Here is a 121,896-nt window from a genome sequence, read left to right as displayed (position 1 = left end):
GGTTTGATTCCCCACATCTCCATGTGAAGCTTTCTGGGTGTTCTTGGGTCAGTCACAGTTCTCTCAGGGCTCTCTCGCAGCTCACCAACCTCACAGGGTGACTGTTGCAGGGAGAGGAAGGGAAGGAGATTGCAAGCTGCTTTGAGACTCCTGAGAGTACAAAAACCCCGGCTTTTAGAAGCAACTGCCCCCCCCCCTTCATCCTAACTGCTTCACTGGCATAACTTCATCATCACCATCATTTTTTCCTAATTTCTTTTTATTTAATATTCAAGAAAAAAGAAGAAGAAAGAGAAAAAGGAGGGGAAGAAAGAACAAAGGGCGGGAGGCATGCCCTTCATCTGTGAGACCCTGCTCTCTCACCTGTGTGATTCATCATCTCCTGCAACACCTTCCCTCTGTATCGTCACACCCGCTGGCTGTCCACCACAGAGTGAGAGCATGGAATGCTGAGGCCGGCTCACTGTGTTTTGTCAGGGATCAAAATGCAGTCATATCATACAATGGGAGGAAAGCAGCCCCCGGCAATCCTTGCTCTTCCAAAGTGAGAGCCAGATGCACACGAGATAAAAAACGACAAAAGACCAGGCAACTATTGGACAGTTTTAATCACCAAGTCTAATCACGGTGGGAATCCATTCTCACTGGGACACTGGACACTGCAGTGTGTGCTTGTGTGTGTGTGTGTGTGTGCTGGGGGGGGGGGTCGACACGCCACCAACCCATTTCTCTTTTCCTTTTCTACTTTCTTTGGATTGTGAGGATAGGAAACGTGCAGTGATTAAAGCTTCACAAGTCTGGGACCATTTACAAAAGTAAACTCTCTGTCTTAAGTCATTGCTGGGAGATTTACAAGTCTTTCCTCCGGTGTTTTGATTCAGCTGTCACAGGCAAATGCTCTTGGGTTTAAACATAACCTTTTGAGCCTCCTCTCTGTGCACTGCTCCGAGATTATTTTGCTTTGCCATGAAGGTGGGCTGAGCGGAGCAGACTGACGAAAGAGTGGGCTGTTCCCTCGATCTGGGAGAGCTCCCTCGCTCCCCGTCAATGACTGTGTTCCAGAGTGCACTGCACGGCAGAGGTGGCAGAAGCGAGTGGGCTGTTCTCTTTCCAGCACCGCCTGGCAGGGAAGTTCACTGCACATCCACAGTTTCAAGGATTCTGTGTTCGTTGCTTCTTCAGATGAATACTGCCTAAACTCTTCAGGACCAAAATGGGCACAGGGGATTATATCTGCATCACTATGACTGGAGGGTCACCTTGGGGTTTTAGACTGCAAGGTGGCAAGGAAGAAAAGCAGCCTTTACAGATTGCCAAGGTAGGACAATAAGGAAATGTCTTCTTCCCCCAGTGTTTGGTGAAAAGGAAAGGAATGCTGTCCCTTTGGGGCAGCCTTTCCAATTTAAAATGTTTCCTGAAGGGTGTGTTCCAGCAAGCCTTTTCCAATTGTGTTTTAGCCGTACAAGTATATTTTAGCAAATAGATTTTAATATGAGAAGGATTACAGTCCTATGCTATGCACTGTTAATTCTAGACTGCTGAAATCAGCGGGCTTAGGCTGGAGTAACTCTGCACAGCACTGAACTGCAGATCTCTTAAACTTTCTTAACTTTTCCTTGCACACAAAGGCATCAGTCCTCTGAGATGCTGACTGCTTCCAACTCCTGTTGAACTTGTTGAATGGTGTTGAAAGACCTCCGTATGCGAAGGACAGGGTCTTAAACTAGCAAGCCCTCCTTTGATGAGAGAGTTGTGACACTTTTCCTCGAGGCTTGGCAAATGCATGTCTGCGTGAGAAAATATGTCGGCTGTTTCAGGGAATCTTGGAAAGTAGTACCACGAAGCTGTTGCTTAACAATCATCATGCCCACACAGTCTACAGTCGTCTTAAGGAGATGCTGGCTATGTCTTGGTATATGGTTCGTAGATTAATTGTTATCTGCATGATGAAATTTGACAAGTTGCTCAGAAATCTGCTGTATTGTCAAGGGAATCCTAGTTTCCAGCTTTAAAAGGCTTGTTCAAAAAGATATGTACTGATAAAGAACGGAGATCTCATTTAGCTGTCGACTGGGAGCAAATGTTCATTAGTTCCATGTAATTCCATTCTTGCTTGCAAAAGTCAAATTTAAATTAATAACTATAAATCGTTACATGTCAGCTTCAGAAATGTGCAGCCAAATCGTATGGCTGTTGACCCAGAAGACAGTCACTTGGCATTTCATAATAATATCAACACTTACTTGGAATAACACACATAGAAGTTATGAGTTACAGGAGTTTACAGGATCATGTGGCTTGTCTAAAAGTAAACCCGCTTGAATTCATTTAACTAACATTCATACGTTACAGTGTGTTTCTCATTTTTTTAAAAAAAGGAAAAAGAGAATAATGGGAAATATTATTTGACTCACAGTTTTAGGCAACATGAGTGACATTATTCCCAAATATTTAGGAACATGATACATTCTACTAGTTGGAAAGAATTCCAAGTGTACTTAAGATTTGTTCAAACATATTAGATCAGTTTGCTTTACAAACACAGCAAAATTGTTTCTTGCAAGTTGTTTTAAAATACCTAACTCCTTTTGGCAGGGGAATATTGCTTTTCATTTTTAACAACAACAACAAAAAAACCCCTCTGCCAGTTCAAAACAAGAAAAAGGCAATTGGCAGTTTATCAAACAGGGATACAAGTATCAAATGAATGTATCATGGTCAGTTATCATTAAAAACAATTGCTTTATACTGACAGATTTGTTTGGAGACCAAAAAAAAAAAAAGTCCCCCCTATGGCTTGGACATAACCCTTGCTTTGCAAAAGGCCAGTGGAATCCTGCCATCTAGTGAAACTTTGGGGGGAGGAAATAAAGAATGATTGCAATAAGAGGAGAATTGGAGATTCCTTAAAGACTAACAAATGTATTGTAGCACACACTTTCATAGGCTTAGGCTCACTTTATCAGATGCATGAAATTAATTCTCAGTTCCTTGCTTTAAAAAAAAGACATCTTAGTGTCTTAGAGGGGAAAACAGTCCTTGCAGAATGCAAAAGACATTGTGGTTTTGTCAATCTATAAAACTAAATCACTGTGGTTTGGGGCATTCAGCTCAGATCTCTGGGATACAATTTTATACAGGGTAAAGGTTTCGCAGTACATAGAGAAAGGCAGGGTACAAATGAATTAAATAAATAATTAATAACATTAGAACGTGTATTAATATATATTAGCAAAATTAATTTCCATATGCCAGATGTTGAAGATCCCATCTTTATACTTTCTACTTATAATAGCAAAGGAAATTCTGGATCAGATGGCTGGTTTGATCTAGCAAAGCTCTTTACACAATGAGCAAGCATTTTTCCCAATGGGGACCTAGAGTGGCTTTCATAATTCTCCTGGCCTCCATTTTATCATCACAACAACCCTGTGAGGTAGGTTAGGCTGAAAGAATGTGGAGGACTCAAGAGGAAAGGGAAGGCAAGTGTAAGCCGCGTTGAGCCTCCTTTGGGTAGAGAAAAGTAGCATATAAGAACCAACAACTCTTCTCCTTTTTCTTCTTCATCATTCAGTGAGCTCCCATGGCAAAAGTGGGGACTTGAACCTGGGACAAACACTGGCATACAAAAATAATGTATTCAAAGATTTTTTTCTTCTAACTCATGGGCATACTGTGAAACACTGATAATCTCAATTGAGATAAAGATGGTTCTCCAAAACAATTGTGGATACTTAGCCTCTGTTTGCTTCTATGAAGTATCTGTTCCAGAAGTCACATTCAAATAAAGGAAGCAATACAACAGTAGGATTAGGAAATTTATTCCCATAGATAACTGAATAAAAAATTCTTGGTTGGCTAGTAAAAATGAAGATGGTTCATTGGTTGAGTTCTTAATGGAATGCCATTGCTTCAGGCAATTCTATTTTTTTTCTGTTTCATGTTAATGAACACATCTTCCTGTAATATTATGACTTCTATACTTTTGCCTGAGCTGTTGAGATTGAGATTAAAAGTTTTATTCATTAATAACAGGATGCATAGAAAAATAGTTGATCTGGCACAACCCTTCTGAAAACAAATTCTATAATTGTCACAGGATCCCATTTTGTTAATCTGTCCCAGTATATTCTCACGCTTTCCATCTGTTGGCCTATGGGGGAAAGGAAAGCCTGCCAGCATAATTAGTTGTTAGAATTCCCCAAGAGATCTGGTGACTCAGCAAGATCTTCTGGACTTCCTGCACCGACATCCCGGCTGTTCTAAAGAATTCTGGGATTGCAGGCGTGCGTGGCCTTGAAAGCTTCTTGAAGCTGTCCAGTCTGTTTTTCTCTGCAGTCTTTTATCCAGGATATACGTGTTTACAATACTTTAATCTTGGGGTAACAGACACAGATTTTTCTTTAGCATTTAGTTTATGTAGAAGATAATCCATTGGTTGAAATAAAATGAAAGAGTATCAACCAGAGCCCACCAAGACCAAGAGTTCTCGATTAAGGTTAACACACGGGGTACGGTTTACATAATCGGTTATCCTGAAATATCAAAGATCGTGTCAACTGTACTCAGGACATTTGGTGAGTAAAGTTTTATGGAGAAATACTTTTGAGTGACACAATAAAGAGGCCAAGGTAATATGGCTGAAAGTTAAGAAACAAACTTCCATATCTTTTCGAAAGCACTGTTAAGTCATTATAACTGAATATGTCTCTGAAGATGACAAACACCTTCAGAGATAGGTCAATCAAACTATCATTAGCCCAAGGCTAATATAGTAACCCATGATAAACTGGAATCACATTTTTTGTCACAAGTATTCCCACTGCAACATGCATCTGAATATTTATAAATTTGCTTTTTAAAATTGCCACATAGGTCAATTTGACCTGAAATTTGACAAGTGCTTTGGGTATACTGGGAAGCAATAAAGGGAGAATACAAAATAAATGGCTAATGTTTTTGTTTAACATTTCCTGTTTGTATGTCTAAATCTTCCAACTGTATGTCCCATTCATTACTACCCTGAGATCTGTGAAATGATCATACAATATAAGTAAAGAAGTATTATTTGCAACGTACAGGATGAACTTTTGAACTTATTATTTTATAATGAAATCATGACATCTAGGCCAGGCCAAAAACTATCAGCAACTGCTTTTGTTAAGGAGCCTAAAGCTGTATTTGGAATAAGAAAAATGTGCATTTTGTGAAATTTCTTTTTGCAAACTTCCTGACATATCTAGTGTTTTCTGCTGGCAGTCCCTGAGTGGTCTGCTTCAACAGGTTGGGTACAAAGTACAGCAAGGAGAAAATTCCCCCACCTCCCTTTTTCTGCTGTGGTTCCTTGTGTTGAACCAAAAAGCCATTCCTGGGAATCAAGAATCCTGTGGCATGAACAGTTTGCAACACACTAGGGAAATTAATAAAGATTGGGAAATTCATGAAGATTTATGTCCCCTTGTAACAGAAGACCAAAGCTTAGTTTAGATCCAACCCAGTATTTTTTACACTTACATATTTGTAAGCTTTTTGTGTTGTTGTTGTTAGTTGCGAAGTCGGGTCCGACCCATCGCGACCCCATGGACAAGGTTCCTCCAGGCCTTCCTGTCCTCTACCATTCCCCAGAGTCCATTTAAGTTTACACTGACTGCTTCAGTGATCCATCCAGCCACCTCATTCTCTGTCATCCCCTTCTTCTTTTGCCCTCAATCGCTCCCAGTATTAGGCTCTTCTCCAGGGAGTCCTTCCTTCTCATGATGTTTTTGTGTACAGTTGCTTATTAAAGAAAATCAGAGAACATTTTAGAAATACCTATTATATTTCATCTCATAGGCCCATTAGCATATAGAGAATTTTATCATTCCCCATATCAACAATCCCCAAGGAACAACCCTCTTATTTCCGTCACACAGACGAGATCACAGCACAGCAATTACATTTGCTTCTCTGGAGACACAGCAGTGTGAAGCCTCACTGATGCCCATCCAGTGTAAACTGCCACTGATGCAGCTCTGCCAGCATAAGAACCAGAAATGGGCAGTGCCAGGGGCCTGCTGGGAGAAGAATGATGCTCAGTGATGCTATGCCATGTCCCTGGGACCAACACAATTTTACGTTCATGAGAACACTGGCATAATTGTAGGTAGTTTCACTGCGCTCAGTAGAAATGTGGTCCCATCACACCCACAAAGCCACAGCACATTAAGAAGACTGGCAACATCTGGAGCCCTTTAATCAGTTCTACTTAGAGCTGGAGAAACCACAGTCAGGTCGCTACCTTTCAGATGATACCCAGGGCTACGTCACTTTGGCCTCTAATCCCAACTGCAATTTTTCTCATATATGGGGGAATTTGGTGATGGGAACTGCAGTAAAAGAGCACTTTTTACAAAAAAAAAAAAAAGCACATTGCACAAACAGCCAACACATTGCTGTCACTGCTCTACTGAGACCCTGTGCAGGTATTCCATCTTGTCACCATCTTGTCACATAAAGTGATTACTCCGTCCTTCCAATTAGCAATGCAAAGATGAGGTTGCCAGACAGGCAAGTCAGAAAAGGGAACCCTATATCTGAAACACTGATTGCTGCAAACACCCTCCCCCCGCACACAACAACAACATTAACTTACTGTGGCTTAGCATGATATTAACCATGTTTCCTTCAACAGTTGCTGACAGTGTCTCCCCCATATTGGAACAATAGGGTAAATCTGCACACTGCAGAAAGAATGGTCGTGTGTGGGGGGTGAGAGATATGCTGACATAACATTGTAATTACATTAATGCATCTGTAGTGGAAAATCAGCATGTTCACTTTTCCTTTTGCTAAAAAGGTTGGTGCAGGCATGGTTTTGGGCATGCTTCAGGAAGCCTGTTTTATGATGTGCCTTTAAAGCTATTTTGTATAATTACTGCTATAATAGTTGTCCTTGGAACTCACTTGCAGATGAGCTCAACAATCAGCTTGTCCCAATGGACTTTTGAAGATAAGATAATTACCAGCTTTGTCTAATTAACAACCACCTTGCTAGACATGAGAGCTTGACCCTCTTGTTCGAGCAGGTCAAGTGATGTCAGAGTGGTAACACCTGAACATTGGTTCCTGATTGGACATTGAGACTGACCTGCCATCTGGCTACTAAGGCTCTAATTGGTTACCAGCTAAATTATTAAAACATTTTGATTGGGCCTTTGAGTGGGCTCCATGTGGGAGATCTCCATGCAATATTCTCTATTGCTTAAGTTCTTTGTGTTACCTCTTGTTGGTCTTACCTAAGGGGCTGGTCCTTTTGACTCTTGTCACATGATCTTCCTGGATGCCAAATACTTTGTTGGTCAGGCTTCTTGTGTTCTTGAATTCTTGACCTTCTGTTTGTGAGTATTGTAGAATAGCTAGACATATGCCACTTTTCTCTACCCAAAGGAGTACAGAAGTATTGAATACTTTATTTTTTCACTGACTAGTATAGTTTGTCTTGTGCACCTTAATAAGTATAATATATTTTTAAATATTTTGTCTAATTATTTAAGGTATTACAGGAAGCACTCACAAAAGTACTTTATGGGCCACAACTACCCAAAAGCTTTTGTTTGGGGTTTCTCTTCCCTGGATTGGGTTGAGACATCCTGCTTTATTTCCCTCAGCACTTGGGATAGACTCAGGAGGAAGTGTTCGGTTAGCCTGACTCCCGATTTTTAACTAATGAATTTTTGATACCCGAAAGTTGCTGGTACAAGGGGACAGAAGATCCTCCACCCTGGGACTGGCCTCTCAGGGAGATACTACAGCATCCACCCTGTGTAAGTGCTTGGCTTTCATGGGGAAAGTGGTTTATATTACTATACTATATTTGGAAATAACTCATTTTTTTTCTGTGAATTGGTCCCACAATTTGTCAAGCGCAGTATGTTTATAGTTCCATAGAAACAATCTAAGACACTTAGGAGAAATGAACCTTTTGTCTCTCCCATCCTGATTTATAACCTAGATTCACAAAACAGCTCTAATGAATTTAAAACTCCACAACTATTTATGATAAAGTTAGCTTTTACTTTTCATTGTAAACACTTCTGCTATTCTAACAATGACGTAGTCTTTACAAGTGGAGGGCTTGCAAGACTCAGAGGGGGAGATCCCATATTCCTTCAGTTGCTGAACCAATGAGGCTGCAGGCCCCAGCACCTAAAACTGAGCCCAGCAGTTAGCACCCGACGCTGCCCCTTGGCTTGGGGTGGCTGCCATCATCTTCTGTTATGATTGTAATTCCCCCCACTTCTGATTCAGGAAGTGTGGTGTAGCTGCAGAGTCTGCACAGTTGCTGCTGGGTACAGTACAACTCCAAAACTGTGCAGCCACCACTTTGCCCAGCATAGCTACCAGGCTGTACAGCTGCTGCCACTGGGCTGCATGACGTCTGGGCTGCACTGCCACTGGCAGGCCCAACATGATTCCCAGACTGCACCACTGCCAGTCCCAGCATAGGTCCCAGCCTCCTCCAATGAACATTGGAAGTAGGTGCATTCTCTGCTGTTACAGGAATTACTCCCCCACCCCCCACCTGATGTCAGATTTTTCTGAAAACCTGAGGGTCACTTAATTTTGCAGAAAAAATCTGTTTACGGTAAGTGTGGATTTACGTATCTGCAGATGGGAACCACACTTGGAAAACTTCCTGTTGTACCTCTTACACTCCGAACTAAGGATAGATTCAAGTGAGTAGCCGTGTTGGTCTGAAATAGCACAATAAAATCAAAGTCCAGTAGCACTTTTAAGGCTAAAGTTGGTCTTAAAATTTAAGACCAACAAAGACCAACCAGGGCATGAGCTTTCGAGTGCTTGCTGATGAAGACTGCTTGCACTCGAAAGCTCAGGCCCTGAATAATTTTTTGTTGGTCTTAAAGGTGCTACTGGACTCTGATTTTATTGTACTCCGAACTAAGGACCAGCAACAGAGCCTTTATCCCCATAGATATGTGAAATAAAATTGTATTGGGAAGTCTTACTGTGAAATAGAGTAAGAATGTTAAGGATTGGTGTTTGAGCTTCAGCTGTTGCTTTTGAGATTTGAAATTGTTTTATTATCTCTTTTATGGTCCGTGGTCTGCAGCAGCCTGCATCTCTGCTCTTTACTACAGCTGAAGATTACTGGTGAGGTTTACAGTGGCAGATGACAGCTGTTAATCATTAAGTTGTCACTGGAGTTTTGTTTTATAAAAGAAATACAATTAATGCCCAGCAGGGGCCCTGCAGTTATGCTTATGAGTGCCCCCCCACCCTCCAAGAAGCCCTCAGACTTTGGCATCTGCCCTATCTTGCTGACTGCTGATGCCAGTTCTGAGAAGCCTCTGCATTGATTGTACCTAGTGATGTAAAACCTGTTCCTGGAACTCTATTCCAGGCTGTCTGTTCATTAGCCTCAGATATGGCTTGAACCTGGAACCTAATGCATTTTAAGCTGTGCAGTTCCTCAGAATACTGCCTTGCTCTGTAGTCTTTCTTTCCGTAGTATACATAATTGGTTTTGACATCCTGACAGTGGAGGCTGCCAAATGCCATTATAATATCTGCAGTATGTGCAATGTAGGTGCTAGTCCTACCTTTCTTCTATTTGCTGCTTAGTCATTTGTCACTGATCAAAAAGGAACTTTGCCTTATTCCCAGATTTTGCCTTGGTGATATTCACAGTCCTTCCTCCTTTTTCCAGTTATAAGATGGCCCATACCTTGATATGGCTGAGCTGGCCATCTGGATCCATACCACAGTAACATCAAGACTAGACTACTATAATGCAATGTACAGTGGTCCCCATTAAAATCAACCCAGAAACTCCAACTGGTCCAGAACGCCATGACTTGGTTATAAGCAGGAGCTAAATTGAGCATGCATATGATTCCTACTTTGTAGATGCTCCATTGACTGTTCATTTGTTACAGAAATCAGTTTAAGGTGTTATCTATCACATACAAAGCTCTTAATGGCCTCTTATTTGTGGGGCCACTTCTCTCCTTATGTTCCACCATGACAACTTTGTTCATGTCAGCAGGAGCGTCTGCAGATGCCAACCTGCAAATGGGCAAAATCAACCGCTGTCTGTACATGTGTTTTCTCTGTTGTAGCGACTGCCTTGTGCTCCGTCTCTCTTGGTTGGCTGCAAACAATGCTGGACTGAACTATTTGGAAGGGCTTTTCTGTGCAGATAATAGGCTTGCACTATGCAAAATGGTTCACAAATTTACTTGGATCAATGATTAGGGACTGTGGCCTGTATTGCTGCTCTGGCATTTGTGGCTACCATCCCTGGCAAACCACTGCTCTTTGCGGGATTAGTGCTAGTGTGCTTTTTTTAAAAATCATTTTAATTTCAGGCTGGATTTTTAAAATGTGATTTTATCTAGGCCATTATTTTGGGAGGTTCAATACTGCTCTTGTATTTTGTTGGGCACAGTTTTCAGTTTGGCATTTTAGCACTGAAGAGCCTGCTCTTAAAAACATACCCTGATATTAAAGACAAAAGATTTTGGAGCCATTTTACCTACCGCATTCCTCCTTGCCCAAGGCAGCAGCAGCAACAGGGAAGAAGAGAGAGGAAGAAAGACCTAGCAAGCAGCTGCCTGGCAGCTCATCAGTCACTTAAATTTTGAAAGGACATTTTTTGTTCTATAGGAAGACCTGGCCTCCAAACTCACAAACCCAAGTTTTATGCGTTATCTGCCTTGTTTGCTCATTACCTGAAATGAGCCTTTCCCCTGAAATGTAATCTTCATAAATAAAACTCCAAACCATCATTTCATAATTAACAATAATGAATGACGACCAGCTTTGTATCTTTCTCCTCATCCCTAAAACTGAATTGCCGGTGGCTAAAATCACCCTGGAAAATTATGAAGAATACCTTCAGGCATTGAACCAAACAAGCAGTAATGCTAATGTAATGCTAATGATAGCCAGTAGAAGCATATTTTTATCCAAGAGGACTTGCATGCATGTGTGAGGAAATAAAATGATTTACATTTAATGATCTGAAAATGTGTATACAAGCAATAACAACCAAGCCAAGGTGACCCACAGTTGTTAGTACCCAATTCATATCTTTCTGATTCTGACAAATTAACCCAGCTGTTATCAAACACTGATTCCTATGACTCACGTAGGATGGCACTACGTGCTTTGGATGCCAGGAAGATGATGTTGACGAATTGTTTCCCGCCATCTCATGGCAGGTTACACAATAAACCCCCACAATACAATAAAACCCAATTAAAATTGTACAATTGAACAAGATGGTGGTGAAAATAATCAGATGTGAGCTAAGGTACTTTTAATGAGAGCCACCAATCTAAGATGCTGATCTTATATATCTTACTCCAACATGTTTTTTGCTGATTTTATATATAACGCTGAGAAATACTCTGTTACATTTTTATTGCTCTGGCTATATCCAATAAATATACCCAATAAATAAACCTAATACTGTTGCTGCTGAAGGTCATAATATAACTGCTATTGACTTCACTGTGATGTGGGCTCTCAATAGCTTCTTCACAGAATAATTTGACTTGAAAAGGGGTATAATTTCTGCTTCATTCAAGTAGGCTAATTCCCTCCTGCTTTGATAGGACCAGGATTGCCTCAAAAGACCATCTCTGGACTTTTTTGGGCCACATTGGGCTCATTCTGAAAAGAGCCAAAGATCCAAACCCCATGTCCCACATCCAGTATGTTATCTATTCTATCTGGTATGTAAGTACCATGTGAATGTCTAATATTTTAAAATGTCAGATTTTTTTTCTCCTTCAATGTGAAGGCCTAAAGGAAAGCCCACACATGCCAATATGGCTTGTACAGAACTTTTTGCTTACAGGAAGATGAAGCACTGTCCTCCTCCTGCTACATTGCACCTCAAATGGCACTTATTTACAAATGACACATTGTTAAGTTGGATAGCATGCTAGGAAGAAGTAGTAGCTGCAAGCAGTTTTATAGGCAGATTCCCAAGATGGTACATTGGGTAGTATTAGCCTGGAAGGAATGCTTTAGCCACTTTGACTGCCAAATAAGTAATAAAGAAATTTCACTTCAGTGCAGCAAGACAATTATAGGCAAAGCCATTACAGCCATAACTATGTCTTATGAGATACACAATTTCCAGCCATTGCAATAGATGGGCTGTTGTATAAGCTTGCAAGAAATATGAATTTTACAAAGCAACACATGGACTGTAGGGCACCCCAAGCAACCTCTGATTCACCTCAATGTTGACCCCTATGCCATATTTTTTGTAGAAATATGCTTTGGTACCTAATGTTAAATGTGATACCATGTTAATTGTACTCAATTAGACACATTTATTTATTTACCATGTTCATGTCTTTCCCAATGAGACTCCAGGCAGTGCTGAAGAAGAAAGGGCAGGGTGTGTCAAATAAAGGAGCTAGCTATTGGAAGTGGCACTAAATGTTAAACCCCACCACCACCACCATTCATATTACCTTTAAAATATGTTCTTCACACTGGGCTATTTTTTGTTTTACGCACACGTGATTTTTCCTAGTGCTGTTTTAAAACACCTGCCCTTGGTGCAAACAACTTAATGTGAGATTATTTGGTCAGAAGATACCAATGGCTATCTGACATGGATAGTTTATTAATATCTGAGGTTTTGAAATTTACGTTGCAGATAGCCTCTTGTACCTAGAGACTAGTCAAGTTTCTATCAATTTCAAAAAGTTTATTTAAGAGACAGAAAATGACATTTTGTATGGCTTCTGTCATTTTAGAAGCCCTTGTTGTATGTATGTATGAAGAAACAGCTATAATTTTCTATTATGTTAAGCAATTCAATAAGTTTGGTGTGTCTTGGTTGCCAGGACAGGAATGGTAACAAATCACATGGCTTATTTAGCCTAGTAATATCAGCTTGGAATGGATGGCTCCATTTAAATGTTAAACACAGTTGGTTTGTGATTTGAACCAACCTCAAATTGTTAAATTCAAGACAGTATTAAATTCTGGTTTAAAATACCAACCGCTGGAAAAGAAACAAATCTTAGCTTCTTAAGGCTCCAAATCCAGATGTCATGGAAAATTGTAGTTTGATCAAAGATCTCCTAAACCAGGGAAATTGTGCCAGGCACAAGTGGGAAGGCGGCAGGAATGTGGAAGTTTGAAGGCTGAGTGTGGCTCATTCACCTCTAAACAAATTATGGTTTATTCATGACATCAGCCTACATCCCACTTGAGCTGAAAGCCATGAAAGTAAATTCCGGAAGATGTCATTCAAATAGGGCTAATGGGCAGGATCTTCCTCAGTTCCTTCCCTGTCATCTGAAATGTTTGGTAAAGATTTAGTTAATACAATAAAGGCATTTTAAATCAGAGCAGTCTAGCTGAACTGAGAAAAAACTGCCTGAAAACCATTCTTGGAATGGTTTGCGGTTTGGATCCAGCATTGTCAATGACAATGTACATTGTCAATGTCTAAACCTGGTTAGTTAAACCTGAGAGCCAGCTTGGTGTGTAGTGATTAGGAGCATGGACTTCTAATCTGGTGAGCTGGGTTTGATTCTGCACTCCTCCACATGCATGCATTCTTCTTCCTCTTCCTCTTCTAAAATGAGGCTTGATGTTCAGTATGTTTATTTCTCTCTTGTTGAAGACCAGCTGACATAATTCATTGACCCAGTTGCAAGGCCATATGGATATTGTCTGAAAAGCAAGAATCATTTTGTGACAAATAGAATAGTAGAATCTGCAAGTAAGCCCATTCCAGTGTTTTAATAGAATCAAATGCACTTGATGATTTTAACTGTTTTAATTGTTAATGTTTGGGATGTGATGTTTGTAATGTTGTTGTAAACCACTCCGAACTGGCATCTGGGAGGGGCAGTCATACAAATCCAAACATAAACAAACAAACAAACAAATAATGCAAATAGGTGAGGAGAGGCAATATCCCTAACTGTCTCCAATGCTTAGTTGGTGGGGAAAAATATCTCAGATGAATAGTCAAGATTGGCACAACTGAGGATAAGCATATCAGTATTATGGAAGAATGTGTTCAACAATATACAATCTGAAACCAATATCCCCTATACAAAGTGGAGCTAAAGCAGATTCTTTAAAAACATCCAGGATATGGTTCATCCCCACCAGCTATACAGGAATTGGCACAGAGCTCAACTGAGCCTCTTTCTCTGAGTCTGCTCATTATGCTGGCCACTGTATGAATCAGAGCACCTATGCTTCCCTATATAGGGTTATTCAGCCATGACTGTTCTCTCCAAGGTCCTGACTGGAGCTGCTGGCTCACACACGTGGGAATGGATTGTACTTCTGACGATGGAAGCTTGGAGATATTACTATACTCGATAAATTAGAATAGTGGTTTCCGGGGATCATCACTTCTCTCACTATACTGTTGACTTTGAATATTATTCGTGGGATGATACTCATGAATAATCTATTTCAATCCATCTACTGACAATGAACCTGGATAAGACTAAAAGGTGGCTGTTATCTGATAATATAACTAAACTGGGATTATGAATTTTGCCTGTTGTAAATTGATATTCCATGCCCATGCACTGTGCAGTTTGGGTAATGTTAAGAAATGCTAATGTGATTCAAGATTTCACATAAAGGCAAATGTCTTTAGTTGCCCAGTTGTCTTTAGTTGTTATTTAATTGGTCTGTCTGGAGCCTTTCCATAGGGTTGCCAGACCCAGACTGGCAGCCAGAGAGAAATCAGATATCAGGCCTATGGCACGATATCACTTCCGTGGAAAACCCAGAAGTTACATCACACTTCTCTAGGAATTACCAAAATAGTTTCCAGTTCCTTGAGAGGCATTGCAGCCATCTTCTATTTTATTTTTCTTCTACTACCACTCATAGCAGAAACTGGCCTGCCCTCAATTAGGGCTCGCATACATTTGGCCATTGTAAAAGTATGGAAGAAATGGAAGCATGGAACATCAAGTTCAAATTCACTTAGTGAACAATCTTTTAAGCTTTTGTTGGCCAAAGATCCTTCTCGCTCCAGACTTTTAAACAACATTTTCTCATGTTATTCCATCCCAGATGACCTGTTAAACTCTTCAGGAGATAATAACCAATTCAGAGACTGGGTATTTATCTCAGATGCCTTGATTGATAGATCATTAATCCTGCAATCTAAAAGTTCACCCTGGTACAAATTATTCAAAACAAATCATTTGAGATCTTCCTATTTAGTCTATCTTTCAACTCATACTCTCAGAGTAGCTTTTACCTCCATGAGATTTCAAACAATGCCAACAGCTGTACTAAGTGGGCGATACCATAAAACACCAAAAGATCAATGCTTCTGTATTTGTGGAGTTTTAGTTCTGGAGGATCTCTGACATTACATTCTCACTTGCCCATTGTATACAGATCCTAGGGCCAAATTTCTTGCTGGCCTACTAGATGGGCTAAATGATAAATCTGACCAGGAAAAACTTGTGTTTTTGTTAGCAGATACTAATTCATTTGTTTCTAACAAAATGTCATTATTTGCCCTTGCAGCAAAGAAAATAAGGGCCAGGGTGGTGCTGCAGAGAGCAAGTACCTAGAGGAGCTATAGGATAGGTGGACATATGTAGTCTGGAAATGTTTTTATGATGTTAAGTGATTGTTGTCTGAGATTGCACATTCTTTTATTACTGATTTGAAATGTTTTAAATTCTTTTATATTTTCCTTTTGTATTATAATGGCCTATGGCTACATGCAATAAAATCTGACTTGACTACTACCATTCATAGTAGTGGAAGAAAACAGCCACTGGGGGTAGGGGACTGAAAACCCTATTGAGATGCTTGATTAGGCCACAGTTATCTATGTTCACATCACATTTAGGTTACACAGACTGCTACAGTTGGTCATTCAGGAGTGTTCAGTAGTACAAAGTGCAGCAGATAGTCTGATGATTGGCACACTCTAAGGAACATACTATGCTAGTTTTGAGAAAACTTTGCTGGCTGCTGATTCAGTTGTGGGACCAGTTCATATTGATGGTAATTACCTTTTAAGGCTTAAACTGTCTAAAACCAAGGTATTTCAAGGACTACATGCTTACATGCCATTCTGGCCTGCTGACTAATATCTCCAAAGTGAGGTGGGTGATCAAAAGAGAGATATCTAGTGTGGGACCTTCACGTTAGAATACCTGCTCATTCCCTTTATGCTGAATTGTCAGCACCAGGTAAAATGTAGTTTTTGTCTAAGTTATCCTTCATTAAGTGCAGTTTTGTTCGTGTACTCACCTTTGCCTCACCTTTATGGGGAAACATTTTTATTGATGCAACGCCAATTTTTAAATAGTCTTATGCTGTTGTTTGGAGCTTAATGGATTCTTAGTCAATCCTGCTCTTAGTTTGTAAAATAATTACTTTTTCTGGTTTTGCTGTTAAAATGTTAAGTTTTTTTTTTTGTTTACATTGTCAAAACAAAATGTATTTATCGATAAATTTATTTTATTGTTTTATATGTATGGTTAGTTGACTTAGAAATTAGGAAATGAGGGGGGGGGAGCTCCATGGATGGTTACAGCATTTGAGGATGGAATATCAAAGTGCATAATCTTGTGCTGATGCTGGAATGAATACCAGTGGTGGACTTCAGTGGCCTTTTGCTTGAATGATCATGGAATAACAGTAAACCAGGTAACTCTAGAAAAGAAATGTGGAGAGGTTGGCTGGTAAATGAGTCCCATGGGTTTCAGTTGTTCATGGGAACAAATGTGGCTAAAAGGATGATTTGACAAACAGACCTGCCTAATTCAGCTGTGGGGGAAATACAACAGATGAGTGAATTGTTCAGTTATCTAATGTGAAGTGACACATTGAACTCTGTAAAGACATCGGGTATACGGCATAATAATTAGTTTGCGCTTTGGAGAAAACTATCATCTTTGTTCTTTCTTTTTTAAAAATTACATGAACAAACACAACATTGAAAGAAGCATTGAAAACAAAGGCATAGTGCATGGATCTCTTGTTTGTCCTTCACTTGCTGTTTTCATCAGAGTTTGATTTGCATAACTGGCCTAAAAAAACACAAAACACAATTCACACACAATTGGTAGCAATGGGTGAAAGTAAAATTATAGTGCAATCTTAAAAACAGTTACCTCCTTCTCTGTCCATTGAGTTCAATGGACTTAGAAGAGTGTAACCCCGCTTAAAATTGTACAGTTGGAATATTAGTGAACTATTTAAATTGGAACAAACCTCTTTGGCTTTAGGGATTATTGTTAGTAAGGTCACATGAAAGAAAAAAAAGGAAGACAAAATTTCTTGTACAATGAACATCAGATGCCATGATTTGGTACCTTAGTCCTGTTTGGATAAATCTTAAATGAAGTATAAAAATGCATATAGCCTAGGCCAAAGCAGACAAGCATCTTGACAGCCAATAAATCATATCTTACCTCATAGACTTGTTACAATGAAATCTAATAAGAAAATTTAAAAAAAAACTCTGATTTACAGTTGGTAAAATAATAAAATAGCAACCCATAACAGAAAATATAAAAATGATAAATCATGGAAGGCTGCTGGTTGTTGAAGATGGAAGGGAACGTATCTGAACAGTAATTAAAGAATGTCATTAGTTGTTTGTTTCTAGACACATTTAAAAATACCAATATTTTAAATTCCTAGACTGAGTGGGACTGGGTGTTTGAAGAATTGCTAGGCTACGTATAAACCTGCCTGTTAAGTGTGTGTGACTTCCATTTTCAGCAGTGAGGTGCTCCATGTTTTCTGTTATATATCCTCTGTTTTGGTGTCACTGATGTTCATCTGGAGATTGTTTTTTTGAGGTTTAAGTGTGATTTTTTTTTACTTTTTCAGGGCATTTGATGACATGTAGATGTGTTATTTTATTTTTTACTCTTCTCTATTTTTGCTGTTTGCCTTTTGGAACTGTCCATAGACAGGAACTGTCCTGGGGAGGAAAGCTATGGCAAATCTAGACAGCATCCTAAAAAGCAGAGACATCACCCTGCCAACAAAAGTACATCTAGTCAAGGCTATGGTCTTCCCAGTTGCAATGTATGGCTGTGAAAGTTGGACCATAAGGAAGGCCGAGAGTCAATGAATTGAGGATTTGGAACTCTGGTGCTGGAGAAGATTCTTGAGAGTCCCTTGGACTGCAAGGCGAACAAACCGGTCAGTCCTAGAGGAGATCAGCCCTGACTGCTCCTTAGAAAGCCAGATCCTGAAGATGAAACTCAAATACTTTGGCCACCTCATGAGAAGGAGGGACTCCCTGGAGAAGAGCCTAATGCTGGGAGTGATCGAGGGCAAAATAAGAAGGGGACGACAGAGAATGAGGTGGCTGGATGGAGTCACTGAAGCAGTAGGTGCAAACTTAAATGGACTCCGGGGAATGGTAGAGGACAGGAAGGCCTGGAAGATCATTGTCCATGGGGTCGCGATGGGTCAGACACAACTTCGCACCTAACAACAACAACATTTTTCTGTTAATGCTAGTTTTGTGAGTTTCAGCTTAGAATCATAGAATGAAACTTCACTTTCAAAACTGATTATCAGGGTTGCCAATGGCTAGTGTTGATTGCGTGTTCCTTGTGTTGTGTTCCAGGTAGAGAATGAGGATCCTTTTGGTTTACCATCCGCCTAGCTTGCATTTAGATAACCTGCTCAAGGTTGTCTTGAGGGAAACAGTACAAGTATAGAGGCTGTTAATTTATATGAGCTACCGCTAACCTACAACTTCTGATTTGCTTACATAATCCAAGTTCTTATCTCAGAATTGAAGCAAGAATCAGTCATAATTTGGAGGGACAGATTTATTTAGTTGTGAAAATGTTGTCACTGAATTAATTAAAAGTAGGTAGAATCCCACATTTGGGAAGGTTGGCCAATAAATGACTGCTTTTGGGCATTATTAGACATTTCCTTGCATATAAGAAAAGTAACACTAGGACTGGCAACCCCAAGACAACTATCCATAAAGAAATTGGAGGTTTATAGACATGAAGTTATAGAGACTGATTGTTATACTTTGGAGGCACATAAACTGTGGGAAAGAATTCCTTTGTGAAACACAAATATTTTATTAATGATTCTGTGCAGATCCATAAGTGAAAGGTAAGCTGCAGGTCAAAATAATAAAAGGAATAGGAAACTTAACATATCTTAACTTTATTTTCATTTATAATACTAATTACCTCTGAGTTCTGACATCTGTTTAAAGACTGTCCCGTCCTTTAAAGTCTGCTTCCTGGAGAAAACTGAGCTGGTATTTGTAGTTTTTACCACTGAGGGTGTTGGACTGGGCCTTGCCTCAGAATTAGATTAATGGAGATAATACCACAACAGTGAAGGAATATATGACTGAGGTAATTTTAAGAAGATGAAAAGTGACACCATGTGTTATATTCTTACTTAGTAATTTGATATACAAAATACAAAAGCTAGACTGCTGGATGCTGTGACTACCCCAGTATTAGCTGGTAGCTTTACCAAAATATAGCATAACTTTGAGTTTGAATGATAAAGACATTTTATCTTTAGAATACCATTTTGTGGCTTGAAATGTGCATGCTATGCATTTTCCATTGACCTCAGCTGACACAGCTCTCATATGTTCAAGATTTTATTCAGAAAAGTTTCAGTCTCTGTACAAATTTGTTGTATGAATCAGTGATATAATTTCGGTTATAAGACTTCTCAGTACTTGTTTCAGTTGAAGTACCCCAAAGTGTGGTTGGAGGGTGTCTAATGGGTCTTGCTGGAGCTAAGCACAGTTGTGATTGCTCAGTGCCTACTGAGAGATGTCTTGGGAATTCTCTAAATTCTCCTTGCCTTCCATTGGAGGGGTAGAATCAGAGTATATGTATGATCAATTCCATATTGGGGGAGAATGGATCTGCCAGTGTTGGGAACAGAACCTGGAATGTGTTCAGATCATGTATAGCCACATTTTATTATTTTTAACTTAAATTTCTTTACCAGCTTTAAGGGCCAGGTTAGAACATATATAAGTTCAGCTGCTTTTATCATGGTGACAGTCTTCTCAGATTTGTTAGGATCAACACTACAAACTTATATCAGCTTTATACTGCTCTAACAGCCGTGGATTCCCTAAACAGACTTTCCATTCCAGGCTTCTGGAGACAGATGTTGCCCCAAACCTCACTGTCCCCTGCTGTGAGCAACAGCTGTCTCCAGAAGCCTGAACTGGAAAGAAATATGGATGATGTTCATGGATAAACCTGTAGTAGCATTGCAATTTCCATTCCATCCCCAACCTTAAAAGGAATTAGAATTTGGCCAAGGGGGCATCTGGAAAAGGGGGACAGACAGGACATCTCTCTCTCTCTTTAAAATGTTTTCTTTATTTTATGCACAGAGGCAAATACCACAGAAAACACAACAAAGCCAAACCATCTGATCACTCATATCCAATATAGAGATAAAGCCATCATATCATGTTGTTGTCCCAACCAGTAAAGAAAGCACAAAATACATGCAAATATATAAACCAAAACCAGAAAAGAAATATGGGAGAGGAGACTTCCATCCAAGTTGGCCATAATCTTTACACCGGTCCGCGAGAGCGGTATAAATAAAGCAGTAAGGGGTGTCTGACCATGACACCTGTTCTCACTCATCTATGGCAGGGAAGACACTGCACGGGGTCCCCGTAACCACTGTAACCACTGGGCCCGTTGCACATGTTACATGTGCTATTACAATAAGCCCACTACTGGATAAGCCCCAAAAGAGATAGTGACTTGTCAAAGACCACCTGGACTCATTCCACAAACATTGGCTAATGTACTTTTAATGTGCTTTTGCAGCTCTACTTCTAAAGTGCATTGAAAGTGCATTAACCATTGTGTGCAGAATAGTCCCTAGTGAGCATGGATTTGAATCAGGGCATTCCATCCATATTCAAGTTCACCAAGCACCCATGGAAAGATTTAAAGATACAAGCCCAAGAAAACTTTCCTGTAGGTCCCACAGAATAAAATGTAACATTTCTAAATAGACCTGTTGATGATTGCTCCTTAAATCTACCATCTCAGTTGAATTATTCTTCTCTTTCATGTATATTTTTCTTTGTTTGTCTTTTGCTTTGCTGAAATTCAAAGAAGCTCAACAGTTTCATAAAAGAATTATGGGGGAAGAAATCCAACTGTATATACGACAGAGAGCAGATGGAACAAATTCTGTTTCCTGTTCGATTCTCTCTTGTGCATTTGACCTACATCTGGGAGGTGGTATACCCTGCGGAGCTCTGATCTAAAGGGAAATATTGCTCTGTTTTGTTTTTATAGCTGCCATTTCCTTAATGTCCATCAATAAACCTTGCAGCAACCCCCCCCCCTTTTGCAATGTAAAAAAAATGAAGCCATATTTTAGTTTCTTGTTGATACATGTTTTTCTCATCATCATTGATCTGGACAATAAAAAATGTGCATATAAAAATAATGCTAGCAAATATTTATGATTAATTTGCTAGATTAAACTGGACAGCTGAAAGCATAACCAGTCTTTAATACCCTAGTAGATTGTCAAAGCTAAACTGATCATGTCAGAAGCTAAGCAAGGGCAGCCCCTGTTAATACTTTGATGAGAGACCTCCAGGGAAGATGAGGCAGCTACATAAAGGCAGCCAATGGCAAACTACCTCTGAATGTTGCTTGTCTTGAAAACCTTACAGGATCATGGCACTTTCCACCACCAGTGAAAGAGAGATGGTTCTTTCAGTAGGTCTTCAGAATCATCCCTTAAAAACCATCTCACTATCAGATGAAATAATGCAGGGGTAGTCAACCTGTGGTCCTCCAGATGTTCATGGACTGCAATTCCCATGAGCCCCTGCCAGAATTTGCTGGCAGCAGCTCATGGGAATTGTAGTTCATGAACATCTGGAGGACCACAGGTTGACTACCCCTGAAATAATGAATAAAGGTAAAGGTATCCCCTGTGCAGAGCCTCTTGTGGCGCAGAGTGGTAAGGCAGCCGCCTGAAAGCTTTGCTCATGAGGTTGGGAGTTCGATCCCAGCAGCCGGCTCAAGGTTGACTCAGCCTTCCATCCTTCCGAGGTCGGTAAAATGAGTACCCAGCTTGCTGCTGGGGGGTAAACGGTCATGACTGGGGAAGGCACTGGCAAACCACCCCGTATTGAGTCTGCCATGAAAACGCTAGAGGGCGTCACCCCAAGGGTCAGACATGACTCGGTGCTTGCACAGGGGATACCTTTACCTTTACCTTATCCCCTGTGCAAGCACCAAGTCATGTGTGACCGTTGGGTGATGCCCTCTAGTGTTTTCATGGGAGACTCAATACAGGGTGGTTTGCCAGTGCCTTCCCCATTCATTACTGTTTACCCCCCAGCAAGCTGGGTACTCATTTTATCGACCTCGGAAGGATGGAAGGATGAAAGGATGAAATAATGAATAGAGACAGCAATATTTCATAAATAAAGATGGGACCAGACAGACTTTGTCACAACATAGATGCCCTTGAATATTTCTCTGAATTTTGGTTCTCATTTGAAAATTTTGGTATTTTGCTATAGGAACTAGAGTGCTGGAGTTGGACTAGGGAGACTTGGTTCAAGTCCCTGCCCTTTCTTACATATTCTTTAGAATAACCTTGGACTAGTCACGCTGTCTCAGCCAAACCTATTACATGGGTTGTATCCTCATTGTGAGAATAATATGAGGAAGCGGGAAACCTGTGTACACTGCTCTGAAATCCTGGTAGGAAGGGTGGAACAATGTATCAGAAAAATTAATGTAAAGGGTGGCATAAGTATTTTGCAAGAGCCTCTTGTAGCACAGGGCGGTAAGGCAGCCGACCTGCTGTCTGAAGCTCTGCCTATGAGGCTGGGAGTTCGATCCCAGCAGCCGGCTCATGGTTGACTCAGCCTTCCATCCTTCCGAGGTCGGTAAAATGAGTACCCAGCTTTCTGGGGGGTAAAATGGTAATGACTGGGGAAGGGAATGGCAAACCACCCCGTATTGAGTCTGCCAAGAAAACGCTGGAGGGCGTCACCCCAAGGGTCAGACATAACTCGGTGCTTGCACAGGGGATACCTTTACCTTAAGTATTTTGCACTACACCAGTAGAATATAGAGGTAGTCTTATATCCTTGTAACAGTATACTTTTGAGATCACATTGGATTGTATTCAGTAGAACACGATCAGAGCAACTCTTGTGGAACAAAACTTTCCTACCTGTACCCTCCTACTGCCAGCCATGAGCCCCTGAGGTAAGATGAGGCAGACTCACCTGTGAGGAATAATGTCTTAGTCTCCAAGTGCATTGTGTTTTGCATCCTGCATAATCCTCTTGAAAATGGTTGTGCAGCTTAAACCGGAGCTTGTATATGAAAAGAAGAATGCTAATTCTGAATGTGCTTGATTAACTATTTCGGCTTGGGAAATTTGTGGAGGTTGGATAATGGTGCTTGTAGAAGCTGGTGCGGGGCGGGGGGGGGAGGGGAAATTCATCTGGGATGCAATGCCATACAGTCCACACCCCAAGCCTATTTTCCCCAAGGGAACTGATTTCTCACATCTAAAGATTAGTTGTAATTCTGGGAGGAATCCAGGCTCCATTTGGAAGATGGTAAGCCTAATGTGTACCCAATGTAAGCCTGTTATCTCAAGGTTCACTGAAAGACTACATTGCAAAGAAATTTCCAAACAAAATGCCAAATGGTTTAATTAAATGAAAGGCCTTAATTTGCGTCACCATTTGTTAAAATTCTCATGTCAAAGGCCCCTTACTGTCTTTGCATTCCTGGCTATTACACATTTCTGATGGCTCTCTTCTGTCCTCAGTATGCTGAATTCATTCATTTCATAGTAGCCTGCCCTTTACAGGATTCTGAAGCAGACTGTGAATATTTGCTTTATTTTTAAAGAATATTTCATATAATTATTCTTAAAATGTTTAATAAATGTTTAACCTTACAGTCTGGGCTCTTTTAATCCACAAAATGGGTAGTTTTTCATGGCCCACCAGTATCTTGAGGGCACTCCCAGGCACACAGAAATATCCCCTCAAGCAGCAGCTTGAAGAAGCATCCTCACAGCTGCATCTCACCTATTCCTTCCCTTCTGAACATGTGGATGGGAGAGAGCGGCACTGCAGCTACAGGTCCAAGGCAGAAGACAAATGTTTCAGGAACTGCTTGGGTTGCCGACCTCTTGGTTGGGCCTGGAGCATTCCCAGATTCACAACTGCTGTCCAGGTGACAATAATTTCCACCAGAGAAAATGGCAGCTTTGCAGGATGGGCTCTGTTTATGGCATCATATCCCACTGTGCTTCCTCCCCTCCCCAAACTACATTGTTCCCCCCACCTCCTTGAAGTCTCCTGGAATTTCTTAAGAAGCTTTATGTGCCCTGGTCAGTGAGGCCCCTTGGAAGGGCGTATATCTAACTCCTGTAGACATTTGCTAGACAGCTAGAATGTTCAGTTCTGAATGGGGAATCTAGGCTCATATTCCTGCTCCATGACGGGCTGACAATTCATCCTCCAGACTATGTTAAATTTTATAACTCTTGCTTGTATCCTTCTAGGTACTGGCATACAAGATCTTAAAGGTAAAAGGTAAAGGTATCCCCTGTGCAAGCACCGAGTCATGTCTGACCCTTGGGGTGACGCCCTCTAGCGTTTTCATGGCAGACTCAATACGGGGTGGTTTGCCAGTGCCTTCCCCAGTCATGACCGTTTACCCCCCAGCAAGCTGGGTACTCATTTTACCGACCTCGGAAGGATGGAAGGCTGAGTCAACCTTGAGCCGGCTGCTGGGATTGAACTCCCAGCCTTATGGGCAAAGCTTTCAGACGGCTGCCTTACCACTCTGCGCCACAAGAGGCTCTATACAAGATCTTATAACATTTCAAATAACAGCATATATCTCAGAACTATATTAAGTGGTATGTGGAATTCCAATTGCCTAGAACAGTTTTTCTCAACTTTTTTTACCACTGAGAAACATTCTTCAGGCTTCGAGAAACCCCAGAAGTGGCACAATCATGCAGAATATGGTTGGGAAGCATAGCTGTGTACATTCCCCACCCAGGGCCCCTCCCCTTCCCACCCCCTCCCAGTCCACCATTGGCTATTTTGGGAGGGAGGTCAGGATGAATATCACGATAAATGTTTAACAGATTTAAAAATATGTATAAAACTGAGAGAAGAGGAAAGAGAATATATTAAAAAATTAATTCACTCTCGCCTATTCAGGAAACCCTTCCATGGCCATAAAGAAACCCCAGGGTTTCAAAGAATCCTGTTTGAGAAAGCCTGGCCCAGAAGTAATGGGTGAGACATACAAACGTGCCCTTCTTTGCCAAGTGGCCACTTTTCAGTTGACTGTTGTGGGACTGGTAATTTCCCTATGCTAGTTGGCTGACAGGATGCGGAACCATTGGTCTGATCCAGCATGGCTATTTACTTGTATCACTGTTTTTGCAATGTTTGTCATTATGCATTTGTTATTAATTATTACTATCAACCTTTTATTGCATGTGTCCTATCAGATAGACTGCACGGAGGTATGAGAAGCAGTCAGAAGAGTCTGGGATTTTGAATGCAGAAATGGAGAAAGGCCAGTTTTGGCTGGTCATCATTCTGCTGAAAGTTAGTCCCCTACCTGCAGGCATAATCCTGAATGGAAATGGCTCATGAGGAAAGGATACATTCTCGACTTTCCAAATATGCCTTTCGATTTTTAAATGTCAAAATGTTCTTCTAGGTATTTCTGTACAACAGTAAAAGTTGTGGCCCTGGCCTTGAAACTGTTCCTCTTTTTAAAGTCTCATTCACGTCTTTATCAAATGTAAAGGTCATTTTTTCAAATTGTCGGTAACTTAAGGCATCTTCGTTCATTTACAATTTACTCTGTTCTGCTGAACTGTTCCATTCTCTCTAGAAATAACCATTGGCTAGGTTCAGGTCTTCCTTTCTATATGTCAGGAGTTTTTCTGTGCAGGAGAAGCCTCTCTGTCATCTCACGTTGATGCCATGCTTAGCAAAAGGGAATCCTTGGATCCCCCTTTCTGTTTCTATGGGGAGATGGGCTGGGTTGTAGATCACAAATTACCATGAAGGAAATCTTTTACCTTGTATTTCACATATTGTGTCATTTGGGTAGTTTTTATTTAGTTTTGCATTATTTTATTGAAAAATGAATAGTAAAAACAGAAAAGCACTGTGATCATTATTAGAGGTCTGACTCCTAATTTTCTCTCTTGCCGTATAATGTCTTGGACTATAAATAATCTGAGAAATGAATTATATGTCATTATTATGTACAAGAAAGTGGAACAAATTGTATGGTTGTGTCTCTGAGGGGGGAGGTCTTCACAAACTACAGTCATATCCATACATAAACTCTAGAGTTACATGTTAAACAAAGCTCTGCACTCTGAGTGAGTCTGTGTATATTCCAAATAAAAGGAGGTAGTGTTTTTATAACTATCAGTTCTTGGGCTATGGAGAATGTCTTCAAATAGGACTGGAGAGAAGTTTATCACTGCAAACAGATCTGATTCCCTTAAAAGGAAGCAGCTTCGTTTTTCTTCTGCCTCTCTGGAGAACTGGCTACAAACTGGGAATTGTTATTGTATGAGTCATTTGAGGAGCAGAGCTACACAGAGTTCAGATAGGATTTTAATAAAACAGACTCCAGATACCGTAAGGCAGCTCTTTCTTTAAGGAGGAAAATCTCAAAACTGTTTCTAGGGGCCATGGCAATGAACTTTCTATAGAGCAGAAGAAACAAAAAAAAAAATGAGACTATGTTCAAATCCCAAACTGTGATCATAACTTTACTAGGGAAAATTTCTGGGTTTTGTAAAGAAAATCTTGCACTCGTGTTTTACAGCTCCGTTGATCAAAGTAGCACTTCATGCACAGAAAAGTGGTGGTGGGGGGGGAAGCTACAGAAAATTGCTATTTTCTGTTATGTACAAACCATACATTAGTGCAAAGTTAACTGGAGTGTGTCTGCTCCTTCCCCACCAGGGCTTCTTGGCAATTCCATTATCACACACAAACAAAAACCTTAGTGGCATGTTTTGGTCTTGATTTCTGTCCCTGCAGGGCTAGTCAGAAAACTGGTTCATGCAAAAGCGCATGGCCCCAGAAAGTATGAAAATACTGAGGACTGAAGAATATTTAAAAGCAGAGTGTGAGATGTTTCTCCCTCCAAAACCATAAGTGAATTCACCCTGAGATGGTTGTTTGGGTAATGGCACCCATCTGTCTACCACTCCCATACACCATCTCCCTGTATAAGCGGTATGGGTGGGGCTGATACATCTTATATTCGTTTGACTTAACCCAGTGATTTTCTTTCCATTTGTACAAGGGAGTCAATGAAGCTACGCATCCTGAGTTTTCACATGGCAGCCTATGTTGAGGCTGAAATGGAAAAGTTACTGCCTGCCCGTACTGCTTAATAAACAAGTTCTCTCTCCAAGATGACAGGGCATTTGTACCTAGAAGTATCTTTGTACAAATCTCCCCCCACCTCTTCAGCAATATTACTGTAGTTACTGTGATGAATAACAGTGCAACAATGACTTTTTATTGTACATACTATAGGCTGCCATTCTCAAAGACAAAATTAAAATATTAAAAATCAATCAATAATAAAATATCTATAACACTTTAAAAGCAGCAATTTATTCCGCATCCCTGTAAAAAGTATGTTTTGCAAAGTGTGATGTACAGAAGTATGTTTTCCCCAAACTTTCTGTGCTAAGTTGTTCTACCAAGTAGGAGCCACAATCAAAAAGGCTAGAGCATAAGGTCAGACAGATCTGTCTTGTCCGCTGTAGGAATGTTCAAGAGAGCCAACATGGCATAGCGGTTACAAGCAGCAGGCTCTGATCTGGAGAACTGCATTTGATTCCCTACTGTTCTACATGTAGCCAGCTGGATGACCTTGGGCCAGTCTCAGGGTTTTCCCACACATTGGGTATTGTAGTGTGAAGCCTGCTGTATTGCAAAGCGGGAGAAATAATCGCGACTCACCAGCACTCCACACTTCTCAAGCTGTCTTGCATGTTTCTGGCTGCTTTCCCCACTTTAGTCTTGTTGCGCTTTGGCCTGCCTACCAGTGTCAATCACTTTGGCCAGCCAATCCCCTCCTGGCATGGCTGATTGACCCTGCCCCCACAGCACAGTGTATGTGATTGGTTGGCAATGATTGCCAACTCCTCCCAGCAGTCTCTTACCATTTTATTGATATGGTAAGGTGAAATGACATACACAGCTGAATCCTGACCGCATCATCAAGGATTAGCTGTATCCAATCAAATGTGGGGAGCAAAATACCATCCAACATCTCAGTCATGTGTCCACTTTAAGAATTTGATTTCAACGTGTTCACCTTTAGCTACTTGACTACAGTATCCAAGCACCGGTTCATGATGCTCACAACAGAATGAGGTAGCTTAGGCAAAGAAGTGCAACACTGGCTCTTGTTGATGTAGTGATGACACCCAACATCACCCCCCCCCCACCACCACCACCACATACACACACATGAGAAAGCAGGGATGACATTACTTTTTTCTGGAATGGAATTTTTAAATATTGGCCTTAAGTTTGTAATATCTCCAGCCTTCAAAATCTAAAACGGCACTGCTGAATGTTAGATTTTATGTTTTCAGTTGTTGTGAGATCTCATGCACCAAATCTCACTGAAGCGATATAGGTCTGGACCTGGTCAAAATCTGGATGAGAGACCACCTGAAAACCAACTGTAGATGCATCCTTCAGGTTCGTAACTGATTCACTCATGAGATACCAATACCTCATTCCGACTGGTGACACTCTTCCCCTATGATAACAGCAGTATTACTTGAGTTATATTATTTATAGGATGTCCACTAAAATATAGTAGGAGAATTTATACTCGTGTGTGTTGTAATAGGTATAATGAAAAAAGTCTGCTAGTAATTTTTTGAAACAATGTTAAGTAGTCAAGAAGTAGTATTATTGTAGTACAGTACTATGCAAAACCAAAAAGGGAAAACGAAACCCAACCTAACCAGAAAAGTTCGGAACCCAAAGGTTGAGCTGCAAAAATGATTTTTAATTTTTTTTCCAAATTTTTTTTTAGAAAGTGCATTAATACAACCAATTAAAAACATAGTCATCATAATTTAAAAACAACACATTTCTAACTGCACATATACTGTATTAAACATAAATCATTGATCAAAAAAAGGGAATGTATTTACATTACATTACATTGAACTGGTAGCATAGGAATGTTTTCTTCATCATATTCCTCTTGTGAATGAGCTTTCTGTCCAATTAACTCTGGGCACAATCCACCAGAAACTGCTCCCACAAGTAGGGCTGCTGCATTTCAGTATCCCAAATCCTGTAGTCTAGTTTGCACGTTATGCAAATTGTTTGCTAATTAGGAAAATCAAGTCTGTTATTAATTGCATCATGTCTTGGCTGTTTAGGATTTGCTTTTGGGAACTGGTATGAAAAACTGGGGGTCAGGGAAGCTTGGGTGGCAGAATCTAGACAACACCTAGGCCACTAGTTTTTATCGCTCTTTTACATACCCACAGAAGAGGCAAAGCAGCTTTGATACATGTCTTGTCCCTTCTGGTGTGCCTGTTTTCTTCAGTAGTGCTTGGTTTGGATGATCGTCCTTGCTATTGATTCAAATGCAGTTGGGTGGGATATTGTGTTTATTGTGATAATCACTGTAGCTAAGTATCTGCTAAGCTTAACGATTTGCCAGATTTTGGCTACAATGCTCTCTCTTTGAACTGTTTGAGGTCTAGAGGGGCAACAGCTTTAATGTAGGGAGTATAACTGCCAAAATGTTGGGAGTAGTCATCTGGAAAGAAGTGTTATGTATGAAAAAGATTACTTTGCAGAAAGGGCTCCAAAGTAAATAAAAGATATATGGGACAGAACTGCCCATTCTCTTTCTGTGTGCTTGAAATTTTCTCTGGTGAGTATTTTCAGAAGCTTGTTATCTGAACTGGCGAGTGGGGAGGTGAAAGGTTTTTCTTTAGTCTCTCATACGGTTTCACATATGGTGATTTCCAACAGGAAACCCGTTCCAGGAATTAAGGAATAGCATAAATCGGTTCCCCCTCAAAGACAGCCCATGTAGCTTGGCTGACCCCAGTGAGTCCTTGTGAGAGGCCGAGTCCACCCCAATGGTGCTGCAACTCAGCCACTACATGGCCAGCTTCCAGCTGGGACAACTCACTTCCGAATCTGGGCCCAAGTACCTCGGGCGTTTTTCAACCACACCACTGATCTGCTGTGGCATGGAAGCCCAAGCAGGTGGAAATAGGTGGAAAGGCATCCATCAGCCCATAGCTGTTATCAGCTGACATGATATTTAGCTTGAACAAGAGTCCAATAGGCTTATTGGTCATTTTCTCCTAGGCTGTTATCTTGTCAATAATTTGTTGCTTTTTATTCTAATATATTAACATGGGTAAAGACAGCTTATAAATAGCCTAGTTCACCTTAAATCATTCTTTTTTTGGACTTTTCCTTCACAAAATCATGAATTATCTTTTCAAACTAACCTACCTTATAGGGTTGTTGTATAGATAAAATGGAGACCAGAATATTGTTGGAAGTCACTTAGGGTTCCCATTGTGGATAAAAGTGGGATAAAAATATTTCACTGAAAATTATCTGCAGATTTTTTAAAACAAAACATTTTTGAAAAGTGATGTAGTTCCCCCACAGCATTTTTTTGTGCTGATCTTTTCAACAGTCAGGATAGCAAGCATCGTAAAAAAGATAATGATCAGATTGTATAGTACCTTCCATTTCCTTTTTGTATACCTTCTTCTGAAAGTGGCGATACCTGGCTAACTTACTGATGTCGTTTTTGTTTTTAGGCTAGTGTGTTGCCTAAAGGTATCCCCTGTGCAAGCACTGGGTCATGTCTGACCCTTGGGGTGACCCCCTCTAGCGTTTTCATGGCAGACTCAATATGGGGTGGTTTGCCAGTGCCTTCCCCAGTCATTACCATTTTCAGACTGCATGTCTGCTGCCTTACCACTCTGCGCCACAAGAGGCTCTTAGTGTATTGCCTAGTGTCCCATTTTTGGAAGTCCAGAACAGTTGGGCTCCAAAGAATGATGAACATAAACTCTAGTACTGCTTCACAAATGGTTGTGTAAACAGTTGCCATTATCAGGGCTTGTGTGTGTGTGTGTGGGGTGTGTGTGGGGGTGTTACACAAGGCTTTTTTTTTTGTTAGACCAATATTTTTTTGTTTTGAAATTGTCAGTATTTTTCAAGCAAAAAGTTGTAAAAAAATTAATGGCTCTCTCCCAAAACTAGAATCTAACCAGCTGTATTATATGAGGTTAGGATGCAAAGATTAAGATGCAAGATCTTCAGACAATAAATCTCCCATTTTTAATCATGGTTGGCAATAATCCCATATTTGCAGGTGTTCAGAGCCTCACTTGAAGCCTCTTTATGATGCACTTCCTCCCCTCTTCTTCAGTGATTAATACTACCTTTCAACTGTAATTACCTATATCAAATCATAAAAGCTGCAGAGCTGAAAACCAATACTCAAAATAGTTGCATTATTTTAGGGACTTAGGGACAATACATGACATCTCTACATTGGTTTTTCATAAAGGACTAGAAATAATCAAACTGCATCCTCCAGAATTGGACCAAAATAGATGCAGTGCTGAAAATTCTTGGTACTTAGGTTTATTTACTCCTGATATCCAAGGGTCATTGCAATATTATATAAGAAATAACAGAAATTAAAAGAAAAAATATCAAGGAAACACAGAATTAAAAACTGCAAAGACTAAAAATATCCCAAACATTAAAAATGTGTGTAAAAGAACGATAAGGTTCAAGGTTCCCCCCCCCCATTAAGCAAATTAAACTACAGTGAGTTTGGGGAATCTACAACAGTTCACTCATAGCTTTGGCATGGATTTTCTTACTCAACAATGCATAAACAGAAGCCATGTGAGTTTCATAGGTGTTTATATCAAATTATTTTCTCTGCCTCTGAGCTCAAGTTTATTGCTTAAATTAGCCTTGAAAAATGTACATGTAGGTTCACATTAGAGACAGAGAGCAATACATGATATGAAGGTAGGGTTGTCATTCACCTGGTGGCAGTGGTAACCTTCCTATCTCATCCTCAGTCCCCCCACTTTGGCTCACTTTAGTGGTAGGGGAAAAAATGGGACCACGGTTGATGGTGATCACAGAGATTGGGAAAATTCCCAGAGTATTACCAGAAAGTGACATCATGGCCCGATTCCCCGAGTGGAAGTGACATCACTTCCAGGTGACACTCCACACATTCTCAATCTCTTTGGCAAATATCACAGAGCTTGGAGAAACTCTAGAGGAGCATATGATTCTCCCAGGTGAGTTTTCTTTTTTAAATAGCTATGCATAGGGAAAAAGGAAAGTTTAAGCTATTTCCCACTGTGAGCTCAGGAAAATGGCTCTGGCCCCCATGAATGATCCCTGTATTCATTATTGCCTCATATACAATCAATTTAAATGGGGAAAATTGCTTGAGGGCATATTCAAAGAACTTCCAGCATCTTCTTTGGTTTTGGGCTACAGAAAACTCTTCTTGAGGACATGCAGCTTTAGGGCTCGTATAAAAAAGTTTGCAAAGGAGGTGATAGAATCTGAACGAGGAGGATATAGTTTTTAAATGCTTCTTCCAATCAACAAACTGTGCAAGTAAAACACTAGCATGATGACCTAGAAGTGTGCGTGCACACAAAAGCTTATAGCTTGAATAGCACTTTTTTGGTCCTAAAGGTGCCACTGGACTTAAACTTTGTTCCACTTCCCCCATGTTTGTTTTCTATTTTCAAGTTTTGGGTTGTTTCTTTTTTCTTTTTTTTTACACAGTGGAGCATTAAAGTATTTACTCCCACTTCCTGTCTCTGGGGGTTCAGCTTGTTCTTCTATTTCTACTTCAATCTTTGGTATTAGCAGAGCAGGCCAGAATAATTTGTGCATTTCATGTAAAGTTCACAAAGAACACCGTAATGATTCCCATACTGTACTTTGCATGTTGCGAAAAACAAACAAACAAAAAATTCCTGAGGCTGGCTGACTGTGTGAAATCATACATTCAGGAAACAAAAGCTTTAAAAAAAGAACATAAAAAGAGCCCTGCTGAATCAGACCAATGGTCCATCTAGTTCAGCATCTCTTTCAGATAGCGGCCAACCAATTTCTCTGGAGATCCAGCAACAGGACACAGAGGCTAAGGGCTTCCCCTGATGTTGCTCCTCGCACTGGAATTTAGAGGCCTACTGCCTTTAGTCACCACAGCTAGTTGCAACTAATAGACCTATATGCTCCATGAATCTCGAATCATAGAATCTACCGAATCCTCCATGAATGACCTATATGAATGACCTAATAGACCTATGTGCCATGAATCTAGCTAATCCTTTTGTAAAGCTGTATATGCCTGTGGACATCACATTTTAATCATTCACATTTCAAAATTGCATATTTTAATCATTCACTATTTCCCTTTGTCTTAAGTCTACTGCCCATAAGTTTCAATGGATTCTAGTAGAAGTAATAGAGATGGAAAAAGAGTTCTCTTTGTCAAGTGTCTCCACCCCATTCATAATTTTATAAACCTCTATCATGTCCTCTGGCAAATAGAAGGGGGAGAAGGGGAAGAAATGGAGATAGTGACAGATTTTATTTTCCTGGGCTCCAAGATCACTGCAGATGGGGACTGCAGCAAAGAAATTAAAAGACGCTTGCTCCTGGGGAGGAAAGCTATGGCAAATCTAGACAGCATCCTAAAAAGCAGAGACATCACCCTGCCAACAAAAGTGCGTTTAGTCAAGGCTATGGTCTTCCCAGTTGCAATGTATGGCTGCGAAAGTTGGACCATAAGGAAGGCCGAGCATCAAAGAATTGAGGCTTTTGAACTCTGGTGCTGGAGAAGACTCTTGCGAGTCCCTTGGACTGCAAGGCGAACAAACCGGTCAGTCCTAGAGGAGATCAGCCCTGACTGCTCCTTAGAAGGCCAGATCCTGAAGATGAAGCTCAAATACTTTGGCCACCTCATGAGAAGGAAGGACTCCCTGGAGAAGAGCCTAATGCTGGGAGCGATCGAGGGCAAAAGAAGAAGGGGACGACAGAGAATGAGGTGGATGGATGGAGTCACTGAAGCAGTAGGTGCAAACTTAAATGGACTCCGGGGAATGGTAGAGGACAGGAAGGCCTGGAGGATCATTGTCCATGGGGTCGCGATGGGTCGGACACGACTTCGCACATAACAACAACATCATGTCCTCCCTTAATCATAGGTTTTCTAAACTGAAGGGTCCCAGACTGCTCAGCCTTTCATCAAGGGGAAGGCACTCTGTTCCCCTAATCATTGGTTGTGCTTTTCTGTCATTCCCAACTTCCCAGTCTCCTTTTTAAGATAGATTGACCAGAACTGCATGCAGCACTTCAAATGAAGCTGCACCATAGATCTCTACATGGACATTATAATATCAGACATTTTATTTTCAAATCCTTTTCTTAATAATCCTAAATTGTTTTTCACTTCTATGGTATGCTAGGTTGACATTTTCATTGAACAATCTACTATGACCCCAATATTTTCTTCCCTCTAAGTCAGGGGCAGTCAACCTGTGGTCCTCCAGATGTTCATGGACTACAACCCCCATGCCAGCGTTTGCTGGCAGGGGCTCATGGGAATTGGAGTCTATGAACATCTGGAGGACCACAGGTTGACTACCCCTGCTCTAAGTCTTCACAAATTCAGATCCCATTATTGTATACTTGAAGTTGGGATTTTTGATCTACTATGCCTCATCTTACCAGTACTAAACTTCCTTTACCACAGTGTGGCTCATTCACCCAAGTTATGGAGATCCTCCTGGAGCTCTGTATTTATTTTATTTATTTCTTAAATTTCTAGGCCGCCCATTTCCAGTAAGGTCTCAGGGTGACTTACAATAGAAGGACAAATTCAATTAGTAAAACAATAAAACATTAAAATCCTAAACATTAATTGCTATAAATCTGCTGATTCTGTCACTTAAAAATGTTCCCATGGTCCTGGTGTAATAGCAATTTGAAGTACAATTACTCTCCTCAGTCAACCATGATTTTCACCATCCTGATCTGTAAACCTGGCCACTCTATCACTCACACGTAGCTTTAGCTTCTATTCTAGAGCAAACTTGAATAAGATTGATGTTTAAACATAAACTTAGAATTCAGCAAAACCAAAACTAAGGCAGTTTCCGCATATGAGTAAAAATAGCATTGTACTAGCTGAATGGTGTAGCACTAAATCATATTGCACTTCACAGCCCCTCCTCACCTTTTTGCTGTCTCACTTTTGTCTGCTGCCTTTTTGCACTTCTCGCCCTCCACATCTGCCGCTGGAAATGGTGGAAGAGAGCAATGTGCTTTATAGGCTTTATACGCAGTTCTCTTCTGCCTGTCTATCAATCCAGACAACCAATCCGCTTTCTGCATGTTTCAAAGGTCCTGCAATGCCTGCTAATTGTTTTAAATTCATACTTCTCAGTTGAGACGCCTATGCATATAATCATAGATGCATAGTGCGTTTTAAGTGCCACCCCTTATGGAATCACGAGTCTTCTGATATTTTAAAAAATTAATCTTGTTCCTGATTTGGAGGGGGGGATTTTAGAGAGGTGTGCTTTATGTTACAACTTTGGGAAAAAATATTTTATTTCTGCCGTTGCCTGCATGCTTGTCCACTTATTCATCGCTCCAGGATGTTAGCCATTTTTAAAAAGAAATTCCCATCCCTGGGAACAAGGGTGAGGGAGGCGGGTGTGAGGGTGGGACAAGGCAGGCACTTTTAGCACGTTTGAGCCTCCAAATCTTCCCTCTGCTGGTTGCCTGCTGGTTTCTCTCAGGTAGTTCACGCCAAATAAGTTAGTGAGTCCACTTTATGCAATTTCCCAACATGCACTTTAAAAAGGAGGATGTTACAAGCTAGTTATTGTCCAGACATTGGATGTTGGCAACGTCATATGGAGGGGCTAGAATATAACGACTACATTAAGTAAGCATTTCACTATATTTAACGGGTGCAGAAATGCCCTAAAATTTCTTATAAATGTTCACTAGATAAATTGAAGACAACTATTTGTATGTGTTGAGGGAGAGGAAGCTCTGTATCCTACCACTCTGTTTAGCTAAGTATGAGCATTTCTTTGTAGAAGATGGTCCTTCTCCACTGGGTCTGGGTCTAGAAGAAAGCTCTTTCTACCACTACCAGAACAAAGTTTCTACTACTACCTAGCTGCAGTAGTTCAAAGCAACCTATAATTTCTCTGAAACTTGAGTTACTAATCATTTTATGTATTATGTAGTACATTTTATGTATTATGTAGTACATAGAGAGCCAGTTTGGTGTAGTAGTTAGGAGTGCAGACTTCTAATCTGGCATGCCAGTTTGATTCTGCACTCCCCCACATGCAACCAGCTAGGTGACCTTGGGCTCACCACAGCACTGATAAAACTGTTCTGGCCGAGCAGTGATATCAGGGCTCTCTCAGCCTCACCCACTCCACAGGGTGTCTGTTGTGGGGAGAGGAATGGGAAGGCGACTGTAAGCCGCTTTGAGCCTCCTTCAGGTAGGGAAAAGCGGCATATAAGAACCAACTCTTCTTCTTCTTCTAGGTTGGACCTGGGGTCTCTAACCTGTGTCTGACTTGAGTTGTGGGTTCCTCCCATTCCTGGGTGTGTGGTTGTTTCAGACTGTGACTATGGAGGGCATGAAGAAGGGGCTCAGGTTTTCCTCTTACACTATCCATGGATCTTCCTAATGGATGGAACATTTCCCCCCTGTCCCCAACAGGACACAAGGTAGGGACCCCATACCAATGATGTGCAAAAAAACTAGCCACAGAATGTGTGCATGTGCACATTTTTGTGCACGCAACCTCATTTCTTGATTTCAGTTTAGTTCCATGTAGTGTTCGGCATCTAATGATTTCCAAGCAAATTGAATTAGTTCAGCAGCCTTTCAGACTTTCTCCTCCTTAGGGCATAATCTTGAGTGTGTTAAAATGGATTGCATAGTTCCTGTTGGTTTTACAAAAGGAACAACTCTGCTGAGGAAGAATTGGGTCAAAGAACACAGGATTTGGCCCAGTATCTTCATGTCTGGTTGTTATTACCACTCTTTATCCAACAAGCAACTATTTGGAGATAAATCTTCTAACTTCTAGCTATGAACAGTTCTAAATTGCCTCTTGGACAGCACCCATGATAAAAATGCGCCTGGTTTTGTTCCTATAAACACTAGGAATTGGGCCCTGAATCACATCAGTTTCATACAGTAACTCGGGATACAGTATTTAAATTCAAAAATACAATTTTATGAGCTATCTTTGAGAATGTATACCTTTTGAGCTATACAACAGTCAGAATACCCTGCTGTTTACAGCTTGGTTAATAGTACACTTTTTAAAAAGTGAGAAAGAAACAAAGAGTGAGAAAGAAACAAATATTAGTTAGCCTACCTCTTGAAAGAAAGAGGTGTTTATTCTCCTTTAGTGTTTATTCTAATCAATTACAGTGTACTATCACCTGCTCCTTCCTGGACTCCAATTTAAAAGCACACATAGGCCAAATAGTGCTAAAGTTGAATGCTTTTGAGTCCCATTATTTTAAATGCGAATTTTAAATGTAGTGTTTGTAGTTTTGTTAAGAATGCTGCTGAGGACTGAGCTTGAGGTCCGAGGTAGGATCGAAGTGGGCAGAGTGATTGACCAATACGCTGTTAGATCCCAGTTTCAGGATCCAGTCAGTTTAAACCAAAATTGACCAATAGTGCACAGTGACGGGGAGATCCATTGTTGTGAGTGTATATAAATTGGAGTTCTTTAGGGGTTTCTCAGTTCAGTTTTGCCTCTTTTACCATCATGCTGGGATCCTAACAAAGAGCTGATTGAGCTGCTTCCTTGAACCCCAGATATATGTTAAAATTTTTGAAATGAAATATAGACAATCAGTCTGTTGTACTAGCTGCCCCAGCTTCTTGAGTCTTAGCTCAGGGGAGTGGAAATCTCTTGCATAGAGTGGGGGGAAAGATTTAAGTCAACCACATCAATAGGCATCTTGCTGTCCCTGGATAGGAAAGAGGAAGATGGAAATGGCAACAGGAAGGTCAGGGAAGAAAGCAGAAAATGGCTGCGGTGAGGAAGGGGTAGGAAAGCATGGGAGGGACGTGTGTATCTGACAGGACTGGCTCTTATCCTATTTTGGAAGGGGAAGTAATAATACCTCCTTTGTGGTTACATTCCAAAAAAATAAAAGTTTTAGTGAAACAACCCTATAAATGGTAGCATTGTAATAGGGAAGTTCACAATATCATCACAATTTCTTATGCATGAGCATAAGGCTGCAGCTGGAGAAGGTGGCAACCAGCAGTTGACTGCTTCTGTTAAGCTCCTATGCTGATGAATCTGAGGATGCTTCTCTGGGTTTAAAGGGTTAATTCATTCCCCCCCCCCTCTCTCTCTCTCTCTCTCTCTCGCTGTGTGTGTGTGTGTTAGAGAGAGAGTTGCAAATTAATGTAATTTTACAAATTAACTCAGTGTAGGTATTTATGTGGGCTGGCAGAGGTCAGAGGGGGGAAATGGCCTATATAGTCAGAAATGCACAGGGCATATTTGGTCAGATGGTGTAGCATTTACAAGTGGAAGTCTCTTGTCCTATTTAGGAAATGCTACAATGAGATGTGTAAAAGCAATATAGTTAGCAACATGGTGAAGGAAAAATAAATGGCAACATTCTAAGTGGAGGAGCAAAATGATCTTGGATAATCTTTTTAAAGTTAATCCAGGACCAGATTTTACCTTCCATTTCTGTTTCTTCATACAATACCTGGCAGGTGTGTCACCCAGTCTGTTTTTATATAATTATTATTGTTTAAAAGAGATAGAAAACTAATGCCAGGGATGCTCGATTTTAGGTGGAGGAGGAGCCCAGGGAAAATTGATGCATCCTTTTTCTTCCAATCTAGCAATTTTTTACTGAACAGAACTACATCCTCGTGGTGCTTTTCTACTTGCAGATACCCATTGCTCTACTCTCTAGATGGAAAAAGGAGCTGAGAGCCGCACAATTCTCAGTTGGGTTTTGGAGGCTGAGTAATCTAAAACCATAGATTTTTCAGTGAATCCTATAGCATTACTGCTGCATCAGTAATGGTAAAGTGATATCACATGCCCGAGAAAGGCAAGTTCACAGCCCCTTTTCCTTCCATTTTTCTCCCATCATTTTTTTTAAACGATGTTACCTTGATATGTTTATAGTACTGTGCAAAATTTGTTGCAGTTATGTGTGGGGGCAGCTTATACCACAGAGCAGTATGCAAATATAGACTTGGAAGCTTCACAATTATAACCAATCATTAACAGAATAATGGCCTTGGTTATGGACCAATGGACTGCTCCTGTTAAGGACCAATCAGTTTCTTTGGTGGGCATTCCAAAGTGTAAGTTCATGTTATATCTATGTTCCTCGTTTGGTGTTTGGAGTTGGTGTTGGATTGAATAAAGAGTTGTTTGCTTTGGAAGAACTTCATGCCCTATGTTTGCCCAACCCTAGAGACTTCAGTTGCTCATCATGATCAGATGGCTATAAGAATGTAAAAGGTAAAGGTAAAGGTATCCCCTGTGCAAGCACGGAGTCATGTCTGACCCTTGAGGTGACGTCCTCTAGCGTTTTCATGGCAGACTCAATACAGGGTGGTTTGCCAGTGCCTTCCCCAGTCATTACTGTTTACCCCCCAGCAAGCTGGGTACTCATTTTACTGACCTTGGAAGGATGGAAGGCTGAGTCAACCTTGAGCCGGCTGCTGGGATTGAATGCCCAGCCTCATGGGCAGAGCTTTCAGACTTCATGTCTGCTGCCTTACCACTCTGCACCACAAGAATATAGGATCCATCATATGCTAAAGTTTCAGGTTACTTTCCCATGTTCAGTGATGGTGGACTGAGCTCTGAGCTTGAGGGCATTTGTAAGGTTGCTGAGTCTCTGGTGGAGATGTGAGCCTAATTCTCCTTAATTTTAATGAACCATGACCACTCTGAATCAAACATTAGCTATATCTCTTTGTTATACTAAAACAAGACTGCTACCGGGCAGAAGTTACAGACGTCTCAAAGTGCGAACATCCCTTTCTTGGAATTACTTTGTTTTAGCTTTCTGAATACTATAAGATCTCTTCGAAAACTACTGACCCTAAATCAAGACACATGGTCTGTCTGAACTTTTGAAGAATAACCAAGCAGCACAATGCAACCAGTGTTCGAATGAACAAAACAATAATTAGCAACAGAAACTGATATAGCAACCACAACAAACTGTGTTATGGGAGAACATTCTGGATTTCTTACCAATTTAGGAAAAGTGCAGACTAGAAAAAAATGATGGAAGTGTTTAATGCAGCCTTAGTAATGTTAATTCTGTGAGTGACGACCTGAAAAAAATCAGGTCCTATGATACAAAATGTGACTTGAATAGTCTTTCCTCACCTCCAGGAATTGGCTTGTTTTAAATTCTGTTTTAGAAACTGGATCCTAGAACAGTTTGTATTCTTACCCTTACTCCACTTTGAGCCGTCTCTTGTCCTTTTTAATCACAAAGACTTTTAATCACAAAGAGAGCCAGTTTGGTGTAGTGGTTAGGAGTGCGGACTTCTAATCTGGCGAGCCGGGTTTGATTCCGCGCTCCCCCACACACAACCAGCTGGGTGACCTTGGGCTCGCCATGGCACTGATAAAAACTGTTCTGACCGAGCAGTGATATCAGGGCTCTCTCAGCCTCACCCACCCCACAGGGTGTCTGTTGTGGGGAGAGGAATGGGAAGGCGACTGTAAGCCGTTTTGAGCCTCCTTCGGGTAGGGAAAAGCGGCATATAAGAACCAACTCTTCTTCTTCTTCTTCTTCTTTTAATGACCCTTGTTTTATGATTTTGGTATAAGCTTCTCTCTGTTCCTTTTATGTATCTTTATAATTAAAAACTCTGACCAAATACAGGCACCATATGAATTATATATTTGAGACTCTCAGTGATGGGGAAATTAATCAAACTAAGGAGTTGGTCAACTGCCTGGATCTTTTATATATATGTGTCCCTACATTTGTAAGCTCTCCCTCTCCTTGGAAAATGGTGCTGTTAACACGTACCATTGACCTGCTAAATGAATGAATTATTTTCAGAGTTTTAATCTGCACAAAATAAACACAGGTTGGATACTGAGGTTTCTGTGCAAGTATGTGCATTTTCAAAAAGAATACAAAATACATGTAAAATGCCTGACATCGTACATAATTGATCTTCCAACAGGCTAGAGTTGGCTAATCTATTACAGTTGTTGTTTCTGGCAGTGTCCTTCATGTGAATAATGCTGAATGCTATTTTGTTGCTGAAAATCCCCAGATAACAGTATGAAATGCATTACCAAAAGAAATCTTCCTACAATACAAGAGACTTAGTGGCATACACTCAGATAATCTTTCTTCAATAAACTAGATGTTATAAACATAATACATGGGGTGAAATAACTTGGATTAAATGATCTAGGCTGAATGGTATGGTAAAGGAAGAAGAGACCACCATTCTGTGGAATGGTACACTATGGTATACTCTGACAATAGATATACCCACAGATACACTATATAGAATAGAAGAAGGGAGGCAAAAGCCACTGTGTATGAATATCAACCATAGTATTCCGTGCTATTTTATAAAATGAATGCATGAAAATAGAACATAAACAATCATAAATGTTATGAAGAAAGTTATGAACCATTTTTTGTTTGTTTGTTTAATTGGAAACATTTATTAGTTCCCTTTCTACCTTATGGAACTCAAGGTGACTTGCAATATAAATAAAATCCATAAAATCCATAAAACGGAGTACATAAAAAAACATATTTTAAAAAAAGATTGCAATACAATCTTAGAATAAAAACCAGATTATGAGTTTTGGGAATCTGCAGAGAATCTTAGCCCATGAAGTGGTTAACGGCCTTCTCAGTTCTAAAGCAGGATTCTGCACATATCAGCTTTCGCCATGTTTAGGGGTACGAATTGTTGAATTGTTGGGGATGATGTAGATACACTGCCAGCATTCTCATGCAATTTACCACCCCATTGCTGTAACAGGTTTACCTTCCTAAAAAGCAACAGATGACACAAAACACACTGAGCAAAGGTAAGTGGGAAGCTCTTGAAAAATCGAATAAGTTATACAGTATATATTTGCTCAACCCTTTAGTAGAAAAATAAGTTAATTCAAGAGGGACTGCTTACGAAATAGTCACTTATACATTCACTTATACAAAGAAATGAGCAACTGGAAGAATATGCATATGTGTTTTAATTTTCCCTATGAAATAATTGCAATTCACAACAATCTTTCAAAAAATCACACACTTCCCTCTAGGGTACAGTAACTCAATAGGGTATAAAGGTCCTTTTCTGGGTTTTTTGCTCAAATACCAGTTCATAATCAGTGTAATGTTAAGATGTGGCATCTGTAACTCATAAGCCATACTTGTGTTCTGTGTTTCCAGCCTGAATCTACAACAGTAACCATAGTCCCAGATCTGCAGAGAGATTCATCTCAAGCATGTAATTACATGCTGTCCTAATGGACTACAAGATCTTACATGCCCTTTTCGATTTTGCCTATGAATTGTCAGCAATTACGTCCGTATTTTTTTAAATGAGATAGGGGCATCTGCAGAAGTCAAAGATATATATGCCTTGCAGGAATCTGTTGCCACAAATGAAGCAACTTTACATAACCATATGAGGGCATGTTTCTAGGGACATTTTTTTTTAAATGCCAGCCACCATATCACCACAATTGAGTGTCTAGCTGACAGATTTGGGCCTCTTTTATTGTATAAAGGGGGCACAGCTTGGATCCTAACTTTGAGACTTGGTTGTAATACTGAAGGAATTTGTTAAATCATTTTCAGGTGCTGGTAGACCTATGTGGCCTCTGAAATGAAAGGGAGGTGAAAAGAAGTATAGGGTTACTGTTTGGTTTTGTCATGGAAAGCAAGCCTTTCCCACTTCAGGCTCCTGGCCTGAACCATAGGGGGCAACCCCCATGGATGACAGTGCAAAGAAGGCCAGCTGTACCAGTACACTTGGCTTCGGAGTGCCCTTCTGCCTGCAGGCTGTCCCCTGAAAAAATACAATCCTAGTGCTGATGCATGACATTTCCAAGGGGCCTGCAGTTGATCAGACATATCCCTGAGTATTACTTTGATTTCACACAATACCAAGGCTTATTTATGTATGAAGTCGGTCACATAGTTCACATAACCATTTGTGCAAAAAGGAACTACTACAAAGTTAGCACATTGTGATGGTGTGTGTGTGGGGGAGAGATTCTAATTTTGAAACAGTAATAAATCCACAGATGTGCAATACAAGCAGGTTTTGCCCGACCTAGGCTAGAGCCTTTCCTAGCTGTTACCTGCACAAAAACTGACATCAACCCAAATGTATTTATGTAACATATATAATAATCCCCTTTCTCCTTTTGTTGTGGCTGATGGCAGGAAGGCATACAGGCATCAGTGTGCTCTGGTTGTCTGCTTCTATTATACGGCTGGCATGGGAGCACGTGTTGCTCCCTGTGGCAGGCCATTTCTGCCCACTGAGGGGACCCACATAGCTTCCTAAGACTTTGGAGAACCAGGTTTATCTTAAACTGTTACTGATTCAAATGGGTAGCCATGTTGGTCTGAAGTAGCACGATAAAATCAGAGTCCAGTAGCATCTTTTATCACTGACATAGGCAGTTTTGTTTCTCCTTGTGTTTTTGTAAACTACAACTGAATTCCAGGGGATTGATTGGCTGTTTTGACAAAGAATTATCATTGGCTGTATTTGATTGTGTGACAGAGTCTACTGAGGTAACAGAATTAATTTTTACTATACAGTCCCTGCCATGTAAGGAGTTCATAGTCTGACGAGGAGTGCTTGCACTCGAAAGCTCATGCCCTGAATAAACCTTTGTTGGTCTTAAAGGTGCTACTGGACTCTGATTTTTAATCAGACTCTGAATTTTTGGACTTTTTATTGTCCTCAGTTATTGGATGTTCTTAGGGTAGCAAGGCTTTGAGATCAGTGCCATGGGATAAGTTCTGTGGTAAGCAAGTTGAATGTGGAGATCACTGAGGCAGGAGTTTTATACAAAAATGTGTTTACTTATAGGCTGGTTTCAAAGAACAGTTCAGTAGCACAGGTCTACAGGTAGTCAAAGGAGAAACCTGGATGAGGCACATAAACCTAATTATGGCTTCAGGGTGCAGTTTGAATGTTCTTCAATGCTTTCAGGCACAAACTTTTACTGAGTAGCCACTAGGATAGATTCTCTCACATGCACAGGAATTTCCACCTACACCGGCCTGCTATTTCCCAAGAGTTAGGCTATATGGGTCAAGGTCTGCTCATTACCAGAGACAGGCCTAACTACTGGGTACACAAGTTTTATTGAATAAACCTTTATCGGTCTTAAATGTGCCACTAGGTTTGTTCTGCTGCTTCAGACCAACACGCTACCCACTTGAATTGGGTACTCTGTTCTCTTCCAGAGGTAGTGCTAAACCACTCTGCCACACTACCAGGCAGGACTGCCCTTCTACCTGTCTGCTTTTTTACTGAGCTATCTTTGCCTTCTCCTTGAGCCAGACCAGAACTCCCTCCTCCTGTGCTTCCTTCCAACATTTCATCCCCCTTCAGAAAGGTGATTGGATGCTGGAGAAAGGTGATTGGATACTGGAACAGCACTCCCATTGGCTCAATTACAAGGCTGTCCCCAATTCCCCCTTCCCACCAATGACAGGACAGCCTCCTGTCTGTAACACTCCATGTTTGGTGATTTGCAACGGAGAAGTATAGACTCCAGTACTGTTGCTGTGCTTTGTGAGGTGGAGGTTGGGGGGGGGGGGGATGGGCCTTCCTACACATATTTCCCTGGGGCTTAGGTCTGGGCTGTCTGTCAGCTCCCATTAAAGTAAAAGATGAACACAGAATCCAGGCACATCGGTAAGTCAATACGTCCTGTGACCCAGCATACCGTGCACATGCAAAGCAAGTTAAAACGACTTCTGGACAGAAACAAAGCTAATTTGTAGCTTCCTGAAAGCTGGTGCCAAGCAAACAAATGACCTTTCATTATCTGTAGTAATCTGCCTCCCTGACATGCTATTCAACCTGCTGTAATATTTTGTAATAGCTGTTCTCCTAGTGCCAGACTGCAGTTAGTTTACTTCTTTGAAAGGTATTTTTCCCCTCTTCATTAGTTCATGCACTTTTGAAATTACAGACACTGTTGTCTATTTTGCAGCTCATGTTACAGTGTAGCACTTGCATTTGTAAGTCTTAAATCAGTGATTCTCACTCAGTGGCTTGGGAGCGAAATGTGGCTCTTTGACCTATTATACATAGTGGCAGCTGCTGCCATGCCCTTGTGGTGGGGCAAAAATCCCTGCCGTCCCCCGTGTATGCATGGAGGAGGAGCTCCCCTGGCGCATACCGGCTGCCCTGGCGCAACGGTCCCATGCATGCAACGGGGGCTGGAAGCACCGGGAGCACTTTGAAGTGGTGGCAGCAGTGGCAGCGGTGGCAGGGGGTATCAGGGGCATAGGGCCCTCACTGCACAATGGTGTGGAGCAGCATGCTGCTTTCCCACCATGGTGTGGGCAGGGGGACGCCTGCGGAGCCGCGGATCTGGCAGGGGCAAGAGGTGGTCTTCCCAGTTGCTATGTATGGCTGTGAAAGCTGGACCATAAGGAAAGCCGAGCGTCAAAGAATTGAGGCTTTTGAACTCTGGTGCTGGAGAAGACTCTTGCGAGTCCCTTGGACTGCAAGGCGAACAAACCGGTCAGTCCTAGAGGAGATCACCCCGGACTGCTCCTTAGAAAGCCAGATCCTGAGGATGAAACTCGAATACTTTGGCCACCTCATGAGAAGGAAGGCCCTTGCACGTATCCCCAAGGATCCACCAGATAAGATTCGGCCCTTGCATGTATAGCATATAGGGTCCTTGTATGTTTCTTGTTTTCTCCTGTGGACAAAAAAATGTGGAAAAATGGTACAGAAGTTATAGCCAGTCAGAGATCTACTGCAGCCAGATTTCCTTTGGCCTGAAAATGAATGTGAGCAGGTTCTGAGCCCTGTTCCTTCCCCTCACCATCAGTTTGGTCAAAGTCTAAGCCTCTGCTCATGGCAACAAATACAATCCTTAAATTAGAATGCCTGATTTCTAAACCTTGAATTTGATTATACATTTATAATTTTAAATGAATGGGGAAAATTTCCATTGTAAAGAATTATAATAAGCAAAAGACAGCTTGCACAGATGATCCACACAGGCTCTTCGTTGCCTCCACTTTCCAGTATTCTTTGTAAGCAGTATTGTAATTTGACAAAATAATGAGAATAAAAATGCCAGTTCCTTTGTTTGAGGGGGAAAACCCACCAGAGATTTATAAAAATTAAACCCGGGGCAGCCTGTGATTTTCTTTTTTTTCCCCAGTTCCTCTCTTGTCCTTCCCTTTCTGCATCACGTGCTGTTTTCCCCAAAGAGGGTTCATGAGAATTTATGAGAATTCATTTTATAAACATGTGTCAGTCTCAGTGTGCACATAGTTAGATCCTAAGCCATTGGGTGTTTCCCTTGGAGTCTTCTTGTGTACAAGTTCTGCTTTGCAGCTAGCTGTGCTTCCAATACAGCCCATTTTTAGTGGCATCATTTATTTTCAGAAAACACCATTTGCCACAGATATGGCCCAAAATCTGATAAAAGACCATGAGTCTCAGCTGAGAGCCAGTTTGGTGTAGTGGTTAGGAGTGCGGACTTCTAATCTGGCATGCCGAGTTTGATTCTGCGCTCCCCCACATGCAACCAGCTGGGTGACCTTGGGCTCGCCACAGCACTGATAAAACTGTTCTGACTGAGCAGTGATATCAGGGCTCTCTCAGCCTCACCCACCCCACAGGGTGTCTGTTGTGGGGAGAGGAAAGGGAAGGTGACTGTAAGCCACTTTGAGCCTCCTTCGGGTAGGGAAAAGCGGCATATAAGAACCAACTCTTTTTCTTCTTCCTCTAAATTGCATGCATATGTAGTCCTGATCTGGATTGGGCCATACAGAGGGCAGGAAAGGAATGTCTCCTTTCAATTCTACTTGATTTCAGTGATCAAAACTGGGTTTGCTGAGCTCTGGTATTAGCATTTTAAAGGAAGAAAATGTGCCCTTTAGTGGTGCCCTGCTGCACCTGGGAGGAGCTATGGCCATTGGAGATCTGGAGGAAGAGAGGGGCTGCAGACGGAAGAAGCAATAATAGAGGGAAGGTCCTAAATGGGCCGTGACCATCAGGCTGGCCACAGCTGCAAGGCATGACATTCAGATGGTCCTGATGACCCTGAAAGCAGCAGGAGGCAAAGAAAATGCTATGGACAGGCCACTAGAAAATAAGCCAGCTAGGATTGGGAAATACCTGGAGACTTTTGGGAGTGGAAGTGGCTCTGGATTAGGGCTGCATGTTCATTTCACACAAATTACTTTGATGTACTGGTTGAGATCCATGATCTTTGTCCTGTCTGTTTTGGCTGAGGAACGAGTGCTTTCATACATTAAAAGATACCATAAACACATGTAAAAGCATAAATGCATTTCTCTTTTGCATGATCATGATTGTTTGATTAAAACCAGAGCATCTTCCCATTCCTGTTACTGGACTCAAACTGGCACATTTCCTTTAGGAGAACAAGATAGCTTGCTAGAGATGATTCATTCTAAGCAAGCCCCCTTCCAAGAACATCATCTGTTTCTTCTTCCAAATGTAGCCTTGGAAGCCAGTGGTATGATTTCATACCAAGTGTGAGCAAGAAGATAGAGGCACACAGGGAGAGCTGCTTTGCCAAAAAATATCAATCGGAGATTGCACCGGGGGTCTTGTCTAGTGATTCCCTTGAACATGTCTGAGCAAGCAAGGATGAGCTAGCCTGTGTTTAAGTCTTCTTTCAGTATCGGACTGGGATGAGGGTTGCATTCTTTTCTAATCTCTGTCTGAATTCACAGAAGAGCACCATTCAGATGTAAGACAGGTTGAAGCCAAGGGCAGAGATAGCAGATGAAGGTTAGCTGGCTAGGCAGTAGCATTTCTGAGTCTGAGAAGTCTTGTGGGGTTATCATGGCCAATGAATTGGATGTGACTCAACTATGCAAGGTTTGGCCCAAAAGGCCAGAAACATATTAGAGTGTCTTAGCCTAAGAACTGTTCCAAAATTACAGAAATACTACTACCACAATATTTAGTACACTCATGGTAGGCGGTATGGGGGATATGGCTGTCATCTTGGAAAGTAGCCATTCAGGATACAGTTTGTAGTGTAATAGAAGAAAGAAGATGATGCTGGAGAAGATGACAACAAAGAAGAAGAGTTGGGGCCATTCCGCACCTGTAAAATAAAGTGAAAGGCTTACCTTTTTCAGATGCCATATTTTTGGCGTTTAGCATAACCTTGCCAACATCCAGCATCCCAGCAGCAAACTGGCAGCTACATCCTCCATTTTAAAGTGAAAGTTGGGGAATCCCCAAAAGTGGATTCCCCAAACTATCTGGCATGAGTGAGAGGTGAGCACCCAGCAAGCCACACACCAAGGAAACGTGCGGAGCCGACGTAGCGTTATTTCCGCCTTCAGTGCCTACCCTTGCACCTGCCTCCGTCTCCCTTCTACTGGGGATGGGGATTTCCTTTTTCTTTTTTTTAAAGCAAACTGCCTGGAGCAACAAATCCCCCTCCCCACACCAGTTAACACATAAAGCATGACTCTCTAACCCCCCTCCCCCAAATTGGGAACAAGATTAATTTTTAAAAGCTCTAAGGCTAATGATTCCAAAATAGGTGGCATTGAAAAAAGGACTATGAATCTATGATTAGATGCATAGGCATCTCAACGGAGAAGTTTCTCTTAAAAATTTAGCTTGCATCGTGGGCCATTTAAAACAGGAAGAAAGGTGATTGGCTGCCTGGCTTGATGGACAGGCAGAAGAGAGTCGTGACTATAGTGCATTCCTCTCTTCTGCCATTTCAAGCAGGCATACAGAATGCCCAGAAGCTCAAGAAGGTGGCAGAGGGAAGGGTGAGGAATGGCCGGAGGAGCGTTATTTAATAGCGCTACACCAGTGCCATGGCGTAAAACAGACACCACAACAGACGCCATGTGTGGTAGGTGGAGTTGAGAGAGCTCTAAGAGAATTGTGACTGGCCCAAGGTCCCCCAGCAGGCTGTAAGTGGAGGAGTGAGGAATCAAACCTGGTTCTCCAGATTAGAGGCTGGTGCTCATAACTACTGCACCAAGCTGTGATATAAGGTAATAGGCACATCTCTGCAATAAAAAGAGCCATTAACTTAAATAAAAACTGAACATTCAGAGAACCTGTTACCTATGTGGCTATAGTGTTATACCAATGTAGCAAAGTGCTTATTGCTGTTGTATTGGCAGCTGCAGCAGCAACAGGGACACAGTTTCCCATAAACTGTTGCCAGAGTTTTAACTAAGATGCTTTTATAATATGCTGCCTACCTTGTATTTTATCTCTTATAGTTTATTTAATCATTTTAAGATCTGTTTGGTCATGTAACCCCATTTTATTATTTTGTTGAAATTTTAAACCCTATTTTTATATGTCTTATACATTTTATGCCAATAAAAGGTTACTGACTGACTGACTGACCATAAACTGGATATTCACTATGTCAAAAGACATAATTCTTTCTCTCCTGAACCTGCTGCCTGTTTCACACGATATCCACTGTATCCACGCTGTACAATCTTGGCTATAACCTTGGTCAACATTTTCTGTATATCCTTAACGGTCAGATTACAAAACCGAACAAGTCGTGTTAGATCTTTCTGAAGGCAATCCTGTTTTCATTTAGTGCAAGCAAGCATGTACGAAGCAGCTTCTGCTTCCCAAAGTTTTATATCCCAGCTTTCTAAAGAGGAATTTGAACCAGTGATCATTCATGTAGCCATTCACCTTACATCAGAGAGTCAGGCAGTTTTCAAAAGGTATTTCTGGTCCTTTGAATAATGCCGTGCTTTCAAGTAATCTTTTGCCTGTCAAATGTGAAATTCCAGCTGAGCCTTAACTTTAGTTGCTGCAATTCCACCATAACAGGATCGTTTCCAGCTAGTCATAAATTTCACTTCTCGTCAGTGAATTCACTGCCCCCTGCTGCCAAGAACAATGAACACATAGAATCTGTTGATTTCAGACAAGACTATTAATATTAATTTAAGAAAGCCGGTTATTGTGCCGTTGCCAAGTGAAACATTGTCTGACCTGGATATGCTGTCACAGTGAAATAATAGTTATAAATCTTATCATTTTTTGTTAACAGAGGAGTACCATGAAAAGAGCTTTCATTTCGAAATGCCTTGGGATTTCTCTGATGATATTTCGTATTGAGTCATAAAAGCTACTTGTATTTGTTTATATTATGCTAAAGAATCACAGACAACGACAGAGAAAAAATCCATGAAAGATTAGTTACCAGCAAATAGAAAATCATTAGATTAAGGCATTTTTAATTAAAATAGGCTGTCCATGTTGATGGCTTTTCTCAAGGCAGTTAAAGACCGTTTATCTTCCTCTGATATTATGCAAATTGATTCAGGAGTAATTTCCGTCATGGTAACATTCACTTCCAAGTAAGGGTCATGGGATCACTTTATTTTTGTGGTTTGGAAATACATTTTTACATGAAAGCAGTTTGACTTGGCCAGAACTGAACCCAATACATCTCCAGAGACTATTTCAGGTGCTATACGGACTCATTAATCAAATGCCAATATGTCACATGAAAGATGATTCAAGAAGTTTGCAATATCCTGCACCCATCTCCTAGCTGGCCACACATTTGCCCTATGATTACAGAATTTCAAGATCATGAAAAAGAATGCAGGTGTGCTTCATTAAAATACTTGCTTCCTTAATACCTTTGCTCAAATCCATCAAGCAGCTGTGCAAATCCTCTCAATGTGTCTTCAAACAGTACTAAAGCAATTATTCAAGAATTGTGACTGAAATCAAATGAGTTTCTGAAGCTTTTAACGAGTGACCAAGATGAATGGTTGGCTGAAGGAGAGCCAAAGGCCAGTACTTAAAGCCTGTTAGTAGTCCCCTGGAAATACCTTACACTGGGGTCCTTTTACAGATGAATTATACCCTCACTATAATAAATGAATGTCATATGGTGCTCTGTAGAAATGCTGCTTTCCATTATGCAGAGTGTGGCTTAAAATGAGTCTTAGAGTCTTAGAGTTTCGAGTCTTAGAGTTTCTGCACATGTTCTTCAGTGGGTCCCCTTTTCACAAATTATAAACCAAAATAATTACATTGCTTCTGTAAATAAGAGTGGTGAGTCAGTACGGTATAGAGGCTTAAAGTGTTGCAGTGATAGTAATAGAAGAGTTGGTTCTTATATGCCGCTTTTCTGTACCAGGATGAGTTTCAAAGAGGCTTACAATCACCTTCTCTTTCATCTCCCCACAACAGACACCCTGTGAGGGAGGTGAGACTGAGTGAGCCCTGATTTTACTGTTCAGTCAGAATAGCTTTATCAGTGCTGTGGCGAGCCCAAGGTCGCCCAGCTGGCTGCATGTACGGGAGGAGAAGGGAATCAAACCCAGCTCTCCAGATTTGAAGTCGGCACTCCTAACCACTACACCAATACCGGGGGAACTGGGCTCCAGTCCCCATTTGCCATGGAATTTAACTGGGTGACTTCAGGCCACTCAATTCAGGTTCAGACACTTCTCCTCCTAAGCCAGGATCCGGTCATCTGGATCACCTGTGGCTGGTCGCTCAGCCTGACCTACCTCACAGGATTGGGGGGGATGGAGTGGTGGAGAGGGGAGTCTGGTGTGCCTCTTTGAAATCTTTAGGTGCAAGCAGGTGGGGGGAGAAGGGTGGTAGAGGGACGAGTCTGGTGTGCCTCTTTGAAATCTTCAGAAATAGGATGGGGAAAGAGAGGAAACAAAAAGTGAGAGATGGATCATACCCATGCTCAGCTGCTGAAGCTGTGTTATCTCAAAAGCTCTGAGAAAAATGGGGACCGTTTCCGCATGAAAAATTTGCTGGCGGATTTTAGTGCTGCTTTCACATGATGTCATCAGCAATCTGAGGCAGTGCAGAGGTTGGCACGAGTTTTGACCAGACTTGCCTCGGGATGAGGGAAATCGCCAAAACTGGATTTGCCACTCCTTATTGCGCCTCACATTGGGAAGCAACCAGGAGCAAGCCTGTGTGAAGGGAGAAACGTGCAACAGTCTTGCTAGCAATGTCCCGCCCTTGCAACTGCCCTCACTTCAAAATGGCGCAATCTGCATTGCTGCGGGACCACAAAGCTACATTCCTCAAATTAAAATAAAATGTTCACTGTCCTCATCTGTTTTGGGACTGGACAGCCAAGACACATCCCCGTTTGTGTTTTCTGGCATTTGGGTTTTAATAGGGGAAAGGAGGGCATGTGATGAAGCAGCCCTCTCCTGATCAGCTAGGTGTCTGTGATCCTCATTTTTAAGCCTTCCTGTTCACACAAAATCACTCATCAGTCATGCCAAGCTTCACTGATGCTCTCTTGAAAAGGTTGGCCTGACTTTGTTTTTTGTCTAGGCCAGAGCAAATGTCCAATGTCCAGAGTCCATAATCTTGATTGAAGAAGCACACAAGTGTTAGTCTCGTGCCTTGATAAGGTCTGTCGTCATAGGTACTGATCCAGGACTTCTTACACCATAGAATACTGTCCAAAGGGCTGGTGTTCACTGGTTATAATCCAGGGTCTGTTTCATACATAACAATCCAGGGGTATGGTTTCAAAGTTACAGCTGGGTGTTTGGGAGAATGCTAAAAAACCTACCTAATTTACTTGCCAGGAAATTGACTCATCTATATATACAAAAAAGTAACTAATTTGTATGGAAATACGAGATCCCCTCTGTAGAAAAAAATCTAGATTTACATGTGATTAAATACTTTTATTGGGGCTTTTGTGGGTTCCCTAGCAAATCAATTGCTCTCCCTGTTAGGAATCAGTTGTTTGTGTTTGTGTTTTGTGTATAAAATAATATAGTTAATTGGGTTTTCCTGTTTTGTGTGTGTGTGTTTTAAGTTTATCTCTCTGGTACCTGACATTATGTTTTGTGGCACACATGGCGTGGCCTGACAAAATGACATTCATGTCAGATCCAGCACTTGTAACAAATGAGCTTGAGCCCTCTGACTAGGGCTTCATAACGATATCTATCACTCATTGGAAGTAGGGTCAGATCAGGTTAACGTAGAGCAGCCTTTCTTCTATGCTCAGATGTGCAAGGCCTTACCTCACAGCCTCAGCTGCTCTTCTGCTGCATGTCAACATTAATTTGAGATGAGCCTGCAAGAATGGTCACATTTCCAGAGTCTGGCACTATGGGCAAGATAGTTCCAGAAATAAATGGGGAAAAAAAACAATTCATTGTTATACCTTCACATAAGGAAAGTTTTATGAAGCTTATCTATAGAGTCATCATTGGCCAAGAGTATTTTTAAACATATGATATATTCTAATGATATTCCAGTATCTTGCTGTAAAATTACAGATTAAAAAGTTAGACTACTGGGTTTTTAACTTGGTTTTTTTCGATTACCACCAGACCTAATACTTACTCCTTACTTTGTCCATCAGGTTTATATTTTCATTTTCTCTTCTCACTTTTGATAAGATGTTGAATTGGCTCAGGTATAAGGAAGGTTGCCATATGTTCTAGAAGGGCAAATACCTATGAAGTTTTTAATGACTCATTTGTGAAATTTGACTTACTGGATATAATACAAAGATGCCCGTTGATGGGGACAAGTAGCAGACTTAAGCATTTTTGGTATCTTTAATAATTGTCAGAAACTATTTTGTAAAGACTCTTCCTGAGTAGACTGTCTGGATTGATATGGCTAATTTGAGATTCCTAAAAACAAAATGGAGCTCTTCTGCCAGGTCTACAGTTGAGCCTGAGTGGCAAGGAAGATCATGGCCCCCCTACAGGAGTGGCGGTAGCGAATTCCAACAGCACCCTCTATTCACCCTTCCCCTCTAGAATGTTATGGGATGGATGGTTAGAATGGGATATGTTTTGCCGTTGCATCATCCCAAATGGTTTCTTTTTTTACTACATTTGTATAGTTAGTTTTTAGAATCATAGAATCATAGAATCATAGAGTTGGAAGGGACCATACAGGTCATCTAGTCCAACCCCCTGCTCAATGCAGGATCAGCCCTAAGCATCCTAAATCATCCAAGAAAAGTGTGTATCCAACCTTTGCTTGAAGACTGCCAGTGAGGGGGAGCTCACCACCTCCTTAGGCAGCCTATTCCACTGCTGAACTACTCTGACTGTGAAAAACTTTTTCCTGATATCTAGCCTATATCGTTGTACTTGTAGTTTAAACCCATTACTGCGTGTCCTCTCCTCTGTAGCCAACGGAAACAGCATCCTGCCCTCCTCCAAGTGACAACCTTTCAAATACTTAAAGAGGGCTATCATGTCCCCTCTCAACCTCCTTTTCTCCAGGCTGAACATTCCCAAGTCCCTCAACCTATCTTCATAGGGCTTGGTCCCTTGGCCCCAGATCATCTTCGTCGCTCTCCTCTGTACCCTTTCAATTTTATCTACGTCCTTCTTGAAGTGAGGCCTCCAGAACTGCACACAGTACTCCAGGTGTGGTCTGACCAGTGCCGTATACAATGGGAACCAGTGCCGTATACAGTGCCGTATACAAATAGATACATTTTTATGTTTGTTTTTCAGAAGTTTTATTGGGTTTTTAAATCTCAATGTTGTAACTTGCCTCGAGCCTTCGGGGGGAGGCAAGTAATAAATTTAAATAATAAACAAACAAACAAACATTGGAGAATGATCCAAACAAAGTTAAAACCTTTATCTCCCGCTGAAATCAATGGGCCTATATTTAAGAATTCGCTTAGCTTCCCTGGTAAAACCAGTGGAAATTTTTAGCTGAATCATATCCCCTTATATATGTTTCATGTAGGATATATTTCATTTTCTAGCTGGGATTAATCTTGAGGCATGTAATTGAAAATCTTTCCCCATAGCAAGACTGAGGGATATCTGTTACATTAGTTAGGTCAATGGCTAAGGACTGAAGACCATCATCTGGCACACAAAAGTGCCCTTCATATTTCTGTAAACTACTGAGATATCAATCCATATTAATCCTCTTTCAAGGGAAGCCGATCAAAGGGCTTGGAACGTTTTACCAGAAAACATGATTTAAAGACCAATTCCCTGGGAACTGTTCAGTGACCTATGTTGGTGGCTTCAGGCCAGTTCTGAGGAGATAGTCACATCACTATGAAAACAAGCATTAATTTAAACCATCAGCAGGCACACAGCCAAAAGCTGGATGGATATGGACAATGAAACTTTTTAAAAAGATGGTTGCACTGGTTGAGAACCTATTGATGTGGTTGTGTCCATTACCCTCAAATGAATTTACCCAGAAAAACAGGATTGGGCAGTTACAATATGGTGGAATAACAAAGACAAGAACAGGAGACCATACCAGCTCATAAACATAAGGGTCATGAGGCTGCAGTATCAGTTCTGCGACTTCATATTTGGAGTCTTGCTTAGGCCAACAGCAAAACTCTGTCAAATAGACTATGTTACTCTGGGCAGCTCTAACAGATGTGATACCAGCATCACAATGATCTCAGGATGTCTTGTCCATACTTCTTGGATCCTTAGGGAGACTGGGCTCTACCCTTCAGGCTGACACATCTATCCACCAATGCCGTGTCTGTCAAGAGTGCCTCGTCTTCAACCAAAGCAGAAGACCCTCACAAAAGGGAAAGGGCAGCCAGGACAAAGTCAGTGTCTCCATCATGGAGTTCACAACCAAAGGCCTTTCCTCTCCCTTGTTCTATCCATTTTAGCAGCAAAGATGTTACCCATACAAAATAATACCTCAAGTAACAGTCCGGGAATGGCACGCCTGCTCCAAATAGCATGATTATAGAACAGCATGAAATGGCTCCCTGTCCATTTGAAATGCAAACAGTAAAGTAATAGACTACATATTTATAAATTATTCCTAATTTTGCTCCTTAAATCCGGTTTCTTGTATAAATACCTGCAGCTGTTTTCAATAATTTAGCATATTTTTCCTGCCAATTTAATCTCTGTATTCAACCAGAAAGAGCTTGATGGAAGTGCTGATGTTACCAGATGGCTTATCAATTGTAGAATTTTGTTTACAGGTTGGTATCTACATAGAATAATAGTCACACAAAGGCTCTGAGGAAATTTCACCATTCTTAATTTCAGAAGTGGCTAATGTTGAAGAGATTTCAGGGACACAGGAGTTCTAAGACATATGTAACAACATGAGTTTGTTATAGCAAGTGGTACTAAACCATGGACTGAAAAACGGGGCAGAGGAAATTGTCAGGGGTAAAATGAACCAAAAAAGCAGGTAATAACATTCTGCAGGGTGGAGGAAAAGGAGGTGAATTTGTCTCCCTCCCCTTAACACTCAACTAAATTTGTCCACAGTTCATCTCACAAAAACGTTTCTTAATATTGCATATAATCATTTATGCTAATTTCATATCCGGGTGCAAACTTCAGAAACAAAACCACAATTTATGGTCATAAATTGTGGTTGGAGCCAATATGTTACAGGACTTTAAAAGCTAACTATATACACTAATGGAGGAATAAATTGATCAATAGCTGTAAATTATGATGGTTAAATGAAACCAATATGTTCAAACCCCATGTACCACAAACAAAATAGACCGGCAAGAAAAAGAAGCATATTTAAACCTGGTTTGGCAGTGATCTAGCCATTTTATGTAGTGCCTCCCCACAAGGTGGCAGCATTAGTCTTTTTAATAGATTTTTTCCCAGCCCTGAGTTCAATGCTGTTTTCAGTTCAAGATAATATAGGTGGATTTTAGTTTCATCAGCTCTGTTCCCCACAGCACAGTCTACCAAGGGGATTTCTAAAATGAGAGACATTATAGCAGCCCTACTCTCACTCTCTCATCTTCAGGGAGACGAAATACAGGAATGGCTCAGTTTTTTGGAGTTTACCACAGGTGCTCCCTGGCATCCTCCATCTGGGTAGAGTAGGCACCCACCCCGAGAAATCTTTCCCCAAATACTTGATCATAACTTTACAAGATGAAAACAAAGTATGAGTCCAGGGGCACCTTGAAGACCCACACAATTTAATTCTGGGTATAATCTTTTGTGTGCATGCATGCTTGGTCAGATACCACAGGATTCAGTTAGGAGAGGTCCTCTTCAGAGGTGAGGGCTAGAGTCACAGTGCCAGAGGCCAGGACCTGCCAGGATGGCACAGGTGCCTGTACACGGCAACCCATTTGAGGTACCCAGAGCAAAGGATCAGAACATCAGAATGCCCCATAGAAGCACGCCTGGCCTCAACCAGGGCCAGGGCCTTTTCGGTCCTGGCCCAAAACTGGTGGAATGAGCTCCTGGGTAAACTGTGGGTCCTGTGGGACCTTTTAGTGTTCCATAGGGCATGCAAAACAGAGCTCTTCTGCCAGGTCTACAGTTCAGGCTGGAGCAGTGGGGGGAAGATCGATGGGCCCCCCTGGTGTACTTTTGGGTATCTTGTTTCTCCTGCCTCCTCCCTCTGGAGGTAGTAGTAGGAACTGGGGATTGGGGGGGGGGGATTCCACCATGTTGATGGGTTGTCTGTTTCTGTATCAGTATTTCTTGTTCATTTTAATGGGATTTTAATGGGCGTTTTAACTGGACGCATTTTAACTGGACGCCACAAGCCTGCTTGGGAGTGGTGAGTAACAAAGTAAATAACAACAACAACAGCAACATGCTACTCTGATGTGCAGTTCCTGTGTGGTGTGGGAAAGTTCTTCAGAGGTCAAAACAGTTTGTGCCAATGATGCATTCCCTTCAGAAGCATCCCATATGCCACCATTGTATTGCTTATCCTCTGTGCCAATGTCACTTTTCACTTTTAGATCTCAGTAGGCCTTGGCTGTTCTTGAAAATCTATCTTCTCCCCATACAAATACAATATAAAGGGGGGTGGAACCCCATGAATATAAAGGTAAAGGTAAAGGTATCCCCTGTGCAAGCACCGGGTCATGTCTGACCCTTGGGGTGACACCCTCTAGCGTTTTCTATGGCAGACTCAATACGGGGTGGTTTGCCAGTGCCTTCCCCAGTCATTACCATTTGCCCCCCAGCAAGCTGGGTACTCATTTACCGACCTCGGAAGGATGGAAGGCTGAGTCAACCTTGAGCCGGCTGCTGGGATCGAACTCCCAGCCTCATGGACATTGCTTCAGAAATCATTTCTGCTGCTTACCACTCTGCGCCTCAAGAGGCTTCCCATGAATACAGCTTCTCAAATGTTCAGGCATATTTCAGACTGCAATTGCGGGGGGGGGGGGAGACCTGAGATTGTTTAAACATTCCATTTTGCTCCGTTCCTCCCGGTGGAATATACTGGCTTCCACTGAAGGTCAGAGAATATCTATTGAGGGATGTTGTCCTTCAGATAATCAGAACCAGGCTTCATTGGGCTGTTTATGTATACCATTTAACATTTCCCTGGTTTTAATTTAAAATAATTTGGTCCTCTATTCACAACCGGGGTTCTCAAAACAGCTCCAGAGTTCCTGAGGCAACACATGTTCTGAAATTGTCGGAAAAAAATCACTTAGTAAGACTAGTTGTGTAATAACAGATGGACATATACTTATTAGACACTTTACATGCAACAGTGGATTTGTGGGTGTGGAAAGGACAACAGAGCAGATGTCTTTTATTCTCTCCACCCCCACAAATTTAAACCTGTGGCTTTCCATTCTTGTTACTGAAAGGGCATACCAAAGAATCCTGCTTATCAAAAGAATTCTTTGTTTCCTTTCTTAGCCGTGCCCTTCCTGTTTTGCATTGCATGTTGTCCAAATGAACAGGGCTAGTTTGGAATCCCTGGGTTGGCCTGTAAGTAGAGAGGAATCTCCCACTTTCTGCCCTCAGCTCCATCCTGACCTTCCTTGTCTTGTTACATGGAATACTGCTGAGTTTCTCTTGTCTAAAGCTGTTGGAATGTGAACTTCCCATGCCTTGCCCCTGAGGTCTCAGTCCAGTGGACTTTTAACAGCATACCACTTTTACCTTCTCAGGTTGCACAAAATCACGGGCTTTAGCCTACAAATCACATGACTTAAAATGAATCAGATTAATATTTGACAACAAGAAAGAGGCTTCTTTGCTCCGGCAATTGCTTATTTAGCCAGATGAGCTTAATGCCTGGTTGATTCTTTTCATGAGCTAAAATGTTAGGTTGTAATGACCTCCACCAAAGAAAATGGACTTACAGGAGAATGAATGATGCAATGAGTTTACTGTAAGCTTTGCTTGGTTCAGTGTTATCATCTTACATGCATAAAATGTCCTTTACCTTAAGGTATGGGCAGCCAATAAACCTGAATCCTGAGAGTACCAGCGGTCAGCACCTCTGTTCCTCTCATGCCATGAAAACCCTACACAGGATCACCATAAGTCAGCTGTGACTTGACAACACTTTCTACCACCAGCCTCTGCTGAACAATGATGAACTGCAATCCATTATGCCAATAGATTTTAACCTAGGCAGCTCAGTCCTAAATCTGTATTGTTTATCACACCAGCAGTCACTGGAGGTGAGGAGCCTAATCTTTCCCCTTGCTAGAACACAGCTATGTGGATGCTGGGAAAACCCTCTCGGAACCCTCCCAGCATACCCCATCTTGCAAATAGCCAAGATTAATCAGGAGCAGGACATGGAGATTAATCCTCACCTAATCCAAATCAAACTGGGGCATCACTACCAAACGATCTATGCATCTATTGAAAGGGGAGGTGTCAAATGTCAGAAGAATGAGATCGCGTGCTCTCTCCTTCGAGAAGGTTCTGGTGCCTTTGAAATCTGCACTGACAAAGAGTGAAGTTACAAACACAGCAGTACTTTTTGCTAAATGACCATAATGGCACTTAGCCAACATTTTAAATAATGGGTTTTTTTATTCAACCATTATTCTAGTGCTAATGCTTTGTGTCATATAGTAGAAATAGCTGTTGGGTACACTGTGGCTTAGAAGGGTATAGCTTAGAAGGCTGCACAGTTAAGATTGGAAACAGACTAAATTAATAGTTCCTATGGTTCCCCCCTCCTGCTGCTGACTGCTCCTCATGACACTCCTGGAGGTTCTCTATCCCACATGCATAGCATCTTTTATAGTTTATTTAATCATTTTAAGATCTGTTTGGTTATGTAACCCCATTTTATTATTTTGTTGAAATTTTAAACCCTATTTTTATATGTCTTATACATTTTATGTCAATAAAAGGTTACTGACTGACTGCATAGCATTTCATGAAGATTGATGGGTGTCTGAGGGAGGCAGGTCCATTCTGGCAAAGGTAGACCACCTTCCCCTGACATTCCACCAGCTCTCATTGACTGCACTCTGGGACAGGTGAGACTGGACCTGCCTGTCATAGTGGAAAACTTAGAAAGTAATACTGTAAGCATATCAATTTTGTTATATGTCAAAATATTATGATTTATTTCTGTGTGGGATTTTAAGATGTTATCTCAAAGCATTTGAGAGCCACTCTGGTATAGTGATTACTGTGTAGGACTAGGAATTGGGAGTCCCAGTTCCAAATCTCTGCTCTGTCCTGGTAGACCTTGGGCCTCTTGTGGGCATTGTGAGGACTAAATGGTGGCATTGAAAGCCCTCGGGAGTGAATGTGCAGTATGATCATAACATGCCCCTCTCTACCAATGCAGATGAGTCATGAAAAGGAATTCCTACATTGTGTAAATGTACAATTGGTTTTATACCCAAGTTGAAATAAAGGCTCCTTATCCAAGACATGTGAATCCAAACTCTCTGCAGATTGAATGGTTTCCCATGTCATGCCTTTGCAGCTAGATCCTTGTGAAGACTGAATCCTTGGGGCTGGTAGTCCTGAGAGAATGCCACCGGCCTCAGAATCTCTCCTGCTCTATCCTCAGCATCCCTGAAGCAGCTCCTGATTTAACCTCTGTGGAAGGAATGGAGTGGGTGTCCTTAATTTAGCCCTGATATCTCATCTAGCTCTGGTGAGTGAAGGCCAGGCTGGCCTTCTGAAAGTCTGCCACACTAACATTGTGTTTGGCAGCAACTGCTGCTGGAGTTGTTTCCTGCTGTTAAGAGCTGGGACTTGTACCCTTGCAATCCCCGCCCTCCGATCCCAAACACATGATACGAGTGAAATGAGGCCTTATGACAGCTTGGTTGGACTTGTGCAATTGAGGTAACTCATCTTTAAAGCATACTATTGTTCCCTTTGGCTCAGGAGAGATGAAAAGTGGGAGGAGGGCCCTATAGCTCCCTCCAGGTGTTCCCACGGGCAAAAATAATGCAGGGGAGAGGCCTGAAGCCCCACCTGCCTCCTCACAGTGCTCACAACCTAAGCAGAACAAAGAAACACTTTGAAGCTGGGTTTACCCAATATTGACTACCAGTTAGGTCAGGCACCCTTCATCCAATTTGTCTCACACTGGTATATTTCAGCACTTGGAACCTCATAAATCCCTCAATAAAAATTACACCTCCCAGCTCTGCTATTCCAGCCTCGGGATCAGTACAGTGTCCCCAGATAGTGTAATCCTGGGGGTTGATCTCAACACATAACTAGGGTGGGACCCACGGTTGATAACTCTGGTCCCTCCCTCCCAGCAGAAGAGCTCCATCTTGCAGGCCCTGCAGAACCTAGATAGCTCCGTCAGGGCCCTCAGCTCTTCTGGGAGCTCATTCCACTAGGTTGGGGCCAGGGCCAAAAAGGGAATTTGTAGGGGAAATGGCAAATGCCTTTTCACACAATCCCTTTCATTAAGCAATCCAGTAGGGATGTCATTCTTCAGGTGGGACCTGGGGATCCCCCAAAATTACAGCTCATCTCCAGACTACAGAAATCAGTCCCCCCTGGAGAAAATGGATGCTTTGGAGGGTGCACTGTATGGCATTGTATCCCACTGGGGTCCCTGTTCTCCCCAGGCTCCATCCCCAAATTATTCTAAGGTAGTAAGAGCAAGCTTGGACTGGTAACCCAAGGTATGAATGGCTGCATGTTTCTGTGAGAAGCACACCGTTGATTCTGATAGTCCCTTATGCTTATTAAAATGATACTATAAATGTTGTTCTAAAGAAGGCATGGCTTGGTATGACTCAGACAGGACTGATTATATTTAGGGGAGAGAACTATATACCTGTAAAACAGAACGTTAAAAGACTGGCCGAATGAGATCCTATTTGTATTGATTTCCTATTGACACCAATGACTTTCTCTTTCATACATACAAATATTATTTTAAAAAGATTTTTGCATACAGGCACATTTGTTGGCATATAAAGAAGCAGATTGTTTTCCTTCCTGAAATGACTGGGGCTTTGATGTATTATCCAAAAGCACGCGTCTCTCCAGCACAGCCTTATATAGCTACTTGAATGGAGAGTCTCTCTAAAAATAGCATTCTCTTTGACTTGGAGGTGCCAGGCAATATGGAAACTGTTATATATTTCAGGATGACATTTTAGAAAATGCATCCAGTATTCCTTTAAATTGTCTAGCAACTGTAGAAAATGATGAGAATAATAACATATCGAACAGTCTTGTTGTGACACGGGTCAAGTTATAGCAAACACCAAACAGGGAAACAAAAATGCAACCTAACAAGACAAGTTAAGGACCTTCAAGACTGAGCTGCCAAAAAAAGTTTTTTCCAGTTTAAAATCCAAATGTTTATTATGTAGTATAATTATGTGCACATAATAAAATTAAAAGCATTGATAAAATCTCAGCTGCATTTACAGAGTCTCAGTTGCAAGTACAGAATCAATTTAAACATATGGGACGTATAAGGACCAAAAATCAGATGTACTTCAACCCCTAAGGGGTCTTCCTCAGTAGTCAAATAATTTTAAATGTCCTTGCACAGCACAGAAATATATGATATATATTCCCACTGTGAAGCTGGTAAAAAAAATCTAGAAAATGAAGCTCCAGCTGATATGTATTGCATATAAGAACATCTAATATTGTGAAATACTGTTCAAAAGCCAGCACTCACAGTGTTGCCTGATTCTCTTTTAAAGTGCATTCTGATGTGTTAAGCAAAAAAATAGCGTTGTCTGCATTCAGGTGATGGTTCATCAGAAGCTGAATTCTGCAAAGGGAACAGGTGTGCATGCAGTTATCCCGTCCCAGCATGCCAAGCGGTTGCATTTGAAGGCTTATCAGGAAAGAAGAAAAGGGTCATAATGTTCCCGAAATGTCCCTATATTATTACTATCCTCCTGAGCTGTCTGCCAGTTTTGATTAATATTGGGAAATAGTAATTGCAGATTGTATCCTTACAATGCAATCCTATGCAGTTATTCTACTCTAGAGTATGGTCTTAGACTGGAGTAACTCACCACCCTATGAAGCTGCTTTATACTGAATCAAACCAGAAGTATGGATATTTTCTACTCAGGCAGGTAGCAGCTCTCCAGAGTTTCAGGTAAAGATCTTTTTCACTACCTGCTACCTGTTCCTTTTAAGTGAAAATGCTGAGTCCTCCTGCATACCAAGGAAATGCTCTACTACTGATCCATAGCCCCTGTCTAGTCTATGGCCCATTATGCACGGGGGGAAGAGTGCACATTCGGGGTGGAATGACGGCGACTAAAATCACCAATAACACACGGAGCCGGCTGCAACCGGCCGCAGATTCGGTGCGTGCTGCCGAAAAAGCCGCGTTAGCGAAACACGGAAGAAAGCACAGCTTCCGGGTGACCGGGGCGCAACCAGAAGCGGCGCCAGGGTCGCCGCGTGCATAATCGGTTACTCTGGGTTTTGCCGCCGTTGCGTCCCGTCCCGTGCATAAGCGGTTTGCTTCGCTTCTTCCCCCTCCGCATTTTCCATGTGACCCGAAATCGCCGTTTCGGCAGCCCTGCATAATGGGCCTATAAGATGGCACTATGAATGCCCTCATTTAGATTTTGTCAGATCAAAAGCCCACTATGACTGGGCACTAAGAACATAGCATATTGTGAACCAGAGACTAATTTTATGTTCCATAAAGTTATAACATTTTCAAAAATACATGTACCCAAACTGGAAACTAATTGAAAAATCTGGCCGTCTTATTTCTAAATATCTACAAACAGGAAAAAATAATAATTTGACAACATGGCAGAAGTCTGATAGAATTTAATAGTGTTGAATTGTGCAAGATCCATGGAGTGCATAATTCAAGAGGGGCCATTGGAGGAGATACATGTTTAGCACACTGTTATTTATTTATGTATTTAGTTAGTTGGTTAGTTAGTTAGTTAGTATGTTTCTATGCCGCCCTTTCAGCAAACTGGCTCAGGGCAGTGAACATCATATTAAAACTCCATAATTAAAACTTACATTTTTAACAATTAATTAAAGTTTCAATACATTTAACATTTTAAATTAAATTGAAGTGACTATTAAAATTAGTGTCAGCACCAGCAGTCCTGGGTTGTGTTGGCATCAGATCTCCCGTAGCTGGACTATGATCAGGGGCCATCTTTAGCAGGGGGGGGAAGTAGATGTTGGCATTTCACTGGCCCCAATCATAAGCCTTGTGGAAGAGCTCTGTCTTGCAGGCCGTGTGGAACCGTGTTAACTCCATCAAGGTCCGGATCTGCTCTGGATTCCACCAGGTAGGGGCCAGAACAGAAAATGGCCTGGCCCTGGTTAGGGCCAGATATATTTTCCTGGGGCCAGGGACCACCAACTAATTGGAACCAGCAGAGCAGAGTGCTCTTCGGGGGGGGGGGTATAGATAGATGTTCTCTCAGATATCCAGGGCCTGAACCGTGAATGGCCTTATGGGTAAGTACCAATACCTTAAATTTGATCTGTAATTCATTTGGGAGCCAGAGCAGTCAAATGTGTGCCCTGTTTGTATTGTGGTTGTATGTTGTACGTTGCTGCTTTTATATTTTATGCATTCTTGTTTGTTCCTTTTAATGAATTTCTTGTTACTCCTAGTTAGTATTTCTGCTGCCAGATTTATTGTCACCATTTTGTTGTAATCTATTTCGTAAACTACCCCAAAAATATTTTATTGAGAGCATGGAATATAATCCCTCCCCCAATAAATAGAGTAAAACCCCCAGGTTATTAGGATTTATGTAAAACTGCCTTGAACAGGACTCTGAAGAAGAAGCATAGAAATATCAAAACTAAGTAAATAAATAATGAAACAATTGAGGTTTCTCAGACACCTAAGAAAAGGCAACTGTTCAGTAGTTCTCAGCCATGGTGACTGAGAGGAACCTGCACATTCAAAGGCACTAAGCCTCTTAAACACAGAGTCAGAAAGCAACACCAAGGGAAGGTCTTGGCCTCCGTGCTCTGTTACTGGCCATCCACAGGAACTGATTGGACATTGTGTGAGGCAGGATGCTGGGATAATGCTGAACATTAGTCTGATCCAACAGGGCTCTTTTTATGTTTTCATCCCATAGGGGGAAAGTATCAAGCAGCAAGGAGAGTACTGAATCAATTAAGAGTGAAAACCAAGTAGATAATAGCACTATGAAAAAGAACAGCTATTCTATGTACAACCACTTTCACTGGCAGAGTCTGCACTTACTTTGTTTATTCCATTGTCAATTCTGTTGAATTCAGATCGATTTGAACTCAGGTCTTCCTCTTCCCTCCCTCCCCATTGAAACAGGAAAGTGTTCTGCACGTGGTTAGGGTAGTTCAAATGGGGGGGGGGAGCCAAGCCTCTTTCTTTCTTTTCTTGAAGTGGGGGAGGAACCAAGCAGGGAGCCTCTTTCTTTTCTTGGAGGCGGGGGGGGGGAGAATCGAAGAAGGCAGAGGAGGGGAAAAAATCCAAGACCAACAGAAGTTGAGAGAAATTAGGGGCTTCTCCTTTAAGACAAGCTTGTCACATGGGCACCTTTGGCCAATCAGGGCATCTCTACCATGGAGGAGAGCCCAGATTCAAAACAGCCTGCTTTCTCAATCTGAATCTTAAACTATTGAGTTTTAAAAGCACTCTAAGATATCGCACAATAAAGGTAGGGTCACTCTGGATGAATCCTTCTTGCTGCAGAAGGAAAATTATAGCACCCAAAATCAAAATGGAAATCGCATTCTGTGTAGACAGCAGGGACTGAATCAACCTGGGATTGCAATAAAAGCTCCGTGCAGTTTATACCCCTTACTCTGTACAGAGCTCTTTCCCTTATTCCAGTCACACAGTCTTCAAGCCAAAGCACAGATGCATTGGAAGTATAAGCAAGATAGTTTCTGGGTTCATAAGCCATAATATTTGAGAATAGGCAAAATAAAAGCAAACATTAAACTCATAAAACATTGAAATTGAGACTTTGACAATATACTTGGGTAGAACATGGAGCTCCAGTACGATGCACAGTGCTCACAGCTGGGAAATTTGCTGTGTCAACAGCCTACTGGATTAACATTTTGAAGACCATTACCTCATCCGTCCTTCATTTGCTCACCTTGGACTTATGCCAGAGAAGTGAAGACAGTCATAAGCAAAATGATAATGATAGCTCATCTAGGTTTTGCTTCTGAAACTCAAGAGAGCTTTTCCTTCCACTGGTTGTTCAGGGACAGACAGTGAAAATGATCTGCATACTAAAATGGTTTATCTCTTTGAACTTTTCATTTTTAGTGCATGATAAAACTGATCTGAACCTCAGAAAGTGTGGCTCCTTCTTCTCTATGTTTGAATCTCCACCCAGGTCACATTGTGATTAGTCTTTTATTATTAGCTAAATGACTGGAAATGTTCTAGGGTGAGAATAGGTAGGAAAGTAGCTAGAACTCCTTTTCCTTGTCAGTGTTCCCAGAATGAAGTCAAAGGCAAAAGCCTTCCATACACTGTCTGCTTCTTCCCCAACCCCTTTGCTGAAGCACCAGTTTCCTACAGTATTTGGTTTCCACCAACATCCCAGAGCATTCAGCTCAAGATGGCTCCATCTTGTTTGTACAGCCAAAGTTGTGGGAGCGATTGAGCGCAAAAGAAGAAGGGGGAGACAGAGAATGAGGTGGCTGGATGGAGTCACTGTCGGTGTGAGTTTAAATGGACTCAGGGGAATGGTAGAGCACAGGAAGGCTTGGAGGATCATTGTCCATGGGGTACAATCAAGTACAAGATTCTAAGTTACAAGTAAATGGCCTGTATAGTGCTTGCACAGATAGTTTGGCATTTTTGACCTCCCATATTAATTAATTAAGTCATCAATTAATTAATTAAATTGATATACTTCCCCTCATTGTGTTGAGCTCTATAGAGGATTTGGCGCAATACATATCTTTCAAGCAGCTATTCAGTCCTCCTAGACCAGGGGTACTCAAACTGCAGCCCTCCAGATGTCGATGGACTATAATTCCCATGAGCCCCTGCCAGCATTCGCTGTCCTAGACTCTGCCTACTTGCCGCCCTCAGTTCCAACACTGGCAGGAAACTTAAATATTTGTGAGCATATTTGCATACAAAATGTATTGGATAACAGCAACAATACGTCCTACCATCGGACATTTTCTGTTGTTGTCTTAGGAACCTACTTTAATGGTCTCACCAATTAGCAGCTGCCATGGGCCAACAGCTGTTTTTGACATGACCTCTCAAAGGCTAGAAAGTTGTCCCCTTTTGGCCCAGTGGTTACCTAACCCATCCTGAGGCAGGGGGTAGAGGGTCACTACCAATAGCTTCCAGCCAAGGGCAAGATGTGGCATATAACTTCCAGTCAGCCTTCAGTTATCAGCAGGCCAGAAAAATGACCCAGTAGCCATGGACCAGAGAAGGAAGAAAGTAGTGAGAGTCATGGACATCTTTAAGGTGCCTAGATATTAGGCCATATCCTATCTGCAGAGATCTTCCCTCTAAGCGGGGCTATGAGCATCTCCCAAGCATGCATGTCCTAGGACAGAACCTTTATAAGTTGGAAGAAGAGATCTATGATATGTGGCCAGACCTTTGTTTCTGGAATTTAAAAGGAAAAGGGCTGCAGTGAAGAAGAAGACGAGGATGACAACCAAACAACTTTTCTTTCTGATCTATGGGGGCTACATGGAGCAGGACAACCTGACCCGAGAGAGTGGGGCATTAGCCCTACAACAAGCTACGTGTTTCATGGACTGACATGGTATAAGAAGGTGGTTTTAGGAACCACTTTTTAATATAATTGTGGGTAGAACATTTTAACTGTGGGCAGAATGTTAGATTAGTGCTTATTTGTTGGTTATTGGTGCATACAATATGATTCTATTAATTTATCCTTACCTGGGCTTTCAGTTTTATCATTTTTTTAAAACAATTTTTACTAATTTGGGTCTCAGACACAGGTCTGCTGGAACATCTGTGTTTTACAAGCCCTGTGGAACCATTCAAGGTCTTGTAGGACTCTCATCTCATTTGGAAGAGCATTCTTCCAGGATAGGGATGGGTACTAAAGGGACTGACTGTTACCATTTTATGAATGTAAGCAGCATTGTGAACACTAGATGCTGAGAAGCAGAACATAAATATTTTAATAATAACTAAAATATATAAATAAATAACTTACCTCTTGACTTCAGTTGGGAATATTGTCATACAGGCCCATTTGCTAATTAGCTACTTCTATGAAATTAAGAACCTCTTGTGGCGCAGGGTGGTAAGGCAGCAGACCTGCTGTCTGAAAGCTCTGCCTATGAGGCTGGGAGTTCGATCCCAGCAGCCGGCTCAAGGTTGACTTAGCCTTCCATCCTTCCGAGGTCGGTAAAATGAGTACCCAGCTTGCTGGGGGGGGGGGGTAAACGGTAATGACTGGGGAAGGCATTGGCAAACCACCCCGTATTGAGTCTGCCATGAAAACGCTAGAGGGCGTCACCCTAAGGGTCAGACATGACCCAGTGCTTGCACAGGGGATACCTTTACCTTTACCTATGAAATTAAGGAGTAGGAGACCTCTTTGCTGCTGGCTCCATTTCTTTTGAAGTCTATGCTTAAGAAATTCTATCTCCATACCCTCAAATTTTGTTTTCGTTTTAGCGTTCCATTAGGGATACTTTTAATGAAATAGTTATTTATGAGCTTTGTTTTCTCAATGTCTTTAGTGATTCACAGTGTTATTTGATGTTATTTTATTGGTTTTATGGAATAATGCAAGTGCACAGTGAAATTCATTTAGCTAAATTACTTGGAAATAGTTGTGGCATAAGTCTAATTTTAATTCACATAATTTTACTGCATCGTCCCCCCCCCCCCACACACACACAGCTTGGCTTTATCTCATAGTAGTCATGGACTTTATAATTGGTCCCGAGTGTGCGTATCAGAGTGGATTATGATTGCAAATAGGCTTAGAGAAAAACGTCCCTTTAATACAGGTTTAATGAGATGTTATTTATTAAGTGATGTTATTTACCTCCATGCCATGAAAAACTTCAGTGGCCCATTTCCACATATTAAGCATGTAGTAAAGGGACAGGTAATTTTTCTCTACTCCTGTTGGCAACCTTAAAGGGGATAGAAGTTGTGGACAACCCACCATGTTTAGAGAACAGTTTGCTAACAATCTCAATAAGGCTTGTAAATCAATGTTAAAAAGTTATCAAAATAAATCATAGTAAGTTGAGGAAACAGACTTTGGGTGAAACTTGTGTAGTGAGCAGTTCATATTTTGCTGTTTGCATTCCCAACCAGCAGATGGCAAGCTATAGGACTAGTCCAAAGTATATTATGGGTCTCAGCTTTCACCAGAAGCGACTCGCAGTGCACCAGGCAAAGGAATGGGAGACTTTGAATGTTCCCGTACAGCAGCTGTCGTCTAGACATATTCAACACAAGGTGGTTCAAGGCTGCAGCAGCAAACTCTGAAGGCCACAACTGGGTTTTGACTGTTACAGACATCAAGGGCAAATATGTCTTTAATTTAAAGATTAGCTGTCATTGAGCGAACTGTTTCATTTGTAGCATTTAGACCTGCATCCTATGGACTGGCATTAATGTTTCCATGTAGATCCAAGCTAGAAAGTTATTTCCTCTTCAGCAACTCTAGCACCCCTTCCTTTTCACAAATGAAATATATTCCATTTTCCTGTTTGGGCTATAAGAGCAAACTCTCTTCTGAAACCAAATGTTGTCATTAAAGGCTGCCAAAAAAAATTGTGGTGGAAAAGTCCTAGATGTTTCAAGGAACAACACTGGAACAGAATTCATTTGCAGCTGTTAGAAGGGCATCCCAATACTTGACTCAAGTCTTTCCAAAAGGCACAGATGTTTACATATCCCTGCAAGGAAAAGATATGCACGGCATACCACGCCGTATTAGTACATGTTTAGCAATTCTGCAAAGACGGAAAAGGCGCTTGGGAGAGGGGGAATGCTCCTGCATTGTCTCAAAGAAGTCCCGGGACTTTAAATATTTAAGATGATTGGTCTGTAGTTATGCCAAGGATTAGTATACTGAGTCATCTTCAAGACACTGTGTGAGATACAGTAGCTCTGTATGAAAGAGCAGTAGTGATACTGTGGCCTTTAAAGAGCCCCTTCGATACCCATCTGTGTGAATCACTGAAACAAGCCTTTAAAAAGCCCCTTCGATACCCATCTATGTGAGTCACTGAGAAAAGTCTTTTAAAAGCTCCTTCAATACCCATCTATGTGAATCACCGAGAAAGGCTTTTAAAAAGCCCCTTTGATACACATCTGTGTGGATCACTGAGACAAGCCACACTTCCATACCCCATCCTTTGGGGACCTAGAGACCAATTTCTTATTTTCCCACTTTTAATCATAGATCATGTAAGCGTTGCTTTCAAAATTCAGGGTAAAGATGCATGATACAAATGGGCATGGATCCTATGACTCTCTTTTGCTAAGTGTTCCTTCAAGGGAGCATTTATTTATTTATATTTTAATTTCTAGACCTTTCTAGACTTATTGAGAAAAGATTCAAATGTGTAGCCGTGTTGGTCTGAAGTAGCTACTGATTTTATTGAGAAAAGTCTTCATTGAAGGAAGTCATAGGATTCAACAGATTATGTCCATCTGTACCAGTCTGGTTTCCTCCAACTGGTTTCAGGACTGCATTGATTACCTTTGTTGATCAAACAGGCCATGAGAGAAACAGGTAAATGTGAATTGTTCACCAACCTGGACCTCTTGTCTGCTTTCAGTGCTGTCAGTTATATCATTCTGCATTGATTGCATGAGTTAGGAGTAAAGGCTACAATTGTTCTATTCTTACTTTAGTAGAAGAGAATGTAAGGAGGTGGTTGTTCTGGGAGTTCACATGTGATCTTTTGCTGGGATCTTTTCTGCCACCCGTACTTTCATAACATCTACACAACAGCCTTGGGAAATGACATCCAGGATTTGGGAACTGATTTTTATCAGCTTGTTGTTTATAATCAGCACTAACCTTTCTTTTTATTGAAAGCAGATGCTGAGTGGCATCTGCAATTAATAATAAGCTACAGGATGATGAATGAATTGAAACAATCCAGATAATATAACACTATGCACTAGAAATGTACTAGAAAGCAAAGCCTGCAGAATCCAATGTAAATATTCTATTTTTAAAATATCTATATATTAAGGTTGCATTTCTTGGATCCACCTAGATTCTCAGATGAAGGTGCTGGCCAAGAGTACATTCAGAGATTTTCAGCTGATATACCATCTTTTTTTTTTTTGCTATTGTATTGATAATACAGTGTGCAAAATTACAGATGTTTGTAGGAAGCATCTTCTTTCAGACAATCATCCAACTAAAACTTGGTCCATGTTTTGATTAATCCTTATGGTAAGAATATAACATAAGAAGAACCCTACTGAATCAGACAAGTAGTCCATCTATTCCAGCAACCTGTCTCACAGTGGACTATAGAGGGCCAACAGCAGGGCATGGAGGCTTAGGTCTTTCGTTGATGTTGCCTCCTAGTATAGTGATTCAGTATGTGTGAAGGCTTTCTTTAGTCACCGTGTCTAGTAGCCATTGATCCTCCTCCATGAATGTGTCCAATCCCCTTTTAAAACTGTCTATACATGTGACCATCATTATCTCGTGATTCTTGTTAGCACAGGATCATATGAGTTTTTCGTTTTTCCTACCAATATCCTCTTTAAAAATGTACAAAAGTATAAACACTAGCCATTCTTACGATTTTCATGTTCCTTATAGTTGTTAATTTTATGTAACAAAATTGTAATTCATAGTATACAAATCCATTTGTATTGGCATGTCGGAGGCCAGTTTTGGCAAAGAAGACACGATACCATACATGGCTAGAACATGACCACAGCTTTATTTTAATCCCTCCACATGGAAGGTTGGTCCAACATAAAGAATGGCCTAAACTCTTAGAGCCTGCTGACTCTTGCATCAAATCCAATGGCCTCCAGGATTCTGTTACTGTTCCCCGCTAGGAACACGGATCCCACAGCCTCTTGGACTCCCAAAGGCCATTTACGCACTGGGAACTTCACTGCCCCAGCTCCCGTGCAGGAGCACAAATCAGGGGCAGATGAGGCATACTGGGCCAGATGCTCTCCGTGTGGGTGCAAGAAGAGGTGGGGCAACCTGCCACGACTAAAACTCCAGCCTGCTGCCTGGTATGAAACCTCGAGTGCATAAACGGTCTAAGAGGGGAAACAACCCTACTAGGGAACCAAAGGATGCAAACCACCTTGGATGCCCCAGGATCACCTGGTCAATCAAGCAGCAAGTGCCTAACCCCTCTGGGTAGACTTCCTGCTCATTTGAACCATCCCTTAAAGGGGCCCCACGTTTCAGGGAGTCCGATCACATACCGGACTCCCTAAAACAGGCTCATTATTTTGTACTAAAATCCGCTGTGATGAAACAAACATACAACAAAACAATATAACCCAGCAAGCAGGGTGGGAGGGAGGGATTCGCTGTTCAGGCTTCAGGCGAAGAGGCCAGGGCCGAGCATGCGGCACCTTAAAAGAAGAAGAAGAAGAGTTGGTTCTTATATCCTGCTTTTCCCTACCCGAAGGAGGCTCAAAGCGGCTTACAGTCGCCTTCCCTTTCCTCTCCCCACAACAGACACCCTGTGGGGTGGGTGAGGCTGAGAGAGTGCTGATATCACTGCCCGGTCAGAACAGTTTTATCAGTGCCGTGGCGAGCCCAAGGTCACCCAGCTGGTTGCATGTGGGGGAGTGCAGAATCGAACCTGGCATGCCAGATTAGAAGTCCGCACTCCTAACCACTACACCAAATTGGCTCTCTCCTGATTGAGTGATTTATTGTCAGTACATTGAGATAGCATGGAATATCCTGTATTCTTGAGTTAATTTGCTGTCCACCCCTATATTCTTCGTATATTGGCTAATAGAATCAAGTTCTTAGACAAACATATGGTTAACATCATTACGGTTTCTAAATATTTCACCAAATATTTTATCGCTATATAAATTCTATAAGAATGCAGAGGTCTTACGATGACCCTGGAACACATAAAACACTAGCAATTTGTCTTACTAGTGCTGGCAAGGATTAGCTGCCAGTTCCAACAATGTAAGGGTCTATTTATGGCATATAATGCTTTACATGATGTGGGTTATTGAAATCTCATGCCTTTTTTGTCTACTCAAGCAACCCGAGCTTATACAAAGATTGAAAATGTATGCACAGCATGGCTGTGCTTGGCCTAAAACATGAAGGCTACACTTCCTGAGGAGCACACTTCATAGATAATAAGCATGAGGATGACTTTCTCTGGACTGCCATTCTCTGGACTTTAATAGTTTAAAAAACCTTGTTTTGCTTGGAATAGTTACAAATCAGTAGTTATTATAAACCAATGTTTACTATTTGAGTATAACCCAAGCCATTCCTATTGACATACCTTTGGATGCCACTAGTGCTAGGGTCCCATGAATTCAGCATGCTTCTGGTCAAAATCTGTTTGATGATCTGTTCTAAACGGAAAATGTTCTCCATGCCTACCCCACCCCTGTAGTTGACCTCTCATGACAGTGGTAGCTGCAGAGTCCTCTGTGATTCAAGTCAGGTTTCGAATTTATTTTTACTGCAGCTGAGTATGACTCGGATAGCATAAGTGAATCTGGGAAATCTAGGATGTATCATTTGAAAGAATTCACTCCTTCTCACCTCAAGAATGGACAGTGATGTTTATGAAATTTTGCATCAAGAAAACATAGATAACTAGAAAAGTACATGTAATTTAACAGTTGATATCTAGCTAATCTAAGCATCCATGCCTGCTGAGACCAAATATCACAGCAGTAGCAGTCAGAATACTGGAACAGGAACTGCAAGTCCCATGACTGAATCTCCATGGAAGCTCATTGGGTGACCTTCGACTAATCATATGTTCTGAGTGTAATCTACCTCACATGGCTGTTGTGAGGATCAAACAGAGAGGAGAGCAATGTAAGCCGGGTTCCCATTGTAGAGAAATATGGAGGTATCAATGAAGTAAAATAAAACTCAACTGAAATCACAGTTGTTTAGGAAAGGAGGTTCCACAGGGTCAAATGGTTGTGGGAATAATCATAATCTGTTTTCTGTTTTAATGACTCACATCCTTCTGCCCACTATATCATTCCCCTGTTTGATGCCTGTCATATCACCACTAGACGGTAAAGGTGCAAAAATAGAAACTGTTTGTGAGTATTCAGATTTGTATTTTGAGGAGTAAGCCTCTTAGAGAAGAAGTGTATTTTGTTCAGATGTACAATTTTCTCTTAAGGATAAAGCACAGGATCAAGCACAAAATCAAGAGATCATACATTTTTAATAAAACCAGAATAAGCTCCATAAGCTTAAATCAATCTATCAACATTCATGGAAAATAAAAAGAGTCAATCTACGTGGTTATGCGAGGAAAATTGTTTCAGTTATACCACCATTTACCGTTTCTCGATTCATGATGGGCAAATCACAGTTGAGCCTTCCATACTTCTATGTACAGGTATAATATGCAACAAGATTGTGAGTGTGTTAAATTTAATGTGCAGCAAAGACCCAAGTCGTTTATTTTCCTCCTCACATTTAGTAATCAATAGTACAGTTTAGGACCACATGCATTAGCTTGCTGGTGTGTGTCCCAAGCATATCCAGAAGGTATGCAGGGCAGGAAGGTCCTCCCCTGGTGTGGATAGACGCAACAATACTGGTAAGAGAAAGTCTTATTATATAAACAAGCCCACTGATACACAGTCTTTGCAGTTTCATTCTTTGTGTATGGATTTCAATAAGTTATATGAAAAGACTTGGTTCTAATTGATATTTATTTCAGATCCGCAACAAGAGCAAAGCATCCAAGGCTGGACTCTGCGAGGGAGATGAAGTTATATCTATCAATGGCAATCCTTGTGCTGACTTGGCCTATTCTGAAGTTATCACCCTTATGGAAGGCTTGACTGACACTCTCCAGATGCTTGTCAAGAGGTAAAGGAAACTCAGTTTAGGCAGGTGTTTTGATAGGTCCACATTACAGTCCCATGACTATTCTGTGTCAATGATTTCTTGTGTAGCCCTTGTGTTTTTTGCAATTCATTGTATGAAATTTTTTGTCTATGCTCTATGGTATAAGTTAGCTTATTCAGATGAAATGCTTGAATTATGGGGTAAGGTAGGGTGTAGGTAGGGTTGTCCAGCCCCCCCCCCAGCCTCCGAGGGGAGATGGGGGTGGGATTGCCATTTCTAGTTTGGGACACTCCTAGAGATTTGGGGAATGGAGCCTGAAAAAGACAGAGACCTCATTGGGGTACAGTGCCATAAAGTCTACCTTCCAAAGCAACCATTTTCTCCAGGGGAACTGATCTCTGGATTTGAGCGGTAATTCCAGAGGATCCCCAGGTCCCACATGGAAACTGTATCCCTGGGTGTACATGAACTATTAATTAAATCTAAAAACGCCTCCCAGCATTATTATTAGTTCTGTAATGGTCTCCTTTGGGAAGAAAACCAGGCTATAAATGAATTAAAGAAAGACATTTTAAAAATTAAGAAAAAAGTTTATTGAGTTACATGAAGGACATTTTGGATACATTTTAACGTATCTTTTGACATTAGTAATTAGGGAATCTTACAAAATCAAACTACCATGAAATCAGAAACCAGATCTAAAGGAGAATACATGTATCACATAAACGTTTGCTAGGAGTAATCATCCAACCTTATATGAATGGGCAACCCAGAGAGTAAAGAGAACTTAACACCTGAGCAGGATCATGAAGTAGCAGGCAATCATTTGGATGCTTAGATCACAGACAGTTTAGGTCTTTATACATATCCCTTCTCACTGGCCATATCACATGCAATATATTGGACAATCAAGGCAATACTTTACCAGGTACAATCTTTAAAACTCTGGGGAAATGCAGTAGTCCACACCAGAAATGCTACTTTGAGGAAAGCTATGAGATGGCTCAAATCAAACGACAGGCAATTCTACATTTATTACTTGTGCTGAGAGTATCCACAGGCAGAGAGGCCATTTAAGGGGAAATTTCTCTTTCCCTCCTTCTCTTTCTTTCAGTCTCTCCCACAAATATAGACTTCCTAAGCTACCAATGAAGGCTAACATTTATCTGGCTTTCCCCCAGGCTTCCTTCCTACAAGGAAATGTTTATGGCTTCATAGTTTATATTTCTCTAGCACCACAAATGAGCTTTCAAATAACTCAACAAGATGGAAACCAGCTATAGTTGAGGATGTTTGACCTTTTGGAAACTCTGATAGACATTGTAGAACCAGGGCAGAAGTGAATGATACTGAGGCATCTTTGACATGCTGTCTGATTTAGCTGTCTCTTGTGTGCATATATGAAGTTTCCAATCTCTTGTGCTGTGTGATTTAGTAGTTTCAGAATTCCTCTAACCAGCAGCCTGTTTTTTTTAAATGTTTTAATTGTCAGACATTGCCAGATATTTTATAATATATTAATGCTCTTGCTGAGTGCTTTGAGGTCCTTATTACAGCCATGACAGTGGTTCAACTATAGAGCTATTTTCCTTGGGTTTGGGCTGTCCTTCACTAAAGGACTTTTAGTAGAGGGTGAACATCTTATCTTTGAGGAATTGTCTACCTTTCGATTTCTTTCCCAGAGCAGGAGGGGGGACTTGATGTCCTGAAAGTCCTCTCTGAGTTCTAAGATGCTTTCCCTGAGTCTTATCATTCCCCTGAGGAGTTCAGGGCAGCAAGCACCAGACAAGAGGTTATGCCACGGTAGGATCAAAGCAAGCTGTGAGGTAAATAGGATTTCCAATATCAGTTCCTGTGGAGAAAATAGCTTCTTTGGAGGATGGACTTTATACCATTACACCCCACTGAGGTCCCTCCATTTCCCATAAGGACAGCTGATTTGCAGACATAGGTTTCCATGGAGATAACAGTAGCTTTGGAGGGTGGCTTCTATGACATTATACCCTACCACAAACTCTGCTTTCCCCAGGCTCCACCCCCCCAAATCTCCCGCGATTTCCCAATTCAGAGTTGGCAGCTCTAGATCACACACAATTACCAAACTGACATCACTACTGAAAATTTGTTCTCACCTTTCCGCCTTCAGTCAAGCAATGTTATCTGCTATGTTATTCAGTCAAGCAATGTTATCTGCTATGTTACACTGACTATATGAAATATTTCTTTGAGGGTGTATGAATATAGCAAGCATAATACCACTTTTGGGGTTTTGGATGTTTGTGTCTGCAGGTCTTCGAGTGGGGCAAATGAGGCCCTCGGTCCTGAAACAGAAAACAGAGAGAACCATAACATTAAAAATAACGAATATACAGAAAGTACCACTCTGCAAATCAGAACAGCCATGCAAAAGCCCCACATGGCAGTGCAAATCACAGGGGCAACCAAGGAAATGTTCCAAATCGAGCAACAAAAGGCTGCAGCGGACTCTTCCCTGGCAAAGCAAGAAAGAGAAATTGCACATTGTCACAAAATCCCTCCCAAAGTGATCAAAGCCCCCAGAGCACACTTGATCAATGTGCCAGCTTTCTCTGGGGAGACGGGAGAAAGGGCAGTGCCCACAGTGGAGCTGCAGTTGTCCCTCTCGCAAGGCAGGCACAAAGGCAGCAGTATCCCTAGCCTGAATATTCTAGGGGCTGAAAAGTACAAGTCTTCAGAAACAGGATCCAATCTGCAGCAAGATGGGAGTCGCTCAGTGACTTCAGCTCCCGCTGCTGAAAAAGACCCAACTGTCCAGTACTCGAGCCGAACATTCCAGATTGCTCCTTGCAAAGAAGTCAAAGCAGTCCCAGAGGCTGAGACAAAGGAGCCATCTTTCACGAAGGTGGAAGTGATCCTAGACTGTTCCGACAGGGAGAAGGAAGCCTCCAGGTCTCTGGCTGAAAAGGGGTGTGTAGATTCTCAAGTGGAAGGAGGGCAGTCAGAAGCACCTCCTTCTGTGGTCTCCTTTGGAATCTCATCCGAAGGCACAGAGCAGGGAGAAGACGACCAGCACTCTGAAAGGGAACACAGCAGACCTCACAAACACAGGGCAAGGCACGCCAGTAAGTATGCCACAGCTAAACTGGTTGCACTGTTGTGGGGAGGGGGGGAGGTGGATGTTACATTTCCTAATATATATTTCGAAGCACAATTGAATGGTTATTGATGCACAAACAGGATTTCCCTGAGGTTTCCTTGCTTTGAGCTCCTGTAAAAATGTTTAGTACAAGTGGTATTTGTTTTGATAATAGTTCTTTCTTTACTCACTGTTATAGGAGTTAAAGACATGATAATGACTGCAGTGTGATGGTATAATACTGTTTTTTTGAAACTGTGGCTACTTATCTGCCCCTTTTTGTACACACAAAAGAACGAAATGAAAATTCTCATAGAAAGGCAGCCTCTACCAGGTTTCTTAACAAAGTCGTTTCAAGAACGTTTGGACCAGGAGCGACAGCTTTGTTGAGCAGACCGTTGCTTCCTTTCATCGGCAGGCATCTTTAAAAAGACAAATGATGCTACTTCTATTAAAAGCCAGGAAGAATTAAAAAAAGGCATCGTAGTGAGGCTTGATGATGCTAGCAGAAAGTCCGTTTGACAGACAACAGCATGTGTATTTTTGGCCAGTTATATGATCCTTTCAGTTTTGCAAGGCTTCCCCAGACTGTAAAATGAACTGACTATTCCTTCTGCCTTCCGTGCTCAGAGGTCAGTGCAAAATCTCAGCAAACTCCTCCATCTGAAGTAAAGTAGAGGGGGGGGGGAGAAATAATCACAGCGTTAAAAAGACAAAAGTCTAATGCTGGGCTCTGGAAAGCACCTGTTTATCAACTTGCTTCTCTCGCTGGCACTCATTCATTCATTCCTGACTATTTCAAGAATTGTGTCAAGGGATTTGGTTGCAAAATGGCAACAGCGCAGCGATATACGGTCACGTTGAGCTATCGTACGCAGACGGCCGGGAGAAGCATGCAAACCCGTCACTAATTCCTCTATAAGCATATTTTTAGAATAATAACCGTTTGTATCGGCATGTGGATTAAGCTGTTACTTATGCTTGAAGTGTCTATGTGTAATCCACATATTTATGTCATATTAAACGGAGAATAAAAGAGCAGCACGCATACTTTGCATTTTAGTAATGAAGCCAGCAGCAACTGTCGGCTTATGCCTGTCAAATAACATAGTCTGTTTAGAAAGGGGAGGGGGACTTGCATTTATATTTTCATCTAATGTGCTTTAAAAAAAACAAACTTAATTGCCAATTTTTAAATGCATGAGATGCATTTAATTTAACTTCTCTTTAACTTTTCTCAGAGGTCTTTCAAAGAAAGGCATCCATTTCTAAAAAGGTAAACTGTTACTCAAAGAGACACTTTAAGTTTAGGTATTTCCAAGTGTTAGCATATGTCCAGTGGGTTTCTTTTTCTTTGAACAGCAAGCTCTCAGAAATTGCTTTAGAAACTCTGCAATTTCAGAAGCTGTTTGCCATGTGGCCTGGGAAAGGCTGCTTGAGAAGTGTGTCCAAAGTCTCTTGGTGCCAGTGGAACTAAGGGCAGGGTTCTCCGTCTCTGTAAGTATCTGGAATGGATCATTAGACTATTCAGTTCAATCCCGAACACAGTTCAGTGGAGTTAGCATGACAAAAGTGCTCAGGAGCATTCTGATATTCCCTGAATTGGATCAGTCTTTTCTAGTGCAATCCTAAAAATATGTTTGTGGGATTAAGCCCCCATTGAATAACATGGGATTGACTTCTGAGTGCATCCACTCAGAACCTCTTCATTTTGGTCTCTGGCAAGAAAAATATTACATGGTTATGCTACAACACTGTGTGATGCTTCCAAAGCAAAACAGGAAGCATACCACCCTGCAAGTAGTCAAGTCCGTCAAAGGACAGAGCATATATGGATTGTATTCTGTAGTTTTAATATTAAGATTAAGGATGGCTTATCATGTCACATGTTCAGAAGTGTCTGAAGATGCATGTGTTTTGCAATGGGAAATTATGATTTTTTTGTCCAATACGTGTATTTGTCCAAAGAGTGATCAGTTTCTGGATATTGTTTAGAAGCACTCTTAGAATCTAAGACTTAGATTACAGAATGAACATATGCTTGTTTGCAGGCATCAACAGGCATGTATGAAAATACAGGGGTGGGATCCAGTCAGCTGTTTTGTGTGAAAAAAGCAGCACACAGATGACAGCATATGTGACAAAATCATAGAAACTAAAAAGCTAACATTGTCTTTGTACAAATTCCTGTGATATCATGTGTCCTGTAATTCAGCAGCAAAACTATATAGCCTGCTATAAGACAAGAGAGGATGCTGTTGGCCAAGATCCAGGTAGCCACTTTATGCATGCCCAAGGGCTTGGGCATAACTAGTGGACTTTTTTCCCATTGGAAAATGCATGCCATGTGTTTGAATTGCAACAGTGATTTATTAGGCCACATGGGAAACTGCTCTTTGAGAAAAACAAGCACTAAGCCCCCCTGGCCATGTGGAAGTAATTGTGGAAGTACGCTCTCCTAGGTAGTGTTTCTTTTTCTTTTTCTTGGAGCGATTCAAAGAGTCATGTCTCACTTAATGAAGGTTAGGCCTTTCTTTAGCCAGATTTCCAGTCGTTTCCAGCCATTATGTTCACACCATAATAAATAAACAGGACAGTCCTAAGCAGAAGTGACACCCTTCTAAGCCCATGGACTACAACGAACCCTTCTAAATTCCTTGACATCAATGGACTCCAAAGGGTGTAACCTCTGTTTAGGCCTGTACTATAATTGGATCTGCTCTCTCCCTTTGAACCTGACCCATTCCTCTCAATGGGATCAGATCTTACTTGTTATAAAGGGGAGCAGCAAGTAGACGCAGCCTCAGTAGCAGCAGCTGCTTCAGTTCGCGGTACATATCCATGATCCCTGCTTTGCAATCCTGTGCACGGTTCTTCCAGGATAACAGTTTGAGCGGACTCTGGGAGCTCTGCATTGGACTGTATTGTTCACCTATCTAATTATTTAAATATATGTTCTCCAGGTTCCTGAATCTTAAGCTTAAATAATGTGTCTTCTACCAGACTGAGAACATTAAATAAAATATATTGGCTTTAAGAATAAATTCTGCCCGTTTATGTTCCTCCCCAGTCGAACTGCCATGGTCTCTGAGAAAATATCCACTGAAATATACTGTTCCTTGCAGAAAGTGTTACAGCCTCTAGACTTGAAGCTAACATTGTGTTTCTTCATTTCATGATGAGTTTGGGAAAAGACCTCTGGACAAGTTACACTCTGACTATCCCTATGAATGCCCCTTCAGCCAGTGTTTCAATAGAGAATTTATTTATATGCTATAAGGGAACGAGTTAACAGGGCCGGATCATGTGCAGATGAATACATAAGATTCCAGAACTCTTCTTACAGCATCTATGCCTAAGTCAACATCTATAATATGTGTACCTCTAGGTGACGTGGCTAATTTCACTCTTGTCTTAAATGGGCTTATATAGGTACACAGACAGTAACAGATATGGAACATCAAAAGCTCTTGTAAATTGAGCCAGCAAATCTGTAAGGAGAAAAATTGTCCATAGAATGTCAGTCAGGGAGGAATGACTGCTATGAAATTTTTGTCATGGTTGGAACTGTGGGAAAAGACTGCTTTTAATGCCCTGCCCCAGCATATTTGTGGAAGGGAGTATTCCAGCCTGAAAGAAAGAAAGAAAGATTTAGTATTGCTCTCTCTCCCAAATCCCAAATAGCTATTGTGTAGCTTCTGGGTTAAAATGGCTCTCATGTTACACTGGGCTCTATGCACTGACATATGTCCTTTCATCTTTTTCCACAGGGCTCAGACGAAGTGAGAGCCTGTCAGAAAAGCAGGTGAAAGAAGCCAAGTCTAAATGTAAGAGCATTGCCCTACTGCTAACGGCAGCTCCCAACCCCAACTCCAAGGGGGTGTTGATGTTCAAGAAGCGCCGCCAAAGGGCTAGGAAATACACGTTGGTCAGCTACGGCACCGGAGAGCTTGAGCGGTACGAGGACGAGGGGGACGACTTTGAGGGGGAAGAAGAAAGTGAAAAAGATAACACTTTTGAAGTGACTTTACTTGGCACCAGTGAGTCAGAAATCGATGAAGATTTATTCCCTGACTTTGACAAAGAAGAGCGGATTGTGACATTTGACTGGGACGCTGGTCTCCTTGAGGTTGAGAAGAAACCAAAAAGTGTGGACAAGATGCAGATGCTGCCAGAGAGCAAAGGCAAAGGGGCGCTCATGTTTGCCAAACGACGGCAAAGGGTGGATCAGGTAACAGCTGAGCAGGAGGCAATGAAGACGCAGGTGGTGCATAGTACCGAGGGGCGTCAAGAGGCTACCACAACAGAGAACACCTCCAAAATTAGCTCTTCCTCATACCAGGTAAAACAGGAAGAAACTTCTAGAATGCAGAGCCACGTGAGTAAGAGCTACATAGAGGTGAGCCGCAGTCATGGCACCACAATACAACAAAATGGCATTGGAGGAGCCCCTGAGGCAAACCTGTCATATCAGTCTTCTGAAGCCCTTAAATCAGCAAGCTTAAACAGAACAGCCAAGCCTTTCCCGAATATACAGAATAGAGCAGCGGCACCGTTTTCACCCACCAGGAGCATGACCAGCCCTCTTTCAGACCTTCCTGCACCAACCCCCTATGCTTCAGCCAGCCCACCACCTGAAGCCCTATATAGAACTGCTTTGACACCAGTTGCCAACATAGCTCAGCCGGCGTTATGGTCTCCAACAGAATCAACAGAGCAGATCGCATCCAGGGATGAAAGGATTGCAGTGCCTGCCAAAAGAACTGGAATCTTGCAGGAGGCCAAAAGAAGAAACACCGCCAAGCCTATGTTTACTTTTAAAGATACTCCCAAGGTGAGTCCTAATCCTGCCCTTTTGTCCCTTGTGCAGAATTCAGAAGGCAAGAAAGGTGCAGCCACGGGCTTTGAATCGGGTCCTGAAGAAGATTACCTCAGTTTGGGAGCAGAGGCCTGCAATTTCATGCAGATCCAGGCAGCCAAACAAAAAGTTCCTCCTCCAGTTGCTCCCAAACCATCACTAAAGGTTTCTCCTACCGATGCAACACCCATTTCACCAGTCTGGTCACCTCCAGTGGTTTCTGTTGCCCAGCCACCTGCTTTTCCAGCTCCAAGATCACCTGAAGTGGCAAGCCCAGCCCCTGTCAAAACAGCACAACCTGCCTATTCCCCTCCACAGCCCCCAAGTACTCTTAACCTGGCCGGGCCTTTGAAAAGACCTCAAACAGCTGCATCACATCAAAACTATACACCAAAAATGACACCTACCACACCACTAGGAAATGCTGTCCTTGCAGGAGGAGTGGGGCCAGCTTTTGAGATGCCCCAAGCTTTGAGTGGGAAGGGAGCACAACTATTTGCCAAAAGACAATCACGGATGGAAAAGTATGTAGTGGACTCAGAAACTGTGCAGGCCCATATGGCCCGGGCATCGTCACCCACCCCATCTTTACCAGCTTCCTGGAAATATTCATCTAATGTCCGAGCACCGCCACCTGTGGCTTATAACCCCATCCAGTCCCCATCTTATCCTCTTGCTGCTACCAAACCACAATCAAAGTCGCCCAGCATGGCTAAAACTACCAAGAAGAAACCTAAGAAAGCCCTCAGTTCTTTGGAAGTTATGAAACATCAACCATACCAGCTCAATTCATCCTTATTTACTTTTCAACCTCCCTCTGATAAAAAGGAAGGCCTAGTTCCTAAGCAACCTGCAAAGTTTGACTCAGTGCCTGCTTCAAAACAAGAGTTGCCTTCGAGAGCCCTTAATGCTGGTTCTCCTGCCAATGTCAGAGCATCTTCAGTGTACTCTGTTCCAGCTTACAGTTCACAGCCTTTCTTCCAGTCAAATGCCTCCAGCCCTGTCATTGAGTCCTGTGGATCCACAGGCTACCCTACTTTTCTGAAGCAAGAATCAGCTGCATCTTCTTCATTTACTACTCCAAGGCCAAAGTTTTCAGCCAAGAAAGTTGGTGTCACAGCACAGGTGTGGAAGCCGTCAACCATCGAAGAGTAAAACATAGCTACAATTCGGTGTCCACTTTGCTTGCGATGAATTGTTTGTAGTGGTGATCTGGCACCCAAAATGATCCTCAGCTTACTTAATAATGTTCAGATATATCACAAGATATCTGGGTCCAACCCCACCCCCTCAAAATTTTAAATGAATCAAGGAGAATATAAATCTGAGATGACACATCTTTAAGACATAGGCAAGCACAGTGTCCAACAATGGACATGTTCCACTCAAAATTAAGTAAGCAGGATGCTAGTGGTTAGTGCTTCAATACATAATACACAGTGAAGACCGTTCCTGTACTTCAACAGTTAGAACATACCTTTAATGGGGTTTGGGGTGGGTGAAGTGGAAACAACAGTTTTCTGATGGCCAAAGGGGTGGACCACAGTCAAAATCCCGGTAACCGATATTAGATTTCTTTTTGAAAGTGCCTTCTGAAGTCACAATCTTCTGAGAATGATGTGTTAAAAATAGGGACAGAATATTGGGCCCAAATTTGCAGTTTGTGGATAATTCCCTTTTCTGAATCTGCACATGACAAAATCATAAGCAACATTACCTGGATTCTCCACTTAAAGCTTCAGCCGTATCACCACCATAGGCCTTCTGAAATAACCACTGTGACGGCATGGTTGTGCTTCATGCAATTCCAAGTCCTCATAACCACAAAAGTAATATATGCAAATGAGCACAGGTGGTCAGCCTCCAGTTCTGTGCTCTTGGGGCTCCTTTGCAAAACTGGGTGCTTAGAAGGTAAACTGGCATCTCAGCTGTGAGCCACAATCATGAATTACCTCTTTGATTTCCCCTTCCCCCTCAAAGGTGCCAACTTGGGGATAGGTTTCACTGTGTTTGGAAGAAAGAAGGTTTTAGGGAGGCTTAGGCAAGAAAGGTCCAAAGTTTCCAGTTTTTAGGAAATGCGGACTTCCTCAGTGCTAGTAGAAAATGAAGAATCATGAGAGAAGAACTGTTAGAATTGTTGAAGAGCCAGAGAATAAGCTGGGCTCTACAGCTGTGGATATGGTGCAATATGTTCTTGTGAAAACATAACTGCTAAAAACTAAAGGGACATGTCCTTGAATACCAGTTTTGCAACCAGAGCAGTATGTGCCTTATAAATAACTGTCTAATGACATTGCCATGATTCCTGACCTCATCTTTCTGCTGATCACTCAAGCACATTCTCATTTTCACTGTGGGCTTTCCAATCCTGCTTCTTCCACTGGTATTTCTTTATATTCTGTTCCTGCTCTTTCACCTTACTTTTAATTAATACACTGTGGACCAGGAGGATCAAGACACTGTTACCATGCTGAGTTCCCAGGGCTAGTTTCTGCCAGTTTTTATTATACTTGTGATTCAAAAGAACAATATTTACCATGCCCAGTATCTCTATATCATCTGTGCTGTAATTTGAGACAATAGTGTCTAAACAAAATGTGGATTAGTTTACCCCATTAACAATGCTATCATTCATGTGACTAGGTCAGTTAAAATGAGTGGGTGGGCTTTTCCCACCCTTTTACTGAAAATGTAGAGTGTTGACTTTAATGGACATTCATAGTGTAAAGATATTCCAGCTAAAGCAGCCCAGTGAATAGGTTACATGAATTAATTTAAGCACCTTCTGCAGAAATTCAAAATGGTGGGACACAACTGCAAAATTTGACAAGGGAGGCACCATCTCCAATAACCTTCATTTTAGGCTATTTTATAGTGATTCTGAAAGAGCCTCTTGTGGCGCAGAGTGGTAAGGCAGCTGTCTGAAAGCTTTGCCCATGAGGCTGGGAGTTCAATCCCAGCAGCCGGCTCAAGGTTGACTCAGCCTTCCATCCTTCTGAGGTCGGTAAAATGAGTACCCAGCTGGCTTGCTGGGGGGTAAATGGTGATGACTGGGGAAGGCACTGGCAAACCACCCTGTATTGAGTCTGCCATGAAAACGCTGGAGGGCGTCACCCCAAGGGTCAGACATGACTCGGTGCTTGCACAGGGGATACCTTTACCTTTACCTATAGTGATTCTGAGTCTCTTGGACATTCTCTGTGCCTTGGCAAATACAGCAAAGAAGAGGAACCAAAGCATGGCATTGAGGCCACAATTGGCTCTATGGCCTCCAGGATGCAGTTGGCAGGCATAATGTTGTTGCTTTATACCAAGACCTAGAAGCTTCTATGCAATATGGGTGGTCACTTATACAGATGCTATGTGGACACAAGAACAGAATTCTCCCATCTCTAAGAAAACATTGTGACTGTGATGTATACTTGTAAGGTATTTAGAAAGACAGGTCGGCCACAGAAATGAAAAACAAACATGAAATGAGCCCCACAGTGGCATATGCTTGGGAAACATTAGATTCATGGAAGCCACTGTATTTTTTAAAATTAAGAGATTCCTAATGAAGAGGCCTGTGGAAGGCAAAGGAGATGTAACTCAATGGTAGGTGGTCTGTTTGGCATGTGGAAGTTCCTAGGTTCAGTCCCTGCCACCCTTAGATTAAACGTTCAGGTGATAAGACCCTAAAGAGTCACTGCCAGTCAGAGCAGGCAATACTAATCTCAATAGACCAATAGTCTGAGAAAGTCTAAGGCAGCTTCACATATTCCCACATGTGTGTGAATAGAATAGCTGTCATTGATGGGCATCCTAGACATGGTTGCTCATAAGTAATCCTGTTAAATCCAACAAGGCTTTTTTGTCAAGGATTAGAATGTTAACTGGTAATGGATCAGCCTCTGTTGACTAAAGTAGTGCGTATCAGGAACTGTATACATCTTAAGAAACCCTCAAATTCTGCATCAAAATGTACACAGAGAATTCTTTTGCAACACAGTTTATACAAGGATATGTGGTACCAATATTTTAATCCTCTTGAGATCTTTCTGTTTATTTTCCAGTTACAACCTGCTGTATTTTTCTCTATTATTAAAATTGTTTCTTCTTTACTTGTTCTTTTACTTTTTCTTTGGTTTCACATATTGTGTCTGAAACAAACATATATCTCTTTTCTTTTCTTCCTGTTTCATAGAATCCCATCCTGATTCTACTGAAATGTAATGATCAACAGCTCTGTTAAATCTGAGTTCTTGTACATAGTACCCACTGACATCAATAAAACTTTTAAAAGGCCTAAACTCAAAAAATATGTTCAAAAATAGCATGGAGGGTGGTTTCTCAGTTTGACCATTGATGTTGGTCTTTGCTGGATTAATTGGGAATATTTAGAGAGTATTCCTAAGTAGGTTTATTCAGAACACTAATCAGGTCAAAGATTGGTGGACTCTAATATTGACAGCTTGGCTTGACTCCCCACACTTCCATATGCAGCCAGTTGGGTGACCTTGGGGTATTCACAGTTCTCTTAGGATTGTTCTTGCAGGGACTCCTTTGAGTAATGAAAATTGGGGCACAAAAAAAACAGTTCTTCTTCAGTGGGGTTTACTCAGTGGAAAGTATCCTTAGAAGTGATTATTATGTCATGATCTCTGCAGTTCTTTTCTCCCCAGTTTACCTTCTCAGTTCTGCTTGTTAAAGGCCTTACATTCTGTGCAGAGAATGTCATCAGGATTATGTCTCAGTGCTGATGTTGTATCATTGTGATAGCATCTCCTATGCCTCTTGGGGTCTGCTCCTTGAGAATCTTTCTGCTTTGGGTCAGGTAAGTGGGCCCCAGCATATCCAGTTGAACTGGTTTAGGAATTAAATAGATAAGTCTCAGTTCTGACAAACGTATGTTTAGGGATTTGAATGGAAATGAATTTGTTGGGCCTCGTTTGCACAATTGTTTCTAATGTGCAGTTCACCAACCCTTTAGTCAGTGTATCTTTTAATGCCATCTACTGAAATCTATTGAAAAAGTAGCTCAAATTTCCTAATGTATTTCATTGAAATACATTAAAAACTGTATTGAACAAAGGCTTAGAGAACTGTGGTTTGGATATGTGCTGATTCTTCTTGTAGAAATCCACAGGGGAAAAATATGTTAGATGCAACTTTTCAAACGGTTGCATGAACCAGAAGTTCCTTCTAAATGTTTGGGTACTAGACGAACAGAACGAGAAAGGCCTTTTCAAAATAACTTTCCGAGCCATCTTGTTTGGGAATGGGATTTGTAAGGTCCGTTTTTGCATAGCACCATACTGTAGCACCACATCATGGCCGTGACACAGGGAAACTCTGTCCTCTTCCAGTGTCGAGAAGAGAGTTTTAAATGCTTTTCGTTTTTAACTCCACAGGGAATGGGTTGCAAAGGGAATCGGTAACAGAATACAGTGCCTCTCACCTCTTGTTCAAATATGGCCTAGGGCAGGAATGACTAAAAGCCATGACCAGCTGCTCAGGAGCCTGAGTGACATCAGTGGATGGTGGCTGTCAGTCCCATTTAAGCAGAGTCGTTTGTCTCACACCAAACCTCACACAATTCCCCAATGTATTTACTGGAATGTTTATCAGAAGACACAGAAGGCCAGGTAAATGTATTGACAGATGGGGAAATAATTCTGTGCTTTAAAGCGATGTAGCAGTGCAATCCCCAAAGTGCAAATTATGTTTTAAGGGAAATCTTTTCCCTAGCACTATGGTTTTTAGATCGTTTGGAATTTCACAGGAAAGAATAAGAAGGGAAATTCCTTGGAATAAAAAGGACCAGGACCATATCTGGAGAAGTGGTGTGAGGCGCAGTCACTCACAATCGCCCTACAGCAGCCTTACCAAGGTTTTGTGCATGATGATGTGGCTAGAAAATTATTTTCTTGAACCCGATACTCTAGATGCCAGCTTACACATCACTTGGCAGTGGCACTACAGTCCTGATGCCCACCCTCCCCCCATACATGCTCTCATCGACTTCTGATAAAGATGATCCAATAAATTTCTCTGCCCGATATCCTATACCAGCAAACACAGGAGTATCCCATTGACTTGCCAAATAATATTTATTATTTTATTTATTTATTTATTCACATGATTTGTACTCCCTCTTCCTCCCCAGTAGGGACCCAAAACAACTTACAACATCCCTTCCCCTCCATTTTATTCTCACAGCAACCCTGTAAGAAACTTTAATCGCACCAGTTTGTTGTCTTAGAAAAAAAGAGTTTCTTCTACTTATAACAATTGATGCAGGAAGAGACAAAAATGATGGGAGAACTCAGAAAAATGGCTCCGTTTAATGGATGTATTGATATGATTATACAAAGTCAGTAGCCATTGTAAAGGCTCGAGGTAAGATGGGCTGGATAATGTCTAAGAATAGGGATGGTGCAAGAGTTTTATCTAGATCATTGATCTTCCGGTAATGACTTGGGACTCACAAATGGTCATGCTCTGACTTTAGATGAATTGTACCACCTGGCCGCAACCATTTATTTCTGTTAAATAGTTGTGTACCGCCTTTGATATGAAGGGATGCAACTTTACTAACTCCTGCATGCAGAATTTCCATTTGATAAAGGAGCAAGAAACCTACTACTTTGGTGTAGTGGTTAGGAGTGCGAACTTCTAATCTGGCAAGCCAGGTACGATTCCCCACTCCCCCACACACAGCCAGCTGGGTGACCTTGGGCTCATAATCACGGTGCTGATAAAGCTGTTTTTACTGAGCAGATATCAGGGCTCTCTCAGCCTCACCCACCTCACAGGGTGTCTGTTATGGGGAGAGGAAAGGGAAAGTGAATGTAAGCCACTTTGAGTCTACTTTGTGTAAAGAAAAGCAGCATAGAAGAACCAACTCTTCTTCTTTGAATCTTGTCATACTAGAGAGAAAAAGGGAAAGAGATCTCTGCAAAGATTGATTTAAACTTGGTCACATGTTGTGACTTGATACTTGGTTGAAGTTGACAGGCTAATTCTAAAATAATTTATGCATAATAATATAAAACAAACAGAAAGCAGAGTTCATAAGTTCATTAAATGAATGTGATTACTAAAATGTAGTGGTTATGAAAGTTCTGTTTTAGCTAAGTTCTTGTAATGTGTGTATGGATAGTGATGGGGAGGAAGGAGTTCCGTTATTGTTAGATGTTGAACAATAGTTGACTTTTCTTTGCTACTGTTATATAATTCAGTTTGCTCATATTAGAGAAAATGAGATAAAACTAAGAAAGGAGGTGAATCTATTGTTCACCTCCATTATACCACAAGACTGAAGTCTCTTGGTTACAGTTTTACAGTTACATCATTAATGATGATGATGATATTCACTGATTCTACAGCTCCACTCATGTTTCTTTGAAGGTCTCACATTATTGATGATGATAACATCTTTAAATTTTAGCCTTTAGCCAGATGAGAACTACCATAAAGGAGTCTTAAGAGCAGCCTAAGAATTCTGCATTGTTGCTGATGGTGTCATTGGCAAAAAAAAACACAACCTTTTACAAGCTGCAGCTGATAAGCCCTTAGTGCCCTAATCCCTCACTTGCAATTCCACATCTACTCTCTATGTCCCACTAACATCTTGTTTTGAGTAATATAATATATCTTATGTGGAACAGACCTTGCAAATGTTTTAGAAGGTTTGGTTGGTGCAATGTGCAGCCAATCGCCTAATGAATGGACAGCAAACAAACAAAAAAATCATATATTACTCCTGTCTTGGTTTCAATTTATCAGTTGCTTAATAATAATAATAATAATAATAATAATAATAATAATAATAATAATAATAATAATAATAATAAATTTTATTATGAAGGGATGCAACTTTACTAACAACAGGTTTTAAAACAATAAATAGAAGTTTGTATGAAAACAATATTTATTTGTTTGTTTGTTTGTTTATTGCATTTAAATACTGTCCTCCTCAGAGGCTCAGGGTGGGTCATGTGAAACATAGGAACAGGAAGTACAGAAAATGTCATTAACCATAAATAACAGTAGAACAATAATGAACAGTGAGAACAATAAATTCATAGCTGCAACATATTGATAGACCCATGATTGGTCGGTTCAAGGTGTTAAGTTTCATGGAAGGGAGGCTCGGTGGCCCAGTGGGAGATGGTGGACCTGGTCAACCGCAACCAAATGCCTGGCGGAAAAGCTCCCTTTTGCAGGCCCTGCAGAATTGTTACACTTAAGTTTTAAAAATCTTTTAAAAGCCACTTACCCTTAATTAAATTTGTTCCTGACAGTACAGTGTGGAAAGATTTCCTTTGGTTGGATAGATCTTCAGGTAAGGAGGCAAACATATAATAATAATAATGAAATTTATTTTTAATAAATAATAATAATTTTAATAATTAATTCATTTTGCATCCCACCCTTCCTCGATAGCACAAGTCTATTTGGCCTTATTTTCCTAGCCTCAGCCCTAGGCCTGGTGGAACAGCTCTTTCTTACAGGTCTTCTGGAACAGTTTAAAGTCCTGGAGTGCCCTGATCTCATAAAGAAGAGTGTTCCAGCAGGTTGGGGCAAGAGCTAAAAAAGCCCTGGCCCTGATTGAGGCCAATTTTACTTCTTTAGGGCCGGGGCCCTGAGTAGGTTTGGACTACTCAATCTTAGTGCTACAGAGTGCTGTTTCCTAAACACACTAAACATTTGGAGTTTTCCTGCTCATTAAGGTTACCTGGAGAAGTATTCTCCCATTAACTGTAGCAAGTTCTAGGTGGAAATGGTGCAAAACTTTCATGCTGTAGCATTAACCCTGTGGAACTCCTTTCCATGGGAGATTGGCCCCTTATAATATATGACTTCTGGAAACATTTTATTTGCAAAGGCATTTCTGCTACATATATGTGTGGTTTCTTTCTTTTTTAAAAAATGTATTTTGCCTTTGTTGGTATAGAAAGTGTCATGTGGTTGGGAAGGCACCTGAGACATTTTACACATGATCCAATAAATAAAACCAGGTCCAAATAAAATTATTTCCATCCATCAAAGCCATCGTATATCTCCTCAGCACAAAGCACTTTATGTGAATTTGAAGTTCAGCCTGCCCATCTAGGAACATACAAAAAACACTTCATGGAAAAACTATTGTAAACTGCTGTGAGTCTGAATGAAGTGCGGCAGTATATAAATATGAAAATAAATGAAATAAATGTTGATAAGTGTAAGGAGATGACACTGGAGCAAAACATTTCAACTTCCAGTATAGGCTAGTAGGTTGTTAACTTGCTGAAAGAGAGGGAAAACAATCTTAAGGTCAGTGGATAGTCCAATGAATGTGTCAACCCAATGTGCTACAGCAGTGAAAAAGGTAAGCTCTATATTAGAAATTAGAGCCTCTTGTGGCGCAGAGTGGTAAGGCAGCTGTCTGAAAGCTTTGCCCATGAGGCTGGGAGTTCAATCCCAGCAGCCAGCTCAAGGTTGACTCAGCCTTCCATCCTTCCGAGGTCAGTAAAATGAGTACCCAGCTTGCTGGGGAGTAAACGGTAATGACTGGGGAAGGCACTGGCAAACCACCCCGTATTGAGTCTGCCATGAAAACGCTAGAGGGCGTCACCCCGAGGGTCAGACATGACTCGGTGCTTGCACAGGGGATACCTTTACCTTTATATTAGGAATTATTAGGAAAGGGACTGAAAATAAAACAGCCAATATTACAATGCCCTTCTATGGATCTATGGTGCAGCCTGTGTTGGACTACTGTGTACAGGTCTGGTCACTATATCTCAAAATGACATCAAGATCTGGAAAAAGTACAGAAAATGATGAGTAGAGGTTTGGAGCACCTTCCTTATGAGGAAAGAATTTGGGACTTTGCAGTTTAGAAAAGAGATGACTAGGAAGGGAGAAAAAATTTCTCCCTCTCCCAGAATACTAGAACTCAAGATCATCTATTTTTTGAAAAAGAAAATGTTGAGATCTGTATGCAAGAATTCATGTCCTCTGCAGGCTCTGGGAAGGAAATCCCTGTAACTGAAAGCCTGCCCGTGACAGAGAGAAATGCTTACACACAATATCCAGGACCTTGCCTGAACATGCTGTCTGGATTGCAGAGATGCCCAGCTGCTCCAGTTTCTCAGGCAAGATTCTCCTTGTGCGTTCTGAAAAGGTGTGAATGTCAGGGAACGAGACAATGGCACCAGTTCCAGTAACCAACCTTGGAAGATACGTTTTCATCATGTGATTCCAGATTTTTGCTGTACTCCTATGACTCGGAGGGACATATAGAAATTTCCTCTCCCCTTTAAGTTAAAATCCTTGGTCATTATTTCCATAATGTTTAGGGATTCTTCACTATCATTTCTACCTGAAAGGTGCAGCACAAAAGACTGACAGGCAAGAAATGGTCACTATGAGATTTGATGCCAACACAAACACAAACTGCCACAACTAGCAAGCATCTAGACAAGCCATGCCCCCAGTCAGGCTCCCAGTCACCATCGTCATCATTTAGCATTTATAGAAGTGCCTGGATTATCCTATGCTCGGTACATGAACCAGATTCACAGGCCTCCGCTTACAAGCTCGCATGTGTATCTGTCACCAAACTAGGAGGAATAACAGTAACTAATAGTCAACGCAGCCCACTGATTTCAGCTTTGCAGAGAACTGCCCTTTAAAAATTGAAATGAACGATCGCTTTCTACACGTTCAAGAATGAAAAGTTTCCTTTGCGGTGGCTTCCGCTGCGTGAAGACATGGCTTATCTTGTCAGCCCTGGCATCACTACTTAGAACACCTCAGAGGATCTGCCTGAGATCCTGAAGAGCCACTGCTGTGGGTGAGACCAGGGAAAAATGGGTATTCGGAAGGTAGACTGTATCACATTGCACCCCACAGACGCCTCTGACTGCCTCAGGCTCTATTCCTGAGTCTTGAAGAGTTTCCCAAACTGGAGGTGGCAACTCTATGCCCCCCACCAGTGGTGGCCCTGAGGATCTGTCAGTGATGGTTGCTTCAAAGCAATGCTATCAGCCTGTTCTCTATGTGGGAAGAGTCCTCTGTCGAGTAGCAGCAGTCTGGCTGTATTTTTGCTTAGGTGAGAAATGGAGAAAATGTCTACTGTGCAGGGTAGATTTTGTGGCATTATACCCTGCTGAGGTCCCTCCCCTCCCCAGACCCTGATGTTCCCAAGTTTCACCCTCAAAATCTCCAGAAATTTCCCAACTTAGAGTTAGCAATCCTGGTTACTGCAAATACTGACATGAATTGTTCATAGGTACAAAAGCTGGTGGCTAGCCTGGCTTCCCAGGCAGAAGAAAAAGAAGAGTTGTTTTTTATATCTCAGTTTTCACTACCAGAAGGATTCTCAAAGAGCTCTGAGGACTGTGACTTGCCCCAGGTCACCCAGACTGTGACTTGCTCCAGGTCATCTGGATCCATTGTACAGAAAAGCTACACCACAGAGTTCAGGCATTATTGAAGCAGCACTGTGGAACAAGTATCAGTAATATCAGGCTAGCACCTATCTCGGACTCACCCAGTAATTTGGGAATGAGAGTCCTGCTACCAGAGTCTTCAGTATAAGATCATCTCCACACTCAAACATGCACACCCCAGATAGCTGAAGGTACATATGAAGTCAGAAAGAAGTTAATGAGTCTGAGGTTGAGTTACTTAGATCTGGTAATATGTTGTGAGGCCTGAAAAGGACAGGTGTCAGATGGATTTGCTTCAAGTCTTGTTTCTTTTATGTTTAAAGAGACTGAGTATATTTCAAGGTGGGAATATTCAGCTTTGGAAAGATGCCTATTCTTCACGTATATGTGGACAAATTAGCCATGCAGGAGCACATATCTGGCAAGCTGGTTCTCAAAATGCCATTTTTATATTATGTTTGTGGTACAAGGGAAGAGAAATGAAAGGATTGCTAATCCTTTTGGAGGGAGGTGGGATATAAATAAAAATATAATAATAATAATATAATTATTATTATTATTATAAATATAATTAATAATAAAATGATTATTATTATTATTATTGATTGATTGATTGTTAACTACAGATTGTGCCCCTTCCTTTTCAGTGACTTTTTGAACCTTTTGTGAGTTGGTACATAGGGGGACCAATGTTGGAACATGTCCTCATTTCTGTGTGTAACAAAGGTGGGAATACACATTCAAATATGCATCCAAATTCACATTCCATTAAAAATGACAGTGTGGATGCAGGTTCCTTCACTAAATCGTTCAAATCCGTGAATTCTGTGCTTTTAAGATCCAACAACAAATTCCATTGTTTTTGAATTGCAATTTAATTTATAATACAGAATAACTGCATATTTGTATATATTTTATGCATTTGTGAATCACAATATGATAAATTAATGATCATATTTTTAATATACAACATAAGCTGCAACATTTGGGGGTTTATACTTAAAGGATCCAAAAGATTCAGGACGTTTGCAAAAGGGGCCGAAAAACATGGCCGGGAAGCACTGGCTGAAACCACTGATAGTCAAATGATGGAAGTCCTGACAGGCACATAAACTGCACCTGTTATCAAATGTCTTTAGCATCTTGTTCTTGTCATCCACATGTGATATTGGTGTTGGTCTCCAGAAGGTGGCAGTGCTAAATGCCTTTTCACTACAGAAAATAGGCTGTTTGCTGAAAATAATTAAAAAGGGATATATGAAATGGAAATTAATTACACCAACTTCTTATGTAACTGTACTGATTATGACAATCAAAGTTCATAAGCACCAAAGGGCAGACCTTCGTTTTTTATACTGATGGAGTGCAGGCAAAGCTGTCTTATGGGTGAACAGTAGTGTATCTTTAGGAAAGAACAAAAGACACACAGATGGACAGACAGACAGACAGACAGACAGATCCCGCCCCCACCCCCCATTCTAAATATTCTTTGTCTTTGAAAGGCGCTCTGGTTCCATGGTAGAGCATCTGCTTGGCATGAAGAATGTCCCAGGTTCAATTCCTAGGGGCTTTCCACACCGGGATCCTTGTAGCAAATTGTTTGCTGAACGAAAAATCGCCATTTAAAATAGTGGAATTCGTCATTATGCATACCTGACTTTGTAGTGGAATCCAGTTGCGTTTCCATCGTTTCCCACAAGCTTCCGGTCTCAGCAAAAATCGCTAGAAAGGAAGCGCTATTGCCGAGCTCGTCCTGCCCCTGGCCGTCAAGCAGCCAATGGGCAGCCGTTAGCATGCTCCCAAACAGCCCCTTTCCCTTTAAGAAAGGTTTTTTTTAAAAAAACACACACACTCATTGCAACGAATATGTGTTGATTCGTTGCAACGGAGAGACCCATCCAGCCGGCAGGTGTGTTTGAGCTGTCGTTTCATCGTTGCCACGCTCCCCCCGAGTGAAAAAAAAAATCCCCCCCCCCTCACGGGCCCGATTTTCGACCGAAACAGTGTAAAAAATAAAGGGAAATTACATCAGCAAACGGGCTTCTCTGTTGTTTGTGCTTAGTGACTGTAAAGAGACTGTAAAGAGCTTTGGGGAGGGACTGCAGCCGGGGAAGCCTCACTGGGTAAACGAAGGCTTGCCGGTGATTTGATCTCCGCTTGCTCGGAGAAAAAAAAATGGCGATCGCTTCGCCGGAAGATCAGAGGAGAGAGCCAGGGGGAGGGACTTTGTAGAAACCACAACAATGGTAATGCACAGAACTTTCCCGCTAGTGTTGCAGATTGGTTGCAGGAGTGTAGCGCTTTCCGGAGGGTGAATCCACTTTTGGGGATTTCCCTGAAAGCGCTACAAGGAAGCGCTTTTTGCGGATCGGTTTCAGGTGTGTGGCAGATTGTCAACGACGTTGTGCATAATGGCAAAACTGTAGTGATTTCAATTGGCAACCATTGTGCGATTTTGAAGGAGTGCGGAAAGCCCCCTAGTTAAAGGATGAGGGAGTATATGATGTGAAAGACTTCTGCCTGAGGCTTTGGAGAGCCACTGCAAATCTGAGTAGACAGGGTTTACCTTGAGTAGATAGGACTTACTTACAATGTTCTGATTCAGGATAAGGCAGCTTAAGATGTGTTCAAGAACTGTGGAATTCTTTGTCCTTATGATAGAGTTGAATTTCTTTGCTTCCTTTCTTGGCTTCCTCTTACTGATTACAACAATAGACTGGAATAGGAAAATATTAAGGGCCCTTGTTTTCAAACATTGTGAGAACATAAGAAAAGGACCATCTAGTCCAGCATGCTGTTTCATTCAGGAGCTGACCAGCTGCCTTGCAGGGCCAACAAAGAGGCCATATAGGCCAAGGCCTCTTGCAGGGGTAGACTGGATGATCCTCCCCCACGAGAGGGGAGAAAGGAGGGAATACAGGCTCCTGCCAGCCCCACATAAGACTGGGGCCATCAACTAATATCAGCGGTCATGATTGTGACTGGCTCGTGACAGCAGCATCTCTCACCAGCCTATGGGGAGGTCATCTGCCTCTCAATAGCCAGTCTACCACAGGCCTTCCCCTGCTATTGCCTCAAAGCACGGATATTCAGGCATTTGCTATCTGTGAATGTGGAGGTGCTGTTTAATCTTCATTCTGCCCATTGCAGATGAAGTGTTGAGGATCTCCTGTACATCTGCTGTGGATTTCCTGTGTACGGAAAAGAGGGATCTAGAGAGCCCAGTGAGCTCATGTAGCCTGCTGAGGAGAAATGTTGAAGCTTACAGTAATTGCCTCTTTTGGATTGAGAGACCCTCCTCAAACAACTCTAACATTACCAAGTGGTTGCATAAGTGCAGAGTGAATTGATAGTGATGGGAAAGCTGTCTTCCAGAGAAGCTCTCTTCTATGCCAAAACTGTTTTAAGGAATACTTGATAAACTTTCAAGGAATCACAAGTTTTTTTGGGAGACAGCTGAAAACACAGTAGTTTAAGATAACTAATTGCAAAAGTTTAATATCAAACCATATGCAAGTCTCAGCCCTAATCCCTTCACTTGGAATAACAATCTCTCCTTAATTTTGTACTCATAGTTTAGAGTAACAGTTTAGACTCTTCACTCCTATTTATTAAAAAATGCATGAGAATCAGATTGTTGCAGACAATGTGGGAACACATAACCTGCCATAATCGCTCCTAGGACTGGCTACTTTATCCTGGCATGAAGGCAGGAGGAGACCTGGGCTCAGGACCATGACCGCAGAATGAATGGGCGCAGCAGTGGCTGGCAAGGGCAAGTGCTGAGGTCCAGCTGCCGCCATTGCCATGTTCCTGCTACGACCATTCCTACTTGGGTGGGACCATATCACTTCGGCTCTCTCCGCATGGATGTTGTCATTCTGACCTGAGTGGGAGATGAGCTGAGGAAACAGCCAGGCCAGGGTGAAGCAGGAAGGATGAAGAACCAGAATGCTGATTGCAGCAAACCCTGGTGGTTGGTGAAGCGGAACAGCCAAAAGCATCAATGGCAGGCAAAGGGCCTGGCTGAGAGGTGGGCAGGCCAATGGGGGAGGCAGCATGATTCACACAGAAAGAGAAATACCATTCCCTCTGATCTACAAGGTGCCAAAAAACCCATTCAACCATCTGGTATTTAGTCTTAGCTCCCAGTGGCCCATTATGCACGGCCGCCGAAACGGCGATTTCGGGTCACATGGAAAACGCGGAGGGGGAAGACGCGACGCATACCAGTTATACACGGGGCGGGGCGCGACGGCGGCAAAACCCAGAGTAACCGATTATGCACGCGCCGATCCGGGCGCCGCTTCTGGTTGCGCCCCGCTCACCCGGAAGCTGCGCTTTCTTCCGCGTTTCACTGACGCGGCTTTTTCGGCGGCATGCACCGAAGCTGCAGCCGGTTGCAGCCGGCTCCGTGCGTTATCCGTGATTTTAGTCGCCGCCATTCCACCCCGAATGTGCGCTAAAACCCCCGTGCATAATGGGTCAGTGAGGACAGACTTGTAAGAAAAGAAAAGGAAGTGAATGTGGGATGAGGCTTTGAAATGCAAGCAGGTGATGGGAGGGGCACTCTCAAGTGGGCTCAGGAAGGTGACCCTTACCTGCTTCTCTTGCCCCCTCCCCATTTATTCCATTCTTCCCTCCCTCCACTGCTTCCACGCTGTGGTTTTCCTTGCACACCTGCCACTGCCTCACTTGCCTGACACCTTGCTCTGGCACAGGCTCCAACCATTTCCTTGCCTCAGTCCACTTGGCTGGCCATCATGACAGAAAAGCTGGCACCCTTCAGGCAGTGTGCTACCTCCCACCCCCAATGAAGGCATGCTCCACTGGCACCGGTACTGTTGCTGCCTCCACCGTTCCTACTGGCATACTCCCTGGGGTGGGACAGCGGATGTCATGCCTGTGCCCATTTCCGTCCCAGGAGGTGCACCAGTAGATGTTCCCATATCAATAAATGTTTCAATGGCAGGCAGGGGAAATATATAATTCTTCCTGAGTAATCAGAAGGTTTGACAAAACTGATGAGACAAAATGCAAACTGAGGTCCCGTTCACACATTACAATTCTATGTGGCATCTGATTGGCTGACATGAATTTGAGCTCACTGTGGGTGCCATGCGTTTTCAAAATTTGTTCAATCTTCGTAAATGTAAATTATTAAAATTTAATTGGGGAGGAGAATCCTCTTTTGTCCAAAAAACTGTGCCAAAGGATACTTGAAATCACCACGATGTAGGGTGATATTAGTGGAGATTCAGTACAGTTGGGATTTTTCACCTTAGTTCATATAATGTGTTATTTTTATAAAATTAGAAAGCCCCATATTTATTTTATAATTGCATTATAAGTTGCAAGCAAAATAGCCTTGTGTTTTAATGTAGAAGCCTCTCCCATTGCTATTCAGCAGATGTAATTATATTTGACATTTTGCCATTTCTAGGAAAAGGATGGAGAACGGTCCTTATCACTCCCCGGATGGCCACCTTCAACAGCTTTGCAATCCATGTCCCCTGTTTCTCCTGTGACGTTCCAACCGGCTCCCGATTATTTTGGCAAACCACCTCCAGCAGTTGACAAGCCTGGGAAGAGGCTGACTCCTTGGGAAGCAGCAGCTAAATCCCCTCTTGGCCTTGTGGATGATGCCTTTGGCCCTCAAACCATCCAAGAATCAATTGTTGTAAATGTCGTTTCAGCTGCTCGTAGGAAAACACTGCCAGCACCACCAGATGACTGGAAACAAAAAGTTGCGTATCAGCCTCCTGCCCCAAGTGCCCATGCTAAACTAGCTGCATTTGGAAGAAGCCATTCTGCAGCCATATCCCCTGCAAAAAGCACAATGTCTGCGCCTAGCTCCTCTATGCATTGTGGTTCTCGTCTGCAGTATGCGTATTATGGCCAACGAGCCCGAACTGATCCTGACATGGTCTCCATGGATTCAAGGTCTGATTACTGTCTGTCAGTAGCTGATTCCAACTATAATCCATATCCCAAGGGATGGAGACGCCAAACATGAGAAATACAAAAAGATGATCTTAGTTGTCTTCTTTGTAGTTCTACAAGTCAAATAGATTCTAGAATGAATTGAATATGGAAAGTGGTGTGTGAGTAGGTTTTCGTTGGCCTGACAGCATCTTGGCTAAAGAGATCAAGAGTGAGCTGGAGCAGAGTAAAGCACACATGATGGCTCTAATTCATCCATTGTACCATGGATTCTGTTTTCATCCCACCTAAGTTTTTTTTCTCCTTTCTCCTCTGCTAAATTTGTATAAGCCAAAAGAAGTTGCTCCTGTAAGTAAAAGCATCAGTTGAGAAAACTGCAACCATTGAAGGACTCAACCTTTACCTAGAATGTAATCCTACAAATCTTGAAAATATTCTTTTTAGTTTTCTAAACCTCAACTGGCAAAAATTGGTTAAAGACCCAGCTCTACTGCTGGATGTTCTGCATTGTTATATAATTTGCTGGTCTTCTTTCAGCACCAATGTCATCATCAACTTAAAGCATAATTTTAGTTGTGGCATTTTGACTTCCCCTAGAATACATAGGTTTCTGTCTATCAATAGCTGGCTGAGGATGACTGAGGATTTGCAAACTGAAACTGGGCTCCACTGTAATGTACTCACCCAGTAGCCCTCAAAACCAAAAGACAAATTTGACCAATGATGATTCACCTTTTACTTATTATAGCATCTGTTACTGAACATGTGCTACATGTGCTTCATGTATTTGCAGAATTGTTTTATGCTCGATAGTAAACCATGCTACATTTACCATCCATATGGATTTATAGGAAAATATCAGATCAAAAGAATAAATATTAATGTATTAGCATACATGATGTATAATTATATTGCTCATAGCCAAGTTTAAATCCTTGAAGCAATGCTGCTAAGTGTTCTTGTTCCAGAATATTGCAAGCCTATAATTTACCCCACAGATTTCTTCATTCTATTGACCAGTTCAGAGCTAAAGGCAGCTGTGCTGAGAACAGCCTCAGTTTCAAAGGAATTAATGAAACATGAAGATAGTTCTTTGATGTGTCCTTAAGTTCTAGCAAATAAAACACTCTCACTTTGATTAAGTAAAGACCCCCCCCCCATTTTTCATCAAACTAAATAGGATTTAGTACTCGTAGCCAAACTATATGTGACATTGGAACTCCAGAGGTGTAATTTGGTCCTAAAAAGGAACCCTGAAAGGTTTAATCTAGATCAGGGTCAATTTTTTCTTTCCCTTTTACACTGTTTCTCCAATAGAATTGCTCCTCGGGCTGCTTTAAGCTAATGATCCCTTAACACAATGCCTATGAGCACAATGGCACTTGCCAGTATGTTTCCTGGTGCCCATCTCTTTGAAACAAAGAGCCAGTCATGGCTTTCTTCCACTTCTCTTGAGTAGGAGCTGTTTCAGAAGAGCCCAGATAGCATCACCTTTGTATCTATAGGAAGCACCCAATTGGATACAGCTTCCTGGTCCTACTTTCTGGCAGTCATTTGATTGTGGTGCTCCCAATGCCAGTTTTCAAAATTCCAAAATTATCCAGAGATTCAACATAGTTGGGGACTCCTGATTTAAATCTTGCAGAGGATAAACATGGGTATCCATTCACAGAACTCCAGCGTTGTATGTAGTTGGGTCTTTAAACAATTAAGTAGAAACTTAGAAGCAATTTGATCTATTACGGGCAATAAGCCATTTACTCCAATGTTTTGATTATGCACAGACTTGGATAATGAGAAACTATCAAGCCGCATGGGATCTCTTTCATGACTCATAAACATGATAGGATAATCTCACGACCATGTGTTTGAAAGCACTATGGAAGGTTTGGAATATGAAGAAATCATTCCTAGTATGTTCAACACAACAGGATTGAGGGTGACCTCAAAATGACCAACGATATGATGGATAGTGTAAGTGGAAAGCAGTGTCTTAAATTTCAGCAAAAGAGAAGCGAATGTTGCAACACTGATGTCATATACAAGCTTTCGGGCTTGAGCAACAGTGTGTGTTTGTGAAATGTTGATCTCTCAAGTCATGCAGTGAGTGACACTCTTGTGTCACTAGCAAATGAGTATTTGTCATGGAATATTTCAGAAGCTTTTGATTAAGAGGTAAAAATAAGGATATACAGCAAGAATGTAGCGTTGTTTTTTTGTATAGAGGTAGATTTATTGTAAGCATACAGTGGTTTTAATCCCGTTTTAATGAAGAGACGACCATCAAAATCTGTAAAGTAACCAGGTATTTGATTTATAAATCTTACATATATCAATAGGACTAATGTTTAAATCAAACGAACAACATGAGACCAATACAAACTATATTTTACTCCAAATGATCCAGTTCCAGTGCCCACAAATTTAACAGAACACTGAAAGGATATGTATATCTTTAAATTCCCGTGAATATCTTTGTGCCTGTGTCTGAAACCTCAAGTATATTGTTTGGAAATATACTGTATGGGAACTTAGTTCCAAGTAAATGTACTTAGGATTGAATGTAGCAGGGAATCAGGTCCCTATTGAATCACAAATAATCAGGTCAGGTTTCAGTTTTGATCATGATTTATCAGCTTCCAGAAAACAAGAATGTGTCCAAGTAGAAAATGCTTGTTCTCTATTTCTTGGTATTGAAAGAGCTGTCATGTGTGTATTGCACTCTTCATAAATATTTGTGTGATACCCATTGCTGCATGGGGAAAAGCATTATGTAATATCCAGTCTCAATATAAATAATTCCTTCCAGCTACTTTCCTGTCATAAGAGGATTCCCAAAAAGAAATGAACAGAGTGTTGTATTTTGGGAACATTTTAGGCACATCATCTGTTCTCTAAGAGTTCTGAGAAATGCCCTGAAAGTTGTTCTTTATGAGTCCACCATGACACACCACAAAACAAGATACATCAGAGGAACATCATGAGAAAATCAGAAGATAATGTCTAATTAGCATATGACTGAATATGTGTGGAATGTTACAAATAGTGAGCGTCCATTTACATAGCCTCTGTGGGGGGGCACTGTAGCCTCTTAGATCCCCATTCTGCAAATTGGATAATACACTTTTCAGTGTGCTTTTGCAGCTGAATTTTCCTATGTGCAACCAGAAAATCTATTTTTAAAGTGCATCAAAAGTGCCTTATCCATTGTGTGCAGAATGGAGCCAACAGAATTCAGTGGGTGTTTTACCTCTATAAATTCAAGGCATTTCAAAATTAATCAGAGACAAGAGCACCCATAAATGTTATGTATCATGACCTAGGCCATTGTTATGAAGTTCTGATTGTAGATACCTGAGCCAGCATAGGAAATGCTAGCGAATCAAGCTGAAACAGAGGCATCTCCATTTTAAATCTGGCTCAGCCTTGCCTGACAAAAATTATTTTTCATGCTGAATTTTACTGTGTTGAAGTCAAAACAAAACAATAATAGTGGACACAAGCCAGAGGAAGTCAAGTGTGTTCCACCTCAATGAAATCCATGGAACGCAAGCCCAGTTAGATTTTTTTGGCAATGCGTTGAGTTGATCTTCCTCAATGGAAAAACCTTTACATTGATCAGAAGACTGACTTATAATTATTTGCATACTAATCACTGGCTTATTATCAATATTGTAATGCTGGCTGGACTCACACACTGGAATCTGATCTAGTTCTTGACCCTTAATGGTAGTTGTTAACACCAACAACCCGGAAGAAGGCTTGTGCAGAGTGTTAGGTAGAATATGTGCAGCTCTTCCCACATAGAGCAGCACTTGGGGGGGGGGGGAGGAATAGAGCCACACCTGGAATATCCAGAAGATAACTATTTAGAAACTTTCCCCTGGCCTCAACATCTCCTTGTTGGCCCACAGTACTTGACCCATGATAAAATACAGCCAAGAAAACAAGGGAATATATTTTAGTGTATATATTCATTCAAAGTATAGTCTTAAAAGAATGCTAAACCCACAAGCAAAAACATCAAGGTGCTTAATACTGCTGTGCCATAAAAGTGGGAAACAAATTTAAACGTTTATTATTCTGCACTGAAAAATAAGTTCTAGCAATTTCAGCTATTAGCAAGGGAGCTATTCTCTTACAAAGAGATCTGCTTAAATGTTTCTGGAATTTTTTTTATCATTACAGTGTAGTGGTCTTAGATGACCTTGCAGCAGATTTACAAGCTTTTTTCAACTAGCAACTTCTTGCAATAGGTTTTGCTTAGATAAAGCAAGTTCACCTTTTATTGGTACATACCATTATTTTGGGAAATGTCAGTGGAGAAACTATTTAGGTGAAACTGGCTGAAACAAAAGCAGAGTTGCAGAAGATCAGAGAGGAAACAGGAAATTATTATTGAAATTCCCATCCTTATAGGTGGACAGGTGAGACTATGCTTACCGATTCAAGGGTGATATATATAGTATTCATGGCATAATTCCCTATCTACAGTGATTATGTCCACTGGATTCCCTCACTGAAAGTGATTATTCTCTCCCTCCCAAGCCACGCCTGTGAGCAGGCTGCTGCACATATTGACCATCACAGTAAAGTTAAAGGCCCCAGAGAAGAACGGAAACACTGAGGAAAGAAAAACAGAAGGATTATTTAAACCATGGAATGGGGATATATTTATTGCATTGCTGTGTGGAAATACTAGACATGGCTTTCTTGAGATTATTATTGAAATAACTTTGTGACGTCATAAATAGGACAGACAGGAAGCTGTAGCAAGGGTTGTAATGCATGCTGCAACATGCCTGGGGATGGCCACACTGCACCCTTTTTTGTTTTGCTTGCATTGTACACTTCCTTTTTCCTCAGTCATGCTTGTGGGAACATTTATTGTGAGGGATACACATGTATTTTTAAATGAATTCTGAGTTTCCACTTAAGTTCTTATTTTTGGAGTGCTCTTGTGTGAACAGGCATACCATCCAACGCAGTAAATACTCCAGAATTATTTAGGTAGCTGTTATTCGGAGCTGACTAATGGGAAGCTAAACTTGGGAAGCTAATTAGCTTCAATGGAAGCCAGTCGCTTTTCTTAGAATGGAATTGACCACTCTGGCTCCTACTTGATTCTTACATCCATGATTTTGTATTCCAGCAGCAGTCTGAAGCACATTTACTCAGTTGCTGAGATTCCACTGAATTCCTGTGAGCTGATCCAGCTGTAGTTCTTGGTGTGTGTGTTTAGGATTGCTGTCTTAATATGTACTAACAAAAGTCAACTTCCTGTATTTATCTTAGAAGATGCTTTTCTGTTTGCTTTGATGAGCTTTGGTGAAAATGCATATCTATGACCACTGCCTTTGCATTACAGGTAACATTTATATCATAGTTACACAATTGTATTTTTGGCTTCACCAGCGGTTGACAGGGAACCGACGCCTTGTTATAATGCATGGTGGAGACATAAAAATTGTATTACCTAATAAAATGATTTTAACAATCAAGCAGAAGGCCTAATTCTAATTTATGCTTGCCGGGACATAAACTGAATAATAATAAAACTTTACATAGCAAGCCTAAGCAGGGCTACTCAGAACTTAGCCCATTTTATTCTGTACTGCAGAATATTAGAATATGTGTCAATGTATAAAATGAGACAATTCTTATCAGTAAACAAAAGAAAACAGACAATTCTTCATAGACAAAGGTAATGAGTTGGATACAGAGACCCGAATCAGAGTGATTTCACACATAGAATCATATAATCATAGAATCATAGAGTTGGAAGGGGCCATACAGGCCATCTAGTCCAACCCCCTGCTCAACGCAGGATCAGCCCAAAGCATCCTAAAGCATCCAAGAAAAGTGTGTACCCAACCTTTGCTTGAAGACTGCCAGTGAGGGGGAGCTCACCACCTCCTTAGGCAGCCTATTCCACTGAACTACTCTGACTGTGAAAATTTTTTTCCTGATATCTAGCCTATATCGTTGTACTTGTAGTTTAAACCCATTACTGTGTGTCCTTTCCTCTGCAGCCAAAACAGCATCCTGCCCTCCTCCAAGTGACAACCTTTCAAATACTTAAAGAGGGCTATCATGTCCCCTCTCAACCTCCTTTTCTCCAGGCTGAGCATTCCCAAGTCCCTCAACCTATCTTCATAGGGCTTGGTACCTTGGCCCCAGATCATCCTCTGTATCCTTTCGATTTTATCTACGTCCTTCTTGAAGTGAGGCCTCCAGAACTGCACACAGTACTCCAGATGTGGTCTGACCAGTGCCGTATACAATGGGACTATGACATCTTGTGATTTTGATGTGATGCCCCTGTTGATACAGCCCAAAATGGCATTTGCCTTTTTTACCGCTGCATCACACTGCCTGCTCATGTTTAGTTTACAATCCACAAGTACCCGAAGGTCTTGTTCACACACAGTGTTACCTAGAAGCGTATCCCCCATCTAGTAGGTATGGTTTTCATTTTTCTGACCCAGATGCAGAACTTTACACTTATCTTTATTAAATTGCATCTTGTTCTCATTTGCCCATTTTTCCATTGTGTTCAGATCTCGCTGAACTCTGTCTGTTTGCCAGTCCTCCCAATTTGGTGTCATCTGCAAACCTGATCAGTAGATAATACTACTAGATACATACTAGATAATGCATTTCAATGCACTTTGCAACTGGGTTTTTGTCGTGTGAAATGGCAAACTGTTGCAGAAATGGATTGGAAATGCATGTTTTAGCAGGTGTGAGAGAATCAATAATTTCATTCCACCTTCCCACTACAGTTCCCTCTGACTCCTGAAAAGCCACCCAAGTGTCACAGAACTGGTAGAAATGCACACAAACCCTCCTCTGCTATACCTCCCACATAATTCCTAATGCTTCACCAATCCTCTGAATCAGGCTTTTGGGAATTATAATGGGAAGAAGAGAATCAGCAAAGATCTGTAAATGTGGAAACAGATCATTAGAACACTAGTTCAAGGGAATGGAACAGAAATTACCTTTGTTCTTAAAGCCTTCTGGTGGCTTAGCAGACATATAGTGCAGGGAACCTGAGAGCTCTCTGCATGGATCCAGCTATATATAATTTAAAAAGTCATAAAATGTAAATAAATAGTGTTTCAAAACCCATACACTTCAGGGTTGATTTAAGTAGTTTTGCTGATCTTTTTGGATTGGCCGTGCTTTAGCACATGCTCGCTTCTGAAAGGGAAGGGGGGGGAAACCCAATGATGCAAACCTGTATGACAAGTTTCGTGGCCATTTAGCACAAAGTGAACAGACTGGGTGACTGGCTCATGTCTGGCCAACGCCTTTAAACAGGGTAAGTTTGACATTGTAACATTTACAGCATCCCTAGCCATGTAAAGGAAGGAAGGTAGGCAGATTGATTGCACAAGCGGTTGTACTCCCACAGCATTTCCACAGTGCATGTCTCCTGTTAAAAAACAAAGCAAAACAAAACCCACGCTTCAGACCCTTTCCTGAAGAATCCAGTACACGTCACATGTGTGACATTAATCCATGTCTATTAACCATGGGTCTGGGTGCATATGTTGCAATTCTGAAGAAACAATAATGTTATTTTTGTCTCCTTGCCTGCCTGAATGGGATTCTGCCATGCACAAACTGGTCTGAGGTCTTTCAAAGATGAGAGTAGAATAAAATTATATAGAGCTATATCAAGAGTTTAAGCATCTGAGACATTTTGGGCATTGAAATATAGCAGCACTTTAGACTTTGTTCTTTATCTTTTACAGAATATTTTCCGTGTTGTTCTAGTTCATTACTATACCATATAAAGACAACACAATTTCAGTTCAGACTATAAGAAAATAATGAGTCACTTACATAGCCCAAGCAAATCATACTGAAAACAGTGTGACATATTACAAATACAATGCTGTGGAAATCCCAGAGTCCTAAACAGATTACAACAAGTTCATGACATGGGGCTCAGATATATACACCTGACATGTCAGGTCATGGGTGTGTGACTGGACACACAGTCTGATGCACACTGGAGGAATTCATTTTAAACTGCATTTGTTCTGCATTGTGAGGGAGCAAGGCAAGGGGGAAGCCCCATTTTCAACAGTAGAAACAGTGGCAGGGGATATTTGAACTGTCTGCTTACAGAACTGAAGGTGGTTTCTAGCCTGAATCCTATAGAAGAACAAATGTAAGATTAATACTTTGAGAAAAAAATCCAAACTGAATGTAAATGCCTACTAAAAGAAGAATAAAAGATAGGAAGGAATAGAATTCTTATAATACTGCTGCTCTGTTCATTTGTGTGAGTATACACATGTAGGCACTAAGAGCCTCTTGTGGCGCAGAGTGGTAAGGCAGCAGACATGCAGTCTGAAAGCTCTGCCCATGAGGCTGGGAGTTCGATCCCAGCAGCCGTCTCAAGGTTGACTCAGCCTTCCATCCTTGCTGGGGGGTAAACGGTAATGACTGGGGAAGGCACTGGCAAACCACCCCGTACTGAGTCTGCCATGAAAACGCTAGCGGGCGTCACCCCAAGGGTCAGACATGACCCGGTGCTTGCACAGGGGATACTTTTACCTTTACCTTCACACATGTAGGCAGACATAAAGACATATGACAAATAAGGAAGTGGCATATTGACTTAGAAGTCACATTTTATTGAATACTCAAGGACCATAATCCATACAGTAATTAAGATGAAAGACATGGCTTTGACCCTGACTTGGATGGCTCAGACTAGCCTGATCTTGTCATATCTCAGAAGTTAGGAAGGGTTGCTAGTTGCTATCTTTGATAGGAGACCACCAAGGAATTCCAGAGTTACTTAAAATAGGCAGGCAATGGAAAACCACCTCCAAACATCTCCTGCCTTGAAGCATCATGGGATCTCCATAAATCAGCTGCAGCTTAAAGGCACGTCACATCATGACATGGTGGCCAGCATGGTACTGTGGTTAAGGACAGTGGTGTGTAATCTGGAGTACTAGGGTTTAAACTGCACGGAGCTTTTATTCCAACCGCAGATCGATGCAGCCCCTGCCGTCTACACAGAATGCGATTTCCGTTTGGATTTTGGGTGATTTAAAATTTCCTTCTGCAGCAAGAAGGATTGATCCAGAGTGACCCTACCTTTATTGTGCAATATCTTGGAGTGCTTTTAATGCTCAATATATTTTAAAATCCAGATTGGGAAACCAAGCTCCGTGATAGGCCACACCTGATCATGTGACAAGCTTGCCTTAAAGGAGAAGCCCCTAATTTCTCTCAACTTCTGTCGATCCTGGATTTTATCTCCCTCCTCTGCCTTTTTCAATCTTCTCCCCCCCCCCTCCAAGAAAACAAAGAGGCTCCCTGCCTGGCTCCTCTACCCCTCCCCTTCAAGAAAAGAAAGAAAGAGGCTTGGCTCCCCCCCTTCTGAACTACCCTAACCACGTGCAGAAGACTTTCCTGTTTCAATGTGGGGGGAGGGGAGAGGAAGACCCAAGTTCAAAGCGATCTGAATTCAACAGGATTGACAATGGAATAAAGAAAGTGCAGACTCTGCCTAGGTTGAATTCTCCACTTCTTTGCATGCAGCCAGCTGTGTGACCTTAGGTTAGTCACAGTTCTCTTACAGTGTTTTCACAGAGCGGTTTCTGTTAAAGCTTTCTCAGCCTCACCTACATGTCTGTTGTGGGGAGAGGAAGGGAAAGGTGTTTGTAAGCCACTTTGGGTTTCCTTTGGATAGTGTAAAGTGGGGTATAAAAAAACAGCTCTCTTCTTCTTCTTCTTCTTCTTCTTCTTCTTCTTCTTCTTCTTCTTCTTCTTCTTCGGATAAAGTCCAGCTAAAATTCAAGTGTTTTGGCTTAATTATGCCTCAAAGAAGGTTTTTTGATTCTATATAGATCATTAAAATGTCTGCCACTTTATGTCACTGTCCTAGGTTTCAAAAGTGCTCTGATTTTCCTTAGAGGAATAAAGAGCCTCAATTTAGCCACAAACTTTGTTATAAAGATGTGGGGTAGATGAGTTTCTTCATTATCAGTAACTGCATATAATTGTAGAATTGCTTTAAAATTGGTACCATTTTTCACTGTAGTTAATAAGATGTTAAGTTAAGCCCTCTCAGATTTAATCAGCCATTTCCTGATATTAATGGCCAGCTTTAGTTTTAATCTGAGCTCACTACTCAGGGATTGCTGGAAAACGTTATATTTGAATGACAGTCATTCCTGCTGCATTTCCAATGCACTTTACATCATGGGGCAGATGAAATACAGAAGTCCCATATGTAAGCATAATGGTTTAATCATACAACCAGGATATATAATGATTGCATCATGGATGTAGGTTGACAGCAGGGTCATTTTTTAATAAACATTTACATAATTTAAAACCTAGATTTACTGTAGCATTTGCAGGGATGATAAATATCTGCATGACTGTGATTTCATGTTGAATCACAGATAATAGTTTGCAGTATCTAGAACTGTCATTCTGCACATAAACATTCTTTGTTGATCTCAGGATGCTGAGATCAGTACTACTTTGAAATTTGAAATCTAGACCCACTGGAAATGATCTAGATAAAGAGAAGACTTCTTATAAATCAAGGAGAGCTTAGTTCATAGTCCTGGGCCCTAATGAGTGCCAATAGGATTGATGCATACTGGGACTCAAGAACTTTCTGCTTTGAATCCAGTGCTTTGCACTGAGGAGACCTTGATAGATTCAAACACAGACTCACTGTAGGGAAATATGGCCCCAGATGTAGACATGAACAAGGAATCATAGGATGATAGAATAATAGAGTTGGAAGGGACCTCATGGGTCATCAACCCCCTGCACTATGCAGGACACTCACATCCCAATCGCTCATCTACTGTAACCTGCCACCTCTTTGCCTCCACAGAATCAGCCTCTCCATCAGATGGCTATCTAGCCTCTGTTTAAAAATTTCCAAAGATGGAGAACCCACCACCTCCCGAGGAAGCCTGTTCCACTGAGAAACCACTCTAACTGTCAGGAACTTCTTCCGGATGTTTAGATGGAATTTCTTTGGAATTAATTTCATCCCATTCATTCTGGTCTGTCCCTCCAGGGCAAGAGAGAACAATTCTGCTCCATCCTCCATGTTGTTATTGTTATGTGCGAAGTTGTGTCCGACCCATCACGACCCCATGGACAATGATCCTCCAGGCCTTCCTGTCCTCTACCATTCCCCGGAGTCCATTTAAGTGTGCACCTACTGCTTCAGTGACTCCATCCAGCTACCTCATTCTCTGTCATCCCCTTCTTCTTTTGCCCTCGATCGCTCCCAGCATTAGGCTCTTCTCCAGGGAGTCCTTCCTTCTCATGAGGTGGCCAAAGTATTTGAGTTTCATCTTCAGGATCTGGCCTTCTAAAGAGCAGTCAGGGTTGATCTCCTCTAGGACTGACCGGTTTGTTCGCCTTGCAGTCCAAGGGACTCGCAAGAGTCTTCTCCAGAACCAGAGTTCAAAAGCCTCAATTCTTTGACGCTCGGCCTTCTTTATGGTCCAACTTTCGCAGCCGTACATTGCAACTGGGAAGACCATAGCCTTGACTAAACGCACTTTTGTTGGCAGGGTGATGTCTCTGCTTTTTAGGATGCTGTCTAGATTTGCCATAGCTTTCCTCCCCAGGAGCAAGCCTCTTTTAATTTCTTTGCTGCAGTCCCCATCTGCAGTGATCTTGGAGCCCAGGAAAATAAAATCTGTCAATATCTCCATTTCTTCCCCATCTATTTGCCAGGAATTGAGAGGGCCGGATGCCATGATCTTTGTTTTCTTGATGTTCCATCCTCCATATGGCACCCTTTTAAATACTTGAAGATGGTTATCAGATCCCCTCTCAGTCATCTCCTCTCTAGGCTAAACAGACCAAGCTTCCCCAACTTTTCTTCATACGTCTTGGTCTCCAAACCCCTCACCATCTTTGTTCATGCAAGTTCATGCAAAATTCAAACAAGACTGTCCATTATGCTTTTGAAAACTGCAAAACAGCTTTGAAAATGAAAAATACTGAAATGCTTTTATAGAACACACAACCAACTGAATATTATATTCTGTAGCATTTATTATTATATTATAGTCAATATTTATACGTAACAAGCTGAATATTCATGTTTGCTGTTGTGTATAGAATGCTACTTGGCGTACTGAAATGTTCAAGTGCCAAATGAATAAGAAGCCAGTTTCAGGACTGCCAAAAGGCTACAACAACTCAAGTTCTGTACTGTAGAGGGCAGTAATATCCTGTAACACAAAGCCACTAAGATTATAAAGCTTACAGTAGCCTTGGTCCCCAATAAAATCCCAAAATGACAATGAGCTTTTATTGTTGTTGTTATGTGCGAAGTCGTGTCCGACCCATCGTGACCCCATGGACAATGATCCTCCAGGCCTTCCTGTCCTCTACCATTCCCCGGAGCTTTTATTAGAGCCAGCTTAATGATAATAATAAAAGATATTAGTTGGGCTTTTTAAAATTCAACATGGTATAATATATATTCATTCTACTTAACCAGGCTTGTGTGATAGTAGTGCAACCCAATGCAAGAAATCAGGTGCCTGTTCTTATTTATTCACTTTGGCTAGGTAAAGTCGAGATGTAGGCTGCCATTCCAACAGGCATACTCTTTGCTTCACCCAACCCTCCACTCGCCAAGATGGGGGCTCACTGCTAGTGCTATGTCACTTCCCCTTCTGACACATTCCCCACTCTGCTTACACTGTCATCAGTGTAAGCACTGTTGGGTGGGTGGATGGAGAAACTTTATAGAATGTTTGATGCAATGTTCAGAGAAGTAAAAATTTATATAGTTACAAAGTTTAACATTTTTTTCTATGATGACATCACAATTTAAACATTTTAAAACAATATTCAATGCACATCATAGAGCCAGCCTCTAACACAGTGTTTTCTTATGATAGGCATCCCAAGGCAAAAAATGGAGCCAAGTCATTGGTTTATTACAAGGGGAGGTTTCATGTTAATTTTTAAAGGGTCATTATTTGGAAACGTGTGCCATGTATTCAGATAGGGTTTCTAGGGGTAGAGGACACTGTATCCATCCCCACAGTAGCATTTTATTTAGTTAGTTATTTAATACCTTTAATTTAATACTTGGCCATTCTCTCCAGTTGGGACCCAAAGCAGTTTACATCATTCTCCTCCCCTGATTTCGCGCAATGATACAGTGACCTTGGGCTAGTCACACAGCCTTGCCTGAAATAAAGGCTACCAATCCTGATTCATAGTCACAAGGGTTCTGCTGGGCTATGTTGGACATAGGCCGATTATGCACAGCAGCAGCCACACCAGGCTGTCGCTGGCTCCTTGCAGTGGGGCAGCATGCCCCCCCTCTTCCCATGATGAAATCCTCCAGTGCACACAGTTCACCTCAGAGTTGTGTGCGCACATGCACAACTCTGGGGCTGGACAGGCCCACTGTGCCTTGCTCAGCAGCAACAGGAGGAAGAGGGGCATACGGGTCTCACCACAAGATAGCAGAATAACAGCATGCCACTATTCCTCCATCATGGGGGGTTTAGGAACACCCCATTTGGCTCCACAGTGCTGCAAAGCTGAATGGGGCATTTAGTGTCCCTGCAGGGATGCTGTAGGTGTGTGGGAGGAGCCAGGCCTCAAAGGGCTGGCTTTTTCCTTATGCACAGGCCCGTCCTGGCTGGGCCTCTAATGACTACTGTGGCAAGAAAAGGAATGCAAAATAATCTGCAATCACTTGCTGTGGACCATCAGAGGCCCTAAAGGGCCAGGGTCAGGAGAGAGCCCAAACGGTGCCTGCATCATGCATAACCAGGGATTAGCCCTACTGTCATGAAGGCACTGGCCCGCCCTTTCCGGCCTGTGCATAATCGGTCATAGCTGGAACACAGTTAACCATATAAACAGCTGATTAAACCTCCCAACAGTCCTTTAAATGCATAGCTGTTGCAATCTAAACATGAGAGAAAAAACGATGTCAATTGCCCAAGGTCAAATAGTAAGTGACAGAAAAGGCATTAGAAACCGATTCACAGGCCCAGGAGCTACTGCATCTTCAGTAAGCAAGAGATGTTACACTCCAGTAACTTTTTTTCAAAAAGCTAAAGCCTGATATCAGAGCTAGCTTGAGGACCGCTGTTGTAGATGTGTCCAGCCAACAGCACATCCAAGACACCCCTGGGTTGTCCTCTATGGACATTCTGCAGGGTGAAATAACATAAGCCCCTCCAGAAGGCATCTTGTGACAATGAAGACAAAGGAGAGGGAGAATTCCTTCTATACACCCTTTGTCATAGGGGCCCCTGGACATTAGAATTTCTCCCATCATGCTTTCTGCATGTTGTGTATGTGGGTCTGCTGAGGACTGAGCTTGAGGTCCAAGGCAGGATCCAAGCAGACACGTAACTGACCAATCCGTTTAAACTAATCAGTGCTAATCTGGCCAATGGCACACGTCCACACCTGAGTCTATTGTGTCAATTGGGTATATAAGTGGGGTTGTTCTGGGTGGGTTTTTCAGTCTTGGTACAGCTTATTTCACGTTCTGGCATCAATAAAGAACTGCAACGATTCCAGTGTCTGTGAGTCACTGACCCACAAGATCCACCACGGATCTAACACTGCACTCCCCTATCCCTGGTGTCTGAGTCCCTGGACTGCCTGTGGATGGCACCGTTGAGTGAATTTAAGACATTCAGGCCAGTCTCCAGACCTGCATAATCTTGTCCGCTTGGGATGCCTTAAAAGAGAGCAAAAGTGGCACAGTTGCCAGATTGAAGCCTCCTGTTCTTTACAAATGAGCTGGAAAAATAATCAGAGGGGCTTGAAATAAAGGCTGTCCTATTGTGGTTCCCAGGGTTTTATTATCTGAGCTTCCCAAGTCCCTTCCTTGCCAGTCTCATGGGCGGAGGAGAGATCTCACCTCCTAACTCCACATGAGTTTTCTCTGTAGACCTGGAAGCTTCCAGGTAGGGATGGGAACCTTTTCCTGCTAGTGGCTCCATGTAGCTTATCAGAGCCTGATCAGTCTTCAGCGAAGTCTCCTGCACTGTCAAATGGGAGGTTCAGTTTGGTGTAGTAGTTAAGAGCGGCAGCCTCTAATCTGGAGAACTGGGCTTGATTCTCCACTCTTCCACATTCAGCTAGCTGGGTGACCCTGTGCTAGTCACAGCTCTCTCAGAGCTCTCTCAGCCCTTACATATTTCACAGGATATATGTTGTAGAATGTAGAGAGAAGAACATTATTGTAAGCCACTTTGAGACTCCATTGGGTAGTAAAAAGTGGGGTACAAAAAACAGTTCTTCTTCTAAGGAGAAACCCAAACTTCATGTCATCCTGCCTTTGCGGTGGCCGTGGTTGTGAGAGGCTGATCCCTCCCATGCCATTCTCCCGTGTCTGAAGTTTTAGGCACGAGGGGCTTGTCTCTAAGGTATCTTTCTTCTTAGAGCTGGATCTAGGCATTTTCTTAGAAGCTCTGTCCTCCATGTCAGGGAGACTGAGGGGTAAATTTTGATTTTTGTTTTTGCTGAAGAAGCAGAACTAGGATCATGCATCCTACAGGAGCGTCAGGGCTACTGGAGCTGGAATGGCAGTCATGCAAAACTTTACATAGGCCTGCCTGAGCAAGAGGAGGCATGACCTAGCCTGTTTGAATGACTTCCCCCACAGAAGAAAAACTAATCTACAATACAGGGCTGTTGTGAGGATAACACAGAGTTCCTGGGTGGGCTAAAAATGAGATAGATTCTCTGTCAGGCAAATCAGATGGAGGTAGTTAAGAATGACTGACAATTCCAGGGTCCAAATCTAAGGGTGGAATGAGGGGCCTGGGACTAGGGTGGGGGAACAAGACTTGTAAATAGGGTAACCAGCTCAGGGTTGGGAAATACCTGGAGATTTTGGAGCTGGAGCCTGAAGAGGGTGGTGTTTGTAGTGAGGAGGGACTGCAATCAAGAATAATGTCATTTCCAAAGTCGTCACTTTCTCCAAGTGAGCTGATCTCTGTTGCCTGGAGATCAATGGTAACATTGGGAAATATCCAGCCACCACCTGGAGAGTGGCAACCATACATTAAAAGGATTATCCTAAAATATGGATGGTCCAAAATGTAAAACTGTGACTATGAAAATGAGTTTCCCCTCAAAAAAACAGGGCACGAAATTGTGCCAAATCTGTACTCATTTAAGAAAAGACTGTCTTTGTTCACTTGGTGGTTGCATGACCAATATCATTAAAATAGTAACTTTGTTTTTAAAAAGTGAACAAACTTAGAAACAGAGCTGGCTTTCAGCCAATTGCATTATGCATGGACTTTTAGTGGAGCGTACCACTGTGCTTTGGGTCTGTGAGTGTACTGATAATAAGTCATTTGAGGGGTGGGAGTTTCCTTTTGTGTTTTTAAACATATATGACCTGCTCTCAACCTTCAGGAAGGAGATCTAAATATCTGTGTATTAAATACACTAAAATAGTACTTGGATTTTGCAAGGAGTGGTAGAAGGTGTGGGAGTGGGAAAAGAATGTAAAGCACACCCATTTCTAATGAGTCTTTCTTAAAAACAAAATAAACTGGCATGCCAGGCGCCAGAGTAACAAGTTGCTCATAAGTCTAAGTGTGTGTTTGTTTGTTTTTTTATGCAGGGGATGTTTTCATATTTTTTTAACCACACAGTCCAGACACTGGGAGCAGAGATCATGATTTAGTTGGGTAATAGTCAGCAGTGTCAGAGAGACAAATTTATAGAATGGGGATGAAAGCCATGTAAGACTCTCCCAGTCAAACCTGAAGGCCAGTCACAGCCTACATCTAGCAGTTTTGCAACAGAATAAGTCATACATTTTTGTATGTATTTACCTACTTCATGTACATCTGCCTTTCTTGCCAAGATCCAAGGTAGAGAGTATTGGGCTTAAAAATGGGCTGAGTGCAAGTTTTTCTTTGGGTATAGATGGTGTTTATGATGACTCTGTGCCTTGATTCCAGTCCATATCCCTGAGTGCCCCAGCTACTGTGGTCAGATTTAGTAAGGGGCCAAGTTACCAGAGGGTATTCAAGGAAATGAATGAGGAAGCAGTGCGGCTGGGTATGTGTCTAATGTAAAATAGGTTTTGCAATCCGAGCTTTTAATAAATATTAAAATATTATATCACAGTATTGAAGAGGTCCATGCTGAAGACTGGCTATGTGTTGGAATTGCAATCAGCAAGTAATTTGGTGAAGTCAACCCTGGAAGGTTGTTGTTGTTAAGCTGTTAAGCTGTTAAGATGCACCTGCATGCTCACTAGTGATACCAAATGGTCACTGGTGGGATTGCAACCATAGGAATGGAATTTTCCAGGCACATGGCTGATAGTGCGCTTTGTTTAAACCGGGCCACCTCCCACTTCCTCCTTCTTTAGGAAGAGAAGGATCTCTGTTAGTGAGAACCTAATGACCTCCATTAAGCTAATCATAGGGACTTGCAGTGTGTTTTCTTTGTAACTATCTTTTAAGCTTTTGTGCACTGTTTCAGTAAGGAGACTGAAGCAGATGAATATGATATATATTTCTGGGTAATCTTTCCAGTAAAGATTATTCTCTTTTTAACCTCAAAGTGCTGTGAGCTTTGATCTTTGCCTCCTCCACAAAAGGTAACCAATAGCTGCAAACATTCTGTTACTCTGCAGGTCTATTTTTCTCGAGGGACCTAGGATGAAGTCAGGAGTAAATGTCACAACACTTTTAAACCTCAAAACACTGTGAGTATGTATCTGTACCTCATCTACAAAAAGGTAACCAGTAACTGCAGACTTTTTGTTACTCTGCAACTGTCTTTTTTCTGAAGGGACTAGGACCAAGTCTAGTCCAAGTCCCAACAACATACAACAACATCCATATGACACACCAATAGTGAGGCAAGATGTGAAAGAGCTGGGGAACCAGGACTGAATGTACACTCATGTTTTTTCCCTGCTGTCAATCCTGCCAAATTGTGATCGATCTGAATCTGGATCTTCTGCTTTTCTTTTTCCTGATTTGAAAGAGGCGCTGCCTTCTGCACTCAATTGTCTGGCTCCTCTTTCCTCCCTGTTTGATTGAGGAATCAGTGCAAGGGGGGGGGGGAGTGGGGGTCATGTGACACTCCAGCCCTCATTGAAGGAGCACAAGGCTGGAGAGGGGCTTATGTCCTGCCTTTTGTCTCCCAGTTCTACAGCCAAAGTAAGCTGGAGGGGGGGGGGAATAGGAGCGCAAGACTACTTTTTTATTTTTATTTTCCTGAGTGAGTGAGGGGGAGGAGAATGAGGGTCAGGAAGACAATCCAAAAGGCAAATCTCTGCACATATAAACATGGGCTTCTGGAGCACAGTCACTTAAAAAAATGAGGGCAAAAATAAATCTTGCACGGGAATGGCAACCAGCAACCAGTTTTCCTGAAGTCTTTGAATTGACGCCCTGACCAATTAGCGACAGACTACTGTGCTACATCAGCATTGGAGGCACAGAGAAGGGGAAGGAAGTTAATCCAGCAAAATGCTGACATCTACACTTCAAATACTGGGGCTTTCAGAGCACTTTCTGATGTAGCAAATTATATCCACTCCTGGATATCACAGAAAAAAGCTGGTGTCACCCCAGATCAACCATGAACGTTGCAGAGGGAAAATTTAAAGTGCTAAATATCAAAATGGAAATCAAATAACATGCAGAGGGTTTTTTTTTAAATTCAGACTGGCAGAGGATAAAAAGCCCAGTCCAGAAAGTACCCAAGTCAGATGCACGGCTGACAGAAGAGAAGCAAAACACCACAGCTAATGATAGATAAGTGTGTGCCCTGTTTTCCTGCCAGAAATGTATGTCAGCTTAATTATTGTTCATTTCCAGTTATGACAATGATGCTGATACTATCTCAGTATTTTCTTTTATTTTCTAATTGTAGAGTAAATATAGCTGCAAAACTGTTCTCATAGTAAGTCACACATCCATAAGTGTCCTTTATCTTTCACATGACCAAAAGCACCTTTGTAATTAGTCTGAATCATCAGAGTTTTGAGGCTATAGAAGTACAGGGAAACCTTTGTTGGAAGGTTAATGTGATTATCCTTGAGACTCTGTGTGGTTTTTTTTCACTTGGCATCTCTTCTTAAGGATGAGTCTTGAATTTGACTCCCTAGCATAGTGACCTGTTGAGCATTAAAAGAGGCATTAATTCAAATGGCTGTATGTCTGCCTGAAAGCAGAGGAGTAAGTTAAAACATCTCTATTCTTTTTTCCAGGACCCAATAGTTCCTCCTTTGAAGCAATGAGAAATCTTTCCCAAACCTGTGGACTATGTTTACATTATAAGCTTACGTAAGTTTTATTACAAGTTTCAAAACCATAACCTCCTTCAAAGAATCCTGGGAACCGTAGTTTTACAGAACAACCCTAAATAGAGTCACACCCTTAACTTCTATTGACTTACAGGGGTGTAACCTTGTTTAAGATTGCACCATTAGTGAGGATATTCCTTTTTTAGTGAAGTTTGCCTGAACTACAGTTCCCAGTGGGAAGGAATGCCTGTTAAATAAGCATATGTAATAAAGAGAAAGCAAAGAAGGAACGTTTCCCCAGAAGCAAACCTAAGGCAAAGCTCAACTGGTAGGTAAAGAATTTATCATCAAACCACCAACTCCTCCATTGCCCAGCATATCTTATCAGACCGAATTCCTTTAAGGTAATTTGACTGCCTTCAAGGTAAATAGGGAGAAGAGGAAGAGGAGAGCAAAGAGCTGTTTTTTGTAACCCGCTTTTCCCTACCTGTTGGAGTCTCAAAGCGGCTCTTCTTCCCCACAACAGACACTCTGTGAGGTAGGTGAGGCTGAGAGAGTTCTGAGCAACTGTGACTAGCCCAAGGACACCCTGATGGCTGCATGTGGAATCAAGCTCAGTTCTCCAGATTAGAAGCCACTACAAGCTGGCTCTACTTACATTTTAAAATTACTTTGAAACCAATGGCATGCAACAGAATCACATTCATTTCAACATCAGAGTTTAAAATCAATAACCAACACTGATAAACATCACAGCATTTTGTTGCCTACTTCTAAGACATGGAACACCTTGCATTGTACAGTTGCACTGGTACAGCTCTGATGCGGAAATCATCCTGCTTAAAGTCCTTTGAGCGGGCACAACCTTAGAACTACTTTGCGGCACTACGGCCTGAAGCTCACAATCTAAGAGGCCCCAAAGCCATTAGGAGCAATGCTGTTCTTTACAATATCAGGCTGTTATGAGGGATATTTCTGCACACCAGAATAGCTAAACATGCCGACTTCTATACCTACTGCAGAATGGAAGTTATTTGTGGTATGCTTGAATTGTTCTAAAGTGGAAAGCATGTGCCATTTGGAAAGGTTGTTTTCAGTTAATCATCTAACATGGTCCATAGCAGCTCTTAAATTTTAATTTAAACAGGACTTTTAAAATAAAGAAACCCAATAGATATGCAGAACCAGACACAATAAAGTGGGCCGTGGATCACATGTGGTCCGTCAACTAATTGGAGGTGGGCCGCGAAGGACGCCTTCTCCCCCCCCCCCGGCCCTTTACTTCATCCCCCCCCCCCCCGGCCCTTTACCACACACTTCGGGTGTCATTGTCTCCCATCACTCCCAGATGGGACTATCTCATTGCAGAGGAAACAAGCTCAGGGTTCCCATTGATTTGCCATTGTCATGAGTTAAAATTTCCATGAAAATAAAATGTTCCTTATGTTCATTGTTGCGGCATGTCTGCATCTTATTTTGAAGGGATGTTTAAACATTACCATAGCGATCAGAGAGCGTTAGGGCAGTGGTTGAGAGTAGAGGAGTAAACTACCCCCCCCCCCAGTAAAATTGTCAAGCGTTGAGTGGTCCCCGG

The 121,896-nt window shown here is 41.7% G+C and overlaps 1 protein-coding gene across 1 annotated transcript; it reads left to right on the top strand.

The window, feature by feature from the left end:
• The first annotated feature begins 1,051 nt into the window (after positions 1 to 1,051).
• Positions 1,052 to 106,509, top strand: SYNPO2 (synaptopodin 2). The gene is made up of 5 exons (XM_077300451.1): positions 1,052 to 1,318; positions 75,539 to 75,690; positions 77,959 to 78,770; positions 82,555 to 84,767; positions 100,509 to 106,509. Exons 1-5 carry the CDS (start codon positions 1,214 to 1,216, stop codon positions 101,079 to 101,081), a joined length of 3,855 nt encoding a protein of 1,284 aa, XP_077156566.1. The 5' UTR covers positions 1,052 to 1,213; the 3' UTR covers positions 101,082 to 106,509.
• The last annotated feature ends 15,387 nt before the right edge of the window (positions 106,510 to 121,896 follow it).

Source organism: Paroedura picta, chromosome 10, assembly GCF_049243985.1.
Source record: "Paroedura picta isolate Pp20150507F chromosome 10, Ppicta_v3.0, whole genome shotgun sequence".
Lineage (NCBI taxonomy): Eukaryota > Metazoa > Chordata > Lepidosauria > Squamata > Gekkonidae > Paroedura > Paroedura picta.
This window is presented reverse-complemented; position numbering and strand designations above follow the sequence as displayed.

Excerpts from the sequence above, each read along its gene's own strand:
- SYNPO2 (XM_077300451.1), top strand. The coding sequence starts at position 1,214 with ATGGGCACAGGGGATTATATCTGCATCACTATGACTGGAGGGTCACCT. Across the intron at positions 78,771-82,554 it reads ACACAGGGCAAGGCACGCCA|GGCTCAGACGAAGTGAGAGC; the intron begins GTAAGTATGCCA and ends CTTTTTCCACAG. Across the intron at positions 84,768-100,508 it reads AAGTTGGTGTCACAGCACAG|GAAAAGGATGGAGAACGGTC; the intron begins GTGTGGAAGCCG and ends TGCCATTTCTAG.